At 44.9% G+C, this 121,896-nt stretch overlaps 2 protein-coding genes and 1 non-coding gene across 4 annotated transcripts in view; all 3 read right to left on the reverse strand.

The window, feature by feature from the left end:
- NRIP3 (nuclear receptor interacting protein 3) overlaps positions 1-14,871 on the reverse strand; it is a 24,883-nt gene extending 10,012 nt beyond the window's left edge. The window contains exon 1 of the mRNA XM_029059312.1: positions 14,537-14,871. Coding sequence (XP_028915145.1) covers positions 14,537-14,815 — 279 coding nt within the window. The 5' untranslated portion in view covers positions 14,816-14,871. The remainder of the gene's footprint in view (positions 1-14,536) is intronic.
- Positions 14,872-29,437: 14,566 nt separating this feature from the next.
- On the reverse strand, positions 29,438-100,238 carry SCUBE2 (signal peptide, CUB domain and EGF like domain containing 2). Of its 2 annotated transcripts, XM_029061486.2 has the most exons (23): positions 100,123-100,238; positions 96,912-97,034; positions 89,282-89,407; positions 80,607-80,741; positions 73,346-73,471; positions 68,783-68,899; positions 67,672-67,761; positions 65,048-65,164; positions 63,204-63,326; positions 60,413-60,529; positions 57,174-57,296; positions 56,593-56,709; positions 56,156-56,242; positions 53,754-53,858; positions 51,943-52,098; positions 51,353-51,559; positions 42,625-42,795; positions 40,727-40,894; positions 39,373-39,534; positions 37,480-37,677; positions 36,428-36,580; positions 33,994-34,073; positions 29,438-32,769 (listed from the first exon to the last, which is right to left on the reverse strand). In XM_029061486.2, exons 1-23 carry the CDS (start codon positions 100,223-100,225, stop codon positions 32,617-32,619), a joined length of 3,057 nt encoding a protein of 1,018 aa, XP_028917319.1. In that variant the 5' UTR covers positions 100,226-100,238; the 3' UTR covers positions 29,438-32,616. The 2 variants fall into 2 exon arrangements, with proteins under 2 accessions (XP_028917319.1, XP_028917320.1); XM_029061487.2 differs by lacking the exon at positions 53,754-53,858.
- On the reverse strand, positions 58,228-58,299 carry TRNAE-CUC. The gene has a single exon. It is a non-coding gene; the product is annotated as a tRNA-Glu (tRNA).
- Positions 100,239-121,896: the final 21,658 nt, after the last annotated feature.

The raw sequence follows: 121,896 nt of genomic DNA on the forward strand, positions 1-121,896 counted from the left end.
GGCACTGAGAAGGTGAGTTCATTCACTCATTCATTCATTCAATTGTATTTAGTGAGCACTCACTAAGCGCTTGGGAAAGAAAACGAAAACAATAAACAGACATATTCCTGCCCACAATGAGCTCACACTCTACAGGGGGAGGCAGACATTATTATAAATAAATACATAGCTAAATAAATACATAAATTACAGATAGATACAGATATATACATGTGTGTTTTGGGGGTGGGAGGGAGAATGATCGAAGGAGCAAGTAAGAGTGGCATAGAAGGAAGTGGGAGAAAAGGAGAGGAAGGCTTAGTCAGGGAAGGCTTCTTGGAGGAGCTGTTCCTTCAGTAAGGTTTTGAAGTCAGGGAGAGCAATTATCTGTCTAATATGAGGAGGGAGGGCATTTCAGGCCAGAGGTAGGAGGTGGGAGAGAGGTCGGCGAACTCTCACAGAGGTAAGTGATGGGGCCAGGCCACACAACCGAGCCTGTAGTAGAGCTGGGATTAGAATCCAGGTCTTCTGATTCCCAGACTCATACCCTTCCATGAGGCAACACTGCTTCTCAGCACACTTGAAAATAAACTGGATGCGGCCAAAGCTGATTTTAAATGTGCGTTTTCTCTGGATGAAAGGGATAGGACACTTTGAGTGAAAGTGTGAGACTGCGTTGGTGGGAAAAGGAACACGTAGAGACTATCTTCTGCCCCTTGTCTGTGAAGTAGTGTGGCTTAGTGGATTGAGCACAGGCCTGGGAGTCAGAGGACCTGGGTTCTAAACCCGGCTCTGCCACATAACTGCTGTGACCTTGGGCGAATCACTTCACTTCTCTGGTCCTCAATTACTTCCTCTGCAAAATGGGATTGACTGTGAGCCCCTTGTGGGACAGGGACTGTGTCCATACTGATGAACTTGTATCTACCCCAGTGCTTAGAAAAGTAAGCACATAGTAAGTGCTTAACAAGTACCATAGTAATAATAATACTAATAAGCATGTAAACTCCTAGGAACCCTAGGCCACCTAAGACTTTCACTTCTCTTGACTGTTAATTTTGGGTAAATTTTTACCTGGAAGAAATTATAATATAGTGCAAAACTCTGTATAAGCCTAAGCTTATACCTGTTCACCCTCCTAGTTAGGCTGCGAGCCATGTGTGGGACAGTACAGTGCCGGGCACATAGTAAGCACTTAACAAATACTATTATGGTTATTATTATTATTATTTTATTATAGTCTTCTAGACTGAAAGCTCATTGTGGGCAGGGAACGTCTCCTAACTCTGTTATATTGTACTCCCCCAAGCACTTACTACACAGTAAGTGCTCAAAGAAATGCCATCCGTATCACTGATGATATGTTACGCTTGATTAGCATCCACAAGGCTGAGCCAGGGTGACTCAGGCCTGCCAGTCCAGGGTCACAGTGGAGCTGCCCTGTGTAATTTGGGGGTGCTGAAAGCTTACAGGAAAAGATGCAAGGGACACAAATAATCTCCCCCAAATAATTCTGCAGCCCCCAAGACAACCAGTTTGGCACTCACTGAACCTGCCATGCTGGAGCTTTTTTAAAGGAAGGTGTGGGGAGGGGGCAGAGGCAGGGGAGGAGTATGCGCATGTGTGTAGAAGATGCATGCATATACTCGCATTTTGAACGAGGTGTGAATGAGTGAATGTGTGTATGTGTGGGCAGGAAGAAGAAAACAGGCCATGGAGAGGATGTCAGCTGGAGAGAGAGAAAACACTGCCCATTTTCCAACTCCTTTGATGAGCCTCCTCCCACCTCTGCCACCCATTTTCATCCCTCGCTTTTATTCTGGCTATTTAAGTTCGCCAGTGCCGGCTGGTTGGGAACATTGCTTCCAGCTGAGCGGAGGGGAGGAGGACCTTCCCCAGGGAAGCAGGATGGGGGCAGAGGGAAAAGGGTGAAGATATGTATATATCTGTTTATAGCTGTAATTTATTTATCTATGTATTATATTAATGTCTGTCACCACCTCCAAACTGGGAGCTCACTGTAGGCAGGAATGTGTCTGTTTCTTGTTATTCTGTACTCTCCCAAGCGCTTAGTACAGTGCTTTGCACACAATAAGAGCTCAATAAATCCTATCAAATGAATGAAAGTGAAGCAGATCTGTCTTCCTCCCCGATACCAGCGGACCTGATCCCATCTGCTGGCATCAGCAGAACTCCGTGGCTCAGTGGAAAGACCCCGGGCTTGGGAGTCAGAGGTCATGGGTTCGAATCTCTGCTCTGCCACTTGTCAGCTGTGTGACTGTGGGCAAGTCACTTAACTTCTCTGTGCCTCAGTTACCTCATCTGTAAAATGGGGATTAACTGGGAGCCTCACGTGGGACAAACTGATTACCCTGTATCTACCCCAGCGCTTAAAACAGTGCTCTGCATAAAGTAAGCGCTTAACAAATACCAACATTATTATTATTAACTCCAGGGATGGGTCTGAGGGGGCCTGGCTGTCCAGAGGGGGCCTGTCGACTGACACCCATCCTACTGGCTGGCTGACTTTCCTGTATGGCGTAGTGGCTAGAGCACGGGCCTGGGAGTCAGAGGTTCTAATCCCGGCTCTGCCACTTGTCTGCTGTGTGACCTTGGGCAAGTCGCTTCACTTCTCTGGGCCTCAGTTACTTCATTTGTAAAATGGGGATTGAGACTGAGTCCCACCTGGGACAGGGACTGTGTTCAGACTAATTTGCTTGTACAGTGCTTAGTACAGTGCCTGGTAAGTGCTTAACAGATACCATAATTATTTTTATTGTTATTATCATTTCCACCAAGTGATTCCCACCCATCCCATACTTTCAGCCACCAGCTGGGGCTGCTTTGTGGGGATCATGTCTTCCTCTAGTAGCCCTTTCTCGGTTCCCTCTTTGGGTCAGGCTGAGAAATAGCGTGGTTTAGTGGATTGAGCACAGGCCTGGGAGGCAGAAGGACATGGGCTTTAATCCCCGTTCTACCACATGTCTGCTGGGTGACCTTGAGTAAATCACTTAAATTCTCTATGCCTCATTTCTCTCATCTGTAAAATGGGGATTAAGAGTGTGAGCCCCACATGGGACAGGGTCTGTGTCCAACCTAATCAACTTGTATCTACTCCAGAACTTAGAACAGTGCTTGGCACATAGTAAGCATTTAATAAGTACCATATTATTATTACTATTATTATTATTGAATAGCAGCATTTACTGAGCACCCACTGGGCATGATGCAATCTACTAAGTACTTGGGAAGTTCAAAATAAAGGCATGATATATTCCCTGCCCACAAGATTTCAAAAGTCCAGCCCACCAAAACATCTTCTCCATCTGCCTTCCTCTCCTATGGCTTAGTGGAAAGAGTTTGACAGTGGGGACCAGGTCCTAATTTCAGTTCTGGACCTTAGGCAGGTCACTTAACCACTCTGGGACTCAGTTTCCTCAACTGTAAAATGAGGATGAAACCGCTGTCCCTCCTGCTTGGGACAGAAACTGTGTCTGATCTAATGAGCTTGTATTTAGCTCAGTGATTTCACATAAGCTTGCTGTGTTACACTTGCCCGAGATGAGTGAGAGAGTGACTTGTTTTTCAACTAAGATTGGGCATTTGGAGGCTATCAAGAGAGCACATGCCTCTAAGGTCCCCAAACCCATGGGGTAGGCATTCCTCCAAAAAAATTATTTTCACCCCAGACCTACTTGTTCATACAAGGCAGGCAGTGAAGGAACCAAAGGCCAATCCCCACAAAAATCCTGTCCTTCAGATGCAGGATCCAGTCAGAAAAGCAGCATGGCCTAACGAAAAGAGCCCAGGCCTGGGAGTCAGGAGTCATGAGTTCCAATCCCGGCTCTGCCATTTGCTTGCTGTGTGACCTTGGACAGGTCACTGAACTTCTCTGGGCTTCAGTTTTCTCATCTGTAAAATGGGAATTCAATACCTCTTCTCCCTCCTACTTAGACCATAAGCCCCCTGAGGGACAGGGACTGTGTCTGACCTGATTGTCTTGTTCCTACCTCAGCACTTAGTACAGTGCTTGGCCCATGGTAAGCCCTTATTATTATTATCAGCCAACTCAGGGTTTAACCACAAGATTGGCACGCTGGTATACTGCTGACATCTTCCTTCCAAACACCCTCCCAGGGAAGATGCAGTAAATGGATGGGACAAAATCCCTGCCCAGAATTTACTCTGTGGCCACTGTCTGTTCTTGTATCCAACGGTTCTGTGAGAAGCAGTGTGGCTTAGTGGAAAGAGACCGGGCTTGGTAGTTAGAAGTCATGGGTTCTAATCCAGTCTCCGCCATTTGTCAGCTGTGTGATTTTGGGCAAGTCACTTAGCTTCTCTCTGCCTCAGGTACCTCATCTGTAAAATGGGAATTAAGATTGTGCGCCCCTCGTGGGGCAACCTGCTTACCATGTATCTAACCCAGTGCTTGGCACATAGTAAGCACTTAACAAATACCATAATTTTTTCTTTTCTCTTCCTCATCCTATGGCTCCTGACCTGGAATCTGCAGGTATCTAAAAGCTATCACCACACATCCCAAGACCTGATTTTCAGTTCTGACCATGCACTTTTGATTCTGCCTAACTTCCTGCAGTCCAGGTTCTCTTTCCAAAATAGAGAAGCAGTGAGGTCTAGTGGAAAGAGCCCAGGCTTGGGAATCAGAGGACCTTGGTTCTAATCCCAGCTCCACCACTTGTCTATGTGACCCTGGGCAAGTCACTTCACTTCTCTGGGCGTCAGTTCCCTCATCTGCAAAATGGAGATTCAATAACTGTTATTTCTCCTACTTAGACTCTGAGCCCCATGAAGGACCTGATTATCCAGCATCTTCTCCAGCACTTAGTACAATGCCTAACACCTAGAAAGCACTAAACAGATACTATGATTTGCTAGATTATTACTGGATCTAGCCTGCTTGATCTCATGTCAAATCGTTTAGACTGTGAGCCCATCACTGGGCAGGGATTGTCTCTATCTGTTGCCAAATTGTACATTCCAAGTGCTTAGTACAGTGCTCTGTACCTAGTAAGCGCTCAATAAATACTATCGAATGAATCAATGTCCTAGACAGTCCTGGTTCTCCTGGGCTCCCCTGCTGAAACTAAGCTAGCCATGTTGGCTCATCCTTCCCCTTCTAACCTGGAGGTGGCCAGTCCCTTTCTACTTCCCTCCACTTCTAACTCTCAGAAAATACTCCTGAGCCTAGTTGAGGGCTAGAAGGAGCTGGGAATTACTTGAGGACACAGTTCCAACCCAGAGCTGGCAGACTGGAAATCTGGCAACGTGGGTGGCTGCAGTCACGTCGGGTGGGGGTGGCTTCAGGCTTCTCAATCTGGCACTTAGCACAGATGTGCCCTTTTCCACCAGGCCATATGCGGTGTGGGGGTTGGGGGAAGGTGGGGGCGCAGACCAGGACCCCATTTCACCAGCAGGGAACTGTAGAACAACAGAATCTCTGGGGGGAAAGGCAACTCTGACTCACTTCTCTTCCTTCCCCCTTGCCTTCAGGCAGCCCTGATCCTAAGCCAGCCCTGGCCAGGGAAGTCTTCCCTGTGCTGAAGGGTCTCTAAGAAAAGTCACCCCCATTGCCATCCCACACCCCCACAATTCTTACAGCCGAGTAGGTCCGATTCAGGGGTCTCCTCCATCCCTCCTTCAAAACCACCTAAGCAAGCAAAAGGTTTTCAACCACGAACAGGCAGAGGCCTCTGCTCTGAACCCCACAAAGACACCATGAGCTCAGTCAACTAGAACTGTGGTCCACGTTCAGGCCAGAGCTCTGACCTCCTTTCTGTAAGACCGGTCAGTCGGTCATTCAGTCAGTCAGTCAATAGCATTTATTGAGCACTTACTGTGTGCAGAGCATTCATTCATTCAATCGTATTCATTGAACATTTACTGTGCGGAAAGCACTGTATTAAGCACTTGGGAAAATACAATACAATAATAAAAAGACACATTCCCTGTCCACAATGAGCTTACAGTCTAGAGAGGGAGACAGATATTAATATAAATAAATAAATTACAGATATAGACATATCTGTGGAGGGCGGCTCTGTGGAGTGCGGGAATTGTCCCTAACCAGGAACTTCACAGCCACCATAAAGTGCCATGGAAGCCACAGACTGGACCTAGGAATTGACAGTGGAGCAAAAGCCCCTGGTAAGATTTTTTTTCCCTGGTATTTGTTAAGCACTTACTATATGCCAGGCACTGTACTAAGCACTGAGTAGATACAAGCTAATCACAGTTCCTATCCCACAAAGATAATAATAATAATAATAATGTTGGTATTTGTTAAGCGCTTCCTATGTGCCAAGCACTGTTCTAAGCGCTGGGGGAGACACAGGGGAATCAGGTTGTCCCTCGTGAGGCTCACAGTCTTCATCCCCATTTTACAGATGAGGGAACTGAGGCACAGAGAAGTGAAGTGACTTGCCCACAGTCACCAGACTGTGCTGGGATTCAAACTCATGAGCCCTGACTCCAAAGCCCGGGCTCTTTCCACTGAGCCACGCTGCTTCTCAAAGATCTCACAGTCTTAATCCCATTTTACAGATGAGGTAACAGAGGCACAGAGAAGTGCAGTGACTTGCCCAAGATCACCCAGCGGACAAGTGGCGGAGCCGGTATTAGAACCCAGGTCCTTCTGATTCCCAGGCTTGTGTTCTAACCATTAGGCTAAGGGACCTCTTTGCTGTGGTAATAGTTCTACTCAGGAACATCCGTTTTAAGGAATGCTCTTAATGGCTACCAGCTGACCTCCAAACCATTCAGGCAGGGGCAGAACACACGGGGTGCAGGTTCTTAAGACAAACCAGTCAGAATTAACCCCAAATTGGGAAGAAGCAATGGCTTTCTGCAGCTTCGCTCTCACCCCATCATTCATTCACCTCAGTGGCTTTTGAGTTCCTTGTCTGCTAAATTTGGAGACAGCAGTCATCAGAAGACTGCGCCAAACCAGAGACAAGACATGGAAAATCAGATTCACCGTCCACGCAGCTTCACACAAACCCTAGTGACATGAAGCTGCCAGCTCCAACCAGAATGTTCCAGGAGAATGGGGAAACAGCCTGCTGGGCTCTCGGGGCTTTCTTCCAGCGGGGCCAGGCCATGGTGAATGTGAATGGGCTGCACTGGGTAGGGGACAATGGGGAAGCATCTTGGCCTAGTGGATAGAATACAGGCCTGGGAGTCAGAAGAACCTGGGTTCTAATCTCAGCTCCACCTCTTGTCTGCTGTGTGGCCTTGGGCAAGTCACCTCACCTCTCTGGGTCTCAGTTACCTCATCTGTAAAATAAGGATTAAGTCTTGGAGCCCCAAGTGGGACAGGGACTGTGTCTGACCCAATTTGCTTGTATCTATCCCGGTGCTAGTATAGTGCCTGGCACATAAGGAGTGCCTAATAAATGCCACCACTATTATTATTACTACTACTATCATTATTATTCAAGTGAACAGGAAGCCAACTGGAATGAGGACCTAGCAGTGGCCTCCAAAGGGACCTGCATTCGAATCACCACCGAAGAATAACCTGAATCTCTGAAGAATGTCCCATTATTTTTATTGATTTATTTCATTTTTTCTAAAAGGAAAAGAGAATCTCCAGATGATCTGTAATTCTAGTTTCAGGCTAAAATAGGAAAAAAAAAATCTTTTCTTTTTTTTTTTCGGAGTTTGAGAGTCAGATTGAGGGATTGGAAGCTGGCCTTCCTGGCCCTTCTCCAAGAGACCATTCAGAAAACAAAACAATTTCTCAAGCGATCACACCACATTTTTCCCCGTCATCTCTAGAGGGTCTAAGATCGAAATCACTTTCATGCAGTACAGGGGCGGGAACAATTGACCCAAAAATAGCTGCTGAGATCCACTTGAACCCTGTGGAGGCTGCTTTAGTCTAATCTGCTCAGGGGGTGGACGATGGAATAGACCAGCCCCAAAAAGGCCAAGAAGAGGAAGCATTTTCTTGCCTTCACAGGTCAAGGGATCCCAGAAAGCCGGGACCCAGAGAAGAAAAATGAAACGATGCCATTTGGTCCAAAACAGCCCAAAAAAGGCAAGGTCTTACACATTGCCCATCCCCAGGATATTAATTATAATAACAATAATGTTGGCATTTGTTTAGCACTTACTATGTGCAGAGCACTGTTCTAAGCGCTGGGGTAGATACAGGGTAATCAGATTGTCCCACGTGAGGCTCCCAGTTAATCCCCATTTTACAGATGAGGTTACTGAGGCACAGAGAAGTTAAGTGACTTGCCCACAGTCACACAGCTGACAAATGGCAGAGCCAGGATTAGAACCCATGACCTCTGACTCCCAAGCCCGGGCTCTTTCCACTGAGCCACGCTGCTTCTCCAAATTATGGTGTTGGTTAGGCACTTACTATGTGCCAAGTGCTGTTTTTAGACCTGGGGTAAATATAAGGGAATCAGATTGGACACAGTCCCTATCTCACATGGGGCTCACAGTCTAAGTTGGAACGTAGGGAATTGAATCCCCTGTTTTATAGATGAGGGAACTGAGGCACAAAGATGTGACTTCCCAGGTTCACACGGCAATCAAATGGCAGAGCCCAGAGTAGAACCCTTGTCCTCTGACTCCCAGGCTCGTGATCTTTCCGCCAGGCCACGCCGCTAGTTTCAGCTCTGAAGCAAGGAAGTTTAGTGGCCAGTAGCAGTAGGTTGGGAGTCAGGAGCGCTAGATTCTAGGCCTAGCTCGGTCATTGCCCTCCTGTGTGACCTTGGCCAAATCACATATCCTCTCTGAGATTCCGTTTCCCCATCTGAATTGCCAGGAAGGTCGGGAGGACATGAAATAATTAATGTGAAAGGAATTGGGAAAATAAAAATGCCAAGTAACCCCAGGTGTAATTACTGACGCCAGAGCCCCTCTTGTAGGTTCCCAGAAGGCCTGGCAACATCTCAGGAACCAGGGAAAGGAAAATAATTTCCCTTCATTTTGTCCCCTCACAGGACAGTGGGGTAATATCCTCATGCAGTGGGTAGGAAACCCCACCTTGCTCATGAAATTCCACCAAATAGTCCTTTCATCGACATGGGAGAGATAAACATCATTCTTCTATCTGTGTCCTGACTTCCTCACTCATCCTTAAGGCTTCTAGGAATTAGGATAATTTTCCCTGCAAATCAGAAGGCTGGAATCTGAGCCTAAGAGGGTGATTAACCACTACCAAGACTGAACAGGAATAATAATAATGATGGTATTTATTAAGTGCTTACTATGTGCCAGGCACTGTACTAAGAGCTGAGTGGATTTTAGCAAATCGGGGTGGGCACAGTCCCTGTCCTACTTTGGGCTCACACTCTCAATCCCCCTTTTATAGATGAGGTAACGGAGGCACAGAGAAGTGAAGTGACATGCTCAAGGTCACAAGGCAGACAAGCAGCAGAGCCGGGATTAGAACCCATGACCTTCTGAACCTCAGGTCCGTGCTCTATCCACTGCCCCGTGCTGCTTCTCTAATCAAGAAGAAACAAGCCTCTGCTGCCACAGGCAGGTCTCGGTTAGATAAACCGAAGAAGCAGATGAACAAACTAGAGAAACAGTGTAGCTTAGTGGAAAGAGCACAGGCCTGGGAGTCAAAGGACCTAGGTTCTAATCTCGGCTCTGCCACTTCCCTGCTGTGTAATATTGAGCAAGTCGCTTATCTGTGGCTCGGTTTCCTCTTCTTTAAAATGGGGATCCAATACCTGCTCTCCCTCCTACTTAGATTGTGAGCTCCCTGTAGGACAGAAACTGCATCTGGCCTGCTCAACTTGCATCTATCCCGGCATTTAGAACAGTGCTCGACACATAGTAAGCACTTAACAAATGCCACTGTTATCATTATTTATAACAGAAGATTTTCTGGGCTAAGTGGTTTGAGAGCCTAGGGTAGGCTTCCATCTCCTCCTGGAAATCTTTGATTAATTCTCACCCTCCCAGTCTCATCAACCCAATGCTACCCTTAGCTTTAAAATATTTCATTCAAGCACTTGTATACTGCATATTTTTATCTGTATATATTGACACATTTTTATTCCTTGCAATTATTCATTCAGCTATTTCATCCTGATGCATTTGTGTTCCTTTCCATGATATTCTTGGTCTCTTTCCTGGTAAACAATTTTTGTCTGTCCACTCCATCAGGATGTAAGCTCCTAGAGGGCAGTGATCGTGTGTCTTGCTTCTGTTCTATTCTCCCAAACAGGGCAGTGTTTTTGGTGGCTGTGGGACCTCCTTCCCAGAAACCCTAACCCAGCCTGCATATGTTGCTGCTCTAATGCTAACCTCACTATGCCTCCATATCATCTAGCTCATCACAGACCCCTGGCCCACATCCTGCATCTGGCCTGGAACACCCTCCCTCCTCAAATCTGACAGACAATTACTCTCCCCTCCTTCAAAGCCTTAATGAAGGCGCATCTCCTCCAAGAGGCCTTCCCAGACTACATCCCCCTTTCCGTTTCTCTCACTCACTTCTGCATTGCCCTGACTAGCTCTCTTTGTTCATCCCTGCTCCCAAACCCACACCACTTATGTACATAGCTGTCATTTATTGATTTATATTAATGTCTGTCTCCCACAGCCCCTAGACTTTAAGGTTGTTGTGGGCAGGAAATGTGTCTGTTTATTGTTGCATTGTACTCTCCCAAGCGCCTAGTACAGTGTTCTGCACACAGTAATTGCTCAACAAATACGATTGAATGAACGAATGAATAAAAGGGTAGGGGCCCTCAACTGCTTGGGATGAAATCTCCCTGGAAACAGTCGGAGGACTTGGCTCTTGAAATGGTGAAAGTGGCCACACCGTTTCAGTGGGCACTCGATTTAAATGTCCTCTGGTGGTCCATGTGAGTTGACATGCTCTTTCCATTAGGCCACACTGCTTCTACATATCTCCCCCGACCTCCCCACCCCCCCAGACCGTATGCTCGTCGTGGGCAGGGAATGTGATGATTTATTGTTGTAATGTACTCTCCCAAGCACTAAGTACAATGCTCTGCACACAGTAAGCGCTCGATAAATATGACTGAATGAATGAGATGGTCTTGGGCCAGTCCAGTGCCAGAGGAACAGGGCCAGTATATAGGAGCACCCACAAAGAGGCCGACAACCCCAAGTCAGAATGAAAAACAAACAACAACAAAAAAAAACCCTAACGTAAAAGGAAACTACTAACGCAGCCCCCAACTCTCTGGAGCTAGTTGGGGTCTCCAGCTGCCCCGCTACTGATCCAGTGAATGGTGTCCCCCAGTCTTGGGAGATGTCAGGATGGGAACCCCAACTTCCCAAGGTCTGCATGGATCAAGGGGGCGGGGGGGTGACTTTTCCCCACAAAATGAATGCCCTGCTGACTCCCTGCCTCCAGCCATCCACTTCACTCCATGCCCCAGCCCACAGCCCAGGGAAGCCGGGGCCTGGCTGGGGATGACTTTCTATAGTTCACCAGTCCTGGACAACTTTCTGTCTTGGACCAGAAACCACGCATTAAACTGGGACTCGTCCTCGGGAGCTCTGGGTGAGCATGAGGCTTGTAATTCATTCACCATTCAGGACTGGACTGAACATTTAGTTCAAGTACGATTAGGGCAAGGTGGGCAGTGGTTGGGAGCATCACGGTTTGTTCCACAGCAACAATGTTCGTTCCACTGCCAATCCTCTTGGCAAAACCATATTCATTTGGTCCAGGTACTGCCTTGCCGGTTAGAACCCAGTACCAGGAACTGAGGCCTAAACGGTCAGGTCCCTCATGGCACAGCCAATCCACTCTCCTACACACTGAGACTGTTAAATTCATGACCTCCATGGCAGGAGGAGCCATTCCAAGTCAGATCTGAAGACCAGAAGGACTCTGCTTGTAAAGACCTCATCCTGCCAAAACCCGGCAGGTGTTTTTTCTTTAAAGAAAGCCACACTGTTTTAATGGGGTGGGGATAGGCACCTATGCTTGCTAGGGGTCTGTGAGGTTGGGGAAAGATGAAGGGGGGAGGTGGCTGAGCTCTGAAAGTGGCGTAAACATCAATGACCCAGGAAGGCCCGAGAGACCACTGAACCCAAAGCAATGTTCTCCTGACCATCACATGGCCCCAGAGCACTAACGTCTGAGAGGGTCAGGTCCTACTCTTTCTTCGGTCAGTGCCCTCCTCCAGAAGCTGGGGCTCAAGACCTTTTGTAGGAGGACAAAGCTATAGCCTCATATCAAGGGGTCAGTGGCCAACTGTGAATGAGACCCACCACTCTATCCTCTTCCTTCTGTGTTGCAAATACCCTTGATATTCATCCCACCCTCAGCCCCACAGGACTTAGTACTAATCTGTATTTTATTTTAATGTCTGTCTCCCCCTCCAGACTGTAAGCTCCTTCTGGCCAGAGAACACGTCTACCAACTCTACATCTTCACTGACTGTTATGTACTACACTCTCCCAAGCTCTCTGTATAGTGTTCTGCATGCAATAAGTCCTCAAAACATGCTATGGATTAATTAGTAAATTGAGCACCTGAGCTACCATCTGAAAGGACTGGATCTGAACTTTAGTTTAAACATACCTCTACATTTTGGGTTGGTTTTTTAGGCATCAAAAGCTAAGAAAGTGTTGCCCTCTCAGAGTTCCCTCCCTTTCACCCTAATAACCACCAGCAGCCGAAGTAAAAGTGACCACTCGTCCAATGTTTTTTAATGGTATTTGTTAAGTGCTCAATATGTAGCAGACATTGTACTGAACGTTGACGTGGATACAAGCAAATTGAATCAGATGGAGTCCCTGTCCCACATGGGGCTCACAGTCTTAGTTCCCATTTTACAGGCGAGGTAACTGAGCAGAGAAAAGGGAAGTGACCTGTCCAAGATGATGCGGTGGACCAGTGGCAAAGCTGGGATGAGAACCCAAGTCTTTCTGAGAAGCAGCGTGGCTCAGTGGCAAGATCATGGGCTTGGGAGTCAGAGGTCATGGGTTCTAATCCTGGCGCCGCCACTTGTCACCTGTGTGACTTTGGGCAAGTCACTTAACTTCTCTGTGCCTCAGTTACCTCATCTGTAAAATGGGGATGAAGACTGTGAACCCCACGTGGGACAACCTGATCATCTTGTATTCCCCCCAGCACTTAGAACAGTGCTTTGCACATAGTAAGCGCTTAACAAATGCCACCACCATTATTATTCTGAGCCCCAGGCCTGTACTCTAACCACTAGGGCACACCGCTTGCAACTGATCCGTCTGTCCCTGACAGGTAGTTTTACCACGTGCTGTCAGTGGCCGCTGAAAGAGGGGTAATATTGTCCGTCACGTCGGATGGGACCAGGCCAGTGTGGGGAAGGTTTGGATGGCTCTAGTGGGACGGTGTTGGTTAAGGGCAGCCCAGCTCCCATTCCCTCCTTCTCTTTCCTCACTGCGATTGCTAATTCACCCGAGGATCAATGGTGTTCGTTAATCCCTCGACACAGAAGACCTTTATAGCCGAGGAAGCCATGGAGCAGGAGAGCAGGAGTGTGTGTGTGTTGGGGGGAGGAATTCCCAGCTTTCTGGCAGAGAGAGATGAAGACTCAAAGCCAGCCAGAGACAACTCCCTGTAGACAAGAAACCTTTCTGCCCACTTGTTTATATTGTAGTCCCCAAGCGCTTACTACAGCGCTTTGGACATGGCAAGTGCTCAGTAAATACCATTGATTTCCCCTGTTTAGACTGTGAGCCTAATTGGGCAGGGAATGTCTCTCTTGCCCAACTGTACATTCCAAACACTTAGTACAGTGCTCTGCACATAGTAAGCGCTCAATAAATACTATTTGAATGAATGAATGGTGATGATGATGACAGCAGGAGACCCCCAAGGAGGTAGAGACCCCAAGAAAAATAATAACGATAATGATGTTGCCATTTGTTAAGCACTTACTATGTGCCAAGCACTGTTCTAAGCACTGGAGTAGATTCAAGGTAATCAGGTTGCTCCACATGGGGCTCAGAGAAGTGAAGTGAATTGCCCAAGATCACACAGCAGATAAGTGCTGGAGGCAGGATTAGAACTCATGTCCTCTGGCTCCCAAGCCCGGGATCTTTGTACTTAGCCACGATGCTTCTCAAGGAAGGAGGAGAGAGACTCTGAGGAAGGGAGAGACTCTGGGGGAGGGGAGAGATTCCAGGCAGGGGAGAGACTCCGGGGAGGGGAGAGACTTTTTTTTAATATTGATGCCTGTTGACTTGCATTAATGTCTGTCTCCCCCCTCCCTTTAGACTGTGCTCAATAAATAAGAGCTCAATAAATACGATTCAATGAATGAACCAGGCAGGAGGAGGAAGTGACCCGAGGGAGGGGAGAGACCCCAAGGAGGGAGAGACCCCCATGGAGGGGAGAGACCTTGGGGAGAGGAGAGACCCCGGGGAGGGAGAGACCCCAAGGAGGGAGAGACCCCGAGGAGGGGAGGAGACCCCATGGAGGGCAGAGACCTCCATGGTGGGGAGAGACTCCGGGGAAGGGAGGAGACCGCTGGAGGGTCTGTCCGGCGGTCTGGGTGGGTGGTCCCAGGGGTGGGGGGCGAGTGTCGGGGGTCCCTACCGTGTCCTTGGAGGTGCCCAGCTTCTTCAGCCCGTCCAGCGGGAGCAGGTCGGCGGAGTCCTTGTGCAGGAACTGCACGGCCTGCTTCATCCTCCGCTGCTGCCCGTGCTGCTGCAACTGCTGCTGCTGCTGCCCCTGCTGCTGCCCCTGCAGCTGCTGCAGCTGCTGCCGCTGCAACTGCTGGTGCTGGTGCTGGCGCTGGCGCTGGCGCAGGGAGGCGGCCTCCCGGGCCTCCAGCTCCTGCCGTCCTCCCTCCGTCAGCAGGCCCGAGTACAGCATCGCTCTGACCTTCACCCTCTGACCCTCTGACCCTCTGACCCTGCCCCTCTGCCCAGCCTCTGCCCCTCTGCCCTGCTCCTCTGTCCCTCAGCCCTGTCCCTCTGCCCCTTTGCCCTGCTCCTCTGTCCCTCAGCCCTGCCCTCCTGCCCCTCTGCCAAGCCTCTGCCCCTCTGCCAAGCCTCTGCCCCCCGCCAAGCCTCTGCCCCTCTGCCCCACTGCCCTGCCCCTCTGCCCAGCCTCTGGCCTTCTGCCCCTCTGTCCTGCCCCTCTGCCCCCCGCCCTGCTCCTCTGTCCCTCTGCCCTGCCCCTGTGCCGCTGTGCCCCCACCCGGCCCCGTGGTCGGCTGCCGGCGTCTCCTCCGGTTCCAAGCCTTTATAAGCGGGATCCCTGGTGACGTGGGCAGAGCGGGCGGGGCGCCAGCCAGGGCCCTCGGAGGGACGGACTGACGGACGGACGGACCCAGGTCCCCCCCTCCCTCCCCGCCGCCCAGCGGAGGCAGCAGAAGGGGTTGGGGAGGGGGCGACATCTCAAAGAGAAGCGACTCCCCTCCCAGAAGGGTCCCCCCGGGAGGGTCCCCCCAGGAGGGTCCCTCCACAAGCCTCGTCCCTCTTCGCCGCCCCAGGCTTTCCCCTCCCTCCCAAACCTGTGCACCCAAACCCTTCCATCCCAAACCTGCCCACCCAAACCCTTCCATCCCAAACCTGCCCACCGAAGCCTTTCCCTCCCTAATCTGTCCTTCCCGACACCACCCATCCGAGCCCTGTCCATCCGAACCCGCCCATAAATAAAATAAATACATGAATGGTGGCTTTTGTTAAGCGCTTACTGTGTGCAACGCACTGTTCTAAGCACTGGGGGATACAAGGTGATCGGGTTGTCCCACGTGGGGCTTACAGTTTTAATCCCCATTTTACAGATGGGGTAACTGAGGCACAGAGAAGTTGTCACTTGCCCAAAGTCCCACAGCTGGGATTAGAACTCACGACCTCTGACTCCCAAGCCCGGGCTCTTTCGACAGAGCCACGCTGCTTCTCTATCCTAAACCTGTCCACACCAGCCTAACCCTACCGAACCTGTCCACCCCGAACCTTTCTCCCCCAAGCCTGTACACCCGAACCTATCTTTCCCGAAACTGCCCATCCGAGCCTGTGCACCCAAACCTGTCCTTCCCGAAACTGCCCACTCGAGCCTGGCCACCAGAATCTGCCTAACCCTAATTACCCAAACCTGTCCCTCCCGAACTCGTCCATCCCGAACCTGCCCACCAAGCCTGTCCCACCCAAACCTGTCCATCCCAAACCATTCAACCCCAGCCTGTCCAACTGAACTTGCCCAACACCAAACCTCTCCACCCGAATCTGTCCACCCAAACCTGTCTTTCCAAACCTGCCCACCAGAGCCCGTCCATCCGAACCCGCCCAACACCTGCCCACTTACCCATCCCGAACCTTTCCCCCGAGCTTGTCCATCCCGGACCTGTCCATCCCGAACGTGCCCACCAAGCCTGTCCCACCCAAACCTGTCCCAACCAAATCTGTCCATCCCAAACCTTTCCACCCGAGCCTGTCCATCTGAACTTGCCCAACACCTGCCCACCTATCCCTCCCAAACCTTCCCCCCAGAGTCTGTCCACTGAACCTGCCCACCCAAACCTGTCCACCCGACCTCTCTGGGAAGAGTCTCCCGCCAGGCTCCCCAAGGCCGCAGACCTCAGAACCACAGCCCCCTTTGCCAGCCCCAGGGACTGGGCCTTGGGGACCAGACCGCACGCCCCCCGCCTCCGCACTCTCTAGAAGCCGCACAACGGACCCCCGTATTTCAACGGTGATCCACACTGATATTTAGAAAGAATTTCAGGTGGATAACCCCCCACTACCACCCCACCCCCCATCACGGGACTAGGGTCAGAGGGGGGAAAGGGAGTCTGTACCATCCTCTGAAGGCCAAACAACAAATTAAGGATGCCTTCATCAAGAGGGTCCTCTAAGGGAAATTCCCCCCTTCTCTTTCCCTGTCTTCCCATGCCAAATCTCAGTAGCCAGCAACTCAAGGAGAAAGTTGGCATCTCTGCCTGTGCCCTGCATACTCCCTCCAAGTTCTGTAAACCATCAGAACTGTGTCAAGAATACAACCTGGGGCTGTCAGAGAAAGAAGTAGTAGCCAAGCCACGAGAAAAGCATAAAAATGGACAGACACACACACATGGCTGTCTCCCCCCTCCCTTTAGACTGTGCTCAATAAATAAGAGCTCAATAAATATGATTAACTGAATGAACCAGGAGGAGGAAGTGACTCGAGGGAGGGAAGAGACCCCAAGGAGGGAGAGACGCCCATGGAGGGGAGAGACCTTGGGGAGGGGAGAGACTCCGCAGAGGGAGAGACCTCATGCAGGGGAGAGAGCCCATGGAGGGGAGAGAGCCCCAAGGAGGGAGAGGAAATTTTTGGAGTTTTGCTGCTGCTGGGATTTCATTCGCGCTTGTGGTTGAGTAGTACCCCCTTTCTAATAATCGTGATACTAGTTAAGGACTCACTATATGCCAAGCGTTAGGGTGGAATGCAAGCTAGTCTGGTCGGACGTAGCACGATTACCTTGTATCTACCCCAGGGCTTAGAACGGTGCTTGGCACATAGTAAGCGCTTACAGATGCCATCGTTATTATCATTATCCCCAGTCTTAATCCCCATTTTACAGATGAGGTAATTGAGGCACAGAGAAATGACTTGCCTAAGATCACACAGCAGACAAACGGTGAGGTCGGTATTAGAACCCAGGCCCTTCTGACTCCTAGAAGCAGCATGGCTCAGTGGAAAGAGGCTGGGCTTTGGAGTCAGAGGTCATGGGTTTAAATCCCGGCTCTGCCACTTGTCAGCTGAGTGACTGTGGGCAAGTCACTTAACTTCTCTGGGCCTCAGTTCCCTCATCTGTAAAATGGGGATTAACTGTGAGCCTCACGTGGGACAACCTGCTTACCCTGTATCTACCCCAGCGCTTAGAACAGTGCTCTGCACATAGTAAGCACTTAACAAATACCAACCTTATTAGGCCCAAGCTCTATCCACTAGGCCACAATGCTTCTGCTTGGCTGAGAACAAGCTGACTCAACAACAACCCGGGTAACCCTAGGGGGCAGTTAAATAGGCTAACCAGGGACAGGGTAGAGGAAAGCAGCAACAACAGGGCCTGGGCTGTTTCGGGACCCATTGACATCCAGCAAATAACAGGCAGATGCTTTGCCACCAACTTGCAAACAGTACAGGGAAGCAGCATGGCCTAGTGGAAAGAGCATGGGCTTGGGAGTCAGAAGATGTGGGTTCTAATCCCGACTCTGCCACTTGTCTGCTGTGTGACTTAAGGCAAGTCACTTAACTCCTCTGTGCCTCAGTTACCTCATCTGTAAAAGGGGGATTAAGACTGTGAGTCCCACGTAGGGGAGGGACAGTGTCCAACCTGATTACCTTGTATCTGCTCCAGGGCTTAGAACAGCACGTGGCACATAGTAAGCATTTAACAAATACCATCATTATCAGTGTGGCTCAGTGGAAAGAGCCCAGGCTTGGGAATCCGAGATCATGGGTTCGAATCCCGGCTCTGCCACTTGTCAGCTGTGTGACGGTGGGCAAGTCACTTAACTTCTCTGTGCCTCAGTTCCCTCATCTGTAAAATGGGGATGAAGACTGTGAGCCTCACGTGGGACAACCTGATTACCTGTACCCCCCCCAGCGCTTAGAACAGTGCTCTGCACATAGTAAGCGCTTAACAAATAGCAATATTATTATTATTGTTATCATTATTATTATTATTAGATGGGGCGGGATTTCTGAGTCAGGGAGCGTGGTGCTGTCTCCTCCCTCGGCCTGCAGAGGTCAGTAGTGTCATCGGGCAGTAGTGAGGGAGCTGACCTCCTCTCATCCCCCTCCAAAAGTTGCTTCATTGGGCAGTTGGCCTTCTCTTCTCTGTCCTCCCCCTCACCAGCCCAGTTCACTCCTCTGGACAAGACTGCCAAACCAGCTGCGCTCCCTGAGCCCCGTGGGAAAATCCACACGTGAGAAAACAAGCCGGGGGCCGCAGGTCCCAGAGGACGAGGCCAGCCACAACTGCAGGACAAAGCACCCTCCCGCTCCCAAGACCCCCTGCTTCCGGGGCCTCTTGCTCTTGGGGCCTCCTGCCCCTGGAGTCTCCTGTTCCCAGAACCCCGTGTGCTCAGAGCCCCCTGCTTCCAGACCTCCCTCCTCCCGGAGCTCCCGGCTCCGGGAGGCCCACGAGAGCCCCGTCCCTAGAGTCCTCTGCCCACAGAGCCCCCTGCTCCCAGAGCCCTCGGGTCCTGATCCCAGAGGCCCCTGATCCCCAAGCTTCCTGCTCCAAGAGCCCCCTTTATCCCCAGAGCCCCTTACTCCCAGAGTCCCCTGCTCCCAGAGCTTCCTGATCCCAAAGCTTCCTGCTCCCAGAGCCCACTGGTCTCCAAACTTCCAGCTCCAAGAGCCCCCTTTATCTCCAGAGCACCCCTGCTCCCAAAGTTCCCTGTTCCCAAAGTCCCCTGCTCCCACAGCTTCCTGCTCCCAGAGCCCCTGATCCCAAAGCTTCCTGCTCCAAGAGCCCCCTTTATCCCCAGAGCCCCCTGTTCCCAGAGTTCCCTGATCCCCGAGCTTCCTGATCCCAAAGCTTCCTTCTCCCAGAACCTCTTGCTCCCAGAGCCCCCTGGTCCCAAATCTTTCAGCTCCAAGAGCCCCCTTTATCCCCAGGGATAAAGCCCTGCTCCCAAAGCCCCCTGCTCCCAGACCCCCCCGCTCCCAAAGCCCCTGTTCTGTTCCCAAAGTCCCCTGCTCCCAGACCTTCCTGCCCCCATAGCCCCCTGCTCCAGGAGCCCCCTACTCCTGGAGTACGAGGAACCAGCCTTGAAGCTGGATGTCCCCAGCGGCAGAATGCCAACGCTCCCCAGCACTGCGGTCCTCAGCCCGGTTGGGGTTTGGTGTCCCCAGCTTGTGCATATGAGTCACTTCTGCCACTTCCACACTTAGTCGTCACTTCCTCCACTGGAGCCATTCAAGGCCATGACCTGAGAGGTGATAGGCTCATGTACCCACGCCGGCGCTTAGCTCAGTGCTTAGCAAGGAGTAAGAAATCCTATTATTATTATTACTGTTCTTCTTATTATTTTCTTTTACATTCCCTCCCAGCTCCATTGGATTTTTAGAGGAAGGAGCATGAACTACTGGAAAGAGTACAGGATTAGAAGTTAGAAAACCATAGTTCCAATCCCAGCCCAGCCACTTATCTGCTATGTAACTTGGGTGAGTCATTTGACTGCTCTGGACCTCAATTTTTTCATCTGGAAATTAGGGATTCAATATCCATTCTCCCCAGCTCACTTAGGCTGTTGAACCCCTTGTGATGGGACTGGATTTGAACTGATTGTGGTGTATCAACTGCATTGCTTAGCCCAGTTCTCGCCACATAGTAGGTGCTCAACAAATATCACTAGAATTATTATTGATAATAATAATAATAATAACAATTTCCCCTATCCTTTGAGAAGCTCATGTTCCTCCACATTTCCTCCTAGCTCTACTACATTGAATTACTGCCCCATGTCCACAGCAAGAAGGAGGTCAGTGGGACTTTCCCAAGTTGTTGGGGCCTGGGGTCTTGCACTAGAGGTTTTTCCTTTCCTCTCTGCCACACTAGAGGGATCAACCCTGAAAAAACAACAGATCAGAGAGCGGCTATCAAGTGGGCTACATGTCAGGGGGGTCTGTTGGGAGCCTGGCCTCATGATTGGAATTTCTACGCACACACACACACACACCCTCCCCCCCTACCTCTCCACCCCCCACAACTGATACACTGCCATGCATTCAATCCTCTTCCTACGTGGGTTCCTAATGGATCCAGAAGGAAAGGTAAAGGCAGGCAGGTCACCCTCATTCCACAGACCAAGTGGCATCACCTTCATTCTTGGGTTGCACCTTTGAAAAAGCTGCAAATCACTAATACAGTCTTTGTAAAATTAGATATTAGCAGCCCAACACATCATCATTAAGTAGGACAAATGGTAATGAAATTGGTCAATCGAACCCTCTCTTACTTCCTTGCAGATTCTGTTGTGGAGAAGAGACAGTGGCCCAAGATGAGTGGGGAGGAGGCAGGATAGGGAAAGATGAGAGAGAGAAACAGACACACAGAGACACAGTTAGGAGACAGGCATCCCCTTCTTGCTTGGTCCAACACGTGCTTCTGAGAAAGACCCTCAGCAACAGGACAAAACAAGACCCCAACCAGCAACAACGCTGCTTGGGATGGAGAAGAGAATCTTCAGCTGTTGTGGGTCTGACCCGTCCTCATTCACCACTTTCAGAGTTTCCCCTCTAGACTGTAAACTCCTTGTGGGCAGGGAATGCGCCTGCCAACTCTGCTGTCTGGTACACTTTCAAGCCCCTAGTATAGTGCTCTGCACACAGTAGCACTTGATAAATATAATTGAGTGATTAGTTCCATGCCAGTGAGAAAGAGTCTCCACAGGTCTATTTTCCCCCAGGAGTTCTCAACCAGGAAGGGGTGAGGAGTTTTTAATCTTACAAATGCAAATACCTCCAGCTCCTTCATGAGGCCAGAGTGAGCCAGATAAACAACGTCTTCCCGCTTCCTTGCAAGTTAGAAAAAAGTAAGTGTCAGTCAAACTTGGAAAGACCTGGCTGGGGCCCCTCTTTTATGCCAGTTCACATCCCATGTAAACTCCTTGTGGGCAGGAATGCATTTATCAGCATTCTATTGTACTCTCTCCAGCATTTAGTACAGTGCTCTGCGCATAGTAAGCGCTCAAAAAATATCATAGATTGAATAACGACAGCAGAGTCCCAATAACCAACAATCAATAAACTGATGGCATTTCTTGAGTGCCTGAGTGGTAAGCAGTGTAATAATAATAATAATAACAATGATAACAATATTTGCTATGCACTCATTATGTGCCATACACTGTACTAAGTGCTGGACTAGATGCAAGATAATTAGGCCAGAGTCCTTGCACCATATGAGGCTCACAGTCTAAGCAGGAGGGAGAACCGGTAAGGGATCCCCATTTTACAGGCAAGGAAACTGAGGCACAGAGAAGTGAAGTGACTTCCCCAAGGACACACAGCTGGAATTAGAACCCAGGTTCCTTGACTTCTAGGTCCTTGCTCTTTCCACTGGGACACACTGCATCTCTAAGGGCTTATATCCCAAGCACTGTGCTGAAAACAGGAGTAATCAATCGATCAAATTTGTGTTTATTGAATGCTTACTGTGTGCAGAGCACTGAACTGAGCGTTTGAGAGAGTACATTACAACAGAGTTGGTAGACATGTTCCCTGCCCACAGCAAGCTTACGGTCTAGAGAAGCTACAGTGCATTCAGATCGGAACAGTTATTTAATCCGCATTTTACAGATAAGAGAAACTGAAGCCCAAAGAAGTAAAATGACGTGCCTAATGTCACTCATTCATTCTTTCGGTTCATTCATTCAATCATATTTATTGAGCTCTTACTCTGTGCAAGTGACAGTACCAGGATTGGAACCCAGATTTCCTGGCTCCCACTGTTTCTCCGAGGGCTTGGGAGAGTTTCACAGTCATCACAGAACAGCTATCACCTCTTTCTCCTCCCCTGAGGCCTTCCCTCTACCCCCCTTCCCCTGCTCTCCATCAACAGCCAACCACATAGCCTGGAATTTTGTCTCAATGGTGTGGTTGTGTTCCTTGGGAATTGGGTGGCCATGGGTCAATGCTTTCCTTGTGTTAGTCTGTGGGCAGAGCATTAGCTCGGTGAAGAGGCTGTGGACATATACACATACACACACACACACACTCCCTCTCTCCCTCACTCTCTGTTTGAACCGGAGCTGAGATGTTTCCAAAAGGGGAGGAAAAAAGGAGAGCTGAGTCCACTGTCTAATCAATATGTCGGTCAGTAAATACTGAGTTTTACTGGGGGCCCAGCACTGTAATCAATCGATCAAACAAGCCATGGTAACTATTAATAATGTTGGTATTTGTTAAGCGCTTACTATGCGCTGAGCACTGTTCTAAGCGCTGGGGAGGACACAGGGTAATCAGGTTGTCCCACGTGAGGCTCACAGTCTTCATCCCCATTTTACAGATGAAGGAACTGAGGCAGAGAGAAGTTAAGTGACTTGCCCAAAGTCACACAACCGACAAGTGGCAGAGCCGGGATTAGAACCCATGACCTCTGACACCTAAGCCGGGGCTCTTGCCACTGAGCCACGCTGATTCTCTATTGAACACCTACTGTGTGCAGAGCACTCTATGAGGTGCTTGGGAGAGTACAGTTGAGTTGGTAGACACGATCCTGGCCCACAGAGACCTAGAGTCTAGTCAGGGAGTTGAGCAATAAAATAAATTACAGATAGAGCAAGCAGCAGAGTAAACAGGAGGTACCTAAGTGCTGTGAAGGTAGGGAGTGGGTGAGGAGCACTCAGAGATGCCAAGACATGGGGGAGAGAGGTGGTGTCCTCCACACCACCTCCCCTCCCCACGTCCCCTGCCTGTGCCAGCCGATGTTGGAGCCCAGAAGAGCAAATGCAACTCTGCTGGTGCTCGTTTACCCTGCTCTGCATCCGAGGGTTGTGCAGTGGGGTGACGAGTGTGAGTTTGGGGTTCTATGGTTCTCTCCTTCCAGGCCCCTGAGACGGCAGTCCCCACGTAGCGACCTGGAGAGGTCAAAGGGCCCAGTGGGAGCTCAGGTCCCAGGCCCAGACCGTCATGCCTACCCCAACGTACCTGTGACCTACTGGAATTTCTAGACTGAAGTTCATTAAGGGCAGGGAACAGGACCTCTAATTCTGTTGTTTCGTACTCTCCCAACTGCTTAGTACAGTGCTCTGCACAGGGTAAGCGTTCGATAAATACCAGAATGGTTGATTGATTCAATTTCAATTCCCAGAAGTCTCCTCGAATGACTGCATCCGTACGTGTATTACGCACATGCAGACACATCCCTTTGGCCCCAGCCCCGTGGCTGGACTTGGACACAGGTCAGACAGGGCTAGGGAAGCTTGGCCACTTGGCTGACCTGTAAGCAAAAGACACACGATGCAAAGTACGCTTTGTAGGTTATGATAATGAATAATATGGTATCTGTTAAGCACTTACTTGGCTTGAAAGTACTATGTTTCACACTGGATGCAAGATAATCAGTTGGGCCACCAACCCTATCCCACACAGAGCTCACAATCTGAAAGAGTGGGAGAGGGGCTGGCCCTCTTATTTCCATTATATACAGGTGAAGAAGCGGAACCACAGAGAGGTTAAATTGTAGTAAGAAGAGCAGTAATGCTTTGCCCAAGGACACATAGGTCAGTGACAGAGCTGGGAGTAGAATAATAATAATAATGATGGTATTTGTTAAGTGCTTACTGTGTGCCAAGCACTGTTCTAAGTGCTGGGGGAGATACAAGGTAATCACGTTGTCCCACGAGGGGATCACAGTCTTCATCCCCATTTTACAGATGAGGTAACTGAGGCACAGAGAAGTTAAGTGACTTACCCAAAATCACACAGCTGAGAAGTGGCAGAGCCAGGATTAGAACCCATGACCTCTGACTCCCAAACCCGGGCTCTTTCTACTAAGCCACGCTGTTTCTCTGTGCAGCACAGTTCTCCTGATTCTCAGTCCCGTGTTCTTTCCTCAGCACTTATGTACGTATCTTTAGCTATATATCATTAATTACTTATTTATTCCTACCAACATCTTTCTCCCCCTCTAGACCGTAATGGGCAGGGAACGTGTCTGCTAATTCTGTCTTTCCGTACTCTCCCAAGCGCTTAGCACAGTGCTCTGCACAGAGTAACTGCTCAATAAATAGCCTTGATTGATCGAACCACACTGGGATGAAACACAAGGATCTCCTAAGGACACACGGAAAGGTTACTTGCGACAATCAGCTCCAGGGTCCTTGCACTCCCTTCCCAGGTCCCTATAAACAAGGGTGCTGCTCTGGAGGCGTGGGATTTGGCAGCAGGAGCTAAAGAGGAAGGAGACTGGGTATTCAAAATAGAATTACCCAACCTACAGGCCACCAGGGCAGTAGAAGTTCTACATGGGGACAGACCAGCTGAAAACTAGACAAATGGGCAGTCGAGGCCAAGGCCAGACTGCCGGTTTTGGCCTGCGCAGGGCTCCGATAAATATAGACTTCTAGGGAATCTTGCTTCCATTCCCAGGGATTTCAACCAGCTCCCTGGATCCAGCTGTTTCTCTTGGTCTATGAGGGGAGCCCTTGTGTTCCACCCCTGTTCTCAGAGCTGTGCTCCCCCAAAAGGGTTCAGCAGGTATGAGTAGGGGGAGAAAAAGAATCAGGTTAGATACGAAGCGGAGAGCAGGGGAAGGAACGAGAACACAGGTTGGAAAAGAGAAATATAGGAAGAAAAAGCATAAGAAAATGTAAAGCCAGAGGAAAGAGCACAGGTCCAAGATTCGGAGGATCTGGATCTGAATCGTGATTATGCCTGCTGTGTGACCTTGGGCAAGACACTAAACTTCTCTGTGCCTCGGCTTCCTCATCCTTAAAATGGGATTGAACACTTGTTCTTCCTCATACTAAGACTGAGAGCCCCATGCAGGCCAGGGACTGTGTCTGATCTGATCATGTTGCATTTGCCCCAGTGCTCAGGACAGCACATAGTAAGTACTTAATTATTATTATTGTTATAATTATCATTATTAGCCGTGATAATAATAAGTGAAAAAGGAATCATCAAGGAGGTTGGGGAAATTGGAATGAGGAAGATGATACAGGACAAGAAAACACTCTAAACAAGACAAATTAAAAGAGGATAGGACTCAAATAAAAATGGAAGGCTAAAAGAAGAAAAGAAGGAAACTGTGTAGAGAGGAGGCTTATAGTAAGGGCTTAACAAATACCATTAAAGAAAAATCTAGACGTGAAGGAACTGAGAGATCTAAGGGAGTTGGTGATTTGGGGAGTGACAGCATTGTTGGGTGAAAGTAGGTGGTAATTCTGACAGAGAAAGAATGGAGAAGTGGCAACATAGTAGACCACTGTGTAGGAAAGTAGACAGGTGGGAATGTAGAGGCTGATGCAGTAGTCAAAGAGGGAATATAAGTACATAGATCTGCATAGTAGCAGTTTGGATAGATGGTTGGATGGCTGGATGGAGAGATTCTAGTGATGTTGTACTTACTATATACTGTACATAGTGCTGTACATAGACTGAGAAAGATAAAGAGGCTATTTTGTATCCCAGCTCTGCCACTTGTCAGCTGGGTGACTGTGGGCAAGTCACTTAACTTCTCTGTGCCTGTTACCTCACCTGTCAAATGGGGCTGAAGGTTGTGAGCCTCACGTGGGGCAACCTGAATTACCCTGTATCTACCCCAGCACTTATAACAGTGTTCTGCACAAAGGAAGCACTTAAATGCCAACATTATTATTACTTCTCCTTTCCTTGGTGAACTCAAAGTACTTAATTATTAACCTCCAAGACATCCTCCAGTGCTTCCCACACTTACGTGAGTCATAGCCCAGTGGCAGGGAGGATCAATAGGTCAAAGGAGTTCAGCATTGATCCTAAGGTTGTCAACAACGAGTTGGAACATATATCTTGGAAATGTGCGCTCCTGAATGAGTAAGAAGCATGATTATTTCCAATGCCTTCAACTCGAGGGGTGTGGGATGCTTTTGGAAACTCTAATCCCAACCTCTTCAATCAATGGCATTTAATAATAATAATGATGATGGTATTTGTTAAGCGCTTACTATGTGCCAAGCACTGTTTAGACTTTACACTTAGTGTGTGCAGAGCATTGTACTCAGTAACTGGGAGTGTTCAGTGCCTGGGAGAGTAGAGTACAATAGAGTTGACAGAAACATTCCATTTAAAAAGACATCCAATTTTAGTAGGGTTTTGAAGATGGGGAGAGTGGAGATCTGTCAGATATAGAGGGAGAGGTTGTTCTAGGTAGGAGGGAGGGTGTAAAGTCTCAACAGAGAGAGAGATGAGATCCAGACACAGTGAGTAGGTTGGTGTTAGAGAAGTGAAATGTGCAGGGTGGGTTACAGTGGGGGAGGAACGGCAGTAGGTAGCATAGGTGCCCAATTTTGTCAGAATCTTCAGTGACCTAGGACCATTCCTACACTATGGAGCCAGTGTAACAAGTACATTCAGTGATCGACTCAGTAACCCAGCGTCTCCAGGATAATCTAGCCTTTACTGTACAGTACAGTGTGTTGCCCACAGTGAGCGCTCAATAAATGCGATCGATTGATCGGCTCAAAACATTCTGTGTGACCTCAGGCAAGTCTCTCTGTGCCTCAGTTCCCTCACTGCAAAAATGGGGATTAAAAAATGTGAGCCCCACGTGGGACAATCCGATGATCCTGTATTCATTCATTCGATAGTATTTATTGAGCGCTTACTATGTGCAGAGCACTGTACTAAGCGCTTGGAATGTGCAATTCGGCAACAGGTAAAGACAATCCCTGCCCATTGACGGGCTTACGGTCTAGTGGGGGGAGACAGACAAAAACAATAGCAATAAATAGATCAAGGGGATGTACACCTCATTAACAAAATAAATAGGGTAATATCTACCCCAGCGCTTAGAATAGTGTTCAGTACATAGTAAACGCTTAACAAATAGCATCATTATTATTATCATTATTATAAGTGGTGAAGAAAACCTACACCCCTGAAACCTCGAATTAACAATTTATATTTATTACTAATAACCACTAGGAGGTGCCGATAGAGCTATTAGCGAAAACCATGTAATTAGCAGCTTCTTGGACTGGAAGTGTCGCACAGATGGGATGGGTGCTGGTGAATACTCTCTAGAGTGGGTGGCTTTCAATTCTTCATATTTCTTTCTGTCATCACGGATTCTTTGTTTTTGAAGGCTCATCTAATACTTCGGAAGATCTCAAGGTTGAAGCTTTTCTTTGTTTTAATGACCCATACTGACCGTAAGAGGATTTAAACATTACAGTTTGAAGCTTCTGGAACAGCATTTGGTAAAGACTCTTTCATTCATTCAATAGTATTTATTGAGCGCTTACTATGTGCAGAGCACTGTACTAAGCGCTTGGAATGTACAATTCAGCAACAGATAGAGACAATCCCTTCCCATTGATGGGTTTACAGTCGACTCTTCACATTTAAGTGGCGGTTATTTTTTCAACTCTACGACAGAGGAGTGTATGAACCAAACTGCCTTTATTTTCCAAATAAATGTCAGTGGTGCTGATGGGGAAATGATTTTTTATGGACAGAAATTCCACTGAGGTGCAATGTTTAATTCTTCTGACAAACTTGTTCACACCGTTTGCACTGTTAAAACCCACTGGGCATGTCTCGGTGTTTGCTCCTAAGTACTTTAAATGACAAGCAGAGAATTTAATGATAGGAATATTCTCTAGACCAAGCAAGGTACTTTTAAATAGCAGCCCCTGGGGTAGGGCTGAGCTAATCAAGGGGGTCTAATTAAACAAGAGACCACAAGCAAGCGCAGAGGTGAACTCAGATCAAATGGAGTACTTTATTTACAGAATTCCATTTACATAAGCAGTCTACCGATCACCTCTGACTGAAGGAATCCACACAGTTTGTTTAGATCAGATCTAGTATTTACAGACTTCTAACACTGAAGGAAAGGACAGGACAAAAAGAACTTTCTCGGTGGCTTGAAAGAAAAAACAGTACAGTGTGGTAAACAGGTTCAAGACCTTAGAAACCCCTTAACAAGAGAGAAATACACGCAATTTCCACTGGGAGATTGGCGACTTTCTTTTTTAATCACCCCTGCTGCAGTCAGCTGGAACATTGCTATTGGCATTCCCAGCATGAAGCTTCTGAGGTGGTCCATGCTGGAGAACCTCCCAGAGGAATCTTACAGACTTGCCTCCGATTCCTCCCAGGGCCTGCCGTGGTTGACTCTTGCGATTGGCACATAATATAAAGGGAGTGGACTAGACCTAATATTTTAGTTTTTAAATACCCTCTGAGAACTATCCTCTCTGAACCTGTAGCAAGCTAAATGGGTTCAATTGTTTTTAGGATGGCATTTATTAAGTGCTATTATGTGCCAAGCACTGGCCTAAGTGCTGGGGTAGAGGCAAGATAATCAGATGGGACCCAGTCCCTGCCCCACGAGAAGTTCACAGTCTAAGAGGGAGTAAGGACAGGCATTGTATCCTCGTTTTACATATGAGGAAACTAAGGCATAGGTGAAATGACTGTCCCAAGGTCATACAGGAGGCAGGTGGCAGAGCTGGGACTGGAAGCTAGGTCACCTGACTCTCAGTTGTGTGCTGTTTCCATTAAGTCCTAGGTTCAGGAGAGCTTTTGAGGACCATACCCTGGAACTTAATGTACTCCCAAATGGCAAAGTAGCTTGGTCCAGTGGAAAGAGCATGGGCCTGAGTTTTAATCCCACCTTTGTCATAAACCCTACTGTGGGAGCTTGGGCAAGTCACTTCACTTCTGTAGGTTTCAGTTTCCTCCTCTGTAAAATGGAGATGATATACCCGTTCTCCCTTCCCCTTAGACTGTGAACACCTCGTAGGACAAAGACTGTGTCCAACCTGATTTACCTCAAATCTACCCCAGTGCTTAATACAGTGCTGGCACAGAATAAGCAATTCCCAAATACCAGTACTATCATCATCATCATCATCAGTCTGGGGCTCCTGGAGCCATAGCAGACTGAAATCCTTTAGGTTGCCTCAGTTTGACCCTCTGGGCCTCCCAGGTGTGCAACCCTAAGGGGGATTTCCAGTTGGACTCTCAAACCTCAGCACTGGGTGATGAAGGGAAAGGGTTTTCTCTTTTTTCCACTCCCAACTGCTTTTGGTAAACCCAAGGATTTAGTCTGGCCCATTAGGAGATGTACTTTTTGTGGCTCATTTTGCCAGTTATTTGGTCACAAAGACCTCAGGAGGTTCTTTGCCGAAGGCTCGGTTCCCATCCTCCCTGCCAAGACCGGATTGTAGCTTGGCCCATGCCAATCCAACTTTTCAAAGGGTTGGGCAAAACTCTCAGTCAACAGGGAGGGGACCCAAAAGGGTAAGTTACCAAATATGAATATCTTGCCCAGGGCCACTTGCTGCCAAGACTGAAAATCTATTCGAGGCAAGAAAATTCGATCCATTCTTTCCACAGTGCCTTTGGAGAACTCAGAAAAATGGCAAGATCTTCCATTTATACAATGAAATAGTCACTCTCTGTTAAAGTGACCCTCACAGCCTTATTTTTTGTACCTTTAGTAATTTACAATTAGGAGAATAAAGGGATAGTCCTGAGCCATTTGACATGGAGATGATATATAATCCAGTTAATGTGCATTTAGCTAGAAAGAAAAAGACCAAGGGTTCAAATCTCCTAAATAGAATTGAGAACTTTCTAAGAAAAAAGTAATTGAGTTTCACAAACTGACACAGAAACACATGAGTTCAAATGGCTACAGAATTATATACATTGAGCTAGGAGGATGGCTAGAAGGAAACATTCCTGAGATTCTTCTTGCTCAGATTTCATAAATAACTTGTCCTGTAGACAAGGAGGTGGAATGAGTGGCCCAGCTTTTCTCCCAAGTCTGTGCCACAGACGAGAAAGGGGAATTAGGCATTTAGAACAGGTCTCTGCAAGCGCTGTTAACTGGGTGTAACTGGGTACGCGGAGGTGGCCAAACCTAAGTAGTTTAGGGTGCTCTTTTCACCCTTCAAAACACTCAGAAAAACAGCTTGATATTGGGAGGAGTATAGAGTTGATCCTGCTTTCCATCCTGAATGCATCACTGGACTAAGGCAGATTGGCAGGTAAAGCTACTGTCTTCAGGAATACCAAAATGGTGATCCCCAGGTCAAGTGGACACCACTGTCTTTTGGAGGGCATCTAATAATGATGAAAGGATACTCTAAGTAATAAGTCTCACAGTAGGGAATGAGGAGTGATTGTATTTGGAATAATAGGGCAGATGATGACCTCTACTTTCAGAAGGTCACGTACGTCGTACTCATTTCTACCTCCACCTCTTCCTTGCCCAAGTTTCCATGTATGTTATTTCTTAATATATTCATTATTATCAGTGGCGGTCTTTATTAAGCACTGCACTAAGCACGGGGGTAAATAAACAATAATCAGATAGGAAACAGTCCCTGTCCCACCCAGGGCTCACAAGCTTAGAGACAGGAAGATCACTTATCTCATCTCTAGTTAGTAAAGGAACAAGGCAGAAACAAATCTGGAGAAACTAAGTCATCAATACACTGGTAGGGGACAGATTACTCTCTGTCCGTTTTCACCATCACATATTCATTAACTAACTTTATTTTTCTTTTGAATTCCCATCACCTGCCCAATTATTCAATAATAGATATGAACTACACAAATGGTGAAAATTCCATTGCTGAGAGACAGACTGATGGAGAAAGAGAGAGAGGAAAAGGGTGTGGAAGGGAGTCATTGAATCTATCATACAAGCTGAGATTGAGTTCCTGAATTCACTACCCTAAGAATGTTAAATTCATTTCCATATGCTATAATATGGAAATGTGAATGAATGCCCTTTCGGGAGTGAATCCCAAATGAACCCTAAAATGACTTTAGTTTATACATCATCACATTGTTTGGCATGCAGGCAGCCACTGATTGTTATATAAAACTTCCTACCAGTCTATCGCTTCACCTTAGTTGTCTTTAGGAGTTGCTGAGCTAGATGGAGGAAGTTGGAAAGAGACTGTGGATGACAGAGAAGAGGAAATCCTCCAAGAGAAATAACATCCCAAGGATCATGCTCTTCTAATATGAAGGGTAGTGTGAGTAATACAGCACTCCTCTTAATTTCCAGGGACCAAAATCTATTATTATTGGCTCCTCGAGATGAAGGACTCAACTCCGCAAATCTCCAAAAGGCTCAATAAATGATTAAGAGTGATGATGGACAAGCACCCCAACTGGACTATCTGCCCTGAGGCATCTTGGGCTAGAGTTAAAAAAGCCAGCAAGGCATCTACATCATTACTATTTGGAAATATTTGCGAGCGGCCATAGGAGGAACAGTACGATGGTAGACATCGCTGTTAACTTGCAGGAGGCTCATCTGTCATAATTTATTTCAAATTAATTCTGCTCCCAGCATTTCCTTAATCTCTGGGAACTTGCTCTGCAAAGTGCTTTCACCAGTACATCCTAGAGGACTTCACTGTTCACCCTCTCACCCTTTCGTTACCAGGCTTCTTAGCCCAGTGACTGGCAAATGGGGAAAGCAGGGCTTAATGTAGCTTCCACTTCAGTGGGTAGAACTGCACACGAGGAAACATTTCTAAAATCTCCCACCCACAGAGATCTCTTTGGAGATCTAGTTCTCTGGGGAACAAAGAGGTTGAATAACCCAGTTTCATTTTACCTGAAGAACAGACTGAAACCCATGAAACCCGGGCCCTTGAGAGGAAGCTTCATCATCCTTTCCATCACTTTTTGGCTATCACAGTGGAAAGTTGAGCCGATCACATGATCATTTCCACGGAAAAGTCCCCTCGGTCTAAATGTGACGGTGCTGATGTCAGCAACCTTACAGATTTGAATACAAGGGTATATACAATCTCTCAAGAGAAAAACAAAGTCGCTTCATCGAAATAACGGTATTGTCTGTGAAAATCAAACTCTAAAGAGGACTCGAGTCTGACTTTGTGCTCACGGGCCAAAGACAGGCACAGCCTCCGACCCTTAAGAACCTCTCAGGTTTGGGCACTGCTCAGCATCCAGAGCTGGTGAGGCTGGGGGGACTCTCATTTGTAAGGCCGTAAGAACCTGGAAACTTTAGATCGTAGCAGGCGGATGAATGATCTTGGAAACATTTCTCTGGATTCTTGTGCTGTGTACTTGAAATAATTCTGTGGATGTGCCAATACATCAAAGAGAGCTTTGATCAGCTTCTTATCCTGAAAGGATCAGACCTTCTGTCAATAGATGCAAAGCTTGGGAGAAAATTTCCTTCCCTTGTTTCAACATTATAAACAACTCTACTTAGAAACATTTTTTTAAAAACAAACAGGTTCTCTCATCTACACGACAAGGCAAGATCATACTTCTATGAAGTCAGAACTTTTCTATGTCCCCTGAGATGCTAACACCACAGACATTTCTTCATCACCAACAGCATTTATTGAAAACGCCATATTGGGCCCTTGGGAGCATACAAACAGAAGTTGAAAACATGGACCCTGCCCTCGAGGAGCTTACAGTCCACGTAGTGAATTCCTTAAAGCTTTTGAAATTTCTATAACGTGAGTGCCAGAGTCAGGAATTCTCACATCTAAATGCAAAAGGCTTAAAAATATTTTAAGTCATCCATCCTAAAAAGAGCCATCTGGTACTTAAAATTGTGTAGGCTACTGTAGATCAACAACCTGACTTTGCCACCTAAAGGGTAATGGTATTCAAATAAAAGTAAACTGATCGGACAAGAAAATGGATAATTTCTTAATCATGTTTTAAACACCTTGTGAAAAAACTCCTATTGGTTTCAAAGCTCTCCATCACCTTGCCCCCTCCTACCTCACCTTCCTTCTCTCCTCTACATCCCAGTCCGCACAATCTGCTCCTCTGATGCTAACCTTCTCACTGTACCTCGTTCTCATCTGTACCAATGTCAACTCCCGGCCCATATCCTACCTCTGGCCTGGAATGCCCTCCCTCCTCAAATCCACCAATCACACTTCCCCCCTTCAAAGGCTCACCTCCTTCAAGAGGCATTCCCAGACTAAAACCCCCTTTTCCTCAGCTTCCACTCCCCTCCCAATCTCCCCAACTCACTCCCTTTGCTCTATCACCCCTCCCCACCCCACACTTGTTTATATATGTATATATCTATAATTCTATTTATTTATATTAATGCCTGCTTGCTTGTTTCGATGTGCATATATCTATAATTCTATTTATTTATATGGACGCTATTGATGCCCGTTTACTTGTATTGATGTCTGTCTCCCCTCTTCTAGACTGTAAGCCCGTTGTGGGTAGAGATTGTCTCTATTGCTGAATTGTACTTTCCAAGCACTTAGTACAGTGTTTTGCACACAGTAAGTGCTCAAAAAATACAACTGAATGAATGAATGAATAACTCAGTTCTGTTTACTGAAAAAGATTTAACCTAGGAAATTTACCTTCAGTATTTCCTGATGATTTTCCGATGCATAAAGCCGGCCATCTCGAACGATATCTTCAATGAGCTCCTGGTAATCCTCTATTGGGAATATAGGAATTATTCCTCGGCCTTTTTCATTAAATCACTTGACAGAGCAAATTAGCACTTTTTCAAAGTAAATCCCACAACACACTTAGTCTATATGTTGTGAGAAAAACAGATCCCAACATCAACCCATCCCAGAATATGAAATCTTAAATCTTTTACGATCATCTGAAACCTGTGAATTAATTCATAATTCTACCGTGAACTTACTAAAAGATTGTCTTTCTTCTTTGAACACTCCCCTTCCCTCTTCCCCCTTCCCCAGAAGAACGAGAACTGGTACATTGAGAGTTCATCAAACCAAAGACCGAAGCATTTAGCAGAAGATACCCAGAAGAAACAAAACACCTGGTCAAATCGAAAATCACGGATCTCTGTTTAAAAACTTCTATGCTTTCAGTCTCTGTCATCTTTGCAAAAGAATGAGGGAGCTTTTATTTTCAGGTCTCAAAAGCAGCAGCCTAAACTGTACCAGTACCTGTGCCGAAATGACTTAATCTTGCCCCAAATGGAAGGCTGGGTTCTGCTAAGGCTTTTGTCAGCCAGGGGGATTTAGCTTCTAGTAGCAGCTCTTCCTCCTTGGAAACATAACACTTGTAAAGATCCAAATGTCTGAGAACTTCATGTTTTCAGAAGCAGTGAAATCAATAAAAGTAGAATCTTCTAAATAGATAACACGATGTTCAACTTGCTGTTTGTGTGGTTGTAATAGTATTTACAGAGTGCAGTGAACTAAATGAAGTGCTTAGTAAAGAGCAAGCCACAGAAGCTTAACTGCACTGCTTCATTACCCAGCAAGAAGCTGTCCCAGGAGTAGCCCACTTTACTGAACCAGACCCCAAATGACTGCTTCTTTCCCCGCTGTGAGAATATAAACTTCTGGTGGGTAGGGATTGTGTGTTCTAACACTGTTGTACTCTCCTGTGAGATTAGTACAGTGCTTCACACATAGTAGGTACCCCATAAATCCCCCAAAATACTCTTAATTCAATTGATTTCTACTTTTAAGCCCCTCACAAAGATTCTCCAGTTCTGGGGCAGCTCTATCTGACACTAAAGGTGCACTAAATGTCCCCTCTGTGTCAACTATGCATTTGGCTGTGTATCCCTTAAGCAATTTGGTACTCATCCCAGCCCCATAAGACTTATGTTAAACGTTCTTGTGCTCTACTATTTCCCTTATTCGTAATACATTTTAATGTCTGGATCCCCTTATAGACTGACTGTAAGCTCCTGGTGGGCAGGTATCCTCTCTACCAACTCTGTTCTATTGTTCTTACCCAAGTGCTTAGTGCAGTGTTCTGCACACAGCAAGTACTCAATAAGTACTATTGATTTAAGGGTAAAACACTCTGATGCAGGTCTTTGTTTCAGATAAATATGCCCTCAGGTGTCATTCAGAACAAATATTTAGGCTTGGAGATCAAATGGAGATTTCTGATAAGGCAAACTACTAAAGCTGTGAGGAAAGTAGTTAGGGACTCTGGTTTATTTTTTTTTTAAAGGCAAAAGAGCTATTTTTAATTCCGATAGTTAATAGACTGTCTCGTTCGGAGTTTTGCTCATTCATGGGAACCTCTGTGGTCCAGCAAGAAATTAAAACTAAATTAAATCAATCAATCAGCGGCATCTACTGAGTGCTTGCTGCATGTAAGAACACTCTACTAAGTGCTTGGAAAAGTGCAAATCAAGAGTTGTAGACAGGATCCCTGCCCACAAGGAGTTTACAGAATAGAATGGTTAAAAAAGGGCTAGGGCAACACTCCTAGGATTTTTTTTTTAATGGTACTTATTAAATGCTTACTAAATGCCAAGAACTGTACTAAGCACTGGTGAAGATAAAAAATAATCAGGTTGAACACAGTCCCTGTTTTGCCTGAGGCTCACGTGTCTTCCCAATATTGCTAGGTAAGAGGTCTAGAGTAATAATATTTATCAAGCACCCTCTGGGAGTAATACGCTCTTCTAAATGCTTGGAAAAGTACCCAGGAGGAAGAGAATCATTGTCTGCCCAATTAGAGCACAGCAATAGTTGACATTCAGAGTCCACGAAGGTGGGAATTATAGCCTGCATTTACAATAGTGTTGAACTGCTTGGAGCTCAACTCCCTTGGTTGTATCTAGTTTGCCAGGGGGTTGGGAAATTTTTTTAGTGCTCCATATCTATTTAAGTTGACTATCTTTACATTTTTTTAACTTCCCCTCCCTCTTTTTAATTCCTTTATTGCAGTACTTTTTCCTCCAGCAGCAATATCCCAGTTGCCTTAGAAATTGCTTCGGGAGGACTTTGTTCAAGAATATCCCTCTACCTAGAGCAAAAGAGTAGAAGCGACGTGAGAGTTGCTTACCATCATAGGTAACGTAAGGGACCTGGAATCCTTTAGCACTGTTCCCCTCATTGGATTTGAACTGAATCCATAGCTTCTTCGATCTGGAGGTGAAAGCTATGGGGCGCTCGTAGGTTTGGCAGGTTTCGTATGTTGTCACAGAGTTGGAGGAAGCTGCCAAGGAAGGTTGTCATAGTTTTCAAAACTCTTCATAGAGCACATACACACATTTGTTGTCTCTAACCAAAAAACCTTTCTAAACCATTGGGCAAGTTAAATGTGTTAGGCCTCTGGGCTTGGTTTAGCCTCCATGACCGTCCTGGAAATCAGTCCTGGAAATCCACCTAAATCTCATTACAAGAAGACCCAGGGTCAGGAGAAGCTTTGGGCACTCTCCCAAGAACCAGCTATAAAAGAAATTGCCCCAGTTCATTTTAATAAGGAGCTGATCATTAAAAAATTATCTGTAAGAGGAAATTTGGGGAAGAAAAAACAATTAACTCCTGTTCTAATGTCTAAATTGTATCTGAGAGAAGTCCCAGGGTCTTCCAGTGAGATTTATTAAAAAAGACAAAAGAAAAAAAGCAAAACAAAACCTCCACTCCCTTTAGATTTTTCTTCTGGTGAGGCACTGGAGAGTCAGAGAAGGACTAAAACAAGCGTAAAGCAGCTCTGAGTAGTTTTAGGGTAAGTTTTATTATTTACCCTAACACATCAAACAATATGTTAAATACAGTTCTCACTGAACCAGCTAGCAAAATACATTTCCATTAATTAAAAAGACTTGAAAGCAGCTGTGAAATTCTCCAGCCTGCCTCCCACAGTCAAAGGCTGAGCAGTGTTTCTGAGAAAGGCAAACTGGGGGTCTCTATGGCGGGGTCTTCCTAGAGCTGTGGATCACGTTCGATTTGATTTGGTCTAAAAGCTACATTTGAGCCCTGTCAGCCTACTTCATAGTAACCCTACTGGGTGGGGTAGGTGGAGGGGATGGGTAAAATTGAAGCTTGCTAGGACTTTCCACCCAGTCTGAATTTCATGGGGAGTGGAAGGAAATACAAAGCGCAAAAACTCACAACTTTTCCGCATCACCAGATAGTCTCCGCACTCGTCCTCGATGGGCAGAAATATCTCCGGAACCACGATCAAAATGCGGCGTTTGGGTGGAGGGTTGATGCTCCAGGTGCACTCGGTGTTGGCAGGGTAATTCCCCGGGTAGTTTGGGGACTCAATGTAGCCCGTAAAATCTCCTAGTTCACCCCCACAGTGTCTGTCTGGAAAAGGACAACATCAGCAGGGAGGAGACATCTCTGTTCCCGTCATCATTGGGATTCTAGGGGCCAAAGCAGGACTGCAGTCACATCTCTTCCCTTCCCATTCAATCAATCGATCCATCAATGGTATTGACTGAGTGCTAACTGGGCACAGAGCACTGTGCTAAGCGCTTGGGAGGGTACAGTACCATAGCATTGGTAGCATGTTCCCCACCCACGGTCTTCCCCTATTTCTTTATATAGTTCCAGTAATGCTGATCTCACCCTAAAGGACAGAAATAAGACTGCCTTGGGACTCGTTGGCTTTTCCCTGAACAAATGAGAGGACGCTGCAAATCATGTCCCATTTCTCCGGCCCCACGAAGCAGCACGGACTAGTGAGAAGCAGCATGGGATAGTGGATGGAGTATGGGCCTAGGAATCAGAAGGTCATAATAATAATAATAATGTTGGTAATTGTTAAGCCCTTACTATGTACCAAGCACTGTTCTATGAGCTGGGGTAGCTACAAGGTAATCAGGTTGTCTCACTTGGGGCTCACAGTCTTCATCCCCATTTTATAGATGAGGTCACTGAGGCACAGAGAAGTTAAGTGACTTGCCCAAGGTCACACAGTTGACAAGAGGTCATGCGTTCTAGTCCCGGCTCTGCTGCTAGTCTGCTGTGTGACCTTTAGCAAGTCACTTTGCTTCTCTGTGCCTCAGTTACCTCATCTGTAAAATGGGGATTAAGACTGTGAGCCCCATGTGGGACAGGGACTGTGTCCAATCTGATTTCCTTGTATCTACCTCAGTGCTTAAAACAGTGTTTGGTACATAGTAAGCACTTAACAAACACCATAATTTTTATTATATAACCTGTCGATTAGATTCATTACAACTACTTCTGCTTGCGTGGCCGATCATCTTCAGTCTGTTAGCTTCCTTGGACCCTGACTGAACCTAGGAGAAGCCGAGCTGGATGGAGGTTCACAGCAGTTCCCGCTTTTGACCCTAGAGCTTTCGCATCCAAGAAAGCAAACACGACCTATCACCAATCTTTTTCAGGTAGAACCCAAAAGATGCCTGGGAAGAAAAGGCAGGAATTGGGAAATTTTCAATTTTACAATTGTAGCTTTTTTTTCTAGCAGGATTCAGAGGGATAAAAAACTAGAGTTTGTGAGTGCATTATTTTCTAGATTGCAAGTTCGTTGTGGGCAGGAAACGTAACTGTTTATTGTTATACTGTACTCTCCCAAGTGCTTCGTTCAGTGCTCTGCACACAGTAAGCACTCAATAAATACGATTGAATGAATGGATGAATAATGATTTTGAAAACAAATCTAGCTCAAGTGGAAAACGTATTCTTCACCTGGATTATCCTCTCTAACTGCTCTTTCTGCTTTCTCTTTCCAGTTTATAACACACAGTTCTGGAGAATAATTGCCTGTCCCATGTAATGTATTTCTGATAGACAGAAAATTATAAGTTACAGAAAAACAGAAAGTAACCTAGCACAGTGTGAACCAAACCCTAATCCTCCTCAGAACTGTCAGAAGACTGCTGGTAAATCTTGAGATTACACAAACCGTCCTTTAAATTCACTCTTTTTATTTTTCAGCTTAACTGGGGACCTAGAGAGAGTAAATCTCTCTAGGCCACGATGCAGGGTCAGGCTCTAGTCCGCTCCTATAGGTAAAGCATTAGGAAGACATACTTTTACACTGTGTGATGTTCGTGGAGCCATCAAAGTCAGAAGTGGTATTTCCGGGGCATGAAATGCAGTAATTTTGTCCAAATTCTGGCTGGTAAGTACCCCCGGGGCAGCGGATACAGCGGTGGGTTGTGGTGTTGTAGAAATGTCCAGGTGAACACTGAACTGCAGGAGATATGACACAGAAAAACCCCTGTAGTCACTATGATGGCATACATACAATGATACCAATTTATGTGTTTGGGACTGGTAATAAAGTCAATATCTATAGTCTAGACTGTAAGCCCACCAATGGGCAGGGATTGTCTCTATCTGTTGCCAAATTGTACATTCCAAGCACTTAGTACAGTGCTCTGCACATAGTAAGCGCTCAATAAATACTATTGAATGAATGATGAGCATTTTTTTTTCATTGTTCAAATGTTTTTCAATTCTTTGAGAGAGTTTATTTCCTTGAAAATGTTTTAAATCTCCCCAAACGGTCCCTTGCCACCCCAGTGCTCCCAAACTTCCCTTTTCTTATATTTTCATATATTATGTATGTCTTCTAGCTAATCTATGAATTTATTTATAAATGTTATTTACTTCATCTCCCCCTAGATTGAAAACTCCAGGAGCGTAGAGACACGATTGACTTAAATTCTATAAACTGCAAAAGTGCTCACTCTAGAACCATTTGGGCTAAAATTTGGTCATTCTAGAGCCCTTTGGGCTAAAATTCTGGAGCCTGACTTGACCTGGTCCAGACTCAGCCTAACTCAAATGGGATCGATTTTCACCCAGGACCAACACAGCGAATACTGGGAGTGAGGACATAATACATCCACAACTGGGATTAACCTGAATTTCAGTGGGGACAGAGACACACAAATCAATCAATCAGAGGCATTTGTTGAGTGCTTACTTCATGCAAAGCACAGTATTAAGAGCAAAATGTAATGAGTTATGCAAGTAAGACTGTTCCTGGATGCTTCTGGGAATGTGTCTACCAACTCTGTTATGCTGCACTGTCCCAAGTGTTCAGTACAGTGCTCTACCCAAAATAAATGCTCAGAAAATATCATTGATTGACTAGATATGTGGTCGCATTAAGTACACATGAATGCCTGTCCTCATGTAATATATTACCCGTGCGGTGGTACCAGAATCACACCTTTCCTGAGTCCACCAAGATGGGGTCAGAAGGGAGAAGAACGCCCAACTCTTTTTCGGGAGTCTACTTCAGGGGTCTATCACAGTCCTGTGGGCTCTCAATTTAGGCTTGATGAGAATGACATTTGATTGGAATCCCAGGTGTCTCTGAAGGATGATCTCTTTTACATTACTGCATGTTGCTGACCTCTTCCTTTGCCCTTACCTTTAGTCTCGCAATCCTGAAAACTGGAAGCACCAAGGTATTTGGTGAGGAGGCCTCCACCACACAACAAACAAGAAGTGCGGCCAGCTTCGGGCTGGTAGGTTCCCAGGGGGCAGGCCTGGCATGGGGAGAAGCCATCAGAGGAATATTCACCAGGTGGGCATTGACCTGAAGGAAGACATGACAGACTGCCATGAACCTGACCTGGTTGAACGGGCATGTATACAGGCTCACCGACAAGAACCAAAAACTTTCTAGCCCACACACCTGTTTCTTTTAAACAGTTCACTCTCTTCCCAAGTTCCTTAGGCCATACTATGAAGATGATGATGGAGTCTCATTGGAAATGATGGACCAGCCTCAGTCTAGTCACAAAGACACTGGGACTGAACACCTGCGTGAAGGAACTGATTATATTTCCAAGGCCAACCTACTCAAAGAACCTCAATCTCATCTATCTCACCACCAACCTCTTGCCCATGTCCCGCCTAGATGGGCAGACATCTCAATAGCCGCCGTGGCTTATGTCATCCATGGTAGCCAGTTTTTACGGGGATTCCCATTGATCTTATTCACCACATGAAACACCCTACCTGGTTCTTTGATCAAAAACCCTCACCGCCAGACCTTTACTTCTGGCTAGTTATTTCATGCCCCCACTCCCATCACTGTGAGTTTAAGCATTCTTCCTTTCTCTTTATGTTTATATGGTATTTGTTAGGCTCTTATGACGTGCCAAACATCGTACCAAGCACTGGGGTAAATATAAGTTAATCAGGTTGGACAGAGTCCCTGTCCCACAGAGGGCTTGGAATCTTAATCCCCATTTTAAAGGTGAGGTGACTGAGACACAGAGAAGTTAAGCAGCTTGCCCAAGGACACACTGCAGACAAGTGGCAGAGCTGGAATCAGAACCCAGGTCCTCCTGATTTCCAGGACCACACTCTATCCACTAGGCCATGCTGTTTCTCTTCTATCCATGTTGGTCTCCTACATTAGACCATCAGCTCCCTAAGGCACCCAGAGCACTTGGGTGATTGACTGGGAGGTTGATGCTACTAAAATCCATGTCCCTTACTCGTCTTGCTAGACACCGGTAATGACTTCAGGGTATAGGTATCTGGCAGGCATGTGCCATGACATTTTAGCTTATGACACATGGCCCTGATTGCATGACCCCCAGATGCCTATTTTTCCAGAACTGGTTGCCCATTTGGGATGTGACATGCTTAGGAGGGAGTTTGGGCACACTGAGGTGGTGGGGGAAGGGAAAGTAGACACATCTTTGAGGGAGGAAAGCAGGCACCTCTCCCCTCAGCACTGAACACGCTGAACTTTGCCGACTGTATAAGCTTTACGTATGCTTTGTATATGCAACTTTGAAGGCACTAGGATAAGGAAGCAGCTGACAGCTTTTTTGACTATAAGTGTTCAGCAAATATCACTGATGGATCTTTGAATATTCCACTAACAAGCAGAGAGTTGACTGCTGAACATAAATTTGATTTAATCTCCGTAAACACAGTCTAATACAGCAGTTCATTAATGTCACCTAATGCTTTGGGAAAAAAGGCAAAACTGAAAGGTCAGTGAAATTCTGGGGGAAAAGTACCCCAAGCTTACAGCTTCCTGAAGTACTTTCTTTAGGCCATGGGCCTGAGTTAATATGTTTCAGAATTTAGTTGAAGACTGGGATTTCAATCAATAACAGGAAATTATTCTGTCATTGAGCCTGTTTATACTTGGGTGGGCACAAGGATTTTTTTCTTTTTTTTTTTAAGAGGGACAAATACAGTGTGATGAAAAGGCTGGGGAAAATGAGAGAGAAAGGAGCAGGAATTAGAGGATTTTCTGAAAAATTTGTCACTGACTTAGTAACGGATAAATTTGCAACTCACCTCCACATTCAGACACACTGCGAGCCCCTGCTGTCTTTTGAGTCCCTGAACTCTCAGAATGAGGGCATGGCTCACAAGTTATTTGTCCTTCTTCATCTTGGTATGTTCCATTTGGACATAAAATGCATCGTTCTAGTTCCCCGTCGTAGTAGGTTCCCACAGCACAACTAACTAACAACAAGGAGAAAGATACATGGTCAGCAAAGTCTTCTAAGCACAGTTTCTACAATCTAAAAGATAAATTTGGCTGAAGATGAAGATTAGAGAAAAAGAATCCATTGACGGAAATGACACATGCTAATTCATAATTACTTATTCCAGAGACGCAGCGTGGCCTAGTGGATAGAGCACAGGCCCAGGAATCAGAAGGATTCCCAGCTCTGCGACATGTCTGCTGCGTGACCTTGGGCAAGTCACTTAACTTCCCTGTGCCTCAGTTACCTTAGCAGCGTGGCTCACTGGAAAGAGCACGGGCTTTGGAGTCAGAGGTCATGGGTTCGAACCCCGGCTCTACCACTTGTCAGCTGTGTGACTTTGGGCAAGTCACTTAACTTCTCGGTGCCTCAGTTACCTCATCTGTAAAATGGGGATTAAGACTGTGAGCCCCATGTGGGACAACCTGATTCCCCTGTGTCTACCCCAGCGCTTAGAACAGTGCTCGGCACATAGTAAGCGCTTAACAAATACCAACATTATTATTATTATAAAATGGGGATTAAGACTATGAGCCCCATGTGGGACAAGGACTGTGTCCAAGCTGATTAGCTTGTACATATCCCATTGCTTAGTACAGTGCCTAGCATATAGTAAACGCTTAACAAATGCCATTAAAAAACAACGAAAAAAGCCAGTCATTATAATGCCTTTCTATTTATTTGGCAGATGCCCCAAAAAGCCTGTTTTGTTTATGCTGAACTAAAATATGCTCTACCTTCAAATATTAGTCTTAACAACCCATTTGATCAATCATCAATGCTGGATATAAGGCAAGCTAAACTATCTCAAGGATGTTTCCTACTAAATTCTATCCCCGACGACATTTACTTTCTTTTCCCGGCATTATGAAGGAATACCAAGGAATGGCTACTATGTGTTAACAAAGGCCAGTAGCAGATGGATCATGTAATTCCAGGTCTATTCCCTACATATCAACAATCACAGATAGCTTAGCTCTCATTCTCATCTCCAAACTCTTAAAGATAGGCTAGACTGAAGGGGAGTTACTTCCTGCCTTTCATGCTAAGCACTGCTTAGAGATGGTGGAAGCCTGGAGGCTTAAATCCAGTCTTGCAAATAAGTACAAAAAAATGATCAGCCTGTAAAATTTCTTTTGAAACAGTCTGCCTTAATAATGCATAGGCAAAAACATAAGCCAGCATTATTCATCTTTCCCAAATCATGATTCCCCTGAGTGGGCTTCGAGGAGGTGGAATCACACAATTTTGGTGGACATTGCAAGGGAAGCAGAGCCATGCAACTTTGATTGGCACTGGGATAAGGAAGCAGCTGACAGCTTTTTTTCCCTTTCTGTTAAAGCACTGCTACATATAAACAAACACAGAGGTCTGTTACAAACTACTTTTCCCTCTTCAGAAAGGAAAATAAAAATCTACAGAGAAATCTCGTGTCACACTCCCTCAAAGCAATGTTTAATTCACAAATAAAGACGAAGGAAGGACTAACTAAATGGATTGAATTGACAAGCATAAATGTGACTTTGCTACTTTTGCCTGTTTTAAAACATGCACTTAAAGTTTGGCCCTCATAGAACTAAATCCAGAATTCCACTTGGTTTTCTTTTCTTCTTAAGCAACCTGCTTGTTTTGCTCCCAACAAACAAAGGAGCAAATTGCCTCCAGTAGACTTCATTTTTGCAACACATCTTTTGTGTGTCTTCAGTGACCATTAAAATCCCATTCTCAAATCTCCCACAGCTGGGGATTTTTTTTGCCCCTTTTAAAAAAAATATGTGAATGCTTTTCTAATGCAAAAAGAGTGAGGCCGGCGGTGGTGGGAGTAGAAGGGGGGGAAGGAGAATTCAGGATTAATAGTTACAAAGAGATTTAAAGGCTCTTCCCCTCTTTTCAGCTCTTCAGCCTTTGAGTATTTGATGCTGTGGACAAACACTATAGTATCTCAGTAGCTAAGAAGGTGAACCTAATAAAAAAGGTCAGGTTCCAGTATCTATTTTCTTAAGAATCATGCCTCCACTTTTGAAGGAAAGTCACAAACAGCCAATGCAAATGGATGGATTCCTATGGTGTCCTTGGAGTTATCGCTTTTTAACAGTTCCCACACCGAGGTCACCCTGAGCAGCGATGTGTCCGAAGAATTTATGTTTGGACTCCGTTTTTATCAAAGTGACAGTTTGGCTCTGGAGATGGCACTCTCGCTTTCTGGAGATTTCTCTCCCGATCTGTCCTGAAATGTTGCTTTGCAGGCTCTTTTCCGTTGAAAAGTATCAGAACAGGATTCGACATCTGAAAACCCGTGGGACCAAAGGGACATTTACTCTGGAGACCTTTCTGTCTTTGCCCTGAAATATAGCTTCCACACCTTTGTCTTTCCATCTCCCTGGAGTTTGGGAGTTTGGAGTTTGGGAATCTCAGGAGTGAGCCAATCTATCAATCAATGGCATTTACTGAGTGCATACTATGTGTAGAGTACTGCATTAAGCACTTGGGAGAGTACAATACAACCAAATTAACAGACACATTCCCTTCCCAGAGTCTCAAGTGTGCTTCTGCTGCTAGGTTGCTTTATCCAGCTCTGACAATATCTAAACTGCTCTCACTGATCCACCACCAGCACCAAGAAAGACACCTTGGCTCACTGACGATCGGCTCACTTGTGACCAAATAGGATTTTCCATGTGATCCAAAAGAAGGCAGTGCAGAGTCTCTGCCTGGAATTCTGGGAATGAAGGCAGTGAGGAGCATCTTGATTTTTTTTAATGATATTTGTTAAGTGATATTTGTTAAGTGCTTACTCTGTTCCAGGCACTGTACTCAGCATTGGGGTAGATATATGCTAATCAAGGTTGGACAGAGTCCATGTCCCACATAGGGTTTATAGTCTTAATCCCCATTTTGCGAATGAGGTAACTGAGGCACAGTGACCTGTCCAGGGTCATACAGCAGACAAGCGGCAGAGGTGAGATTAGAACCAAGGTCCTTCTGACATCCAGGCCCATGTTCTATCCACTAGGCCACACTGCTTCTGCCCTATTCACCCTCTCTCATTAAGACAACGGGTGGTCCCTAGAACTTGCCTATCAACTCCGCTAGACAGGAGCAATGAGAGTAGAATTGTTGGAATGAGAATGTGAGCATTTAAAAGAGGCTGTGTATTCTGATGTCCGGCCAACGGATCAAACCAGAGTGACCAACTACTGAGAAAAATTGTTACAAACAGAATACAATAAGGGACTGATTTTCAAACTCTTTTACTGACTTAATTTTGTATACTGTAAGATGGTACATCTCCTCCAGGAGGCATTCCCCGACTAAGCCCTCATTTCCTCTTCCCCCACTCCCTTCTGCATCACCCTGATTTGCTCCCTTTATTCCCCCCTGAGATCCACAGCACTTACGAACATATCTGTAATTCATTTGTATTAACATCTGTTCCCCCCCTAGACTGTAAGCTCATCGTGGGCAGGGAATGAGTCTACCAACTCTGTTAAAATGTACTTACTGGATATAGTAAAAGCTCAATACTAGTAACAATAATAATAATACTTGTTAAGCACTTACTGTGTGTCAAGCACTCCTCTAAGCCCTGGGGTAGATAGAAATTAATCAGGTTGGACACAGTCCATGTCCCTCATGGAGCTCACATTCTTAATCTCAATTTTACAGAGGAGGTAACTGAGGCCCAGAGAACTGAAGTCACACAGGTCACACAGCAGACAAGGGGTGGAGCCGGGATTAGAACCCAGGACCTTCTGACTCCCAGGCCCCTGCTCTATCCACTAAGCCATGCTGCTTCTCCAAATATGAATATGATGGATTGATTAATGGCAATTGGACCTTCACTGTGGCATCCATCTGGCACATAGCTAGTTGATGCTGACTTCCCAGCAAACAGGGGCAGAGCTCTGTAGGACATGCCCATCAAGTGTGGGGTAGGGGTAGGGGGTGGCTAAGAGAGAGAGAGAGGCATTGAAGGCAACTAGGAATTGCCTGGAAACCAGAGCCACCTCCTTCCCTTTCTTCCTGTCTGCCTCCTTCTGCCACAGAGCTTTCAAGCAACAAGTCCCCAGGCCTCATTTCCCAGACAACTGACCCCAGGGGCAAATAGAAAAGGTACTAAGGGGAAGAGTGGGGAGAGAAGAGGGACATGAGGAAAGGGAAGAGAAGTAAAGAGGGAGCCGAGCAGGGGAGAAAGCAGAGGAGGAGGGAGGAAATGGAAGGAAAGGAAAGGATTGATGGAAAGAAAAGCAAGAAAGAGAAGGGGGAGAGGAGAGATGGGAGAAAAGGAAGGGGAGAGGGGAGAGGATCACCCCATCTCTTCTCCAACTATTCCCGTCCTGCAACTGGACAGGTGCACAGCCCCAAGGGCGCAATTTGAAAAACAAGGTGAGGAAGGGGGATGTGGGTCCTCAAAATGGGGAAGAGATGGGGCCCTCGGATGGAGTGGGGCAACCTGATGGCCTGTGGGAATTCGCAGCTGTAGTCCAGGGCACAGGGAGAAAGAGGAGGCAGCAGGTAGCTCACTTGTTCTGGAGGCAGCCACTGCAACAGGTGAGTTGCTCCTACCCTGTGTGTGGAGAGGAGGGGGCATCGTCACTCAAGTTCTCAGCCTGGAACTGCCACTGAATGAGCGGGGAGAGCAGGTTGGGCAGCCCACGGGCTCTTTCCCCAGCCCTTCCAGGAAACTGAGTTGTTTGTTTTATGCCATTGCCTCGGTAACTGCATCCACCCCGTGCGCTCTGGGCGACAGGGCTCAGCGCGAGGCAGTTGGCATGTGTCCCGAGAGGCACAGCTGCTAAGTCACGGCGCATAGCGGACCTAATTCCTCCTGCAGCTTACCCTGGTGGGGCAGCCAGATAGGTGGATAGCCAGCTGGCCCCTTAAGAAGACACAGACGGTCCAGGCCCTCAGGATGGAATAAAATGAGAGAGGTAGGCTTCTGGCCATTGATGACCACAGAGACAATGGACAGCAGGACCTAAGGGCCGGGCCTGGCAGCCCCTCCTCTTCCTCCTCTCTCCCCGCTCCTTAGTTATAATAATCGTGGTATTTGTTAAGCGATTACTAGGTGCCAGGCACCGTGCAAAGCCCTGGGGTGGATAGAAGCACAACGGGTTGGACGCAGTCCCTTTCCTCCATCCCCATTTTACAGATGAGGTAACTGAGGCTCAGAAGGTGAAGTGACTTACCCAAGGCCATACAGCAGACAAGTGGCAGAACCAGGATAAGGACCCATGACCTTCTGACTGCCAGGCCCGTGCTTCCTCCACTCTATCATGCTGCTTTCCTCCCTCAACCTTCATTCTGAGACTTTTTCTTATACTGGAGTTTAGTTCTGACAGTTTCAGTTTACTTCCAGTCCTGCTCTGCTTCCCTTATTAGATTGTAAGCTCCTTGTGTACAGGGAGTATGGTATTTAGCTTCTGTTGGACTTTCTCAAGCACTTAGTTCAATGTTTAGCAATCCGGAGGTCCTCAACTAATAGAAATGATTGATTGAATTCCCATTTTAATATAAACTGGGAGTGGGGTTTAAATTGAAAGGCGTAAGGTAACAAGGGTCACGCTTCCTATAGGCTTTACTAGGCATTATTACCCTCGGGTTGTAAGGCATAATAACTTCTTAAACAACACAGGTGGGAAACCTTTAGTAGATCACAACTGTATACATGCCTCTTTGAACTGGGCCTTTGATAAACAGGAACCGCACTAAGGAAAACATTAAAAGTGGGAACACCGTGATGAAACATCATTCTATCAGACACCGCTTATACAGATACCCAGTAGAAAATGATCTTTTCGATTGGCTGGCAGCAGTTCTGACTCTGTTTTGTCAGATAGAACTCCATGGCTTTCATAATTAAAAAAAAAAAAACCACTCGCTCCTCCTGCCAGCCAAGAACACAAGATGTCAGCCTTAAGAGAGTATATAGCAGGTTTGAGGTCTTACAGAATCCTGTCCAATTTAAGCCTGGGACTAATTCTTTTCTCTTTCACTCTTGCAAGAGTTGAGCATAGTGCTCTACACAGCATAAGTGCTGATTGATTGATTGATTGATTGATTGATTGATAATCTCAAGTCAAACTAACCATTCTATCCACTCTGAAGTCCCTACCCCACATCTATGTTACTGAATGATTGTCCCTGCATCCAGAAGCCCATGAACATTTCTCCACATGAACACTGCTTTCCAAATCCATTAACTTGCCCTTCCCTACTGCAAATCTGCTATGTAAACAAGGGGAAAGTGTAAACTTCTTTCCAGCACATCTGACCCTTACACCACCTCTCGCTTGTGTTCATTCCTTAACCTTGGGCCCAACCCTCAGCCCAGAGAGGAGGTGGGTAAATCATTAATTCATTGCGTTTTTCTCTCCCTTATCATAAAAACATCGAAGGTGATTTCTAGGCTGTCAAGATTGGGGGCACCTCAGGACCAAAATGAATTCCATAGCCAAGGAACTGCTGGTAAAAAGCCAGACTTTTGTATACATATTTTTGAAAATCTAATTGAGTTTGACAAGTATTTTAGAGGGACACTGATTGACCACAAAAAGGTTACATGTAAAATACCCCAGGTGGCCTGAATAATGGTCATTGGGCCTCCTATTAAGATAACATCTGACCCTTATCCTTAAACCTTTGTACTTCAGAAACCCACATCACTGGCTGTGCTATGGCAGAACCTAACAGGAGGAGCTTCCCAGCTTTGGTGTCCTTGGCTCTAGAACTGCTTTCCATGAGCGTCTGCCTGCCGGCAAGGTACACTGGCTACTGTACAGGGCCTCCACCCAACAAGATGACAAGTGGGCGGTGAAAGCAACTTGGTCCCTGAAAGACCAGCCAGAAGCAGCCTTCTGAAGTACCAGATTCTTCTAGTCTCTCCTGAATTCCCCAGCCAGGGCAAAGGCACCCTATCATTTTCAGATAGGGCTGGTAACTCCGAGGATTTAAAGAAGGAAAAAATAAAGAAGAGCAGAGAAGCAGCTGGGATAAAGGTCAGGGGTATTTGGCAATCAGCCACTAGGCAAGCAGAGACGCTATCCATCATGTTCTGGCGAATAAAAAGATCAAGTTATTAGATGATAATACCTAAGATGACAGGGCTTTGGATCGAGTTCCCCCAGGATTCATTCCCAGCTTCACCACTTGCTTATAACATTACCTTAGTCCCCTCACTTTCCCCCTTTCCCTCTCCCCATTTCAGAAATCTCCCGATTCTGAAGGTGCATTAAAGCCAGGACCTTAAGATCCTTTCTGAGATTGAATAAACACACACATATATATATATATTTGGTTATCTATGATGGCATTTACTGTATATTTGTATCATTATATATTCAAAATATGAGATTAGGGCCAAATTCTCCCCTTCTAGGGACACTTCTTGATTTTGAGTCAGGCTTTCCCTCTTAGCATCTTCCCCAGGATCAAACCATCTTGGAAACTGACCATCCTGATGCAGCTAAAAAACTCTCTCCAAGGAGTAGAACTTGTTAGGCCAAAAAGCCAGAACCCTAAAGGCATTCTCAAAGGGTCTTACATAGTGACTCCTCAGAGAAAAGTAGTCAGTTCTGCTATATGCAGCAAAATCCTCCTCGAAGACTTCACTGCTGGCACTCTGGTGTTGCACTTAAATACTGATTCTGCTCCCCTTCCTACAGTCAGAGAGGTGTTGAGTGAGTCTTCAGGTCAATGAACTCTTTATAGCCAATAAGAAAATGAATCGTAGGAGGAAAAAGTAATCTATCGGTCAATGGTATTTACTGAGCGCTTACTGTGTGCAGAGCACTGTACTAAGAGCTTGGGAGAGTACACTATAACAGAGTTGGTGGACATGTTTCCTACCCTCAAGAAGCAGAAAGGAAATCAAGATTTATAGAATCCACTCCTGTCCTGAGGGAAATATACACTTGATTAGGAATTTGCCGACCCCTCCCACATTGGCTCTGGCTATTCTGAATCTGATCGTTCTCAAATGGATACTTCTGCTCTTTTCTTTTCCTTTTTTTAAATGGTATTTCTTAAGTGCTTACTATGTACCAGGCACTCCTAAGCAATCAAGTAGATTCAAGTCAATCAGGTTGGACATAGTTCATGTTCCGTGTGGGGTTCTCAGTCTTAATCCCCAGAATAATAATAATAATAACTTGGTATTTGTTAAGTGCTTACTGTGTGCCAGACACAGTACTAAGCGCTGGGGTGGATACAAGCAAATCGGATTGGACACCGTCCCTGTCCCACATGGGGCTTCCAGTCTCAATCCCCATTTTACAGATGACGTAACAGAGAGACAAAGAAGTGAAGTGTCTTGTCCAAAGTCACACAGCAGACACGTGGTGGAGGCAGGATTAGAACCTCTAACTCCCAGGCCCACGCTCTATCCACTAGTCCACACTGCTTCCCCCTAAACTCAGCTGCTCTTTCCCGTTTCCACTAGTCTCTACCTGATTTGCCCCAGGTTCAGCTTTCCCATCTAAATATTTCAGCAACTGCAAGAGCCCAGGGCTCAGGCTGCCGATCCAACCACTTACCACATTGGTCGTCCCTCAGGCCTTGCCCCACCCTGCAGGATTCTGCGGGGAGCTGTGGAGCTCTTGAGCTCTTTCTGGCCACCTCATGATCGACGCCAGAGAAGCGGAGGAATAACTGCTCCCGGTGGATGGTTTTCCGCAGGAGGCGGATGGTTTTGCGCAGCTTCTTCTCTGTCCTCTTGCGGATGCAGCTCAAATTGCACGAGGCTAGAGAGGGGAAAGCGATGAGCGTGAGACCCAAGGAAGAACCAGAGTGCGGGGCAGCGGTGCGGACCCCGGCAGCCAGACCGAACGTTGACTTGCGCTAACTGTCGAGAGCACAGGCGGGGTCGGGGATGGGAGAGAGATTTTACGGTAGGACATCAAGAGGCGAGGCAGCAGTGAATGGAAACAGAAGTCCTGTAATCAAGATTGGCAATGCTGGGTTCTCGTGAGTTTCCCAGGCACTCAAGGTAACATGGGGACCAAAAAAACCAGGATACTTTATTTTATTTATTCATTTATGGACATAAAGACGAAAGTGAAAGGTGAAGAAATAAGAAGCAAGCGGCGACAGCCTCAACTTCACCCTGAGCTGTTTTCCAACCAACCTGACACCTCCTTTTGGTTAGTTTCAAGCTCAAAGTCAACAGTGATAAACATTTCTTTGGATGATGTGGTTCTGTCAAAGGCTCCAGGGACTTTCCTGCCAGAACTGCATGTCAGGTTGATGTAGTGGAAGCTCTCTTTTACTGAATTGTGCTTCTCTGCATGAAAAAACAAAGTTATAGGAAGCAAAATCCTGGCAAAATGCACAATTGAACATTTGCTAGAGCTCAGTAAACATTTTGTTATGAAAGTTCTCCAGGGACCAAATGATTAACACCAGATGCTAAAGATATGTCAAACCATGTAAAAGTTTTGCTTAGAGTCCAGTGACATTTTAATTTTGAGCTAGTGTCTCCTCCAGGATTACTTAAAAATGCAGCCTAGTGAGGAACTATTCTGCTGATAGATGTTTCTGTACACGATAGCTACAGGTATGAAAACAGAGTTGACATTTCTCAAAAATTCATTAGCAACTGTTATTTGTCTCTTAAAGTTTCCAATCTCCTGCTTGGGTCACCACAGTGGAATACCAAAAAAAAAAAAAAAAACCAAACAAAAAACTGATTGAAATGTCCAAAGCAGAAAATGGAGATTTCAAAGTGAGAAAAGAACAGAGCTTTCTGAATAGACCCTCAAATTCTGTTTTTAGACAACCTCACTTGGGGGTAATAAAAAGAGAAATGCAGTAAACTTATCTATGATAATATTTAGCTTTGAATACCCAAGACCAGTAAGGCCATACAATATCAAGAGGTATAAACAATATCACAGACACATTCCCAGGAGATTGAAAGTGCCCACGGTAACCCCTAGATCATACCTATACTGAAGTCCGTCCATACCAAATGCCATTGATTGATTGACTGATTGAAAGTCAAGAGACTTTTTTGATGACCGTCAGTGTTACATAGCAAAATATCATGGACCCTGCTTTTCCAAATGATCTCTTTTTTTCCAAAAATAATGTACTTATATTTTGTCCCACAGCTACAAATAAATAGCCTGAATGAGAGTCCTACATGGTACAAAACTTCCAAAACATGAAATTCCTGAAGTAATTTTCTGTGACCACAGTGAGAGAGTTAACTGGGTTCTTCTGTATTTATTAAAGCCTAACTTCTTGGGCTGTTTCCTGTTCTCCTCAAAGACCACAGGAGCTTTGACTTCAGTGGGTACACAAAAAATGGAGAGTCACTAATTTTCTCTTAATCATCGTTACCACTTCTATTTTCCTTTCCAAGTCAATCTTGTTTCTCTTATTTGAGGGCAGAACTCAACAAATGGATTGAGCCCACTTTAAATGTAATTAGGTCCTTGAAGCTCACAAAATTCCAAAGAGCTGCAAAAAGTCCCCTAGAGAAAAACTCTCTGAAAAACAACCTTGTTGAAGCCCGAGGGGTTGGAGCCGTTGAGATGTTTCGGTCTACATGAGAATATGCAGAGCAACCTTTGGCTGGGACACTGCCTCGCTCCCCCGCTTTGGAAAAGGGCCTCAGTGGAGGTTGACCTTTATGAACTCATCTGAAGTGCCCCCCATTCACCAAGCAACAGAGCCCTCAGTCAGTCAGGCTGGCAGCAATAAACTGAAGATAGAGCCACCGGCTTCCGACTTTGTTGAGCTAAGAGTCCTTGTCTCAGCCTCACTCGATCAATCAATGGTCTTTGCCAAATGCTTGGCATGGGCAGAGAACCGGACTAAGTACTTGGGGGAGTACAACAGAGTAAGTAGACACGATCCCTGACCTCAAGGAGCTCACGTGGCATACGCTCTGCCTAAATCAGCCCATTAGTTCCTCGGGACAACCTAACATACCTGGTGTCTTTTGCCGCAGACCCTCTGGAGACAGCTCAGCTTTTTTCAAACTACACTTTCCTTCATTAAACTTAAAGGTTACACTTGTCCTGATGGTGGAGACATCTTCAGAAAGAAACAGTGAGAGATGTTACCTTCAGAGGCAAAGGAATGGAAACACCAGGTAACACTGAGCCATCTGTGGGCTAGGACATCGCAAACATTTTTAACCCTCTTAGGAGGCAGGGCCTGGTGCCCCGCAGTTACCACTAGGTTGATGGGGAGCCCTTTCCACTAGCCTTTACTTGGTACCACAGTTTTCCCTTTGAACTGGGGTATGGAAGGTTAGAGAACTAAAAGAAAAAAAAATCCTATCTGTGGAGTTAGAAATTTAACAGGTCCAATTTTACATTAAAAGAAAAATGAAATTCAGACCCAAAGAGCAAGTCTTACTTTGGGCACTATTACCCAGACTAGAAAGGACCTAGGAGTGAGTGAAAGAGAGGTGCTTTAGCTCATTGTCAAGATTAATGAAAATACACCCTGCTGCTGCCACCTACCAGCCAGGTAAACCATCAAACACTTCTTTTTTTTCTTTATTTGTCCAGCTTTCTCTGCTCACCCAACCACCCCTCTCCCCCATCTCCCCACTGCCCTATAAACTTCTGTTTCCACAGTTCCCCCTGCAACCTCTACTCTCACCCCTCATGCCAGACCCTCAAATTCTGAACTCACTTTCTCCCTGGATGATGTCATGCCCTGAATGCTGATTCTACCCCAAATGCCCCTTTTATAATTTACAAAACTAGTCCTATGTGGCCCTGTCCGTTCTCAGCCATGAGGTTCCTTTTCAGCCCACACTTTCCAGGACCCTCCAAACCACAGGGAGACCAACCTCTCCCAGGCCTTCTCTCCAACCCCAGCGTTTGACCCCACCACTCCACAACCTTGGGGGTCCCAAGTGGCGTGGGCTAGAAGGGAACCATGCAGAAAGGAAGGTGCAAGTTTGGCCGGAGCAGGAAAAGGTGTTTGTTTTTAAATGGAACACGTAGGGTAGGTTCAGGGCTTCAGAGCACAGTGGTGCCTGGACAGAAGGGATGGAAGGGAGGGAGCAAATTCAGAGTTCCCAGGGCCAGTGGGGAGTGGTGATAGTGATTCATGGAGGCTTAGGGACAGAAGTTTAAAAGAGAAGGACAGTATGGTAGGATCAGAGCACGTGAAGAAAAATCTAATTTTAAAAAAGGTTTAGCTGGGCTACAGGTGGCAGTGGCAGGGTGCTTTACCTGGAGCTGGCCAGGGGACAACAAGCAAAAGTCATTCCAGCTCTCATGGAATCATGACCTGATTACTTCAGATGGACCTAAATAACACTTTCTAGTGATTACAACCCACCCAGAGGGACTCTGAAAAAGATGGTTCTTAAATTCAAAGAGGTAGGGAGAGGTTTACTCCCCTCAGGTCCAAGGTCCTGAATTTAGTTCACTCATCTTGGCCAGTTTGGTGCAGTTGTCTGCAGGAGGCCCTAGATAATTGGTACCTAGGGCCTAGGAACCATAACTTTACCCGTCCTATTGCAGTGGCTGAAATTAGCCCGAGCTCCCAAATTATGGAGAAACAACCTCTAGAGTTGTTATTATTGTTAACATTACTATTATTACTACTAATAATAATATTAGCTGTGGTATTTGTTAAGGGCTTACTATGTGCCAGGCACTGTCCTAAGTGCTGGGAAGATACAAGGTGTAATTGGTTTGGAAACAGTCCTTATCCCTCATAGGGTTTACAGTCTTAATCCCTCCTTTGCAGATGAGGTAAGTGAGGCACAGAGAAATTAAGTGACTTGCCCAAGGTCACAACAGCAGACAAGTGGCAGAGTCAGGATTAGAACCCAGGTCCTTCTGACTCCCAGGCCTGTGCTCTATCCACTAGGCCACGCTGCTATCTGCTGCTTTCTTACTACTTGGACTTGCACACGGAAATCATGCAAGCAACTGAACCTACTGTCCAGGCTCACTAGGGAACTCATGAAGAGTGAGGCATGTACACGAATTCTCTGAGATGCAAAGGCCAATGATTGGCTACCAAATTTGTAGTGGTAGAGGCTTCTATGGTTTCGTGATTCTCCAAATGGGCAAGCCAAGAGAGACCTAAGCTTCCTTTTTCTTAACAAACTGAGGGAGGTGGAAGAGAGAATTTCAACCATCTCCACCAGAGTGCTCAGTGTGTGGATTTGATACTTTCTAGCAGGCTCTTAGGTTGCCAGAAACTTCAAACACCCGAAAAGTTACTGGAATGTCAACTGCTATTCTTTCCCCCAAATAATGTAATCTGAGTAAGAGCATTTGTGGAGTCAGACCCCCGGAAACGAGTATGAAAACAGGGAATGCTGAACTCAACATAAGGCATACAAATCTGGTAATTACCCGAGTGAGAAGATTCATTCAATTTATTCTGTTTGCTCCTGGGATGAGAAGAGGAGCCGCAGGTGATCGTGTAGGCATCTTGAAATCCTAACGGACAGAGACCATGAGTCAACAATTAGACATCAGGACCCGGACTGTTAGTGCCAGATTTTGGAAACAAAGCCCATTTAGAAAGGTTACCAAAGAAGAACTGCTAAATTGCATTTCCGTTACTGTTTTCCCCAACAGAACCCAGTGTCCTTTGCACATTAAATAGCTGAAAGAACTCTGGAACTGCGGGCACTAAAAATAAGAATAAAAGAAATGTCATCTTGGGTGAGAACCAACCATCCATCAAGTCAGGGTTCTCCCTTCACCAGAACTCTGGACGTTTAATCTATCACTAAATTTCCCTCTTATTGATTCATTATTGACCTCTAGGGCTCTCGTTTACTCACCTGAAGTGAGATGAATATCTGATTGGCAGATCAAGAAGCATCTCTCACCTCCACCACTCTTAACACAGCGCAGCAACACTCGGGATGATACATTATCAGGCAGGAACCCCTCTACCTCTAAACAGGACAAAACACGGGAAGACAAACACCTTAATGAGTGAAATGACAAAACACATGGAAAGATGGATAGACCAATGATATGACATGCGAGTAATCCTTGGCAAAGGGAAGAGGAAGTTGGGGGACTAGCACACAAAAATGAAGGTTTCCAGAAGTCATTTGCCAACATATTGAATTAGCTCCTCTCCGTGACATTTTCCATGCAGAAAAGTACAAAGAAAAGGAAGCTAAGGCCTGGATTGAAAGAAACAAAAAACAGCACCAAAGATCCCTCAAAGTATTTTTCGACTGCTTAAAAAACCACCGTCACAGTGGATTACAACATAACGTTGTGCTGCAACAGAGGGAATCAATGTTCCACACCAATTGGCTGGCCAGATTAAGGCTTCATGGAGCTGTATAGCCTTCAAGCCAAACGATCAAAGCTCAGTTATGAAGAAAATATCCTGAATGCTCCTTACCTACACAATCCTTTTTATTCCAGTGAAGTTTGTGGCTTGAGTGACACTGACATTTATAGCCTCCTAAGGTGTTCACACAGATTTGCTGGCAGCCTCCATTGTTAATGCTGCACTCATTGACATCTGGGGAAGAAAATAGTCCTTCGTGAAAAAGACCATGCGCCTTTTTCTTGAGGGATGTTAGCCTCTCATTTGGTGATAGAGAAACAGGAGATTCATGGAGTGAGCTAAGAAGAGGGAAGAAATGTTTTGTGTGGTTTTTTTCCCTGAAGTGAGCTCTCATTAAAGAACAATGACAAAATTTTGAACTTACACTTTTTAAAAATTGGTATTTGTTAAGCACTTATTACATGCCAGGCACTGTATTAAGCTCTAGGGTAGACACAAGATAATTGAATTGTAATGATAATAATAATAATGGTGGTATTTGTTAAGCGCTTACTATGTGCAAAGCACTGTTCTAAGCGCTGGGGGGATACAAGGTGATCAGGTTATCCCATGTGGGGCTAACAGTTTTAATCCCCATTTTCAGATGAGGGAATTGAGGCCCAGAGAAGTGAAGTGACTTGCCCAAAGTCACACAGCAGGCAAGTGGAGAGCCGGGATTAGAACCCATGATCTCTTACTCCCAAGCCCAGGCTCTTTCCACTAACCCACGCTGCTTCTCCACACAGTCCCTGTGCTACAGTCTCTGCTGTGTGACCTTGGCCAAGTCGCTTCACTTTTCTGTGCCTCAGCTACCTTATTTGTACTATCCAAGGCCTTGCGCTTTCCACTAATAATGTTGGTATTTGTTTGTATTTGTTAAGCGCTTACTATGTGCAGAGCACTGCTCTAAGCGCTGGGGGAGACACGGGGGAATCAGGTTGTCCCACATGGGGCTCACAATCTTAATCCCCATTTAACAGATGAGGTAACTGAGGCCCAGAGAAGTTAAGTAATTTGCCCACAGTCACACAGCTGACAAGTGGCAGAGCTGGGATTCGAACTCATGACCTCTGACTCCAAAGCCCACGCTCTTTGCACTGAGCCACGCTGCTTCTCTAAGACATATTTCCCTGACCGGCAATCGAACCCGGGCCGCGGCGGTGAGAGCGCCGAATCCTAACCACTAGACCACCAGGGAACGCGTGGACTGACTAAGCCTAACCCACTTAGCTTGAATCTACTCCAGCGCTTAGTACAGTGCCTAGCACACAGTAAATGCTTAACAAATACCACAGTTGTCATTATTATTATTTCTCAATGCTTCACTTTCTTCTAAGCATTTTATAGCCCTCACAAGCAAATGAATATGGAGAGGGCAGGTATCATCAGACCCGCTTTTCAGAGGAATCTGAGAGGAGGAAAATGATTTGCTCAGGTTCATAGAACAAGTCAAGAGCAAAATTGGAAAACCTAGTCCTTACTAATTCCCTGCCCCATTCTCCTTGAAAGAGGGGAAACCAGCAGCTTCCCAAATATTTAGGTAAACTTGCCTGAAATCATAGCACAGGTAAACATTTGTGTTCCTCTTCCCATAGGATATTTTGGAGGACCAATAGGCAAAATTCAAATCACCTGAGAAGGAACAGTTTTATATTTATTCATAATAATAATAGTAATAATAATGGTATTTGTTAAGTGCTATGTGCCAAGTTCTGTTCTAAGCACTGGGGTAGATACAGGGTAATCAGGTTATCCCACGTGGTACTCACAGTTTTAATCCCCATTTTACAGAGGAAATAACTGAGGCACAGAGATGTTAATTGACTTACCCAAGGTCACACAGCAGATGAATGATGGAGCGGGATTAGAACCCATGTCCTCTGGCTCCCAAGCCCGTGCTCTTTCCACTAAGCCACGCTGCTTCTCTCATTAGCCTCATTAAGAGAGGAGGAATGTGCCATTGTTTGTGCCTCCCTTGCCCGGACTGATTTTCCCCTCAGTTCTGCCAAACCCCTCTCCTCCCTTCCTTCAAAGTCTTCCTAAAACATCTCCACGGTTGATCTCCTTCTTCCTGACCATGCCATCCCATCAGCCACTTTAGCACCCCTGAATAGTAATTATTCCTATTAATGTCTGTCTCCCCCTCTAGACTGTAAGTTTATTACGGGCAGGGAACGTGCCTGCTAATTCTGCCATATTGTACTCTCCCAATTGTTTATGTTTTTCACGTAATAAGTGCTCAATAAATACAAGGGATTGATTGACCACAGCTATTTGGTATTCTCTTATATGCAATTCGTATACCTATTCCCTCACTCTTACCCATGATACAGTTGGCACTTCGGGTCCACCAATCTTCTCCCCCAGACTGTATGGCCCTTATTGATTTTGTGTGCTCCCCCAAATCTTAGCGCATTGCCCTATACTCAAGGAATACTTCATAAATGCTATCGATACAGAACTTATGATGATGCCCACACCTCTGACAACGTGAGTCTGAAAACAGTCTATAGGCGAGATCTAGCTGGAGGGGTTCCTTTGCTCTCTTCTAGCATGCCTGTTCCATCCACCAAAATCAATCAATGGTCTTAAGTGAATGCTTATTGTGTGCAGACTGGAGACACGGAAGTTCCTCAGGATTGAGTTTCAGTTCATGGAATGGCCATATTTATTTTCTTACTCACGGCTTCTCTCTGGTAAATAAGGAACTTCACAACTGAGAGCACTCAGTTTCCCTTCTGCTCCATTTCACTCGACTTGGGTGAACTATAAATGATGGGCTATATTCTCCTTCTCGTGATTAATAGCAGCGGGGCTGGTTATTGCTCCACAAAATGTGTACTCACAGAATGTATGCACTGCATCAACCGGCATAAAATCAAATGTAGAAAAATAACCCTGCCCTGAAGAAGCCCTTGTCCCTGTCTATCATCATTGATGGTATTTATTGAGAGCTTACTAAGCACAGAGCATGGTACTAAGCACTTGGGAGAGTACAAAACCACAAATTGGAAGACCTTTTCCTGCCCAAATTGAGTTTACAGTCTCGTGGGGGCCAGGGGGAGACAGGCAATAATGTAAATAAATATCCTATATAAAGATATGTACCTAGGTACTGTGGGGTTGAGGGTGAGGAAATATCAAATGCCCAAAAGTCACAGATCCAAATGTGGAGCTGCCGCCCAAGGGAGAGGGAACCAGGGAAAAGAGGGCTTAATTGGGGAAGGCCTCTCGGAGGAGATGTGACTCTACGTAGGGTTGTCTAGGTTACCTCTTCAACCAGCGTGTGTCTGCGGGTATATTTCTCTCACCTCCACAGTGGGTGAAGCCGTACAGACTGTACCCTTTGTCACAAGCACACTCAAATGAACCAGGATAATTGATGCAGGTGTGGTCGCAGGTCCTTTCGAAAGAGCACTCGTCGATGTCTGGAATTTTCGAAGGGTCAAGTTAGCTACATTTGGCTTTAAGGGGCCAAGCTGGGGAGGGTGATGATTTCCAGACAATTCCCTCAAAGCCACTTGCCCTCTCCTTCAGGAAGGCTCCACAATCTAAGACTGATCACGGATTTTTACCGGAGAAGGTTAATTACCATGATGATAGTGACTTTTTCATTGCATCAATGGAAAATCTCCAAAATTCTCACCACTGCTTAATCCTGCCTTCTTGAAAAGCAACACAAATCTGTCCATCGCCAAAAACTATTACAATCCCAAACTTACCTTCGTTGTACTTCCCAAGTGCTTAGTACAGTGTTCTACACACAGTAAGCGCTCAGTAGATATGATTGAATGAATGAATCCATTAGAGTGTAAGCCTCTTAAGGGCAGGGAATATGTTTTATGCCTCTGTTGTACTTCCCAAGCCCTTGTTCAGTGCATTACATTCAGAATTATAATTATAATAATCCTGGTATTTTTTAAGCGCTTACTAACAGTGGCAGGCACTGTTCTAAGCGCTGGGGCATATAAAAGATAATTGGGTTGGACACGTCTCTGTCCGACTTAATCCCCGTTTTACAGGTGCAGGAACTGAGGCACAGAGAAGTGAAGTGACTTGCCCAAGGTCACACAACAGACAGGTGGAGCAGCCGGGATTAGAACCCATGACTTTCTGACTCCCACTCTCCACTAGGCCCTGAGGATTCAGAAGACACCCATGGTGTTTAGACAGTGAGCCCGCTGTTGGGCAAGGATTGTCTCTCTATCTGTTGCCAAATTGTACATTCCAAGTGCTTAGTACAGTGCTCTGCACATAGTAAGCGCTCAATACATATGATAGAAAGAAAGAAAGAAAGAAAGAAAGAAAGAAAGAAAGAAAGAAAGAAAGAAAGAAAGAAAGAAAGAAAGAAAGAAAGAAAGAAAGAAAGAAAGAAAGAAAGAAAGAAAGAAAGAAAGAAAGAATGAGTACCATGACTACTATCTCGTTTAGAACACTAGAAATGACCACAGTAAAGGAGAATATGACTACCAAGACTTTCTTCCCCACATTAAGCTTTTGTTTTGATTCAGGCAAGGCTACCTTTGCTCCATTTCCCCAACAGTTTTGTTGTCTTAATACAGAATTGTTGGTGTTTCCAGATGGAAAAGAAAAAAGTATAAATTCAAGGGAGGCCAACTTTTCAACAATTCCTGCTATTTCCTTCTTTTAAGATGGTTTTCTCCACACTGGTCAGGAAGTCACATCAGTTTAGTTTCCCCAGACACACTTGAGGAAACCAGAAAAAAAAAATGGAAAAAGAAGGGTAACCCCAACAAAATCTCTCCATTGATAGCTTCCACCAAAAATCTTTTAAATCCCTAATCATTCCAGCAAGTTGGCTCTGGGCAAATATTTGTTCTACCCAGCCTGAGGGAAGAAAGGTGAGGAGAAGTCACAGGGGGGTGAGGTTTCTTTCCTGGTAGCCGCTGTCGTTTTCTGAACTTCATCATTAATTTTGGTTGGTTGTCTAGGAAATGGAATCGTTCAGTGGCCAAACGGCTGACCAGCTTTACTCTGGCTGCTAGCTAGAGACTGCAGCTTTGCCAAAAACAATGAGATCACTATTCTAATTCCTTTTTAATGTGTTTACTCAGTTTCAACAAGATGTCTTGTGCTATACATTATGAGGCATTATATTAAGGAAAAATATGCCTTGTAAATCAAACCAGTGGAATTCATGACATGCAGTCAACTAAAACCCTATCCACTCCCAGGATTTCATCGGATTTTAAAGAAGGCACTGTGTAGAAGGTGCTTCTGACCAGAGTGCTGTTTTCAAAGGAAGTTCTTTTAAAGGTTCAAGACCAGCAAATAATGTTTTAAGCGGAAGCAAGAAATAAGACTTCAGAGCAAAGTCTGAGGAACTAATATCTATGAGAAAAAATGTGGGATGTTTTCTTCATCATCATCATCATTTAAGATGAATTTATATTCTGTTCCTTTAAATATAACGATGGATAGAACATCTCTCTTTCCTTGTAAGGTTATTACTCCCTTAGATTCAAGAAAAGAACAGCACATTTTTTCTGATGGGTTTTTCCCGGACTGCAAAAAAATGGTGAGCACAAATGATACACTCCCGCTGTGTCTGGAAAATCCCACACAGTTTCATGTGAACATTCAGTTCCATTCACAAATTGGACTCAACATGGTTGTCCAAATAGCCTGTGGCAACATTTGCAGAATAAATGGATTGTATGCTCATCTCCTTTACGGACCCTCCTCAATCTATTTTTTAACTCCTTCTTACAAGGCAAGCAGAGTCCCCTGCAACTACGGATTTCTCAAGGACTAAAATCAAATACTAAACCCCTTGAGTTCCATAGAGGGGACTATTGTACGGACCTGATATTTGTTTTAACCACATTTTTCAAATAGTTCCCTTGCAACTAGCCATTTAATTTCTACCATGCAAGGGGAGGTAGTATTTATCTTTCCACTTCTTAGATGACGACAGTGAGTAAAAGGGAGGGCAAGTAATTTGTGAGACTACACCATAGGTAAGTGAAAAAGGCAGCATTCAATTTCTAACTTTTAATCCTGTGCTCAGACCAGCAAGTCATCTTGCTGTACACTTAACCATTCCCCATATGCTTTCCCCATATGGGCCGCAACACGTACCTTGACAAGATTTCTCATCTGTTAATAGTTTAAATCCTTTTTTGCAGCTGCAATCAAAACTGCCAACAGTGTTTCTGCAGAAGTGATCACAGTCTCCATTACTGGTCTGGCATTCGTCTATATCTGTAAACAGCAAACAAATCAAAGAGGTGTGGTGGTTTGATTTCCTCAATAGATCCCTAAAGAAAAATTGCAAGTGTTTTGTAATTCTCGGCAATAAAACAGAGTCATAAAACATTCTCCCAGAATGCTTTGGGAGAAGCACTCTCTTAGCTAATTTATCCAATTGGGAAAGGTCATTGCCTTCATCTTGTAGGGCAATATTCAGAATCCTGAACGAAATTACTCCTCATTACTAGTAAAGAACAAGTTATGGGCAAAAAAGCCTAGTGGATTCTTATTCACTCATTATATGGACACTATCATATCATATCCATATCATCCAGGACTCTGATCCTGCCGTGCCAGACCGGGAGGGAAGAGGTTGAACCGGAAGCTTGAGCCTTCCCAATCAATCAATCGGTTGGTCGTATTTAGTGAGTGCTTAATGAGTGCAGAGCACTGTACTAAGCACTTGGTTGAATACAATTTAACGGAGTTGGCAGACCGCTCCTTGCCCTCAATGAGATCGCCCACAATGAGCTTACAGTCGAGACGGGGAGACAGACATTAATATAAATAAATGATGACTATGTACATAAGGACTGTGGGGCTGAGGGAGGGGTGAATAAAGGATGTGAATCCAATTGCAAGGGTCCCGCAGAAGGAAGTAGGAGAGAAGGAAATGAGGGTTTAGTCGGAGAAGGCCTCCTGGAGGAGATGTGCCTTCAGTAAGCCTTTGAAGATGGGGAGAGTAATTGTCTGTCAGACATGAAGAGGAAGGGCGTTCCAGGCCAGAGGCAAGACGGGGGCGAGGGGTTGGCGGCGGTGAGGTAGACGAGATCACTCAGAAGGCTGTTGAGGTGCTGACTGTTGGACTCTGAACAGCCTTACCCGCGCAATAAGGAGCCTGAAAACAGCTCTTTATTGCTAACTTTGTGTTCTTGTATTGTTTGGTCTCCAAAATTTAAATCCGTCCCCAACCATCTTGTCCCTCTATAGACTGTGAGCCCTTTGTGGGCCAGGGATCTTGTCTTATTAACCCTCTAATGCACCAGTGTAATTCAGGGATTTGATCCCAGTCTGCATTCCATAAATACTTTTGACCCAAGGAATGCACTGCAAATTTAGAATGGTTTGTTCTAGCATACTCTAGCTCAATAGGGATACAAGCACCTTCACTGATAGCTTGTATCAGAGTTAAATAGAATTTAATTTATAAAAATGATTCAACCTTCCTTCTAAATTTCATCTGGTAAACCTGGTTATCTTTTTTATCGTATTTAGCAACTCAACCTTCTTTGTACTTATGCCCATGAAATAGTAACAGGTCGTTGAGTTTCCCCTTCATCACCAAGAATTTATAGGACAGGTTTTTCTTCATAGAGTTGCTTTGAATAATAATCAGGGCTTTTATTTATAATATGCTGATATTATCTCTTCCAAATGGATATTTCCTTGATCTTCCACTGTTTTCTAATAAGATCAGAGTCTGCCAGGAACTATTGGCTGAATGTAGAAGCTGACCTTCCCTACAGCTAATGTAATTAAGTTAGTTCTAATTAAGATCCTTCGATTACAAGCTTCCACTAGCCCACTCCAAGAAGAAAATCCCCCATTGATATGAATCACAATCCAAGCTGAAGGCACCCAAAAAAGGTTATCCATTCATCTTCACAGAGTCTCAGGTAAAGCAGACACTGAGAACTTGAACATACATTGCCCCTAAAAGGCCCAAAACCTACCTTTGCAGGTTTTCCCATCCAACTGAAGGGTGAATCCCACAGGACAGCTACAGTGAACACCAGTAGAGGTGTCTTTACAGGTGCGATCGCAGCCCCCATTGTTTACAGCACATGTTTCTAGCATGGACACAAAAAGGGTTCTTTACTTTCTGAAACACAATGAAGCAACTGGACTCTGTTACATAAAATTCTTGCACGCCCCTCACAGCGTGCTGCATCTCTCTCCGCTTGCTGCACTAAATAGAATCACGACCAGCGCAGACAAGAGAGTGCAAGTGATAATGCCTAAACCACTATCTCTATACTGAATTCCTTCATGCAGGTTCTCAGTACTGAAGTCTCAGAATCAAATATTTTCCATTGTTTTTGGCGGGAGGAGTCAGTATTCTCCACAACTCTCGTCAAATGGGCTTCTGTTCCTTCTTATGGCTGCGCTGTGTCTGAAGTGCTCAGAAAAAGGAGAAAAAGATGGTGGGGGAACAGGACTTCACATATTCAGACACTATTGAGGATTTTTGTGTTGGGTTTTGTTTGTTTTTAGTTTTTTGCATATAAGGTCCTTGAGGACAAGGACCATGACTACTAACTCTACTGAACTCTCCCAAACTCTGAGTCTCCCTTACTCTCACACACAAAGCTATTTTAAAATTAAATTAGGTTCTGGGTTCCAAACTTTTCACCAAAAAGTCTATGATTAAGTTCCAAGAATACTGAAATGTGAATAAACTCCAGTCTAAGAGAAATGATGGGCAACCCAAGGACTCTTCATTTAGTTCTACGTATAAATAAGTCACATTTGAGAGATGTTCCACAGCTAAGAATTCAGGCAGGTACAACCTCTTTACAAGTAAGACCTGACTATTACTTTTGAATCCTTCCATTTGGAGCACCTTATCCCTCTTCCCTTGAAGCAAACTTATGACTCAATTGGTTCCCGAAATATTGTACTCTTCCAAGTGCTCGGTACAGTACTTTGCACATGGTAAGTGCCCAATCAATACGACTGGATGATTGAATGTCTTAAATTAAAAGTTGTAAATTAGAATCAATTTTCCCAGAGGAACATGGTTACAAATGGGAGATTGCTCTTGTACTAAAACAGAATAACCTACCTGTACTAAAGTTAACCCAGATTGTGTATTCATTTATAAATAGTAATATACCTTTATTAATGTACTTATATTGTCAAAGAGTTTCCTCAATGTTAATGGAATTTTATTTCATTAGAAGTGAAATGGATTTGTTGACTCTTCCTTGTGACTCCATCTGGCTATCAAGGAACTTTTCCCTACACCCTTCTTCACGCCCCAACCTCTCACTCAACCAATCAGTAGTATTTACTATGCACTTATTGTGAGATGAGCAGGTACTAAATGCTTAGGATAGAACAATACAGTCCCTGCTCAGTTCCCCACTCTCTTTCAAATTTTCTCCTCCTTCCTCCTCCCCAAAATCGGGGCTTTTAAAATGAATTCCCCATTTCTCCCCGGCTTCTGTGCGTATCTCCCCGCATTACCTTCCTTGCCCAAAATCAGTGCTTTAAAGGAGGCTGGTGTGTGAATTTCAAAATCTTGTGTCGTTCATCTTAACTCAAAATACCTTAACTGGGGAATTACCAGGATCTATTATTTCTCATCTTTTTACCCACATCTGCACCATGCTTCTGTATTGTCAACCCTGCCTTGGCTAGGAACCTGGCCTCCCCTCTCAAACTCCAATAAAACAGCTACTAGTATCACCAGCTCCTTACAGTCAATGCAAAATGATTAGGTAGGAAAGTGAATTCTCCTCTGCTGAATCACAACAAAACGTAATACATTTTGCATAACTAGCCAGTAAAAAAATAGGTGACTAGTTTTTTACACAATTTTTTTGCTCCTTTAGAGGACTTCATGCCTGAAAAGTGCTTCATGAATGTTCAGGAATAATAATACACTAAAGTAAAATCATATGGCTATCTTTATTTATATAATACTTGATCTTTGAAAGAGAGAAATAATGGATTAGGAGAAAGGAAAGGAGTAGAGATAACTGCTTTTCTACCCAGCGCTTAGAACAGTGCTCAGCATATAGTAAGCGCTTAACAAATACCATAGTTATTATTCTATCCTCCTTTTATTTACTAGCTTGGAAAGATTAGTTGAAAATAGCACTCAATGGCTTTAAAGGAGATAAGTGTAAGAACAATTAAAATCCTGTACTTTTTAGGCAAATCACAGTCTGAGTCCCCACAAAGGCAACCAAAAAGGAATCCATGGATATATCCTGAATGCATCAAATATAATAAGCAATTGCTGAAACGCAGTTCACAAAGAGTGAATATCCAAGTTCTAACTTCCATTTCTTTGTGAATCATTGCAGGTAAAGGGAGGCAAATCTCAACTGTATTTTTATATCACTCTTCGTGTTGGCATCACTATTATTATTGTTTGTTAAAATGATAATAAATGCTGATTGAACTCCAATGATATAATTGGAGATGCCCAGAACATAAACACTGTGTGATCCTGGACCGATCATGATGATTTAGAGACAAAAGAGCCACGAGACAGGGTTTTCATTAACAGGTCTGGCCAAAAAGAACTTGTGCCATATAGAAAACATTAGGAGGTTGCCTCCCTCACCCATAAGTAATCGCCGTTTCACTCGTTTATCAAGGTCAACTGCTACTGTCGAGTTGTTCTCCGGGAGCCCCAGCACAGCCTCCTCTCTGTCTACAAAAGAAACAGAACAAGAGACTGTCCCACAGACTGAATGAAAGGATTTGTCTGAGCTGCTTTAAATATCGGGCAAATTGGCCATTTGCCCAGGGTCCACCCTGGGTAAATGAAGACACATAGCAGCCCTCTTGTTCCTACCTGTGTTTTGCCACTTTTCCAGCCTAAGAATTGCCTTGTGGAAGTCCATTTACACCTTTAACTGGCTCTGAAGGTTGTTTGTCTCCTCTGCAATCTAACCGAAAGGTTTCTCTTATAACCTTGATAAGATAACTTTTAATGATATTGAAGATGCAATATACCAACTCCAGAAATGTTAGAAAATGTATGGGCCCGAAATATAGTCTACATTCCAGGACAATAGGGCCATAAGTCTCTAAACATCAGGGAACGTGTCGATCAATTCTGTCACATTATGCTCTCCCACGTGCTTAGTACAGTGCTCTGCACATAGTAAGCACTCAATAAATACAATTGACTGATTGATTAATGGATAGTGGCACCAAGCAGCTTGAGAAGCAGCGTGGCCGAATGGATACAACACGGGTCTGGGAGTCAGAAGGACCTGAGTTCTAATCCCGGATCTGCCAATTCCTTGCTATGTGACATTGGACAAGTCACTTAGCTTCTGTGTGCCTCTGTATCCTCAATTGTAAAATGAAGGTAGCTGTTCTCCCTCCAACTTAGACTGTAAGTTCCATGTGGGACAGGGACTGTCTGACCTAATTAATTTGTGTTTGATACATAGTAAGCACTGAACAAATACCAAAAAGCAACCTGGGCACCTGTCTTCCCTTTTCCTCCTGAGTAAAATGCAAAATATCTGGCTTTTGGACACATTTCTAGCCTATCTAATTGATCATGTGTCACAAAGAGAAAGGTTTCAAACTTTTCTGCACACTTCTAGAGGATAAAATTGATTGCGTGTTGCAAAGAGAAAGGTTAAAACCTTTCACAGGTCACCTCTCTCTTCTGGTTCTTTCTCTCCTGTACCAAAGTTCACCAAATTTCTACTGACCCAAGCAGGCTTTCCCATCCGGGTGCACCTTGTACTTTGGGTGACAACCACACTCGGGCCCATTAACCGTATCATCACATTTGTGCTGGCACCCGCCATTTCCATGGTTGCATGTCACTGGAAGAAAAACAAACAAACATGGAATAAGTGAGTCATAAGGATTTTCTCAGCCTATGGCCGAGAGGCCTCTCCGTCAGAGGTCTCCTACCAGAGAAAGCAGCATGGCTCAGTGGAAAGAGCCCGGGCTTGGGAGTCAGAGGTCATGGGTTTGAATCCCAACTCTGCCACTTGTCAGCTGTGTGACTGTGGACAAGTGACTTCACTTCTCTGTGACTCAGTTCCCTTATCTGTAAAATGGGGATGAAGACTGTGAGCCTCACGTAGGACAACCTGATTCCCCTGTATCTACCCCAGCGCTTAGAACAGTGCTCGGCACATAGTAAGCGCTTAACAAATACCAACATTATTATTATTACCAGTATCTAGGGTTCACATGGTCAACTCCTACTTTTCTCTCCTTTGCCAGGGAGGACCTGTGGAGATAGATAGAACGACCCAAGGTAGAGAATGGAAAACAAGGGCACTAACACCCAGCCGCAATGGTCACCTGGACCCAAAGTCAACGGGCAGTCCTATTCTGTACCAAAAACTTAACCAAGTGTGTTTTGTTCTACATTTAACGGGACTTTACTCCCTGGATGTACCCAGGATACTTTGCATATCTTCAAATGTATTATGCAGCTTCAGGGAGAATGATCCTTTATCACCTTTCTAAGCTTAGTGATTTCTCCCATCACATAATAAAGTCCTTTAAATTGTAATCTTTTCTTCTAAATAATTTAAGGTACTACAACCCAACAGGCTTTGTTTTAAAGATAGAGTGACAGAGAGGGACTACGAAATACTGGTATTCATTGTCGTATTCCTGAGATGCAACATGGCCTAATGGAAAGAGTACTGGGCTGAGAGTCAGAGGACCTGAGTTTTAATCCTGGCTCCACCACTTGTTTGCTGCATGACTTTGGGCAGGTCACCTAACTTCTCTGTGTCTCAGTTTCCTCATCTGTAAAATGGGGATTAAATCCTACTCCTTCTGACTGAGACTGTGAGTCCTGTGTGGGACACAGTATATGTTCAACCTGATTATTCTGAATCTACTACAGTCCTTAGAAGAGTACATGGCACATAATATTATCATTAAGTCATCTCTGATTCATAGCGACTCTATGGATATACTTTCTCTAGAATGTCCTGTCCTCTGCCATAATCCACAACCTTTCTAATGGCTCTTCTGTTATCCTTGTTATGGTCTCTATCCAGCTAGCTGCTGGTCTGCCTCTTCTTCCCTTTCCCTGGACTTTTCCTAACATTAGTGTCTTAACACATAATATTCATTTTACAAATACCACACTTTGCAAATATGAAATAATAATAATGGTATTTGTTAAGTGTTTACTATGTGCCAAGCACTGTTCTAAGCGCTGGGATAGATACAAGGTAATCAGGTTGGCCCATGTGGGGCTCAAAGTCTTAATCCCCATTTTACAGATGAGATAACCACAGAGAAGTTAAGCAGCTTGCCCAAGGTCAGAAATGGTGGAGCTGGGATTAGAACACACCCTCTGGCTCCCAAGCCCATGCTCTTTCCACTGAGCCATGCTGCACACACTTCCCAAAATCAAGGGCTTGTGCCTGACCTAATTATCTTCTATCTGCTCCAGCATCTAATAGAGCATGCCACTCCTTAAGTGTTTAACAAATATGATAATTATTATTATTATTGTTTCCTACTGACCTAGAACCACAACGGTCTGTAAACCATCATGGCAGTCAAGGAGTATGAGAGGTCACATGGCGTAGTGGGAAGAGCACGGGCCTGGTGTCAGAAGGACATGGGTTCTAATCCCAGCTCCACCATTTGCCTGCTCTGTGACCTTGGGTAAGTCACTTCCCTGGGCCTCAGTTCCCTCATCTGTAAAATGGAGTTTGATACTGTGAGCCCCAGGTGAGACAGGGACTGTGTCCAACCTGATTTAATTATATCCACCCCAGCACTTAGTACAGTGCCTAGCACATAGTCAGAATTTAAAAAAATACCTTTCTTCTTATTATTTAAAATCCAGTGAGTCTGTAGCACCAACCAGATGGCGAAAATAGTCCATTTTCCTCTACCAGTGAAACCCTGCATGCACTGCAGCGCTAAAACAATCTTCAAGGCACAGAGTTAAATAATTTCTCCTACTAGAGCAAGATATTATTTTAGCTCCTCGCCCCCTAGACTGTGAGCAGGGAATGTGGTTCTCTATTGCTTTAATGAACTCTCCAAAGAGCTTAGTGCAGTGCTCCGCACACGGGAAGTGCTTAATAATTACGATTGAATGAATGAGTGAGCTACTCTCAGATTGGAAGGAAAGAAAAGAAAAACTATCTTCAATCAGATGATCATTGAAGGATCGTCTCACTGTGCATTAGAAATTGTTGGTCCGTTCTCTCCTTTACAGATGTTCTTGAAACTAGGATTTAACACCACTATGCCAGTCAACTTTTCATGTTCCCAGGCCCTGTGTAGGATAGGGACTCTGTCCAGTCAATCATCTTTATTGAGCACTTACTGTGTGCAGAATACTGTACTAAGCACTTGGAAGAGTGCAATATAACAATAAACAGACACGTTCCCTGTCCACGATGAGCAGCCTAGAGGTCTAAGTAGAAGAGAGCACCAGTAACTAATCTCCATTTAACGAATGAGGAAATTGAAACCCAGAGAAGGTGTCTTGCCCCAGGTCACACAGCAGGCAGGTGGTGGAGCTGGGGTTAGAACCCAGGTCCTCTGACTCCCAGGCCCATGCTCTGTCCACTGGGCTACACTTCTTCACACCCAATTCTCATTCAAAACTAAAAAGAGGCACAACCTACATACCCCTCCTCACTCGGATGCTATATTTGGTCAAAGAGGTGGCAGATTTTGCAAACTTCAGGTCAGTTTCATTAAGCATTTTGAAACAAAACCTTGCTCTGATGAGATTAAATCCTAAATAAAATGGTAGTAATGTTGTTACTATTATGAGTATTAACATAAGCCTGTGGCTCATGCAGATGAAGAAGTTTTAATCACACTTGTTCCTCTCAGACTGTTTCACTTCCATTTGAATGCAAGCTCCTTAAAGGTAGGCTCTTTCGCTTTAACTTCTAGAGAAGCAGTGTGCCCAACAGAAAAAGCACAAGCCTGGGAGTCAGGGGAACAAGGTTCTAATTCTGGCTCCGCCATTGGCCTGCTGTGTGACTTTGGGCAAGTCACCTAACCTCTCAGTGCTTCAATTTCTTCATCTGCAAATTGGGATCAAATACCTTATCTTTCCCTTTAGACTACAAGCCTCAGGCGGGATAGGGGCTGTGTCTGACCTGATTATATTGTATCTACCCCAGGACTTGGTACATAACAAGTGCTTAAGAAATATGACACATTATTATTATATTTGTTTGATGCTCAGAATTAATTAAGAACAGAATAAGCAGGCAATCAGTATGTTTGTTAAGTATGATTAGGAAAGGTCCATTTAGCCTTTGTACGGAAAATCAATGGGCTCTTTAATATCAAAGAGCTGAGAAGAAGTGTGGGCTAGAGGAAAGAGCACAGGCCTGGAGTCACAGGACAGGGCTTCTAATTATGCCTCTGCCAATTGCTTGCTGGGTGACCTTGGACAAGTCACTTAACTTCTCTGTGCCTCAGTTCCCCATTCTCCCTCCTACTTGAACTGGGAGCCCCGTGTGGGACAGGGCTAATTAACTTGTACCTACCCTAACACTTAGAACAGGGTTTGACATATATTAAGTGCTTAGCAAATACCATAAAAAAAGAGCTGACTTGATCTTCTTTTCATTCCTTTACCTCCTTAACTTCATTCTAAATCCCAGAAAGCTGCAGTTTGCTTACTGTCACTTGATCTGAGCCAAAGATCTGTAGCCAGAATTAGAATGACATATATTATAGCATGGCAGCAGTATCAAATTCAAATATTCTTCCCCTCCACCTCTGAAAACTACTGGCATAATCATTTGGATCAATAAGTGCGAGTTACCAATCACTCTACATTCTTATGTGCTTAGACCACATAATTTCACTCTCCAGCATTATCATTTCTTGCTTCTTTTCTCTCCTTTATGCACCTTTATTTTCTATTTTTCTCCCTCTCATTCACACAGGGTACACCCTGTTGCTATTAAACCCCATTTCATACATCCCTGTTGGGAGGGCACTTTTCTAAAGTAACCAAGCAACAGTTTGAGTTTCCTTACCTACGATTTAGCTTCCAAATTGTCGACTTCTCAGGTGATCCTTGGGGCATTTTACATTGATATTTATGACACCGCTGAGCCACTTGGTGCTCCTATTCCATATAATACCAAACAACTAGAGTAAAGATAATGTGCAGAGCTCAGCTGAAATAAAACCGAATGCTCTGGCCGGTTCAGGAAGAAAAAAGAAAGGAGGGAAATGATCATCTCGAGCGAATGATCCCCTGGAAGGGAGCAAATGCTCATTCAGTGGAGTCCAGTACTTACAGATGCAGTCCTTCTGGTTCTTGGCCAGTTGGAAGCCAGGTCTACAATCACAGGCTACTCCTCCCTTTGGAGTTTTCCTGCAGATGTGGCTACAACTATGATCTCCATTCATGCAGCTCAAACCCTCTGCAAAAAGCAGAAACAAATTGACACAATAAACCTTTGCTTTGAGGTCCAGAAATAGCAACAACACTGTTTGGGATTGGAGGGATTTCGGTACGTAGCCATAACTTTTTCAAAAAAAAAAATTAATGCCTGTTTCCCGCTCTAGATTGTAAGCTCCTTCTGGGCAGGGAACATGTCTACCAACTCTGTTGTATTCTACTCTCCCAAGCACTTAGTACAGCGTTCTGCACAAAGTAAGCATTCAACAAATACTTACTTGATTGATTGAATGCTCCTTCCCTCTGCTCCCCTTCCCCTCCCCATTCCCCCGACTCCCTCCTTCTGCTCTTCCCCCTTCCCCTCCCACTGCACTTTTGCATATTTGTATATATTATTTATTACTCTATTTATTTTGTTAATGATGTGTATCTATGATTCTACTTATCTTGATGGTATTGACGCCTGACTACTGGTTTTGTTTTGTTGTCCGTCTTCCCCGTTTAGACTGTGAGCCCGTTGTTGGGCAGGGATTGTCTCTATCTGTTGCCGAACTGTACATTCCAAGCGCTTAGTACGGTGCTCTGCACATAGTAAGTGCTCAATAAATATGATTGAATGAATGGATGAATGAATTCTGCTTTTCTCCCTGGTCCAATTTGGTCCAAAACTCTAAAAATGACTTTACCTCCTTTACTCTGATCTTAATTCTACTTTTCAATTATTTTTCCCTGCCATGCTGTTGACAGTGAACTTGACTGGCATTCAGTGAGTCACTAACCAAAGAGAATTTCTCTAAGTAATAACTGTAGGCCAGAGGAGAAGAAAAATGATTTCTCTCATCATGGGCAGAAACTTGATAAATATCATACTGGAGCTAGAAATACACATAAATACAAGAAGCAGCAGGGCTGAGAGGAAAGTGCTGGGACCTGGGAATCAGAGGATCTGGGTTTTATTCCCAGATCCACCACTTAGTTTTTGTATGACCTTGGGCAAATCACTTGACTTCTCCATGTCTGAGTTTTTTTATCCATAAAATGCAGATGAAATACTGGTTTTCTCTGTTCCTTGAACTGTGTCCGACCTGATTATCTTGTATTTACCCCAGTTCTTAGTACAGTGCTTAGCTCATAGTAAGCCATTAACAAATGCTACAATTATTATTATCATCATCATCACCATTACCTCCATGATCTCACCTTTGGCCCCCTCCTCTTACCGATTCCCCTACACAGTGGAAACTGCTGGGATGAAGTGAACAGAATTCTGGCCATCTTTGACTGGATGATTGTGGGGAGGAACCTAAACACAGGTGAGCTCAGAGAAGAAGGCCAAAAGAAGGGAAAAAAGGGGAGTGGAAAAAGCAAAGGACGAGAGATAGGGCCTAAGCCCACAGTCTGAAGGCTCCAGCCTGCAAATCACCCTTCATCCCCTTTATGGGGAGTCACTGATGGCACTGAAGAATCTGGGGTATCCTTTTTTTGATTCTCCCCAACCATTTTGATTTAAACAAATAAGAAAATCCAGTGTGAGAAGGGAAAGTTTTTGTACTTCTGTCCCTTCCCAGTAACATTCATTACATTTCAGTTGGAAAATAAGACATCTGCCATGTAGTTCATCACAGTACAAGCAAGTTATGTAACCTAAGGGTGTCATAAGGACACATATTAAAAGATCTTGACATAAGTTTGTTGAATCCTACATAGTTGCTGTAGGTGTCAGCGGGTGGTCTCCTGCCCCCGACCCCCAAAACTTAACATCAATTGCTCCAGGGCCACTGTGTTCTCCTCCTTGATCCCCTTAAAAACTTGGCCCCACTTCTGAACCAAGGGATTTTTTTGACAAGAACCACATCAGAGGGAGATTGGTATTTTCATTTTTAAATGCCCAAATATAAAGATAGCTTGTGCCATACCTACAAGGGGGACAGACTAGCAGAAATTGGACAAGTGGCCACCTTACCCTTTCCCACCAATGGAGCCTTCCATCTTCCTCCCTAAATCTCCCCTCAACCAGACTCAATCAGTTTTTCGTTTTTAAAGATTCAGTGTTTTGTAAAGTTTCGATTTTTCAGAACATGTACCACGGAACCTAAGGTGGGCACTTTGTTACCTTGACCTGGGCAATATTTAACCCTCTGTGGTAGAATGTTTAGATTCCAACTGCTCAAACTAGCCTAACAGATGATTTTCAAAAATGACTAGACTCACAAAAATGTATATGACCCTCTACATATGCCCATACTCTTAGTCACCTTCTTCTCCTTATGCTTACTAATAATAATATTGATATTTGTTGAGCATTTACTATGTGCCAAGCACTGTTTGAAGCACTGGTCCTCAAAGCAACTAGACTAAGCGAGTACAATCTCAAAACCCTGAGTCTCTCCCAGCCCACCAGACATGGACCCCCTTGACAAACAAAGGGAAGTGAAAGGAAAGACATTTTAAATTTATTTTGGCCCTATGGACAGATTCTCATCAGAACCGCTGTCTTATGGATGATTTCCACTAGGTTCAATTTGATTTCTTTTGTACCTTTGAAAGGGTGGACTTGAGCATAGTTTCATTGATTAATACCAGTAGGAAAGGAGGAAGGCAGAGCAAACCAACTCAGCATCTCTCCAGCATCCTACCTCCTCGGAGACCACAACGAGACAAATGTCACACTACCTCTCCCCTCAGCAGAGCTTTCCAGCCCTAACTGTCATAAGTAAGTCTTGAGGGAGACCTTTCAGGTAAGAAACTAAGTCCATGTTCATAGCTGCAAAATAAACTGTGCTTTTAAAAAAATCCTAATTTCTACAAAATTGAACTTTTAGCTTCAGAGTACTGGAAAGTAAGTTGTTTATATACCTGAGTAAATGCAGTTCACCATCCTCAGAGGAACTGAAAATTTGCATTCTGAGAGGATCCAGAACAGCGTGACTGTGTACTGCGCCTCTCTATCCACTCCCATCGTGTTTTGATGAAACAGTTTTCTACCACCTAGCGCTAGCACCTATCTCTGGGCCTAAGTGAATGACAAGGGCTTAACGTAAGCATCTTTTATTCACAAGCAGGCCCAGCGGTTACTATGCCTCGCCATAGTTTTTAGGCACCTCATAAAACCATCTTATTTATCTCTGACAGTTACAACGACAGCTGTTCACACTCCAGCACTTGATCTGCTGGTTGTTGAAGGCTACCTCTCCCCGCGGCTGCAGTCAGTTAAGCAAAGAAAGACATTCGCCCTGGATTAGTGGAAAGCTCTTTTTGCATGGGCTAATGTATTTTCTGGAGAAGCACTTTAGTCACTGGCAATCCTTCAGGTTATTACCCAGTGCAAAAAGGCCTGTTTGTTGTAGTTGCTTAGGGAACAATTAGGACTAATGAAAACTGTGAAGCGGAGAGGCATCCTCAGTCCTGAAAAATATTCTAACTACCCAGTGAGAAAAAGGTCAAGACAAAACACAGGTTAATGTATCTTGACAAGTAATGTTTCCACAGCAATATAATACCAACAACATGTAAAATTACTTCCTTCTTTCTATGTTGTCCTCTTTAAACCTATATCACTGAAGGCTATCGCTAATTCCTTCACCTCTAAAACGTACAGACACAATGGAAACTTGGGGTGCCATCCCCAAAATTAACAATCAATAATCTTAAAAACAGGCTCAACAATCTCAAGAATAATTAGACCGTAGCCTCTGTTTTAGAGATTTCATCTACTCTAATGAATTTTAGAGGCCCAAAGATTATTTCAACCTAAGTTTTAGAAGTTTGACGACATCTGAAAGTTGTTAGAGTTTATCTATCTTGTGCGCTACAATCTGTTCAATGGATTAAAATCCAATAAGGACATGCTCATATCTGTGGAGGCTTTCCTGCACCCCTATCTCTTCCTAAAATTTGTTCTATGACTCTTCCAAGAGGTCTCCTAGAAGAACTTTCCTGCCCTCACTTTCCAGCTCAAAGAACTTTCTCCAGTTTTTCATTTTCTTCCCCGCCCAGTGCACTGGCTTCAGATCAGAGACTTTTTTTTCCCTCTGAGGATCCCTTCTGAGGACTTTTTCCTAAACCCTTTCCAATCCTTCCCCTGGGCAGAGCACTTCTTCTGGAAGCTTCCCTCCAGATGCTGACTGAAGCTGTAGGCAACATAGTTTCTTGATGGCTTAATAGGATCAATCGGTGCTTTTTATTGAACACCTACTATGAGCAAAGCACTGTACTAAGCCCTTGGGAGAGAACAACACAACAGAATTAATAGACACATTCCATGACCATAAATAGGAATACCATTTATGAAGCACATACTGGGAACAGAGCTCAATACTAAACCCTGGGAAAGGATATACGTGTAGGAATTGGACATGGCCCTTGCCCCTTGTGGGGCTCATAATCTAAAGGTCTTGGTGAATGAGAATTTATGTGTGTACATGAGGGGGTTTGTGAAGTTTATTTTTTATGGAGCTTTGAGGGACCAATCCAGAGGGAGAAAAAATTTTAGTTGCACCCTTGATGTTTAGTGAAGGAAACTCTTTTCTTTCTTTCATTCGACTATTTCCAGGAGAAGCAATAAAAATTCCCTAAAACTGATATTCACTTTAAAGGGAAAAAAAAGAAAAATGTTTATGCTATTATTAATCTATTTTTAAAATATTTACAAGGCAAATTGAAGGAAAGCATGGAGGAAAGCTAACATCATATTTCCAGTCTCTAACATCACCTCTGCCTTTTATTTGTGATCTTTGAAGGGTTTAACATGAAGACCAGAAAAATAATCATATAGGTATCATTGCTAACCTGTTTGTCCATTTTAGAGAAAATAAAAAAGGGCTGCAAACTGCTATAATCTGTTGGCTGATGTTTGATGTTAATTTGCCGAACACAATTATAGCAAACAACAACTAGAATTTCTAGATCAAAAATCTAATTCTTGGATTTGTACTTCAGTTCCTGAAAAATTACTTTTCAGAGGCTCTAAACATCTAAATTATAGAAATGTTTAAGAAATGAAGCTTTTAGAAAATAATCTCTTTAAACTCGCACTCTTATTATGTGGGATTTGTGGTCATTAGTTTAGAAAGATTTACCAGAGATGGAGATGAGAACAAAGTAAAATCGAACTGAGAGCACTCTGATGGATAATTTAAGGATTTGATAACAATGGAAAAATTATAGGCTTGTATCAAAGTGAAAAGGAAGATTAAATAATGTATCTACAGTACTTTACAAGTGATGTAAAAGACATTTGACTTTTTGGGAGTCAGGATCAATGCTGAGACTATTAAATCGATTTTTATATACTTATATACTTCACTCTAGAATCCAAGTTTTAGATCTTCCCTTCTATCAAAGGACTTTAACCAACAAAAGAATGGATGCTATGCTTCTTAGATTATTCTGCTCTACTGGCTTCTTGATTCCTTTCCCACAGTGAAAACTGCGTAGAAGTCTACCAAGACAATGATGCCTAGAGTCTTGCTGAACATACAAAAGAGGCCAAAGAACCCTAAAATCTACTAATTCACAGTCAGTCAAGAACCAAAGCAGCGTATAGATAAAAAATTAGCCTGATTAACTCCAATGTTTTCTGACATCTCTTGACTTAAACAGATTAATATGATCATTAAGTAAGAAGTGTTAAAAAGCAATAAAAGAATCAATCTTCCTAGCTTCTGTTTACACATTAATCTGAAGCAACTACTGAAGAAGAAACTGTTCAAACAGTTTTTTAATAAGTTCACTCAAATGGTTTACTAATTAGTCGGTAACAAATTGCTCCGTCTGTAATTGTTTCATTTTGCTATGAAGACGTAAAAATATACCTTCCGATAGGGCCACTTTCAAAATCCAAGAATATCCTTTAAATACTTGACAGAAAAGCTAAAAAATCCTCGTGGAGAAAGAAATAACTTTTTAAGGATCTGTAAACTAACACCTATTTTCCACAATTTCACAAATGGAGGCATATGATATTTTCACATCATGTTTTCAAAAGGAAAAGCTATGACTTTGCCCAGATTTCAATTATTTCTTTAGCCCCCATAGATATGCATTTAAAATAGATATTTTAGAGAGAGACAATGCAAAGGCAGGGCCATCACTAGGACAATTGAATGGACACACCTGAACCAGGCCCTGAGCTCTTTAGAGGCTTCCCGTAGTGACAGAAAAACTCAAAACAGTGGTGCGAAGGTGTAGGGCCTCACTATTCAGATGTGCCAAGCCTCTCTGGATATTTAATCTTACTTACACCTACAGGGTATAGAACCCACCCTTCCATCCTTCACCTCATGTACCACACCCTGCATTTCCTGGCTACTGTCCTGGCATATGGAACGGTTATTAAAAATCAAATAATCTTTTGGTTTTTAATTCTAGGACTTTATTTAGAGAGCAAGGATTTAAGTCTTTCAAACTGAGAGAAAAGGGGCAAACAGAGGAAATGAGCACTCATTCCAACCGGAAAAATGTTGTCTTAGGACAAGATTCCCCTTTCAGCAATCTAATGGTCTGAAAAGGATCCTCTGATCTTCAATGCAAGTTGTGACTCCCTCAACTCTTAATCATACTTGTTTGTTCTCTGAGAGGACCACCTTCATTTTAAGCACATAGGCCAAAGCTGATTGAAGTTTTCCAACTCTATTGCAAACTATCAATGTCAGAGTTTTGCTTTAGGTGCAGCTTGACCTGGAGGAAGACGGATACACTATTTCTACATTGTATCTACCCCAGAGCTTAGTACAGTGCCTGGCACATTGCAAGTGCTTAACAAATACCACAATTATTATTATTATTATTTTACACATAATCAGTATGACAGGTTTGATGTGTCCAGGACAGCATTGCTCTGTAGCTTAAAGAGATGACATTTGACATTTCCATCATAATCAATTATATTTTCAGGCATCCTAGATATAAATAGCTCAGGCCAGTTACAAGACGTGATCCTGGTTCCCAGCATACAAAGGGAAAGGGCGGATGACCTTGGGGAAGTCATTTCACTTCTCTGGACCTCAGCTGCCTCATCTGCAAAACGGGGATGGAGACCAGGAGCCCCACGTGGGACATGGACTGTGTCCAACCTAATTAGTTCACATCTTCCCCAGCATTTAAGTACAGTGCCTGGCATATAGTAAGCACTTAATAGATACTATAAAAAGGGGTACCTTCTGAATGATGAATGCAAGTATGCTGGTTGTCACTCAGGAAGAATCCCACTTGGCAGTGGCATTGGTAACTGCCCATGGTATTGACACACGTGTGCTGACAGTCACCATTGTTAAGCAGGCACTCATCCACATCTGAAAGAGAAAAGCGATGTTCACCAGCCTTATCAGTTTCAGCTTCTGCTCCCCATGTAACTCATTCTCTGAACAGTGCTTTGCACATAGTAAGCACTTAACAAATGCCATCATCATTATTATTATTATTATTAATAAACCTAAGAGACCAGGATGCATGATCAAATTCCAACTCAGTACTACTAATTCGTAATAATAATAACAATAATAATGGTACTTGTTAAGCCCTATGTGCTAAGTACTGTTCTAAGCACTAGGGTAGGCACAAGTTAATCAGGTTGAACATAGGCCCTGTCCCACATGGGGGCTCACACTCTTAATCCCCATTTTCCAGATGAGGGAACTGAGGCCCAGAGAAGGTAAGTGACTTGCCTAAGGTCACACAGCAGACATGTGGCAGAGTTGGGATTAGAACCAAACATCTTCTGACTCCCAGACCCATGCTGTATCCACTGAGTGACGCTGTTTATTGAGCACCCACGTGGTGTGGTGCCTTATATTAGATGTTTGGGAGAGATAGGATAATGAAAGACACAATTTCTGCCCAGAAGAAATACCACAAATACCTCAAAGAACTTGCACTCTAATAGGGGAGACGAATATTAAAATATTTGCAACTGGAGTAATCAAAATAAATAAACTAAGCAGACGTACATACATAAGTGCTAAGATGGGTATAAATAAGTGCTTACTATTACTCTATGAAAACAAGCAAAGGCTGACACTCAATTTGTACCTACCCCAGCAGTTAGAACAGTGCCTAGCATATAGTAAAGCGCTTAATAAATACCATAAAAAAATTCATCAATTCATTCTGAAAGTAGACCTCAAGTTGAAACAGATATATAAACACACTGCAGACTTTCCAATCAGGACAATAACTTGTACCGACCCACTTATTTCTACAGTAACATGAGTTTCCATTACACAGTTCTTTTAGAATGTGATAGAAAAGTAGGGGAACACAGCATTATAAGACTGTAGATTGGTGGTGAATTACTTATCTGCTTCCTTTATATTCAAAGTAGATACTACTAATGATGAAATTCACCTATGAGTGCAAGTGTGACTGGAAATAGCCACTGTGGACCCACAGAACTAGCCACACTGTGCACAGGAAAAGGTTGCCCCTTGTTATATTCCATGTTTGATATTTGCGAGGCTTGCTACTGTTTGGCTGAATTGTTATATTCATTCAATAGTATTTATTGAGCACTTACTATGTGCAGAGCACTGTACTAAGCGCTTGGGATGAACAAGTTGGCAACAGATAGTAATAATAACAGAGAAGCAGCATGACCTAGTGAAAAGAGCATAGGCCTGGGAGTCAGAGGACCTGCGATCTAATCCTGACTCTGCCACCTGCCTGCTGTGTGAACTTGGGCAAGTCATTTAATTTACCTGTGCCTTGGTTTCCTCATTTGTAAAATGGGGGATAAATCCCGGTTCTCCCTTCTACTTAGACTGTGAGCCCTACATGGGGCAGGGACTGTGTCCTACCAGGTCAACTTGTACCTATCCCAACATTTAGAACAGTGCCTGTTACAGAGTAAGTGCTTAACATAATAGAATTCTGTCACGATTGTTGTCTTAAGCAAATGAGAGGACATTATAGAAATCCTGTTATCATTGGTATTGCAAAGGGAGTCAGTTGCAAGTATAACAACCTCAACAAAAGCTTCCCCACAGAATTCAAATGAGAACAGAAAATATTGAAGGAATAATCAATCAGTCATTGGAGTTTATTGAGTGCTTATTGCCTGCAGAACACTATTCTGAGCACTTGGGAGAGTACACTATAATAAAGTTGGTAGCCGTGTTCCCTGTCTCTAGGGGTTTGCAGATTAAAAGGAGGAGTCAGACATTAAAATAAATAAATAAAATATGGATAGGTACATAAATGATGTGGAGCTGAGGAGGGAGTGAATATCAAGTGCTTAAAAGTGTACAGATTCAAGCACATAAATGATGTAGAGGGGAGGGAGAAAAGGGTGGAAAAAAGAGAGATTAGTCATGGAAGCCTTCCTGGAGAAGATATGATTTTATTAGGGCTTTGAAGATAGGGAGAGTGTTGGCCTGCAGGATATGAAGGGGAAAGGGGTCCCCTGCAGGAACAAGTGGCCAACGGTGAGAGAAATGAGATTGAGGCACAGAAACTAGAGTAGCATAAAGGAGCAAAGGTGGAGTGGGAGAGTAGTGAGGTTAGGAAGAAGGGAGAGCTGACTGAGTGCTTTAAAGTCAATGGTGAGAAGTTACTCTATGATGGGGAGACAGATGGGCAACGATTGGAGCATTGTGAGGAGGAGGGGGATGTGAGCAGAATGATTCATTAGAGAAAAATGGCAGAAAAAGGTTTGAGTGGACCAGGCTATAGAAAGAGAATCTATAATTCAGAGAAAAATAGCGTGGCCTAATTGAAAGAGCACGGACCTAGGAGACAGAAGATCTGGGATTTTATCCCAATTCCCCCATTTGACTGCTGGGTGACCTTGGACAAGTTAGTTAACTTCTTTGTGCCTCAGTTTTCTCCTCTGTAAAATGGGGATTAAATACCTGTTCTCTCTCCCCTTGAGACTGTGAGCTCCATGGGGGATAAGACCAGATTATCTTGAATCCCAGTGCTTAGTACAGTGTCAAGCACACAGTAAGAGCTTAATAAATGCTACGGTGATTATTAGAGGGGCTAGTGGAGTTGGCTCTTACCTCCTAGAGCAGACAGTATGCCAAAAACCACCAGCCCCCCACTACTCCCAGCAGCAGTGGCTGTGGTCACCCTACCCAAGGCAGGTTGGGAAGGGGTAGCCAAGGACTTGCCGGCCATGGTGCAATGAGGCATGATCCTAACTTAAGGCTGTGGAAAAGAGGAGAAAGAAGAGGCAAGGCTTGAGCCCTTAGGCTAATACAGGCAGATAAAGACACTTTCACTTTGACGAAGGAGTTCCTTCCCCAAAGCACCGAAAGTAGATCAGCATAAGAATCACTTTCTCTCCCACTCCTCTTCAAATCTGAAAAAAGGATCTAAGCTACCCCTCACTTTCCTGCAGCTCCAGTTTTGGGAAAAGGCAGGTTAAAAATAACCCTCTTTACTGAGAAATTGGGGTTACAGAGAAGGGGATGCTGCCCGGGTCCCGCTGCAGACCCTAGGGTGAGTTAGAAGAAGGTGATGATTAGAAGGAGAGGAGCAAGATGGGTAGGGAAGAAGGACGACAGTACACACTTGGAAAGCAGATAGGTGTATGGGACTGTCAGGGGTTGGACTCATTTCCCCAGCATTTAGTGATTTCTGCACACAGTAAGTACTTAATAAAAACTATTACTACTGCAAGGAGACAAGAGGGACAGGAAAAGTGGGGTAAAAAATAGAAATGGTGGGCAAAATTGAGGGGTAATATAGAAAAAGAAAAGTAGAGTGCAAGGAGAGAGGGGGAGAGAGAGGAGAAGAGAAACTTGGGACAGAGAAGATAAAGACCAAGAGTAAGGGGAGAAGCACAGGGACATATAGGAGAGGATGTTAAGTAAGAAAGGCCAGGGAAAAACTTTGAGGAGAACAGGGAAAATAGAGGCAGTGGCAGAAAGGGAGTTAAAGGCTCTAGGAAGAGGGAAACTGAACAGTAAGGAGAAGCAGTAAGAGAGGAAGGGGGAAATGATAGGGAAAGAAAACATTATAAATTGCCCCCAAATCAGGTAATTAACTAGTTGGACTCAAGAAGAGTAATCTGAATTACAGAGGTATATTTTAAAATACAGTTTTACTTCAGGTGTGTAAGTGTGTGGTGTCTATACAAGTCCATCTCTCCCTGGCTGAATCTTTAAATGTCTTCCCTAGGCAGGGAGCCAAGGGTCTCTACTAGTCCTAATATTTAGACCTTACCAGAAGCTTTACTAACCACAAATCAGACATTTCCTTCTTTGGATCAAAGCCATCCTTCTTTTGGTATCAGTAAGAAGACAAACGGAGGGGGCACAGGGAAAATATTGCTCTGAAATATCATGAAATTAGAATTAGAGGGGTTCAAATTAATAAGCCTTAACTGTGGAAAGATCATTTACTTTTTCTCCTGCCTTTTTTTATATCCCCATCTGGATCCACCTAGCCTCTCGGAGTAGGTTCATGCCAGGAGAGTTCACATTTAAATATCTGTTATCTGGTATTCAGACTTAAGATCTTATACTCATCTGTCCTCCCACTCCACCAGGCAGATGCATGACTAAACAGATGGGATTCATGCCATACCCTAAGGATCAGCAAACCTGGTCTTCTTGAAGCCAAAGGGTGAAGCAAATTCCAGAGGTTGAGCTTTCTGTGGAACACACCTTGTCCAGGTATTCCAAACTGAAGACCCAAAGTTTAAAGAGTCTGTGCTTCCTCGGCTGCTTTTCCAAATTCCAAGATAGTTTGGTTGGACTGATTTTATGTTCCCTATAGATCAGCTTTTCCTGTGACTTAATCCTGCACAGATGCTGAACCCGAATGTTAGAAAACACTACCTCCTTTCTTCGAGCCTCCAACTGGAAGATCATGAATTTGTGATTATTTCTCAAGCCAAGGTATGTGATGGAAGCAACAGGGGACATGTTTGTTTTCATATATGCACCTAGGTTACCTGAACTAAAAAAGCAAAAGACATGGAAAAATACAGGGCAGCGGCAATTAACACATGCGTGTGAAGATGCACACGTCACTAATTCACTGGATTAATATAACTATAACCTGGAGCCTACTCTAGCTCACCTCGATCCCCAAGTTCTTAATAAATTTGAAATGTATTTAATAAAAGTGAATTAATTGAATTTTCATTGTGGAACCACAATTATTCCCAGGTGCCACTGTTACCCAGTGGGGTTTGTGTAAAATCAGCCCATCAGTCCATCATGTTCATTGAGCAGTGATTGTATTAAGAACTTGGGAGAGTACAATATAGCAGAGTTGGTAGATTAATTGCCTACCCACAATAAATTCACAGTCTAGAGTGTGAAATAAATGAATTACAGACATATATGTAAGTACTGGGTGGCTAAGGGAGGGGTGAATAACGGGACAAATATAATTGCAAGGATGACGTAGAAGGGAGTGGGAGAAGAGGAAATGAGGACTTAGTCGGGGAAGGCCTCTTAGAGGAGATGTGCTTTCAATAACCCTTAGTCAGGGAAGGCTTTGAAGGTGGGGATACTGAACATCTGTCATATATGAAGAGGGAGGAAGTTCCAGGCAAGAGGTGGGATGTGAGTGAAGGGTTGGTGGCTAGAGGGACGAGACTGAGGTACAGTGGGTAGGTTGGCATTAGAGGAGTAAAGTGTATGAGTAGGAAATCTCTATGTAAGGTAAGAAGGGGCAAGGTGATTGAGTGCTTTAAAACCAATGGTAAAGAGTTTCTGCTTGGTGCAGAGGTGGATGGGCAACCACTGGAGGTTCTGGAGGAGTGGGGAAACAGAGACTGAACGTTTCTGTAGAAAAATGAACCACACAGCAGAGTGAAATATGGCCTGAAGCAGAGACAGGATAGGATAAGTGCTTAAATTAACAGGGTAGCAGTTTGGATGGAGAGGAAAGGATGGATTTTAACAATGTGGTGTGGGTTGAGCCAACAGGATTTGAGGACAGATTGAATATGCGAGTTGAATGAAAGAGATGAGTCGAGGATAACGCCAAGCAAGACAGGGAGGGATGGGAAAGTCAAAGGGGAGGCAAGGTTTAGGTAGGAATATGAGGAATTCTTTTGGGGACATGTTAAGATTGAGGTGACAGGAGGACATCCAAAGAGAAATGTCATGAGGGCAGGAGAAAATATGAGCTTTACTCTCCCCACCTTCAAAGCCTTATTAAAATCCAATCTCTTCCAAGAGACTTTCCCCAACTAAGCCCCCATTTCCCCTACTCCCTCTCTCTTCTAAATCATCCTTGCACTTAGATTGGTCCCTTTACCCTCAGGCCCCAGCACTTGCAAATATATCCATAGTTTTTTTTAATTTATATTACTGTTTTCCCCTCTAGACTATAAGCTGCTTGTGGGCAGGGAACACGACTACCAACTCTGTTGCATTGTACTTTCCCAAGCACGTAGTACAGTGCTCTGCACTCAGTAAGAGCTCAATAAATATCACTGATTGAGTTTTTATTTTGGTTCTTCAGACAATAAAATGACCCAGAGGAGTGATAGTATCATGTGGCAGCAGTAAATGAGGCCTAGAGACTAATGAGAGACAGGGGACAAACTCAGATCATAGGAATCCCTGCTCCCACTTAGAAGTCAATGAACTCTTTGCAAACTATTTTCCGACCTTCAAGAGTGGGGCCACGTCTTGGTTTGTTTATCCTGGCCTCACTAAATACAGGACATGCTTGAAACATACTGAGAAATACAACTAATAATGAAAGTAATCATGCTAATTCATATTAGGTATTCCAAACTGAAGGTCCAAAATTTAAAGAGTCTGTGCTTCCTTGGCTGCCTTTCAAAATTCCAAGATACTTTAGTTGAACTAACCCCCTCTAGACAGAACTCCCTGTGGACCGAGAAGCTGTCTACCAACTCTGTTATATTATACTTTCCCAAGCGCTTAGTACAGTGCTCTGCACGGAGTAAGCCTTCAGGAAATCTGACTGCTTGATTGATTTTCCTTCTGTCCTTTTCTTCTAAGGAGCTCAAATTACTTCACAAGCATTATATCATCTTCATCACGATATCCTTATACGATCGAAAGAGAGAAAATATTTACTATCTCCATTCTCCAGATGGGAAAATTGAGGCACAGGAAAGGAGGGAACTCTGGGTCAGTGGTAGAGATAGAAGTGGAAACAGTGGAAACTTGATTCCCAGCCCCAGGCTTTATTCATTAGACAATGGCATAAATTTCCACCCCAGCTTTTCAGAACTAAGAGTTGAGCTCATTCAGAAAAACAAAAAAGCCATCCATCCTTCAGGCTGCTAATCCTTTCTCTTATCACTTTAGCAGTCACTCACCACTCAATAAATTATTCTAGGAGTAGTTTCTGGATTGCAGTACTAGTCTCCTGCCATGGCAGGGCTAAAGCTTCTTTCATTCAATCGTATTTATTGAGCGCATACTGCGTGCAAAGCACTGTACTAAGTGCTTAGGAGAGTACAACATCACACCAAACAGATACATCCCCTGCCCAAAACAAGCTCATAGTCTAGAGCTCTGTATTCGGCAGCCTGCGGAGAGCTCAATTTTCTTTGGGAGAACGGCAAAAAGTACTGTAATTTTCCCTGCAAATTATATTCAAATTATCTGGGATATTTCAATTGCCCTAATTTTAAATCCGCATTTAGCCAACTATATTTATTCCCGAACTTCACCAGCACCTGTGGCTCTCAAAACATTTCCAGCATAAATCAGTTCATCCAACATCCCCAGGAGATAAATGAGTAAAACAGTTCTCACTCTCCTGAAGGGAAGCTGAGAAAGGAGAAGAGCAATAATAGCTAGCCCAGGGTACTATAGCTATACCAGAGCCCAGCTGGGACCAGAACGCAGTGAGCTCCTTGAGCACTGCACAGTGTTTAAACCACTGGTCCAGGCTGCCTCATTCAGCCACTTGAGACACTACAAGACAAAACCTACAAGGGAATCAATCAAGTCAGAACATCCAACTGAACAACAAACAACTCTCTTTGGCTGAAAGGAATTTGATTTGTGGGACCCAAATAGCTGCCAGAGGATATTGTTTGGATCGAGAAGGATGAAGCTAGCAATCACCCAACAGAAAGTCATTCTGAAGGGTCTCCACATTTCCACTTCCAGCCAAACAGCTTGTTCTCAGTGGCTGTGCCGTAATCCTAACTCAAGGGACCAATGAATAAACAACATCCTTCATTGTCCCTGACCCCCATACACTGAAAACTCCGGCAGATGTTTCTGTTTTGTAGAAGAGTGAAAAAAGAAGCTAATGGAAGGTATTTGTCTCTCACTTCAAGAAAAGTAAAGTGACTCCATGGCTGGAACCCAGAAAAACATTTCTAATTTTCAGAGAAAAAAATAAAATTTACCTGACTCCAAAAAAGTGTATTCATTCATTAATTCAATCGTATTTATCGAGCACTGTACTAAGCACTTGGAAGAGTATAATATAATGGTAAACTGACACATTCCCTGCCCACAATGAGCTTACAATCTAGAGAGGGTGATAGACATTAACATATATAAATAAATTACAGATATGTAGATGGAGACATAGAGAATAAGATAAGTTGTTTGGATGCAACAACACTTAAATGTACAGGCTTGTAAAGGGACCTGGTGAAAGACCCTACAATATTTCTTGATACAGGAGTGTTAGCTACGATGCCCATCTACTTCACGGGACTATTGTGGAAAAGAATGAATAAAAGTGAGGCTTGTGAAAGCTGAGTTGCTTTGTCTTAGTTCATGCTGAGGCTGAGAGCAAATGACTCATTGCCAAAAGGTTCATTTTGCCAAAACTCAAACTCTTTAGACCCAACCAAAGCATTAACCCAAAGGGACCAGTAACAGGGGAGGAGGAACAGGAATCTGCAACTGTTTTGTAACGCCCTTCTTACCAAGACAATTATGACCGTCGTGAGCCAACATGAAGCCATCGTAACAAGTGCAGCGGTAATTGCCTGGAATGTTGAAACATTCATGAACGCAGCCTCCGTTGAGTTCGTTATCACATTCATCAATGTCTGAAGAATAAAGCAAAAGTCAATATGATTGATGTTATTACTTTTAATATAGACAGGTCACCACTTGATCACAGACACATGAAAAGTATCCATGCTCCACTTATATGATCGCTGTCTTGCAAGCGGATACATTATGCTGAACTTTTTTGACAAAGAACATCAGATCTGCAACACTGTACCACGGTTGTTTCTGATGGCAAATGTTTCAAAAGAAATAAACTATGGCATTGCACAGGATCCTGAAATAAAGCCATCTGATAGGCAGGAGGGGCTCTGAACGTATCTGAATCCTCCTAACCTGCCAACTCTCATAACTCTGAATTCAGATCCTTAGCACAAGTTCTGCCAACTTCTGTTTCAAAGCACCAGTATCCTGGCAGAGTTTAATTTGGTTCATCACTCTTCACTTTCTTCAGCTGAGGGGCAGGCAATATATAATGTATATTCATCACTGGCACCCCTAAAGTTTATGCTGTAAGCTTAAGTACTGAAACATTCCAGTAAAAAAACATCCATTTCTAAATGCATGCAGAATCACTGCTCTTTCTGGATCTAGCCATGAGGCAGCAAGGTTCATGCAATATTCCATTTCTAAAATCTTTCCTAATGAATTAGACTCAAAAACAGCAAAATCCCCTAATGAATCTTTCAAACAAACATCTGACAAAGAAACGACTATTTTTACGAAAATGGCCAGGGAACATGATGCTGAGTAGGTGGTAAAGAAGTGCATCTCACAGCTTCCATCCAAGAAACTTAGGAAATCAGACCAAAGATTCACCAGATTAGAGAGTGGTTAAAATCACTGAGTTCACTGAGTCATTATCTCATTTAAAAAAAAAAATCTCTCTTTCTTTAGAAAGAAGCTTCCCTAGAGAAGCAGCATGGCTCAATGGAAAGAGCGTGGGCTTAGGACTCAGAGGTCATGGGTTCTAATCCCAGCTCTGCCACCTGTCAGCTGTGTGACTTTGAGCAAGCCACTTGACTTCTCTGTGCCTCAGTTACCTCACCTGGAAAATGGGGATTAAGACTATAAGCCTCACGTGGGACAACCTGATTACCCTGTATCTACCCCAGCGCTTAGAACAGTGCTTGGCAGATAGTAAGTGCTTAACAAATACCAATATTATTATTCTAGAGTCTTGAATCCAAACTGACAAATGGATTTGCATTTTTCTGAAACTTCAAAAAAAGAAGTCCTAAACAATCATTATAGGGTAATTATACTAAACTGGTCGTGGCTGCTGCTATAAACTGGTGTAAGAAAAAAAATTTGATTTATAGCCTAACTAAAAAAGAAATGTAATTCCCTCTTCTTCATCATCACCTCCATCATCACTGATATCAACAAACCTTTAATAATAATAATAATGTTGGTATTTGTTAAGCGCTTACTATGTGCAGAGCACTGTTCTAAGCGCTGGGGGAGACACAGGGGAATCAGGTTGTCCCACGTGGGGCTCACAGTCTTAATCCCCATTTTACAGATGAGGAACTGAGGCACAGAGAAGTTAAGTGACTCGCCCACAGTCACACAGCTGACAAGTGGCAGAGCTGGGATTCGAACTCATGAGCCCTGACTCCAAAGCCCGTGCTCTTTCCACTGTGCCTCGCTGAGGGATGATTAAGTGCCTAGTCAGTACATGACACTATATTGGAAAAAGCATACTGAAGTTAACCTAAAAATACCCTGCAAGCAGATATTCTCAACTCCAAAAAAAATTCCTCTATGGAGAGAGTCCAATAGAATTGCTTTAGCTTGAAATATCTGGATAATGGGGCCAAAGTCCAATTTTTGACCTCAATTATCTGGGTACTTGACTGACTAACTCTAGAGTGGGGTGTTCTTCCAAACCACAAAATAGATTTAATTTAATCAAGTCTTTTCTACTTTGAATGCCATTTTGTTGCGCCATATTTGCATGTAGGGAAAGATGATATGAGAGACATAAGAAAAAAGCAAAACGAGCCCCATCAACACTAGAAAAATCATCTGGATATCTTGGCGATTATCCCACCATACTATGCATCTGAAGATTTTATCTGCATAAGGGTCTTTTCAGTGGATATTTATTAAACCTGGAAATGTCCAGATCCTTTTAGCACTCCATTTTCCTGGATTTAGAAATTTCCAAATGCTTTTAGAATAAATGAAATCTTCTTCACAGGCAAAATGCTCTAGATGCAATCTAGATGCTCTTAATAATACTAATAATAAAAATGGTATTTGTTAAGCCAAGCACTATGTGCCAAACACTGTCTAAGCGCTGGGGTGTATACAAGATAATCAGGTTGTCCCACATGGGGCTCACAGTCTTAATCCCCACTTTACAGATAAGGTAACTGAGGCACAGAGAAGTTAAGTGGCTTGCCCAAGGTCACACCGCAGAGAAGTGGCAGAGCCGGGATTAGAACCCACATCCTCTAACCGGGCCACTTTCCACTAAGCTATGCTGCTTCTCTTACGTGATCTTCACGGGAAGATGAGATGTGGTTGAAATCCCAAAGAGGAAGAGAGCAAATGGACTTACCAGAAGGTCTCAAAAAGGTTTACCAGGCAGTCATGAGAGGAATGGTAATTACTGAACGCTTACTGTGTGCAGAAAACTGTACTAAGCACTTGGGAGAATACAGTACAAAAGAGTCTGTAGACATGTTCCTGCCCTACAACGAGTGTACAGTCTAGAAGGAGCTTACAGCCTAGAGAAAAGAGATAAGTGAGAAATTAAGGAATCCAGAAAGACTCTTCTCTCTTTGGATAATGTACAAAGAAGTTTCTTTTTTTCTTCATTCATTGAATCAGATTGTCATCTCGTTTTGGTTGAGAATATCTCCTTGCAGTGTATTTTTAGGGTAACTTCAGTATGACCGGGTGAATGTGAATGTTTTATCAAATGTAGCTTTGCATTGAAAACAGATTCATTCATTCAATCCTATTTATTGAGCACTTACTGGGTGCAGAGCCCTATACTAAGTGCTTGGAAAGAACAATTTGGCAGCAGATAGAGACAATCCCTACCCAACAACGGGATCACAGCCTAGAAGGGGGAGACAGGCAACAAAACAAGTAGACAGGCATCAATAGCATCGAAATAGATAAACAGAATTATAGATATAAACACATCATTAATATAAAATAGAGAAATAAATATGTACAAATATACACAAGTGCTGTGGGGAGGGGAGGGGGTAGAGCAGAGGGAGGGAGTAGGGGCGATGGGGAAGGGAGAAGGAGCAGAGGGAAAGGAAGGGCTCAGTCTGGGAAGGCCTCCTGGAGGAGGTGAGCTCTCAGTAGAGCTTCGAAGAGGGGAAGAGAGTTAGTTTGGTGGATGTGAGGAGGAAGGGCATTCCAGGTCAGTGGTAGGACATGGGCCAGGGGTCGATGGCAGGACAGGTGAGAACGAGGCCCAGTGAGGAGGTTAGCAGCAGAGGAGCGGAGTGTGCGGGCTGGGATGGAGAAAGAGAGAAGGGAGGTGAGGTAGGAGGGGGCCAGCTGATGGAGAGCTTTGAAGCCAAGAGTGAGGAGTTTTTGCTTCATGTAAAGGTTGATAGGCAACCACTGGAGATTTTTGAAAAGGGGAGGGCCATGCCCAGAGCATTTCTGTAGAAAGATAATCTGGGCAGCAGAGTGAAGTATAGACTGAAGTGGTGAGAGACAGGAGGATGGGAGATCAGAAAAGAGGCTGATGCAGTAATCCAGTCAGGATATGATGACAGATTGTACCAGCAAGGTAGCAGTTTGGATAGAGATAAAAGAGAGGATCCTGAAGATGTTGTGAAGGCGAAAAGCAGTCCAGCTAAATACTACACATATTTAAACAGGGCATCTTTAAACTATTTATTATCTTAGCCTTCTGTATACTATATCGAACAGATATAGGCTTTAGATTCAATCGTGACATTTTCTTCCTTTATTGCCCCATGTGTATTTTATCATCATAAAGAGGTGCACTGCAACAGAAGATAATTATAGCCAACGTTGAGCGGAGCAATGCGTAGGCCAGTTTTGGGCAATTCAGCCTTCGCATGAGAATTCAGTTTGAACGTAGCAAGGAGCTGACATGGCCATCACAGGTGTTGCTCACCCGGTTCAGCATAAACCAGGAGTGGGAGAGGCAGAAGCCACGTGGCCCCTGAATCATTCGGTCAATCAGTGGTATTCACTGAGCACTTAATAGCACCATATTAAACACATGGGAGACTATACTACAACAGAGTTGGAAGATAGGACCCCTGCCCACAAGGAGCTTAGAGTCCAGAGAGGTGCTTACACTTTGTGGCCTCTCCTACTTCTTCCCCGGCCCACCAATGCAAGGGAAAAGAAATCCAGTCCCACTGGAAAGGGATGGGCAGAAGGCTAACATGCTGATTGTTAAAACATAAGTAAGTCTGTGACAGTTGAGACCTTGATCAGCCCATCCTGGAGCGGTGAGAAGCCCGAGCGAGGACTATACCCTCCCAGCATTGACGTGCTGTTGTTTTTCTGGCTTTTACAGAATGCCCCTCTTACACGTTTTCCGGGGTGTCTGTCCTTCAAACCTTCCACCTCCTCCCTTTAGAACTCCTCCCTCACAACATCAGATAGACCATAATTCTTCCCACATTCAAACTCCTCCTTAAATCCCACCTCCTCCAACAAACCTTCCCTGATTAGTATCCTTTTTTTCCTACGGTGTTAATTAAGAGCTTACCATGTTTCAGGCACTAGGGCTAGGTAGATACAAGCCAATTAGTCCCATGGTGGGGCTCACAGTCCTAATCCCCATTTTACAAATGAGGGTACGGAGGCACAGGCAAGTGAAGTGACTTGCCCGAGGTCACACAGCAGACAAGTGGTGGATTCGGGATTAGAACCCAGGTCCTTCTGACTCCTAGGCCCGTGCTCTCTCCACTAGGCCACACACCCCCGAGCCATAACAGCTCTTGTAAACTAATTTCCACCCTCCTCAGCACTCATGTATCTATGCATACTTAATTCTTCATTCCTACCACTCAAGTTGTTAACATTTTTGTCTCCCACACTTCCCACCTCCGCCCCCTTCAAGTCCAAGCTCCTCAAAGGCAGGGAATGTTTCACTTGATGATTCTGTACTTTCCAAGTGCCTAGAAAACTACACTACATCAACGGGCTGTTTAATAAGTACTATCCTCCACTTCTTTTATTACGACCCCACTAGATTAAATATAATCAAATGTACTTCTATGATGTTTTGAGAAACAATTTTTTCCCAGTTGATCAAGAGTTCTAGTGCCGAGACCACTAAATGGAATCTGCCTAGCCTGAAAGTGTTCATGCATGTATGCATCTGATTCACCCCCAGGAAGTCGCTTACTCACCCAGGAGAATTTGGCTCAGGACCTCATTAATCTTCACATCTTCCCTACTGTTGGAAAGCTACTTTGTCCCCAAATTTTCAGGGCTGTGAGGGGAGGGCGGAGGGTAGGATGGGGAAACTAAGCCACAATTGCACGAATTAAATACGTGTAAGCATTTTAAAAACAATAAATACTATTACTAATTACTGAGCAGCCCAGGTAGAGCCCCTGTTTTCGCACCCTCGGTGATACATTCCTTATCAAAAAGGACTAGATCCAGTCTGAAAGTATTCCCTACATCTCTCACAGTGCCATACAAACCCAGGCGATGATCTGCCTAGCAGGATCTACCCAGTGTCTGAAAAAACTTATAGTTGTCCTGAAAAAGTGTCATTTCTAAACATAATAAATGGGTGTCAAAAAGGTCCCCATTGAAACTGCCGTGGATGCAGTGGATGCTAATCTTTTCAATTGCCTCATTAATCCTTCGTCATTTCACTAGCACAACCAGAAATAGATCTGTTTTGCTAAAGCATTAGCTAAAAGTGCAGCAGCTGAGTACCAATTTCAGTGCGGCAAGGAGAAAGAGTAATTCACCCCCCATTATTTAAAAATTAATTTAATTGACTAAGCCCACAAATGCCAAAATAGTACAGCACCTGGACCGTAGGAGAAAAAGTCAATAGCTAAAAATATGAACCTGGCCACTGACCCAAATATCAATCCTTTGCCAAATTCATCTTTGTAGACCAAGTAGGCAAGTGAAATGATTGTGGTTGGACTGCTCCAAACAGGATTCTGACAACCAGTAGAGGACTCCAGTGGAAGAGATGTCATAGGCACTGCTCCTCCAAATACAATAGACCACCACTCTCCCCATCTTCAAAGCTTTATTAAGGTCACAACTCCTCTGAGACTTCCCGGATTAAGTCCTCTTATTCCTGGCTCCCTCTCCCTTCAGCATTGTCTATATACTTAGATCTGTGACCTTTGGGCATTCGATATTCACCCCACCCTCAATCCCACAGCACTCGTGTACATATCTATAAATTATGTTATATTTATTTATATTAACATCTATCTCCCCCTCTAGACTGAAAGCTCACTGGGGGGCAGGGAACATGTTTACCAACTCTGTTGTACTGTACTCTTTCAAGGGCTTAGTACAATCCCCTTCACACAGTAAGCATCAATAAATACCACTGATGATTGATGATTCATTCATTCATACATTCAATAGTATTTATTGAGCACTTACAATGTGCAAAGCACTGTACTAAGTGCTTGGAATGTACAATTTGGCAACAGATAGAGACAATTCCTGCCCAATGACGGGCTCACAGTCTAAACAGGGGAGACAGACAGCAGAGCAAAACAGAACAAAACAAAACCAACATTATCAAGGCATGAAATGACCAGAGAATACACCTTCCCCCAGGACAATTCTGAACCTGCTAGATGCTAGGTACCATGGAAAAGGCTGAGACCAGACTGTGCATATGAGTTTGGAATTCTTTGTGTTTATAATTGACAGTATTTTCAATTTACTGATGGAAAGATGCTTTGTACAACTTTAAAGCTTCAAGATTTTTCAGATCGTGCTCTAGCTAGTCTCAGAATAAGTAGCCCAGAGCAAACAGCAAGAGCTGGAAGGGGAAAACACTGACATTAAATTCCTCATTGCAGCAGGTGCAAATCTGATGGTTATTCTACTCTGGCAATTAGGCTTCTCGATTGTAATCACTTGTATGTAAGATCAAAGGAATAATAATAATAAATATTTTGGTTTGTTTTTTCAGGGTGCAGAGATTATCTAGAATGAAGTTATTTTAAAAATAGAATCTAAAAATCTGTGTGTCTTCCTCTGGAGGCAAAGATGTCAATGATAATATTGGTCCCATTCAATAGAGTTTGCTGGACATATCTTTGGTCACAATCACACTCTGTTAAGCATGGCACTTTTATATTAGCCCTGTCACAAACTCGGAATGCGTTAAAGGCAATACAGTCCTTAGGGCAACCAGCCGAGTGGCAGCAGAAGACAGAAAAGTATCTGGAAACCATATCAGGAAAAGTATCAGGAAATCTCTAGGATTTCCCTGAACAGCTTTGCCTTTAAATGACCCAGCTGAGCAAACTATAGTGAGGTCTGATCCAGTTTTAATGCACAATGAAAATGAGTTTTTACCTTCACAGTCCTTTCCTTCCCCTCGGTAGCCTGGTTTGCAGGTGCACCTGTAAGACTTGGGAGTGTTTTGGCAGAAGGCATCGGCATGACAGTCGTCCGTCCTCTCAGCGCACTCATCCAGGTCTGTGAAAGACAGCAGGTTCATCAGGGAATCGAGACGCCTATACGCAAGGGTCACTCTACTCCTCAGTACTCCCATGCTTCCTTTGAGAAAAGGGCTGATCTAGCAATCGATCGGTGATATTTACTGAGCAGTCGCTGTGGGCAGGGCATTGTACTAAGCGCTTGGGAGAGACGGCAGAGTTGGTAGACACGTTCGAAGTAAGGGTTTGGAGGTCTGCATGCGTTTTTTTCAAGTGAAACAGAACTAAGCACTGAGAGAACCATTACATAGAACCCCGATACCTCCCCAGTGAAACTAGACATTGGGGAAAAAAAGGTTTAAAAGAAGTGCCAATTAGGTTTAAGGGAGAGTTTCAAAAGCACTTAAGCCCAGCTGCTAAAAACTTAGGCTTGTTATTAAAAAGGGTGACTTAAGGGTATTCACTGCTCCCGAATCAGGCTGTTGAACAGAAAGTAAAAGCACTTCTGAAAAGCCCAGGCGGCAGACAACTTCCAAGCCCAAAGAGAAAAGAAAACAGAAGAGGGAGGTGGTGGGGGTGGGGAGGAGGCAAGGGAGGGAAAGGTTCCCAGGGCTCCGAGGAAAGCGCATCCATCTCCTGCACCCTCCAGGCTGCTGTTGGAAGGCCCTGTCATCACCTGGAGGGGGTGGGACTAGCCCCCCAGCCCTCGTGGACCGAGGCCGGAGGGAATAATAATAATAATGATGGTATTTGTATTTGTTAAGCACTGTTCTAAGCGCTGGGGTCATACAAGGTGATCAGGATGTCCCACGTGGGGCTCACAGTCTTAATCCCCATTTTACAGATGAAGTAACTGAGGCCCCAGAGAACAATAATAATAATAATGTTGGTATTTGTTAAGCGCTTACTATGTGCAGAGCACTGTTCTAAGCGCTGGGGTAGATTCAGGGTAATCAGGTTGTCCCACGTGAGGCTCATAGTTAATCCCCATTTTATAGATGAGGTTACTGAGGCACAGAGAAGTGACTTGCCCACAGCCACACAGATGACAAGTGGCAGAGCCGGCAATCGAACCCATGACCTCTGACTCCCAAGCCCGGGCTCTTTCCACTGAGCCACGCTGAAGTGAAATGACTTGCCCAAGGTCACCCAGCTGATAAGGGAAGGCCATCTAGACCCGGGAGGGGGCCACCACCTGCTAGGCAGGGGCTTCGGGAAGCAGCGCGGAGAAGTAGGTCCAGCCCGGACCCCGGAGTCAGAAGGTCATGGGTTCTAATCCCGACTCCGCCACTCGTCTTCTGTGTGACCTTGGGCAAGTCACTTCACTTCTCCGGCCTCATCCGTAAAACGGGGATCGAGACTGTGAGCCCCCCCGGGGGACAAGGATTGCACGCCACCTGATTTGCTCGTACCCACCCAGCGCTTGGCACATAGTAAGTGCTTAGCAAATGCCAGAATTATTATTATTTTCACACCCACTCCACAGGTAAACCAAACCCCCCCCCCCCCCGCAGGAGTCGGGCTGCGACAAGCCCGGAGGGCAGAGGGAACATGCCCGCTGGTCCTGCTGGGTCATTGCGCTCTCCCGAGCGTTTAGTACAGCGCTCTGCACCAAGTCGGCGCTCGACCGTTCGCGGATCGGTGGATTGCGAGGGTCGGGGAGAGAGGCGGGGTTTTCCAGCCAGGGGCTCCGGTCCCGAGGGGGCTCGGCCGGCAACCCACCCGCCTGACATGCCGGGACGGTCCTTGACTCTGAGCTGGGGGTCGCATCTCCTCTGCCCACCCGTCCTACGAGCAGAAGAGGACAAATAAATTCGGTGACAGGTTGGAAGCGCTCGACGAACACGACTAGCGTCGTTCATTCCTTCATTCGGTCGTATTTGTTGAGCGCTTACGGTTTACTCTTCCAATCCCGGCTCCGCCACTTATCAGCTGGGTGACTTTGGACAAGTCACTTCACTTCTCTGTGCCTCAGGGACCTCATCTGGAAAATGCGAATTCAGACTGTCAGCCCCACGTGGGACAACCTGATTATCTTGTATCTATCCCAGCGCTGAGAACAGTGCTCGGCGCATAGTAAGCGTTTAACAAATACCATCAGCGTTATTATTGCTGTGTGCAGAGCACTGTACTAAGCGCTTGGAAAGTACCACACTGCAATAAAGAGAGGCGATCCTTGGCCACAACGGGCTCACAGTCTAGAGGGGGGCGAGGCGGACATCAATACAACAGGCGTCAATATGAATAAATAGAATTAGAGATCTATACATATATACGAAGTGCTTTGGGGCGGCGGGGCGGGCAAAGGGAGCGGGTCGAAGTGACGCGGGAGGGAGGGGAAGCTGGGGGGGGCCCTTAGTCTGGGAAGGCCTCTTGGAGGAGGTGAGCCTTCAGGAGGGCTTGGAAGGGGGCAAGAGGGAGAAGAAAGTCCTGCGGTCCTCTGGCAGGGCCCGCGGGGAGGAGGAGGAGGAGGAGGAAGGAAGGAAAGGAGGAAGAAGGAAGAGGAAGGAAATGAGGAGGAGGAGGAGGAAGGAAAGAAGGAGGAGGAGGAAAGAAAGGAGAAGAAAGGAGGAGGAGGAAGAAGAAGGAAAGGAGGAGGAAGCGGAGGTGAAGGAAAGGAGAAGGAGGAGGAAGGAGAGGAGGAAGAGGAGGTGGAGGAAGAGGAGGAGGAAGAGGAGAAGGAGGAAAGAAAGGACAGGAGAGGAGAAGGAGGAGGAGGAAGAGGAGGAAGAGGAGGAGAAGAAAGGAAAGGAGAAGGAGGAGGAAGGAGAGGAGGGAGAGGAGGTGGAGGAAGGGGAGGATGAAGAGGAGGAAGGAAAGGAGAGGAAAAGAGGAGGAGGAAGAGGAGAAGGAGGAAGGAAAGGAAGAGAAGAGAAGGAGGAGGAGGAAGAAGGAAAGGAGGAGGAGGAAGGAAAGGAGGAGGTGGGGTTCGGCCGGCCGGGCTGAGGGCAGCAGGGGGAGAGGCTTCTCCCCGTGCCCGGGCGGACCGTCCCTTCTTCGCCCCCGCTCCGCCCCTCCGCCCCTCCTCCGCCGCGGGCCGGTCGTGGGCCGCTCCCCGGGCTCCCCGGGCTCCCCGGGCTCCCCGGGGTCGGTGGTGGCGGCGGCCCGGGCCGGCCGGGGCCACTCACCCGTCGGCGCTCCGGCGGAGCGGCCCAGCGCCGCCGTCCCCACCAACAGCACCAACAGGACCGGCAGCGGCGGCTGCTGGGGAGAGCGGCCCCGGCCCCCCATGGATGGCGCTCCGGCGGGCTGCGGGAGGAGCTGTGTGCCGCCGCCTGCCCCGCCGCCGCGCTCTCACACCCCCGGTCCCTCCTGCTCCTCCTCCTCCTCCTCCTCCTCCTCCTCCTCCTCCTCCTCCTGCCCGCCCCCCGGGCCCCGGGGCTGAGGGGCCAACGACAGCCGCCCCGCCCCACCCACCGCCACGGGCCCAGCGGGGGCTGCCGAGGGCGGAGGGCAGCCATCGTCCCGTCCGCCACCCCGGACTGGAGGCCCGAGGGGAGGGCAGGGATGGCCCCGTCCGCCTCGGGAGCCGGAGACAAGAGTTGAGCGGAGGCCACTAATCGACATGCATGCACTCAGTCGTATTTATTGAGCCCTGCCTGTGTGCAGACCACTGGACCGAGCGCTTGGAAGGGACGGTTCGGACCGTTCCTGCCCAGGGAGGGGCTCACGGTCTAATCGGGGGAGACAGGAGGAGAAAAAGAAGACGACATCATCGCGATAATCGTCCCGTCGGCCACCCCGCCGGCCTCGGGGGCTGAGGGATGAAGGGAGGGCAGGGATGGTCCTGACGGCCACCCCGCCGGCATCAGGAGTCGGGGCTGAGGGGTCGAAGGGCTGAGGGGAGGCCAACGGACGTCTCGTCAGCCGCCCCCTCGGCCTCGGGAGCGGGGGCTGAGGGGTCGAAGGGCTGAGGGGAGGGCAGGGATGGTCCTGTCGGCCACCCCGCCGGCCTCGGGGGCTGAGGGATGAAGGGAGGGCAGGGATGGTCCTGTCGGCCACCCCGCCGGCCTGAGGGGCCGGGGCTGAGGGGCCGAGGGCTGAGGGGAGGCCGACGAGGGGCCTGTCGGCCACCCCGCCAACCCCAGGGGCCCGAGGGCCGGGCACAACTAGGCCCGTCAGCCACCTTGGGATCGGGGAGTCGGGGCTGAGGGAAGGGCAACGAGGGTCCCGTCGGCCACCCCGACAACCCCAAGGGGACGAGACCCCAAGGGGACGAGGCCGAGGGCCGGGCAGGTCTAGTCTTGTCAGCCACCTTGGAGGGCTCAGTCGGGGCTGAGGGGAGGGCAACCAGGGTCCTGTCAGCCACCCCGCCAACGTCAGGGGGACGAGGACGAGGGCCGGGAAGGGCTGGTCCCGTCAGCCACCTTGGGCTCAGGGAGTCGGGGCTGAGGGGAGGGCAACGAGGGTCCTGTCGGCCACCCCGACAACCCCAGGGAGACAAGGACGAGGGCCGGGCAGGGCTGGTCCCGTCAGCCACCGTGGAGGGCTCAGTGGGGGCTGAGGGGAGGGCAACCAGGGTCCTGTCAGCCACCTTGGAGGGCTCAGTCGGGGCTGAGGGGAGGGCAACCAGGGTCCTGTCAGCCACCTTGGAGGGCTCAGTCGGGGCTGAGGGGAGGGCTAAGAGGGTCCTGTCGGCCACCCCGACAACCCCAGGGGGACGAGGGCCGGGCACAACTAGCCCCGTCAGCCACCTTGGGATCGGGGAGTCGGGGCTGCGGGAAGGGCAACGATGGTTCTGTCGGCCACCTCGCCAACCCCAGGGGGCCGAGGACGGGCCGGCCAGGGCTAGTCCCGTCAGCCGCCTTGGCGGGCTCGGGGTTGAGGGGCTGAGGGGAGGGCAACCAGGGTCCTGTCAGCCACCTTGGAGGGCTCAGTCGGGGGGTTGAGGGGCTGAGGGGAGGGCAACGAGGGTCCTGTCCGCCACCCCGACAACCCCAGGGGCCCGAGGGCCGGGCAGGGCTCAGTCGGGGCTGAGGGGAGGGCAACCAGGGTCCTGTCAGCCACCTTGGAGGGCTCAGTCGGGGCTGAGGGAAGGGCAACGAGGGTGCCGTCGGCCACCCCGCCCGCCTCAGGCAGCCCGGCGGGCTGCGGGACCGAGGGCCTCTTCTAGACTGGGAGCCCCTTGGTGGGTAGGGATCGCCTCTGTGGCCGAATCGTACTTTCCGAGCGCTTAGTCCAGTGCTCTGCACCCCGTAAGCGCGCAATAAATAGGACTGAATGAACGAGTGAAGGGCGGGCGGTGGAGACGCCGGCAGTCAACCTGAGCCTCCAGCCTGCTCCCGCGCACGGCCCAATAATAATAATAATGTTGGTATTTGTTAAGCGCCTACTCTGTGCAGAGCACTGTTCTAAGCGCTGGGGGAGATACAGGGTCATCAGATTGTCCCCCGTGAGGCTCGCAGTTAATCCCCACTTTACAGATGAGGTCACTGAGGCGCTCAGAGAAGTGAAGTGACTTGCCCACAGTCACACAGCTGATGTGGCAGAGCCGGAATTCGAACCCATGACCTCTGACTCCCCAGCCCGGGCTCTTTCCACTGACCATGCTGTTTCTCTTTAATGATGGCATTTATTAAGCGCTTACTATGTGCAAAGCACTATTCTAAGCGCTGGGGAGGATACAAGGTGATCAGGTTGTCCTACGTCTCAGTCTTAATCCCCATTTTACAGATGGGGTAACTGAGGCACAGATAAGTTCACAGATAAGTTAAATGATTTGCCCAAAGTCACACAGCTGAGAAGTGGCTGAGCCGGGATTTGAACACCCCAGCGAGCCGCCAGTTTCCCCTTTCAAATGACAGTTCGCCCCTCCTTTCGACCGTCTTCCACCACCCTCGCCCGCAGTTCTTCCCAAGGTCAAGATTCGATGCCCCCATCTTAGCCAAAAGGATGAACTTCTACAAGGATGAGCCCCCAAATCCTCCTGCAAAAGCCCCCTCTAAATTGTGAGCTCCTTGTGGGCAGGGATTGTCACTCTTTATTGCTGCATTGTACTTTCCCAAGCGCTTAGTACAGTGCTCTGCACACAGTAAATGCTCAATAAATGCCATCGAATGAATGAATGAATCATTTTAGTGCCTCCACCTACTTGACGAAGGAGTGACCCGACCCGCTCCCCCTTCCCTCACCCTCTGTCCAAACTCACATTTTAGATGATTTTATTTCCAGAGTACGGGAGAGGGCCAGGCATGGACACTTACTGATAACGGGGACAAGAACACATCACAAGTTAAATAAAAAGACACTCCTTCCCCCAAAATAGCATCTTCCTAGTTTCCCCACCAAAGGCCCCAGTTGCCTCCTCTTCTCCAGCCCTGGGGGTTCAACAGACATGTCTAATTCATTCATTTATTCATTCAGTCATATTTATTGAGCACTTACTGTGTGCAGAGTACTACACTAAGCACTTGGAAGAGTACGGTATAACAATGAACAGTCACATTCCTTGCCCAGAACCAAGCTGACTCTTCCCGTCCCCCATCACTTCACTTTCAGACACCCACCCCCATTTTCATCCTCTCCTGTCCCTACACACTTCGCCAAGCAGCTACCTCTCCTGTCTTCACATACCAAGTTCATGTGAAACCCAATCCACACCACTGATGAACATTTCCCAGAAAACAGTTCCCAAATATTAACAAATAACATACATCCCGATATATGCACATTTTCACATGTCAACCCCCGAGCCATGCCACTCTCAGCCCTAATAAACCCAACATACATGCCTACCCTGCTTTCCTTCCTTTCTCATTTCACCTACACCCATATTATGAAACCCTTTAGGAAGCTAATGTGAGAAAGCTATGCTTTTTTTTTTGGCAAAAGGAGCTTGTATTTTGTTCTTTTTTTGACCTTTTTATTCCTAGTGAAGGCAGACAGGTTGCATCCCTTCTCACTCCCCCTCTCTCCTCAGCAGCCTTTGTTTTGTTCTGAGAGAAATACCAGGCTATTTCTATTTGTAAGGATGGTTTATACACATTTGTAAATCTTCGCTTAGCGAAACTTTCCCTCTGTCTTTGTCTTTGTTTCCTTAATGGTAGCCATAAATTACCGCCTTCCTTTCTCACTGGAACATCAAGCTTCATTGCTTTTGAAACGATCAAAGTTATTTTCTTTTAAAATCCAACCAGAAACAACCTATTGTGCAGCGTAGACCTTTTTAGCTGCAGTCAAACCATATAAATGCATAAAGCTACCCATTAAACTCTCAAGGCAGCCTCCAGTTGGCTCTCTTGCCAGGGAAAGATATAAAAAAATCAAATAAATAAAGAAAAATATTTTTCTTTCCCTTCAGTTACCCAAGTTTTAGCTATAATGGTAAGCCCACAACTTTTCGAGTGCTTTTTTTTTTTTTTTGGTGAGACATCAACTTGGCCAAGGTTCTTCGTTGGTGCAAACTTCTTTAGGGTATGTGACCCGAGAAAATCATCTCCAAATCCCATTTTCTATCAGCAGGCTCCACAGAGTCTCTTTTTAGGTCAGTTTTCCTTCAGCCCAGTGGACAGCACTTTGTTGTTCCAGGTAGAAGCCATGAGGTTTGTGTCCGTGGTGCTTTGAATTTAAATTGATTCAATATTCAAATAACAGTGAGATGCTGGCCTGCCAATGGGCAAATATGCTGCCCATCCCAGTGTCCAAAGCAAACTCCTAAGAAGCCACATGCCTCTGTAATTTGGCCACCTGCTCAAATGTGCAGTTTTTCTATTAGTCTCACTAGATAAATGCTACCTCCTAGAAAATGATGTGCCTGTAACTGGTGTCAAATGACCAAATTCAACTCACCCAACCATTTGACAGCTTTAATGACTATTATCAAAACTCACAGAACATCGATGGGTTAAGCTCTGTGAGAAAGAACTTTAGCTCTGTCGTATGATATATCCTGCACAAATTTCACTCCAACAATTTTGAAGGGTAAGTTCTGCCAACCTGGGGATAACTATCCGCTGGGTAACCAAGGTTTTGTCTAACGAAACTTCCGAGCCCTGACGTACGTCCTCACTACACGAGGTAATCTGAACAGCAGTTCTGAAAAAATAAGAGCCAGAGTAGGTATCGTCCTTGATTTAAGAACGACCATAGCCGTTATTTCATTCGTTCATCCATCCAGTCACTCGTATTTATTGAGCACTTCCTGTGCGTGTTGCAATCTGGCGTGGTTTTCAGTCTAATGAAAAGGGAGATTAGAAATGATAGTGATCATTTTTGCTGCAGTTTGGCATTTTCGACTGTGAGAACACCAGATAGTCTGCTGAGGCCAGATAGCAGATCGGCGGCATAGCTTCCTTTCGTAACTCTTCCAATTGACCTAGGTCTACCTATAGTTTACCGCTGTTGTCCAGGGGGGCTATCTCCATCTATCAATCAGATCGATGTGGTGATGTCAGGGTTCCTGGAGAAGGTTTGGTGGCGGGACTAGGGAGTGTCTCCCTAACAGCTAGTAGCCTCTACGAAGCTCAAACACTGAGAGTGTAAACTAGGAGCTAGGCATCAGGTCTGCCTCATGTAGAATCGTGGTTAGAAAAGTGGGTTAGTGGAAAGAGCTTAGAACTGGGAATCTGGAGACCTGGGTTCTAATTCTAGCTCTGTCATTGGGTTACTGTGTGACCTGGGGCTAGTCACTTACCCGACATTGGCTCTCCCCACCTTCAAAGCCTTATTGAAGGCACATCTCCTCCAAGAGGCCTTTCCTGGCTAAGCCTTTCTTTCCTCTTCCCCCACTCCTTTCCACGAAACCTTGATTTGCTCCCTTCATTCATCCCCCCAACCTGTCCCTCAGCACTTATATACAGATCTATAATTTTATTTATTTATTAAATTAATGTCTGTCTTCCCCTCTAAGCTCACTATGGGCAGGGAATAGGTCTGTTGTTTTTTTACCCTGTCCTCTCCCAAGAGCTTAATGCAGTGCTCTGCACACAGTAAGTGCTCAGTAAATACAATTGACCTACTGACTTAACCTCTCTACAAAACATCATCTGAAAAATGGGGATAAAATACCTGCTATCCTTAGATAAAATACCTGCTATCGTTATTTCTTAAACTGTAAGTCCCGGGTGATATAGGGACAGTACCCAATGTAATTGCCTAACTGATCTGACGTCACAGTGCTTGGCAAAGTATAAGTGTTGAATAAATACCATGCTAAAATCGAATTGTCCCCTGCAAAATTCAGTTAGGAAATACAATGTACTTATCATAGGCATTATATCAGAGTTTTTCCTAATCAGCATTCTGAAGGACAATCATACGGAGAGGAGTATGGTCAAAAATATCTTATCTCACCCAGCCAGGGCTGTACCTAAAGGACCCAGCAATTTGGCAGGGGAAGGAGGAGGGATTAAATCCTCTTTTCCCTGACTCCCTCTCCCATCTGTATCCTCAGTCCACTTGAATCTGCACCCTTTGCATAGTTGGTATTCATCCCCACCCTCAGTCCCACAACATTTATGTACATATTTATAATTTATTTATTTATGTTAATGTCTGTCTCACCGTCTAGACTGTAAGCTCTTTGTGGGGATGGAACTTGTCCAGGCTCATTAGTTGTATCTACCCCAGGGCTTAGTACAGTGCCTGGCACGCAATAAGTACTTAACAGATACTATAAATTTTTTAAAGTTGCTATTTTCCTGATAACAGAGTCTTGTTACACATCTCCAGAATCAAAAAGGGAGCAAAAAAAATATTGCTATAACGATAGCAAAGCTGTTGTCTGAAAACTGTGAGTAAGGAATGTGCAATCCCATAAATGAAAATCTTTTAGTCATTAAACTCATTATCTTTGATTACTGAAATTAGGGATGTTCAAGTCCTACTAAATTATCCAGTTTATTCCTGCCTATTAATAAGATGAAAAGATATGATCTGTTACTCCTTGAAACTTTTCATTGATCCATTTTGCAATTTTCTTGCAAGTAATCTGTGAAACCTTGCCATATTTTAATTGATCAAAATTAAAGCTGAACAACTGATTTTTTCCTTCTTAAAAAAAAAACCCCTTAAAAACTGTACTGTCCAGGTAGTTTTCTAATTGAAAGCAAACCTCAGAAAAACTAGTTCCTAAGCCCTATCCTATATTCCCTTGAGAAAGAAATGACAACTGTTACCTTGGCATAGCTAGGAACATCCTTTCCTTCCTTTGCTTTGTTTCCAGGCTCTGCCAGCAGAAGCAGTACTTGCCCCAGCTCGTTGTGATGAATATCGTATAAGTTCATCGTAATAGCAAAATTGTAATCATTCACAAGGATAGGTTTTGTCCAGATTCCAGCAGGGTGTGACGCTAATAAGTGATGGGAGAAGCTACTGTGGGGTTCCAGGAAAATTGGAGCAATAGCCAAATGACAACCATCCCTGCTTGCTGCCCTTCTGTGCCCGATCTATCCCTGTGGTCATTTAGCTGACACCAGTTGAACTGTCAGACAAAAGAAATTGTCGGGTGGAAATATTCTGAAAAGTCACTACTATTCTAGACTCTAAGCTCATAACAGGCAGGAAACTTGTCTGTTAACTCTGTTGTGATTATGGTACAATAAAAATGATTATGGTACTTGCAAATCGCTTACTATGTGCCTAACACTGTTCTAAGCACTGGGGTTACATACAGGTCCATCAGGTTGGACACAATCCTTGTCCCACATGGGCTCACAGAAGCAACATGGCCTAGTGTCAAGAGCACGGGTTTGGGAATCAGAGGATGTGAGTTCTAATCCCTGTTCCACCATTTGTCTGCTGTATGACCTTGGGCAAGTACTTCTCTGTGCTCAGTTACCTCATCTGTAAAATGGGGTTTAAGTCTGTGAGCCCCACATGGTACAACCTTAGAACAGTGCTTGGCACAAAGCATGGCTTAATGGATAAGCCATGGGAGGCAGGAGGTCGTGGGTTCTAATCCTAACTCTGCCACTTGTCTATTATATGACCCTAGGCAAGTCACTTAAATTCTCTGGGCCTCAGTTCCCTCATTTGCCAAATGGGGATTGAGACTGTCAGCCCCACCTGATTTGCTGGTATCCACCCCAGCACTTAGTACAGTGCCTGGCACATAGTAAGCACTTAACAAATACCATAATTATTATTATTATTTAATCCCTGTTTTAGTCTCCCAAGTGCTTAATACAGTGTTCTGCACATAGTAAGTGCTCAGTAAATACCATTGATTGGTTGATTATTAATGATAGTATTTGTTAACGCTTACTATGTGTGAAGCATTGTTACTAAAGACACAAATTTCTGCAATTATGTGTGATTATAGCCGGCTTGTCTCATTTTATTTCTAAAGAAAGAAATGAACATATTCCGGTTCCAGGTGACAGAGATTTAACTGCAGCTACCTGTAGCAAAGCAAACCCAAGTACTTGGAGAAAAATTCCCCCAGCCCGAAGTGGACAAAAAAGGGAAGCTCATAGGATAATATATGTCATTATTGTGACCTTAGGAATTCAAAGCCAGAGAGTTCCAGAGTCCGATCCTTATTTACAGATAATAGAGACAGCAAGTCCAAAAGCATCCAGGACATAACAGCCTCCGGAGCCTTAAATGGCTTGACTTCAATACAAAGAGAGAGTGGGAAAATTGATGCTTAAGTCTTAGTGAAATTATCATTATTGATGTAGACATTAATGGACATTAGTAATGCACTAGTTATGATCAGACTAGATACTGAATGTATCAGTTTATAGTCACATTGTACTCTTGCAAGCACTTAGTTCAGTGTTCTGCACACAGTAAGCACTCGATAAATACCATTGAATGAATGAATGCTCTTTTTCTTTTAAATGGTATTTGGTAAGCGCTTACTATGAGACAGACACTGTACAAAACGCTGGGTAGATAAAATTTAATGAGGTTGGACACAGTCCATGTCCCACATGGGGCTCACAGTCTTAATCCCCGTTTTACAGATGAGGTAATTGGGATGTGGAGAAGTGAAGTTACATGCCTAAGGTCACACGGCAGGCAAGTGGAGGAGCCAGATTAAGAACCCAGGTCCCTCTGACTTTCAGACCCATACTCTGTCCACTAGACCACACCGCTTCTTGTCAACTCCTTACAGTTTAAATGGGCATACAGACCATGAAAAGGAATAATGAGAATGCATCTTGTTGGGGCAGGAAAGCAAGTGGACTATGAAGAATGTGGGAACACCACCCTGTCGTCTAAAGAAGGGCTACCGGGAAAGAGCTGGTATAAAGGACCTAAAAATATAACACAGTGGAATCTGAGTTTCTCCAAATACCTCTGATTGAGGTCACATCCAAGGCAAGTAAGTCAAAAAAAGAAACAATGGAAAGTGGGATTTTGCTAATTGGATATTTTAAGTAACATCAACATAAGCAAACCACTTCGGTAGAATTAAGACCCTGGAGGGCTCCCAGGCGAGCTAACAATCAAATCTGTATAAACAGACTGCCAAACAGACCAGTTATACAGACCCTAAAAACCCAGAGTTAAGTGGTTTACATTCAGGGGGAAGCAAGTGTCTTTTGTGAAGTGGAGTGGGGAAGCATGCTGTGCCAGGACTTAAAGTAATAATAAGCAACTAAGAGTATACCCAGCCCTTCAAGTGGGAACTCAAACATCTGACAACAGAGGAGACATCTGGAGAAAAGAAATAAAGTGTGAAGGGGTGGGGAGGGGGGGACAGGACAGCTGAAGGAATTAGCATTAGGACTGCATTTCATTAATAGACAACATCTTTTCCCCCTTTTAAAGATTCACCCACATCTTTGTACTCTCTTAAATTCAATTCTACATTTCCCTTCACAACAAGCAGCACTTATTTCTAAACCTGACCCTGTAATAACCCCACTTATTAGGTGATTGGGAGAAAAAAAAAGTCAAGTAGAAAATTCTGAACCCAAAGCACTCTGTACCAAAGAAAATCTACCAGGAATTTACAACCATCAGTGACTTTTGCTTTTAATGGTTTAACTTTACCGTAAGAAAATAAATGAAGAGTTAATGAGAAGGGACTCTTTTTTAAGCCTCCCATTTGGCTGGCTGATTTTCTGAGTTGAGCCCGTTGTTGGGTAGGGATTGTCTCTATCTGTTACCGATTTGTACTTTCCAAGTGCTTAGTACAGTGTTCTGCACACAGTAAGCACTCAATAAATATGATTGAATGAATGAATAAAGGTCTGAGTGACCCAGTAGCACCACCTACTCTGTACATTTCTCTATTCCTCTCCATATCCCAACTGCTGAGAAGCAGCATGGCCTAGTGGAAAGAGTCAGAGGACCTGGATTCTAATCTAGCCTCTGTCATTTGCTTGCTTGCTGGGCAAGTCACTTCACTTCTCTGTGCCTCAGTTGCCTCATCTGTAAAATGGGGGTTCAGCACCTGTTCTTAGACTGTGAGCCTCAAGGGGGATAGGGACCATGTCCAAAGTGATAAATTATATCCATCCTAGTGCTTAGAACAGTGCTTGACACAGAGTAGGTGCTTAATACTTACCATTATTCCTTATTATTATACCACTGGATGGAGCTCAATCAATGCACTTGTGCACTTTAATGTCAGTGAAGAGTCAAAAATCAATATAGATAAGTAAATTCAAGAAACACGGAATCAAGATGACAAGAAATGAAGTAAAACAATCCAACTAAGACAAACAAACAAGATCAAGCAGAGAAAGGACTCTGACAAAGAGGTATGGCTCCATCTCCCTCCTCCTGTTCCTGTCCAAACTTTTCAAATGGGTTGTATACCCCTAGTCTCCACTTCTTCTCCTTCAACTTCCGCCCAATTTCCAGCCTTTTCATTCCACTAAGGCTTCAGTCATTGCCTATAAATCTAACCGACCCTACTATGTCCTCGTCCTCCCAATTCTTTTGGCTGCCTTCAAACCAGTAGCTTTCTCCTTTCTCCTGGAAAGACTATCTAATCTTGGATTACTAGCACAGTTCTATTCTGGTTTTCCTCTTACCTCTCTAGCATCCTGTTGGATTTCTTTCGCTGGCTCTTCCTCTGCCTTCAAATCTGTAACTGAGGGGGTCATTCTAGGTCCCCTTCTCTTCTCACTTTACACTCATTCCTTTGGGGAGCTCATCTGCTCCCAAGAACTACCACTTCTATGTGGATGACTTCTGATTCCTTCTCTAGACCCCTGACATCTCTCCTCTAGAATATCGTATTTCTTCCTGCCTCCCAGACACCTCCATCTGGATTTCCAGCTGACATCTCTCATCACGTTTAAAACTTCCCTCTCTACCTAACCTTCCCATCACAGTTGATAGCACCACCATTCTCCTCGCCTCTGAAACCTGCAACCTTGGCATTATCCTTGACTCTTCACCATCTTTCAACTCCCATATTCAGCCTGTTATTCAATCCTGTTTTTCCTCTACATTATTTCCAGGATTTGCCCTTACTCTTCATGCAAAGGGCTATCTTGCTGACCTAGTCCCTTGTCATATTCTGGCCTGACAACTGCATCAGCCTCCTCACCATTGTCCCTGCCCCCTGTCTCTCCCCTGAGCAGAATAACACTTCCCTAGGCTGCCTGGGTCATTTTTCAGAAATAGTGTTCTGCTCGACTCCTATCTCCTCAAAAACCTCCAATGACTGCCCATTCGCCTTTGCATCAGACAGAAACTCCTGGCTATTGGCTTTAAGACTCTCAGCTGGCTCTCATCCTTACCCTACTACACCCTAGCTCACTCTCTTCATTCCTCTCAGCCCAAACTATTCACTACAGTTCAGTCTCATCTCTCCTACCCCGAACATGCTCACAAACTCCCCACCTACCTGAAATTTCTCTTCTTTTTTATCCAACAGTTCATAACTTTCCCCACCTTCAAAGTCCTTCAGAAATTACATTCTCCCTTAATTTATAACCTCCCAATCAATCAATGGTATTTATTGAGTGTTAACTATTTGTGGAACACTGTACTAAGTGCTTGGTAGAGTTCAATACAACAGAATTTGCAGACAAGTTCTCTGCCCATAACAAGTTTACAGTCTGAAGGGAGACAGATATCAATATAAGTAATTTATAATATATTTATTTTTATACTTTCTTTAGCTTATAGTTTATATTTTATATTTACATAGTTTACATTCCCTTGACTATCTCTTCAGCACTTCTGAACCCCTAAACACTCAATCACTCTCAACCTCCTGTAGCACTTGTGATCATATCTTACATACCTTATTATCTAAGTACCTAGTTGTGTACATGTGTACTACGAATAATAATAATAATAATGTTGGTATTTGTTAAGCGCTTACTATGTGCAGAGCACTGTTCTAAGCGCTGGGGTAGACACAGGGGAATCAGGTTGTCCCACGTGGGGCTCACAGTCTTAATCCCCATTTTACAGATGAAGGAACTGAGGCACAGAGAAGTTAAGTGACTTGCCCACAGTCACACAGCTGACAAGTGGCAGAGCTGGGATTTGAACCCATGACCTCTGACTCCCAAGCCCGTGCTCTTTCCACTGAGTCACGCTGCTTCTCCTCCTATCTTTATATTATTTTAGCAACTGTTCGCTCAACATTCCCCCCTCACTAGATTGTAAGATCCTTGAGTAGAGGAACTGTGTCTACTACATTTATTGAACTTTTCCAAGCTCTTAGCATACAGTAGGCTCTCAAATAAATACTACTAGTTGAACAGGTAATTTTGTTGGCTGATAAACTAAGCCATCTTTGGCTGAGGCCTGTTTATTGAAACATTTCAGGTGAGTTTGTTCTTGATAAATAATTCACTCCTAGGACCCTAAAGTTTGATCCCCCTGCCTCTAAATGCCTTTTAGTATTTTTGAGCTGTTGGTCAGTATTTTTAAGAAACTCCAAAATGCTTCAGCAACAGAGGTAAATCAATCTCATGGGGTAGGAGTTAAAATTTTATTTGGACAAACACTAGTGTCATTTCGCTGATATAGCCTTAACCTAAAGCTGCAGGGGTTACTGCACTCAGGAATCAGTCATGAATCTTTTAAAATAATTATTGCCTGCTAAATTCACAGGAAATAAAGTTTTGACTTTACAAAATGTTCTCTGCTGAATTACTTTGGAAAGAGCCACTTGTGATTCACCTAGGGCCAGTAATCCTTCCTGCTGAGTGAGCAAAAAGAACATTGGCTTTCATTTACAATAAATTTGGCTGTAACACAGGGTTATCCGATCTGGTTCCCTCCCCCCACCCTCTCACCTTACATCTCACCAGAAGTATTAATGAAAACAATCACCCAGGTCTTTTCTTTTCCATATTGTCACTTGTATTGTTTGGAGATAGTTCTCTACAAAGTTATCCATTTTCTATTTATCATTCTTGCTCATTTCTATTTAATGAGAATAGTTACATGGCATCAGTGTTGTATTGTACTCTCCTAAGCTTTAGTAGCTGCTCTGCCCACAGTAAATACTCAATAAATACAATTGAATGAATGAATGAATGTACACTGGTTGCATAAGATGAAGAGACCGAATGGTTTCAAAAGATGCTTTTAAGTAGGGACCATCAAGCGGGAAGCTAGAAAGACGCAGTAAATATAAAGGTATTTGTGGTAACTGAAAAGAGATGTAGCAATTTCAGGGAAAACTAGGTTACCTGATGCCTATCACATGCATAATAATCAGGCATTACATGCATCTTATTAGAATGTAAGCTTCTTGTGGGCAGAGAACATATCTCATAGTTCCATTGTGTTTTCCCAAGTGCTTATTACACTCCACTGTATCAAGTGAGGACTCAGTAAATTTAATTCCCATTCCTCAGGGATAGCACTCTAATTGAAAATGACCCACCAAGAAAACCTGGTGTTTCCTGCCAGCTATAAGCTAGATGACCAACCAAAATTACTCTCCCCCTGCTTCAAAGCCTTACTGAAGGCATATCTCCTCCAAGAGTCCTTCCCACACCAAGTCCTCCTTTCCTCTTCTCTCACTCTCTTCTGCATCACCCTAACTTGCTCCTTTCATTCATCCTCCCTCCCAACCCTGGAGCACTTATGTACTTATCTGTAATTAATTTATATTAATGCTTGCCTCCCCCTCTAGATTGTAAACTCACTGTGGGCAGGGACTGTATCTGTTTATTGCTATAGTATACTCTCCCAAGTGCTTAGTACAGTGCTTTGCACACAAATATAAATATTTATTAAGTATAATTATTATTATGGTATTTATTAAGCACTTACTATGTGCCGAGCCCTGTTCTAAGCACTGGGGTGGATACAAGGTAATCAGGTTGTCCCAAGTGGGGCCCACAGTTTTAATCCCCATTTTACAGATGAGGTAACTGAAGCACGGAGAAGTTAAGCAACTTGCCCAAAGTCATACAGCAGACAAGTGGCAGAGCCGGGATTAGAACCCATGTCCTCTGACTCCCAAGCTCGTGCTCTTTCCACTAAACCACAATGCTTCTCATAATCACTGACTGACTGACATGACTGAAATATGACTGACTGACGTGTAATGAATTGGCAAAGAAACGGTAACCTTTCTGTTTAATTCCATTTTTTATTTCTTTCAGTCACAGTAAAAATTTTCCAAAGTTTAATAAAAGAAATCCAGGATCCTCTAAGCGTTCTTGGGGGTGCTTAGTAAGGCAGCTAAAAAAGTTCTAGAAGTGGGCAGAGAAAAAACAGTTCCAAACATCTGCTGAAAAGGTTGTAAATACGATTACGAAGAGGGTCAACCATAAAGGCTGGAGGAAAACAGCACCCTTAAAAAAATTATTCAGTCTTTAGCAAGTTGATTTTGGTGTACTGGTTCCTCAGATGGAAGAACACTGGATTAATATGGACCTTTGGGCTCCTGGTTTTCAGATTTCACTTTACTACATGTACTGAAAGATTTCAAAGACTGACAAGAACCACATGGTTACAGAAAGTCAGAATACGAGAAAGTATGAAGAAATCAGTCACTGTTAGAGAGGAAGAAAACAAGATCATGATCACTTCTGTGCAGCCTGAGCTTAAAAATAGCCCAACAGCAAGACCATAGCTTCCACATAACCTGAAAACAGTTCTGGAGCTTAGAGTTACATTCTCTTTTGGCTGAAGCAGGAAGGTAATAAATTAGCTGTCTGGGGGACAGTGTAAAAGCTTTAGTGTATGAGCACCAGCCTGGAGAATCTGGCCAGTCAGTTCAAGAAATGGAGATCTAGTTCCAGGTTAACTTGAGTTCTGAGATTTTAGAATCACAGACTGTGCCGTTCCAATTAGAGGTCAATTCCGGTTATAAACTATTCCTCTGACACTTGGAATGCTGCTTCAGCAACCCGGAAGGATTGGAAACTTGGTTTCCAGATTCCTTAAGGCCACTAGCAAATGAGCTAGGTTTAAGCAGCAGCGTGGCTCAGTGGAAAGAGCCTGGGCTTCAGAGTCAGAGGTTATGGGTTCAACTCCCGGCTCTGCCACGTCAGCTGTGTGACTGTGGGCAAGTCGCTTAATTTCTCTGCGCCTCACTTATCTCATCTGTAAAATGGGGATTAACTGTGAGCCTCACGTGGGACAACCTTTCATTCATTCATTCATTCAATAGTATTTATTGAGCGCTTACTATGTGCAGAGCACTGTACTAAGCGCTTGGGATGAACAAGTCGGCAACAGATAGAGACGGTCCCTGCCATTTGACGGGCTTACAGTCTAATCGGGGGAGACGGACAGACAAGAACAATGGCACTAAACAGCGTCAAGGGGAAGAACATCTCGTAAAAACAATGGCGACTAAATAGAATCGAGGCGATGTACAATTCATTAACAAAATAAATAGGGTAACGAAAATATATACAGTTGAGCGGACGAGTACGGTGCTGTGGGGATGGGAAGGGAGAGGGGGAGGAGCAGAGGGAAAAGGGGAAAATGAGGCTTTAGCTGCGGAGAGGTAAAGGGGGGATGGCAGAGGGAGTAGGGGGGAAGAGGAGCTCAGTCTGGGAAGGCCTCTAGGAGGAGGTGATTTTTAAGTAAGGTTTTGAAGAGGGAAAGAGAATCAGTTTGGCGGAGGTGAGGAGGGAGGGCGTTTCAGGACCGCGGGAGGACGTGACCCAGGGGTCGACGGCGGGATAGGCGAGACCGAGGGACGGCGAGGAGGTGGGCGGCAGAGGAGCGGAGCGTGCGGGGTGGGCGGTAGAAAGAGAGAAGGGAGGAGAGGTAGGAAGGGGCGAGGTGATGGAGAGCCTCGAAGCCTAGAGTGAGGAGTTTTTGTTTGGAGCGGAGGTCGATAGGCAACCACTGGAGTTGTTTAAGAAGGAGAGTGACATGCCCAGATCGTTTCTGCGGGAAGATGAGCCGGGCAGCGGAGTGAAGAATAGACCGGAGCGGGGCGAGAGAGGAGGAAGGGAGGTCAGAGAGAAGGCCGACACAGTAGTCTAGCCGGGATATAACAAGAGCCCGTAATAGTAAGGTAGCCGTTTGGGTGGAGAGGAAAGGGCGGATCTTGGCGATATTGTAGAGGTGAAACCGGCAGGTCTTGGTAACGGATAGGAACCTGATTACCCTGTATCTACCCCAGCGCTTAGAACAGTGCTCTGCACATAGTAAGCGCTTAACAAATACCAACATTATAATTAATTTTCAGAGAGGTGACAAGGAAAGACGAGTCACCCCAAGTTTGAGTTTAAAATAGCCCTCTCGTTCTTGCATTTTGCACACTGATCCCCAAAAATAACAGCAGTTGGGAATGGCCAGAAGAAGCTACACAGCAGCGTCATTATAAATTGGGTTTCTGAACAGCCGGACTTCCCTGGGGGCTTAAATTCTTTATGCTCCTAAGGTCAATATGGTTCAGCTAATTTTTTTTGGATCATACAGCTTGATATTTACCTGAAGTGTGAGCTTAGTCAGTGTCTTCTTTAAAGAGATAAACATCCTGCCTAAAGTAGTGAAATCAATCCACTTCCTCCTCACCAAAGAGCTCACTATTTAATTCAGGATGGATTAGGATGCTGTGGTTTGAAAATTTGTTAAAGAAAGCCCCTCAATCACTTGGTCCTCAAACCCCAGAGCAGGACTAATAGATATTTAGGGGGAAGACAGTCTAAACCTTGGCTCATTTAAGTCTAGTAACTGCCCCAGATAATAGCAGCTTGGTTTTTACAGCATTTTTATTCCCAAAGCTTTCTCACATTATTTATTTCACTTCTGCCTCCACAGTAAAATGCTGTGATGTAGGTGGAAAGTCAAATATTGTTATCCCCATTTTGCAGGTGAGGGAATTGGGACGTGAAGAGATTAATGATTTGCCAGCAGGACGGTGATAGAACTGGGGCTCCAACTCAGGTCTTCTAGCTTTTTTTAAAATAATATCCATTAAGCACTGGGGATAGATACAAGCTTATTAGATTGGACACAGTCCATATTCCACATGGGGCTCAAAGTCTTAATCCACATTAAACAGATAAGGTAACTGAGGCACAGAGAAGTTAAGTGACTTGCCCAAGATCACACTGCAGATAAGTAGACAAGGCAGGATTAGAACTCAGGGATCTGACTCCCAGGCCCAGGGTCTTTCCACTAAGTCACTACTCCTTCCCTAAAAAAGCTAACAGTGGCTGGTGGTGTTGTTTTCAGTCATGTGAACAACATGTCTTTAGAAGGCCTGTCTTAGATAACTGGGACTGCATAAAATGGCTCCAAATTTGTAGATGTTGTTTTTGGAAGATGCCTAACACCTTACAGCCAATGACCTGAATGATAATGTACTTACAATGTCGAGTCTAGATACTCCACTAAGCCACCGAGCACATTCCAGCTAGATCTGCTGGATAAGTGCTTGGCACCTAGTAAGCACTTAACAAGTAGCACAATTATCTGCATATCGACCAAGGCTGGAAGGTCCAGGGCCCACTAAACTGTAAGCACCTTGACGTCTGATATTGTATCCACCAACTCTACTGTATCAGATGCTCCCATGAGCTTACAGTACACAGTAAAGTTGCAATAAATACCACTGATTGACTAAACAGAAACTGAGCACATTAGTAGGCAAGCAGAAAGTTTTAATAAAATATGTAAAAAATATCCCAATACTTTGATACTGAACTTCTAGAGGTGCCTGATTTTTTCACCTGATTTTCACAAGGCCGGTTACCCATTCGTATGTAACCCAGGATTTTCCAAAGAATCACCTACCCCAACCCTGAAAATTCAAATAAGCTCCTGAGGGCAATTCACAGAATTTAGATCCGGTTCTTTACAGTGTGAGAAATTCAGTGGGTGTTGGCTGCAGATCAAAAACCAGAAATTTCTTTTCAGTGTTATAAACCTGTGTCATCACTGACTATTGAGAACATAATCCACAAAACCATATACAATGATGATATAAAAATGGAAATTCTACTTGGAAAAAATCATCCTGCATTTTTTTAATGGTATTTGTTAAGGGCTTGCTATGGGTCAAATACCATTCTAAGCCCTGGGGTAGATACAAGTTTATCAGGGTAGACACAGTCCTTGTCTCCCACTGGGGTCACAGTCTAAGTTAAAGGGGGAAGGATTTAATCCTCATTTTACAGATGAGGAAACTGGGGCAGAGAGAAGCTAAGTGACTTATCTAAGATCACAGAGCAAGCAATTGGTAGAGCCAGAATTAGAACCCAGATCCTCTGACTCCAAGGCAAATGTTCTTTCCAATAGGCTATGCTGCTTCTAAAATTCCAAGAGTAACACATGGCCTGTGTGTGCAACTGTAAATGTAAGCAATAACAAAACACTCTTCACAATGATCTTGTGTCCTCCCCGGAGACAAAATGGAAAGGAAGCGGTGGGGTAATACCCTGAGAAATCCTTCTGTTTTCCCTTTGGAGTTTACACTTGACTTTCCCTTCCTTCCTTCCTTCCTTCCTTCCTTCCTTCCTTCTCTAAAAGGAGGTTTTAGGCTGCTGATCATTGCACCCAAACTCTTCCTTTTTATTACAGCAGGGCTTTAAGAGCCGAGATCGATCAAAGCTTCTCTAAATCTGACTTTGTGGATGACTTCACTGCAGACTCTCTGCCTGGAAGTCATTTAATATACAGGTTAAAACAAAATTAAGAAAAATACTGTGTGTGTACAGCCCGTTCTGCAAAATGGATTCAATTCAACCATTTAAAATGTTAAATACCTTAAAATTAACAACCAACCAAATGTTTTTAATCAAGCTGCCACCTCTGGCGTATACTACAGAAAAATCAAATAAATGAAATCAACATTCTCCAGACGTGGCCAACCAGTAATGGTTTCTCTTCCCACGCAAGTGCAAAGCCAAATTTAATGAGCAAAAAAAATACAGATTGAAACTCCAAATCTCTGGCACTAAATAATAATTTTTACAGATTCTAGGTATATGGGTCAAAGACTGAGCTGAACAAATAGTAACCTTGGGAGTTAGTTAATGCAGTTTTGAAATATCTGTAATATGTGTAAGTAGAGCTATACATACTACATGTAGGTGCAAGTCAGTGGAACTTGCCCCAAGTGAAAACATGCCATTATGCCACTCTGCCGACGGTATGGGTTTCGGATGTCTGCACTTTTTAGATATGAGGACTTCCAGTCTTCTAACGTATTCAAAACTTCACTGAAGAAATCTATTGAAAAGGCGGTGTCGTAAATTGGAGATTGGGCAGATGACACAGCCACCCCAAGAGCAGCAAAGAGAGAAGAGCAAAATCCTCTGGCCTCAGCCAGCCACAATCTTCCTCAACTCCCTAACAGGTCTCCTGTGAAGGTGAAGAGAGTAGGGCAAGGCCCAGCCACCAGTCTCTCTCTGCTGAGCAACAGAAAACTACCGAGGGTCATTCTGCTGCCTGGTGGTGGTCTGGAGGAGACCCAACTGTAATTCCCTCAGACTTCTGGAACACAACTGAAGGGTTTTTCCCCCAGACCAGGAGGCAGGAAGGCCCATAAGCCCAAAAGTCAACCTCTTTCTTCACCTTGTTCTTTGCCCTGTCACCTCTTTTTCCTCTATTGGCAGTGTGGTAGTCCTGAGGAGAAGGTTGGATGAAGCTATACTGAGAAGAGGGGGCCAAAACTGGGTCCACATTCTTGATAAGGAATCGGGGGGCTATGCCCTGATTTGGAAGGGTGAGAATTCCCGAGACAATTGTTCCAGTTACATACTGAGTGCCGGGTACCTTCTCCAGTATGAGGGATCCAAAAAGGACAGAACTGAGGCTGAGGAATGACCCCCAGGGACCTCAGTATCGGAACCATCTTCAGAGCAGAGTCAGTAGCGGGGTTACCTAGAGGAGGAATTACTTGATGAGCTGAGTCCATCGGAGTCTTAAAAGTCACTTCCAAAAACACTGCAATGATTTACAGCCAGGAACCCGTAATCTCCCTGCTCAGTGCCAGAAAGGAAACAGAAGCTGGCCCTTATGATGGCACTTCTTTAGAGGAGATAGATGAGTCCAGTACTTAGCAGAAAAGAGTCCATAGAACAAAATCATCACTGACTCCTTTCCATAGCTGACTTGGTCAGCTAGATGGACTTTCATGTTCCTTCTCTTCTGCTGGGATATGCTATGAGGCAGACTCAGCTTCTGGAATGGGCTATATATGAGATGCTCCAACTGTCAATCCTGCTAGGCAGTCTCCTCCCCTACAGCCGCACTCTGAAATGTGCAGCCCAGGCTTCTATCTTCTTGGCATGAGTCTAAGTATTTTAACTCCACCTCCAAAGACAGCTTGAGACCTTCTGGAACTTTCCCCCTCTAGACTGTAAGCTTGTTGTGGACAGGGATTGCATCTATCGCACTCTCCCAAGAGCTTAGAACAGTACTCTGCCCACAAGAAGCACTCAATAAATGCCACTGATGATGATGACCTGGAAACTCAATACGAAGTTCAAGAACTCCCACCCAGAAGGAGGAACTTTGCCTTTTCAGCTTCAGCAAGGCTCTCGGCTGCTGCTTCTGTTTGTTGTCACTTCTGCTGCTGTGTTTTTGGGGTTTGAAGAATTTAAAGCCTGGTCTTGTCTGAGCATCTACAACCTAAAGGAGAAAATCCTGGGAGGTGACAGTTCAAGGATATGGCTAATTTTTGCTTAGGTCTGAATAATTATTATTAGGGTACTTTTTAAGTGCTTACTATATGCCAAGCACTGTTCTAAGTACTGAGATAATTGCAAGTTAATCAGTGTGGACCCAGTCCCTGTACCACATGAAGCTCACAGTCTGAGGAGGAGGGAGTAGGATTTAATCCCCATTTTACAGATGAGGTAACTGAGGCACAGAGAAGTCAAGTGATTTGCTCAAGGTCACACAGGTGGTGGCAGAGCCAGGATTAGAATCCAGGTCCTCTGATTCCCAAGCACATGCTGTCTTCACTAGGCCACATTGCTTCTTTAGTAAATTAATCTGTTTGCAAAATATAAAGGTTTCAGAAACAATGTCATTTCTTTTCCTTCGAGACAATGTTTAACTGGCAGAGTTGAAATTGGGGACAGGACAGGCAACTTTGGGAATATATTAAGACTGTGGGTCAAGACATCTGAATTCTATTCCTGGCTTCACTGAGGGACATGAACAAGTCACTTAACCTCTCAGAGTCTGTTTCCCTATCTAGTATTACTTCATGACTCCCAGAGTTGTTAATAATTGTAGTACTTGTCAAGTGCTTACTATATGCCAAATACTATATTAAGCACTGGGGTCAACCCAAGATAATCAGGTCAGACGCATTCCCTGTTCCTGGCTCTCAGTCTAAGGTGGAGGAGAACTATTTTTTTTTTAACACGCACTGAGAATGTCAGAGTCACTTTGGCTCAAATGCACAGAACCTTCTTCTGTGTGTGTGTTTATGTGCAGATCTTAAGGATGCTTTTACTCCTTAGTACAGTGCTTAGTACTTGTATCTACCCCTGTGGGGGCAGGGGGGGTGTGTTTTTTTCAATGATATTTTTTAAGTGCTTACTATTACTATGTACTAAGTGCTAGGGAAGCAGCATGGCATAGTGGAAAGTGCA

This window comes from Ornithorhynchus anatinus, chromosome 3 (assembly GCF_004115215.2).
Source record: "Ornithorhynchus anatinus isolate Pmale09 chromosome 3, mOrnAna1.pri.v4, whole genome shotgun sequence".
NCBI lineage: Eukaryota > Metazoa > Chordata > Mammalia > Monotremata > Ornithorhynchidae > Ornithorhynchus > Ornithorhynchus anatinus.

What these genes read in the sequence shown, in the direction of transcription:
- SCUBE2 (XM_029061486.2), bottom strand. Translation starts at nt 100,225, where the DNA reads ATGGGGGGCCGGGGCCGCTCTCCCCAGCAGCCGCCGCTGCCGGTCCTG. An exon ending in CGACGGTCATAATTGTCTTG is followed by an intron (nt 80,742 to 89,281) that starts GTAAGAAGGGCG and finishes TTTCTCTTTCAG; the next exon opens with ATGTGGATGAGTGCCTGCTT. An exon ending in CGGCTTCACCCACTGTGGAG is followed by an intron (nt 57,297 to 60,412) that starts GTGAGAGAAATA and finishes TTTCTTCCCCAG; the next exon opens with ATGTCAATGAGTGCAGCATT.